We start from the raw sequence: 135584 nt of genomic DNA on the forward strand, positions 1-135584 counted from the left end.
TGTGTTATGAAAATATACACAAATATTTTTTTCTGATTTCGTTGTAAATCAAGGTATTTTAATTTTTAATAACAGAGCACCTGTGTTTTGCTACAGCAATTAAGGAGTAAATGAATAGCAAACAAACCCTAACAAAAATTCAATATGGCGCCTCATCTAGCGCGCTCGTGCGGTCATTTTGAGAAATAAGTTTGTACACAATACACAGCAATATTGGCCTCAAGCATGAGTGCAATCCTTTATTTTGATTCAAAAAAGGCCCAGAATGTGCATTTTTTGTTAGCAAATATGAATCTAACATGTTAAATTTTCAAATCTTCCAAAATATAAAGTTTTCAAGGAAAAAGAGACTGTAGACTTATATAAAAAGTTTTAATAATTATTTGTTTTACAAATACAACATTGAAATTCATTGCAACAGAGTATTGTGTTAGGTAATTCATTAAATTAGTAGCTGTTCTATTACCATCCTCAAGTTCCAAAGCAATTGAACTATTGATATGAAACATTTGTAGGCTGGTAGTTGTAACCCAAAAGATTTGTTCATTTTTATTTAAGTTAAACACATTGTGTCACAGCTTTACTCCAAAAAGCAAGCTTTAAAACATCTACTGTATGACTTGCCAACTTAGTGTCTACATGCATAAATGAAATTATTTTGTTTACATATGAATTCAGTTCAGACAGGAATATATATATATATATATATATATATATATATATATATATATATTATATATATATATATATATATATATATATATATATATATATATATATATATATATATATATATATATATATATATATATATATATATATATATATATGTGTGTGTGTGTATGTGTGTGTGTGTGTGTTTCTGAATGAATATTTATGTCATGTGTGTGTATATATATATATATATATATATATATATATATATATATATATATATATATATATATAAATATATATATATATATATATATATATATATATATATATCACATACACCTACATACATACATATACATACACACACACATACATATATATATATATATATATATATATATATATATATATATATATATATATATATATATATATATATATATATATATATATATATATATATACACACATACATACATACATACATACACGTTTATGTGTGTGTGAGTGTGTGTGTGTGTATGTATGTATGTGTGTGTGTGTCAGGAATATTTTACCATAACTGTAAATCTTTGCTGCACTGCTGCACAATCCTTCAACTGGGTACATACTGATGTATTAATTTTGTAAATTTGATAATTCTCTTGCAAAGTATTAATTATTGCATATTTACTCCTGTATTGTCTTTCACACACCTTCTCTGTGTGTTGCTTTTATGCCTGTTCATATCTTTCAGCCATACAGCTCACAAATAAATTGTATATTCTTTTCTTTCTCTCTATTAGTGATAAGTTTGATTGATCACCATAGCTTCAACAAAACTAAATGTGTATAGCACACTTTAAGTATTTGATCACACGTTGATAATGAATGCTTGCCCATTGTATATGTGTCTCAATGCACCATGTGAGTTGTGTCCAATGTCTGCTGTGCTAAATACACAACTAGAATCATTGTATTTATATGGTCCTAAACTAATGTCAAATTAAAGACAACATAATTTGAAATGAATTGATCGCCTGCAATTACTTGAATGCCAGTATGCTATTATTGGCAATGTATTTCACAAATTAATGTTACACATTACATGTAAAAATTATTTCTATTAGACCACCGTTGGCAATCAATGCTTACTTTAGTAGCTTGTTTTTCTTTAAACTGTTTTTTCCCCTTCTTCAATTCACTCAATGAGAGTACAGATTTACCATGAACACAACTATTACTTTCATCATTAAAGGATGTATACTTCATGGTCTCTGTGAGTTCCCTTGCTCCATGGTATAGAGCCTGCATTTCATTTTATTTGTCAAACCAGCATACTCTATAAGGCTTGAGATAGGCTCATCTGCATCATCCTGCAACTCCATAGCTTTAAATTTGCATAGATGTTCCCTATAAATGAGAAAAATACTTGTAAAACAACACCAAACACATTTGGATTTCAGGGATGGCAACCTACAATACAATTTTAAAAAATGCAGACAATTATTTAATGACAGCATGTATAGCATTGGCAAGTAAAATTCCTCAGCCATCATTTATAAAGTGTTGGGTGTACATGTATTTCTAAAGTAAACTGTACATGGTATGATTGTCATATATAAACAATTTATGAAGCTTGGCACATGTAGTCTACAGAATAAAGTGATTGACACATATGAGATCAAAAGCTGATTCCACCCAAACACACAAACCTTCCTTTTTGTCTGTTTCAGCAGTTATTACCTGGCACACACCGTGTAGGAAGTATATCTGAATAATTATAAATCTTGAGTGGCAGCATACATCAGTGAAACTTCACTTTTATGTTTTAATTTAGCATCTTAGAAATTTAGAGTTCAATGATTTTATAATGGTTCAATTTTGGAAACTACACACACAAAAACAGAGACACAGACACACATCTATTTATCAATCTACATTAAAATTAAGGTTTTATTTGACACTCACCTTACCATCAGTGCAGTTTTGAACTCTGCAAAGCCTCTATCTTTAATTCTGTTTGTCTTCAGGTTGTTTGTAATCACGGAAGTTGCCATCTAGAAAATAATTAAGTCCATTATTCTGACAAAGGTTGGCAACAAACTAGACCCCCTACAATTTGCATATCGACCGGGAAAAGGTGTTGAAGATGCTAAGCTTTTCATTCTCAATACACTGTACAAACACTTAGAAAAAACAGGTGCTCATGCAAGAATCCTTTTCGCAGATTTCTCCAGTGCTTTCAACACAATCCAACCCCACATCCTTGCAGAAAAACTCTTAAAATTTAATTTTAGCAATCAACTTGTACTTTGGATTATTGACTTTCTTACAAATAGATCACAAAGGGTGTTTGTCAATGGTATTTTGTCAAGTATCATTCAAACAAATACAGGTTCTCCTCAGGGTTGCGTTCTGTCTCCTCTGTTGTACATCCTTTATACTGACGATTGTAGAAGTACACATGAAGGTAGCCACCTTGTTAAGTTTGCTGACGATAGTGCTCTGCTTACACTTCTACAGGGATCAGAATGTCATCATGGTCCCGCTCTTAGTGAGTTTGTTGAGTGGTGTGATAATTCGTATCTAAACTTAAATGTTAAGAAAACTAAGGAAATGATAATTGATTTTAGGAGGCAAGAACGCAACCCTCCTACGTCCATTGTTCACGATCAAGAAGTCGAGATTGTTTCGAAGTATACATACCTGGTTCAATATTTGACAACAAATTGAAATGGGATCATAACACCGATGCTATACTGAAGAAGGGGCAGCAAAGATTGTACTTTTTAAGGAAACTGCGTTCATTCATGGTTGATAGACAAATTTTATCTCTTTTTTATAAATCTTACATTGAAAGCGTTATCTCATTTTCATTCATTTGTTGGTATCAAAATCTGTCTGTTAAAAACAAAACTTCACTTGATAGAATTGTTTCACTTAGCTCAAAACTAATTGGTATACCCCAGAGAAGTCTTTCTACGTTTTATAATCAGCAAGTACTCAGGAAAGCCCGCTCAATTCTTTTGTCTTGTGATCATATTTTATCAGCAGAGTTCGACACACTTCCCTCTGGTCGGCGTTTTAGATACCCGGCTTGCAGGTCAAACCGGCGCAAGTTGTCATTCATTCCAACCGCTGTGCGGCTTTTAAATGATTCCTAAACTGTTTTTTTGTATAGTCCTGCGTCTCCTACCATTTTGTAAATTTGTATTATATATATTTTTTTGATGTTGTATTTGAGCCACGCTTTTTAATTGCCCATGTTTGGGATAAATAAAGTTCTATTGAATTGAATTGAATTGAATTGAATTGAATCTTCATATAGTGAACTAATTTCTGCAGTTTTTGAGGTTTTTCAAAAACAGCTGCTTTCATTGGGCAATTCAATCTTGAACAAGAATGCCAGTCATTGTCCTATGGCATATCACATGGGTTTGATTTAATACAGGAAAGGATTGGCTATGGGGTCAAATTAGGCAAGTCTGTGGTCTAGCTGATGCAGTATAGACTGGTAGATGCATTTCTTTGATGTTGATACTCATGCTAACTGATATTCATACTGCATCACACTCACAGGGTCTATAAACATTGGAGCACATCTCCTTTCACAACTCAAGCAGGGTTTGACAGACTAAGAAATTATTGGAGGCCTATCAATTGAGTCAGGACAACAGACAGAGCATACCTACCAAGTTCCATATTGTTATAAAATAATCTAGGTCCCAAACTCAGAATGTGAATGGCTTGTTTATTATATGTTTGGCGATTGGAGATAAAACTCAATGTCTTTGAAAAGAACAAGAGATTTCAAAGCTCTTTGCTTCTCATTTCTTCTTGATATCAACATTGGCAAATCACTACACATACATGTACTGCTAATCATACTGTTCATTCCAAGGGTTATTATTGTGTTTATCTTTACTCTGTGGCCTTACTTTATTTATATGGATATTCTTAATTTTGACCCCTTCATAAAATGTTCTATATTTTCCTATTCAGTTAGTTGTGCCTCATCAGTTCCATTATGTGTCCAAAGTTTTTAACTTTACATGGGCTACTGCTCTTTGATGTCTTCAGTGAAAGTACAATTGGCAGTTGTAAGAGACACTGGCAGAAATAGTGTTGTTTTCACAAGTTATTCTACACCAAACACCGGTTTAGTTCACTGATACATCCTTCTCACAGTAATGTGATAATGCTGTGAATACGTACAAAGCATTGATTTTTCATCACGGTGATCAGAAAATCACGGATCATTTTGAACATTGTATTAATCTTGCCTCGATTGTAAAAACAATACACGATTTTACATTTAAAATTGGTGGTAGCACAGTGTGTCTTGCGTGTAAACAATACCGGTAACCATGTAAAACATGCCAACACGGCAATAGTAGTGTGCAACATGGGCAGACTTTGAAAAAAACGTCATGCAACAGAAAAATAAGTCAGGACATGTGATATACAAATCTAGTACAATAAGATCATGAGTAATGCAACAAAATTGGTTTGATCGATTTTAAAATTGATTTAATACCGAAAATTTCACGAAAACTTACAGAACATCAGTAAAAACACTTACATTATCAGCTGCTTAGTTGTCCGCGATGTTGAAAAAACATCGTATTCTCAGCTTAAAAACGATTATGATCCATCAAAAGTTCATTTCTCAGCCATAATATACTGCAAATATGTCAACTTGGCACATATATCCTGGTTTTATCCAAATTATGGATGTGTTTGAACAGAAAATTGGAAAGTAATGCAACCGTGTAGCCTGCAGGTGAAGACGCCATATTGGAATGGAGTTTAATTGTTCGTTGCTTGTTACTCAACCTAAGTTGCCAGACTTACCATAGGCAAAACACAGGTGAGAGGCGATTAAACCGGCATCCTGTGACTAAATTCGCCTGAAAATATTGCTTTTAAATCAAATTTTACTCTCCTCTGAAACTTAAAAATTACTGCCGTTTCCGCTTTCAGCATCGGTGGCTGTGTTATCCGCCATCTTGTAATCACAGCAATCACGCCCTGGAGCATGATTGCTATGATTGTCAAACACGATTGCTATTGGGCGTATTCGAACGCACGATCACAATCATGGCTGGCAAATCACGATCGATCATGATCGTATTAATCGAACGCGCCCAGCTCTAATTTCAAACAATGATGCACCATCAAGGCCTTCAATGCTTTGACAGGCTCATTAGGCAAGCCAGGCTGGTGACGCTTTGAAAAACTTGCTCCACTTGCATGACTTGCCTGAGTGATCTGCGCTTTTTTCAACGAAATTAAAAATTCAAACATCAGAGGAACTCTTTTCGATTCTGCAACCTGTTCCCCTTGTGAGCTGCTAACGAGTTATTTGGTCTGGGCGATAACCCCGTTGGTGATCGGCAGAACAAATTACTAATGAAGGTGATTAGGAAGACCAATTAACAGATATGTACTGTTTTCTTTGAAATACTACATTGAGATATCGAGGGTAAAGTAATAGGTACACACGCGACACAGGTAAGGCTTGTATAACGAAAAAAAAGTTGAATATGTTTAATACATGACATTTATTGATCATATTCATAACTTCTAGACGAATAATGCCAGCAATATCCTATGGTATCACCCATGCAAACCGTGACCAATGCAGCGTGCATGCTGCGTTGCTTGGATAGTCGATCGAAAGATACATATTCTTTTCACCAGATCTGAGGATATGTATGTATACGAAGAATACATATTCTTTACACAAGTACCGAGGATCGGCCTGTGGCCTTACACGTCGATCCCGGGCATTCTATCGATTATGCAAGCAAACATGACAGCCCTGCACCCACACAGAAAGTGATGGGGTGTAAACCTTCGATCTGGCATGAAACGACGTTCTACATCCCATTTGTTAGTCATGCGTAGTTTACTTTTAACTACTTTACTGGAAGATACGCTTTGCACCTTTTGATCGTCTAGCAAACGATCGGCTTTTTCCAATTATACGGTTTCAATCCGACAACGCCACTGTCGTCGACCACTGTCAACCCTAGTCGCATATTTACGACAACCCTTAACTGTAGGGTGACATAATCTTTGTTTAGAAATTTGAAAGTAGGCCTATCTGTTAGGGCAAGGCAATGGCAGTTCATTGTGTAAGAGGACGCGGTGGGGTTAACACACAGGCTCACCTCCCAGTAAATGCGACTTTTTGGCCTTTTTTTCTTGGTTCGCAAAATGTCACATATACTTACAAGCCACCATTGTAAGTATTTTTGCAATCAATAGATGCAATTACAATCAATAACTGATGAGATATGAGGAGGATCGTTAGAATTTTCGTGCGTCGATAGCGAAAATCTAGGCCGGAAATGACCGTTGGCGGTTTGCAACTTGCTGTCAATCAAATACTTGACGTGCCGCTCAGTCATACTGTCATTGTACATAGCAATGAACACATAAATCGCCTTCTCATGTACTGTGCAAATACATGGTGGATAATAAAGATGGTCATACAAGCCATTTTGCAACTTGTCATTTTATAAAAACACCAATAAATAGATTTCTGTAAGACAAATAGCTAACCAAATGCATACACATTTCACGGTTCTGGAGTTCAACCATCTGCTAGGACATGTACGTACCTTCGCTGTCGATACGATCACGAACATTCTTGCTGTGTTACGAAATTTTACATACAGTCACAGTCCTTCCGGTCCACTCACGAGAAGAGACTGTGATACGGGCAAAGTCCCTCCGTGCAGAGGGACTAAGATAATGTAACAGGGTCGTTTTGTATGCCGTCCTGAGAAAGACTGTTTTTGCTGATCCAGCTATGTTCGACTTACGGTATCCAAGGCAAGTTCGGATCACGGTTACTCTACCCCACGTTCGGATATAAAGATTGGATGAAGGAAGTCACGCACACAGGCATTAACAGCGCACTTGTGACGAAAACATCATCGGCACGCATTAGGAGCTATTTTCGTGAAAGGTATATCTGATCACGCCATGGGGGAATTTACTATCTGGCATGTTCCAGAACTTTCAGTGCAGCCTCAGTCGAACCGATTAGTTTCTTGCTGCCGGATTCTTTCTTGTTCGCGTCTCCTAGCCAACTCCGGTGGCTTGTAGTGTTTTTAGTATAACGAAATCGAATGCCACCCTGGAAAGAATGTGTTTCCTGTTACCCGACTTACTCTAGTTCAAATCCTCTAACTCTGAGCTGTTTTACTTTGATTGAAACAAAGCCCGAGAATCCGAAAAAAAGTGCTAAAAGTCGCGTAAATTAGGAAAAATTCGGTAATTTCCCTCATCGCAAGGCGAAAATTATTGCACTCGCTTTTGGCCAGGTCAAGAAGATGAATCGGGATCAGGTCTAGGTCCCTCAGCAATAGGGTAGGTAGGTCTGGAAATTTTTTCTAGTTTTTTTTAAAATCAGGATTTGAGAAAAGTAAGATAGTTTCAAAGATATCAGTGATTTGGAGCTTATCACATATATTTCGGGATTTTTTGACAGTGAGGGTCATCAAAAGGTCCACCTGCCACCGTGACAACCTTAGCTTTTGACGGCCCGCGTAGACGAATATGCCGTTCATACACAGGCCATTGAAACGGCTCTGAAACGGTTCTGGGCCAATACTGGCACAGAAAGTTATGTGTGGACACTCCGAAGTGGTTCTGAAGCGTTTCAGATTTGAGACGGTTTAGTCGGCCCGACCTGAGCCGTTGTAGGGATTAACTCTATCCGCAAATCGCTGTGTGGACGGACCGAGCCGCTTCAGAGGCGTTTCAAACGCCCTCACGCGACAGGTATTTGTAACATAAACAAACAACAACCAACATACAATATTCACGTTGGTCATGGCTGCCGAACACAGCTCTATACATCTCGTGGACCGAATAGGTTTGCTGATCTGAGTCTCGGCAGACCAAAGCATTCAAAGAATGCTAAAGAGAATGTGTCGTGTACAAAAAAATTGCAGAAAAGGATCTGCAGAGAGGTTTAAACTGGACAGCAGATCAGTGCCACTGCAAGCTCAAGGCACTGAAGCTAAAATACAAGGAAGTTGTCGACAGCAACAGGCCATGAAGGCGCGACTTTGCACAATTTTTAAATATCGGATATTTACAATCTAGTTTCGCAGTTTGACATATCGACGATTTTGGGACTAATATCGATACTAGACGATACTAGAATGAACTGCGGTTGTCCCATGGGAAGCCGCGTCTATGAAATTGCCGATATTTACCGGCGATTTGGGGACTCTAATATCGATACTATGACAGAACCCCATGGACGATACTAGATTCATTCAAATCGCGCGTAAATATCCGATATATATCAGAGATTTCACCGTCTTACAGTTCTGGCCAAACCCGACTTCCAAGGACTGACTCTAGCTTCGATACTAGCGATACTAGAATCTGTCAAATCGCGCGTAAATATCCGATATATAACGGAGATTTCAACACCTTACAGTTCTGGACAAACCCGACTTCCAAGGACTGACTCTAGCTTCGATACTAGACGGTACTAGATTCATTCAAATCGCGCGTAAATATCCGATATATATCAGAGATTTCACCGTCTTACAGTTCTGGCCAAACCCGACTTCCACAAGGACTGACTCTAGCTTCGATACAAGACGATACTAGATTCATTCAAATCACAAGTAAATATCCGATATATTCCTACGGTATGTCGGAGATTTCACCACCTTACAGTTCTTGTCAAACCCGACTACCAAGGACTGACTCTAGCTGCGATACTGGATGATATTGGATTCATTCTCATCGTGCGTAAATATCCGATATATCGGAGATTTCACCACCTTTCAGTTCTGGTCAAACCCGACTTCCAGGACTGACTCCAGCTATGATACTAGACGATAGTATAGATACAGTAAAATCAAACAGTTTAATCAATTCAATGAAATATAGGAACATAATTTTCAGTGATTTTAATTCACTGTACTAATTTCACAATAAAATGAATCGGCGAGCTGATTATGGATTTTTTGGTGATGTTGAATGTAATTGAAAAAGAGAGCTAAATTTCAGTGTTCATGTTTGATAAAACCTCAAACTAACGACACCGAACGCCAGCCTGTACTACACCGTGTGTGTACAAAGCACCGGCAGTCAATTGTAACACAGTACACATCGGTCGACCTGAAATTTGACACTGTGATCGACGTAGCGTTTCAAAAGTACGAAAAGTGAGACCAAGTAATTTTAGATTTGATCTAAAACCTCCCAAAACCAACAGACAAAGTCCTATACTCTTACGCAGAAAATCAAAGTTTTCAAGCGTCGACTTTCTCTTCCGCGATGCACACAACCACGGCCCCTCCACAAAACGCGATGTCGATCGACTTGAATATTCAGGACATCGTGATTGACCATGGATAGACTAACATGGCGTTTCAAAGTATGGAAAATGAGACTCAGTAACTTTGGACGCTTTAGATTTGATCAAAAACCTACCAAACCCATCAGACAAGGCCCTACTCTTACGCAGAAAAGAAAGCTCTCAAGCGTCGACTTTCTCTTCCGCGTTTGAGCGAAACAAAAGTCGGCTTCATTCGGAAATGGTCGGCTATTCGCGGGCATAACGTAATTGTACGTTCGGCTTTACCCGATGTGAACGTCGGAATTTCGAAGAATTCGGCCTGTGATCGGGCAAGTAAGGTTGACCTCGAGAGCGATTCCCAGTACAACACGTTCCCTGATCGCGGTACTACAGTGATAGGAACAAGTTCACCGCGTAAATTGCTAGACTACATGATATAGCCACATCGGCACTTCTGACATATTATCTCCGGCTTGCAAGGCCATCAAAAAAATCAAAATATTATTATCAAAACCAAAATTTCCGGGCCAGAGAGCGAAACAGTGCTGAAAAGTAGCCAGCCAAAGTACGAAAGTAGCCGGTCAATTTGAAAATGAACACGCTGCAATCAGTTTTTGTTTTTAAAATACAAACTTATTTACACTGACATTCAACAAAACTGGATAAAGTGCTGTTCAAGGTACCTTGCCAATGTTTTGCTGCCGCCGCCGTGACACGACGTCCCCACTCCACCTCAGCTTCCTTCTTCATCTATAAATTACATTTCTCCGCCTGGGCAAATTTCTACTGAAAACCCTGCGATACTAGATTCTGTCAAATCGCGCGTAAATATCCGATATACATTATCAGAGATTTCACCACCTTAAAAGTTCTGGTCAAACCCGACTTCCAAGGACTGACTCTTGCTTTTATACTAGACGATACTAGATTCTGTCAAATCGCGCTAAATATCCGATATTTATCGGAGATTTCAGCCCTTTATAGATCTAGCTAAGCCAATCTAACTTCGATACTGTATAGTCTAGTAGCCGTAAATATCGGATATCATATAAAAGTGCAATGTCGCGGTGTCCCCCAACAGACGGAGCGGCAGAGGCAGAATATCGATGCCTTTCTTCGAATAACTGTCTCAGATCCTCGGTAATCGGCCATCTGTCAATCCCAGTAGAAACGCCAACAGAATACCTGTTAGCTATGCTAAACATTATTCTGAAAAACAAACAACACATTCGAATTTAACAACGAATTCTACAAACAAACATGTTGGTGCGCAATGGGATCGTCACCGTCACCCGAGATTGCCAATCGACATCACGTTTCACGAATTAGAACAGGAAATCATATGTGAACACACAACAAAAATATCACTATGGTGTAGATTCAGAGACGATATTTTCCTAATCTTCATTGGAACGGATCACAAACTCCACAAATTTATAACAGTAATTTAAAAGATGCATCCTTCTTTCAAATTTTCATATGAAAGTTCTTCACACGAAATAACATATCTTGACCTAGGCATTTACAAAGGTCAACGATACAACAACGAAAACATAAAAGACACTAGAACGCCCACAAAACCAGCAGATATATTCCAGTTCTTACACAGAAAATCATGTCATCCAAAATCAACCTTCAAGGGCCTAATCAAAGGCGAAATATTAAGGTACATGAGGACATGTAACAACGAAGAGGACTTTAACAACAAAGTCAAAACATTTAATGAAAAATTGCTACAACGAGGATATTCACAACAAGAAATATCTAACATCAATGCGGAAACAACTTACGCAACACGAAGAACACATTTAAATCACAAACAAACAAACAGCAACAACACTAATAAAGTGATATTTTCTGCCACACATAGTCCACATATCAAAACAAAAGACATCAATCAAGCAATCCTTAAGAACTAGGAAGAAATAGAAAAAGATCAAACGCTAAATAATTTATTCACGATGAAACTGATCATCGCATACAAAAGAAATCCAAACATTGGCGACAAGCTCATAAATGTACAAGTACACAATCTTACAGAAAAGACCGAACAAAATGAAACACAATCAACTGACTCGAATATAAATATTCTAGCCTCCTTACTGGACGAACAAAACACTGACAATGATTAACCACAAACAGTGAAACAAAAATCCAAGGGAGAAAATATCAAAAAGCGACTGAGGAAGAGACCACACTGGTTTCAAAACGTAGCGTCAAAGGATCACACTGTCATTCGATCATCTAGATTACTTCTACGCCTCGCCATGGCTTATATCTACACCAATGGCCAAACGCACAAAATAAAACATGAACACAGAGAACGAAAAATAGTGTAGGTGAAACGTGGAGCCGTTTCTCTTTATTACAGTTCTGAACATCAAACGCAAGGGCTAAATCGGTTAACGATTGCATTTGGTCTGCATTCAGATCATTAAAGCGACGATGACTCGGTTTGGACCGCATATGCAGCAGGTAAAAAAACAGAAGACAAGCAGTACAACGTCGTTCATTTCAGCCATCTTATTACCATGCGGTATGCTCGGTCATACACACCTTTTGAACTCGAGAGGGCGCATTAAGACGTCTTAAACACCAAATCAATGGCTTAATTTTGTGAGTATGGACGCAAGCCGACTCAAACTGTTAATCCCATGTGTTTACTAATAACAAATAGTGTTGCAGAAGCGTTTCAATTTTTACCTGTCTGAACGTAGCAGAAGACAACAAAAATCAACTAAATATGGTACATTAAGAACAAAAGCTATCCCTTCAAATAAATTCTGCAAAGTTTTGCAGCATTTGTTCATCCTTTACCATCCCGAAACAAAAAATCTTTGAACGGAGAAGTTAATCAGTCCAAGCAACAAATTACGTCAATGCTCTACCGATCGGTAAACAGCGACGCATCGCTCCTTGTCTCTACATGGATTTTAATAGGTCGGGAATCCGAGAGGACAGAATTCTACCTGCAACATACAGCAGTGGGCTAGGTTTAGGAGTAATAGCTCTCAAGTGGCTTTGCGAAATGATCCAGACCTCGTAGTTCTGACCGCAGCAACCATTCATTTTGAAGGACTTCAAAATTATCAAAAAAAAGCTTGTCGGCAAAGAGCCATTAATCGTCAAAACAATGAAGACGAAGTTTACGTTCGAATATCTTTCATATTATCCTCTATTTATTTCTAATCATTAAAGATCGGTACATACAAATTCTATGTAGATTGAGTATCATTTGTGCTGAATTTATAAAATCACGGTCCCTACACAAAATCTAGCATCTTTGTCGTGAGGCACTACATGCACTTTGTGTAATAGAGCGAAGTCCGATATCTGTTCTCAGCGGTGGTTCGCTGTCACGTTAGGGTTTACGTCACAGATCGCAGGTCTGAAGTCTGGTACGTAGTAGGCCTAATTACATGCAGCTCCATGGCCTAAGTGAGATAATACAGTCCCTCTCCACACACTCTCCAATTGCGCTTCGGTTTCTGTGCGAGATGTCAGAACGAAAATATAAACCCGGCAAACACTAGCAATATGTCAGCAGGATTACCAGAGATGACAAACGCCTGCGATAAATTGTGTAACGAACGTTCGAGAAAATTAACCATTAATTAATTAATCCAGTGTGTGCCTGGGAGGAGAACTCACTGATGAGAGAACCTGGGATTGAAAATTGCGTCTTGAATCATGTCCACGAATGTTCCAATCAACGACGCCAACTTGATGCTGGGAGAGTGTAACGCATCTCCCACAAGCACATGTGCTTTTTCAGCTGTGTATGCATCCCAGAGTTCATTGACCCGTTACTAACGCGGTACTCTTGGTATATCACATGCAATACGTATACATGATATCAAAGTGTGTCAAGAATATGTTTGATCAATGTATAATCAATAATAAATCAATATTCCCAAACAAAGAGAACTTATGATTTCAAGAATTTAGCTAACCCCTGACCTGATGGGATTCTTTCCACATTCTTGATTAGGCGCTGTTCGGGAATGTAAATGATTAAACGAGTACAAAAATAAAAACTGTAGTCTCCTGCATGTATTCGTGTGCAGGGAGCAATTTGCAACACAGCTAAAAGGTCAATTCCTTATCCACGCTAGGAATACAGAGAAAACCTACAAGCTGAAGGATATTTGACATGGCATTGTGTATATATGTATATGTGGATATGATGTCGTATTGCCCTTCAAGCCGGATTTTCAGATTTTACCGATATAAGATCCTCTATTTAGCTGAATGTTACAATATTATAAATTACTCATTAAAACAAGTGTTTAACGCCCAAAGAAAATCAGATGAGCTTACATTTGCAGAGTGGACTGACATTACTTAAACAATCCAATTATACCAAATTAGTTCCAATCGTACGTGTTTAAGAGTTTACGTCACCGAACTTTTTAAGGTGTCATCCCTGTCAAAGTACATATAATGCTTCAGTAAATCGCGTTTCTCTCAACGACAACCGCCACTGCATTTCTGCTATGCTACAAATCAGTCCAGAAGGGTCAGCTTTGTTCTACATATCATTAGCAGACATTATGTCGATTCTCTGTTCATTTTTGCCCTGAATTTGTCAGGTACTCTAGTTATTAATAAGAAAAATGTGAAAACACCGGTCACTCTAATCAGGTCAACGTTGATGAATTCGAAATAGCTTGAAGTTGATAAAGCTTTCAACAAATATTATCAATAGCTTGATGACACAAAACTAGTCATTGCTAGCAACAAACAAATAGATAAATGATCTCGTCACATTACACAGTACGAAGTACGCACCTTTTATCTTGTACCGTTTTGAGCCGTATTTGGCATTCTTTATGTACCTTGCAAACGAACTTTAATCAACAATAGTTACAGCCAACCATGGTACAACGTATTTTGTGAAGGGATCGGGGCTCCTTATCGCGCAATTATTAACTAGATGGGGCCAACGCACTTACATTGCCAATCCGTTGCCTTTTACAGAAGATTGAGTATAATGCCCTCAGTGTTCGGGGTAGAATATTCAGCAAACGAACGTTTTCAGAGCCACCGGGACAACGAAAGCCAAAATTTTGACGCCAAGCTATCCGCGCAAATGAAGGAAAAAATTCAAGACTCCGAAATACACATCCATTACGCGTGTACAGAATTTTGCGTTGTGATGGCGAACATATTTAATATTTCCTATCTACACTCTGTCTGGCCAGAGTTGGATAAACTCAAGTCGGCTCAGACTGAGTGTCCAAAAAGTCAATTTATGCATAGCACGATTAAAACTGATTTGGAATAATTGGATCTTCGTATTTGTTCAAATTTCTCAATCGTGTTAGGTGCAATACAGTGGTATGTTGCAATATTACAATTTAATCACGAGAACAAACTAGCAGCACACGAACATCATCGAAATCCCCATAGAGACAATATGACTTTTGTGTTTTATTACTGTCAGATAGTATTTAGTGTCGTTGCAATGTGGCGCTAGATTCCATCAATAAGAAATCAAATCAACGTTACCCTAATAAACCAGCGCAAAAAGGTCTAAGTTGTGCTTCTTGATGACACACGGACACGTTTGAAACTGTTTATTACGTATTATACATGCTTTGTCCAACGACACAAGTTGGCGCAGCTAGTGATTGTTGGATCTTTGTGACGCATAGCGACATGACCGCAGGGTTGCTAGAAGTAAGACATATTAGACAATAGCTAGGCCAGTGCAACCGAACAGCAGTTTCAAACATTGTCTACCTTCAGTTCCACCCTGAAAATAATCCCTAAGGCTGCGTTCACAAAAACGGTTAGAGTTGGGGGCTGGAGTAATCACCATTGAATTTTTTTCAGATCTTCCCTCGATACTCGCAAAATTTGTCAAGTGCCCCTCATTACCCTAAAAACTTTTTAATTCCCCCCCCCCCCAGAAAAATGTTTATATAGCCGCATATTTATTTCGGAAAGAAAAATAAACATGTATTTGGCAATTCTGTTGGCACGAACTCTACAAAGGGTTGAGCGGTCTCAGTCAGAAAAATGTAACAACTTAGCCGGCTATTGAACCACTCTTTTTGGGAGTGGAGATTTAGCCGAGCGGTTCTCTTCGTGGCCTCTCAGCTAGGAGACTGATGCCGTATGTTGTGGGTTCGAATCCGATTGCAAACTACCCGTATTTTCTACCCTGGGTTGGTAACTCTGCTGGTGGACAGAATTGTCCCCGAGGTTATCGTTCGCCCAGCAAAGCGATGAAATTCGTTTCTTCGCTTCGATAATGTGTGTATGTGTGATGTATGATAGTGAGCATGCGTGCGTGAGTGCTTCACGAACTCTACAACGTGTTGAGCGGTCTCAGTCAGAAAAATGTAACAACTTAGCCGGCTATTGAACCACTTTTTTTTGGAGTGGAGATTTAGCCGAGCGGTTCTCTTCGTGGCCTCTCAGCTAGGCGACTGATGCCGTATGTTGTGGGTTCGAATCCGATTGAAAACTAGCCGTATACAACACTACCTGTTATTAGCAGTTTGTAGAGCAATATTCCTAAGGCAATTTATTTAAAACACATCAGTTGACATTTTTGATTTATGAGTTAAAAGCCGACTTGAGTTAGTCTATCTCGATGTGGCAAGGCCAATGGTACCTGCTGAAGATTATCCAAAATGACGATCATGAAAAGTGTGCAAATGGTGAATTCCTTGCTACATTTAATGCTACTTCAAAAATCCTTGACAACATCCAAGTCTCCCGGTCTTCCATATGTCGCTCTCTTGCCTGATCTTGTGTACAAGTATGTTTCACTGTCATGAGCGTCACATGACCCGAACTCTTCAGCTACTTCATAGTCAGAGCTATCTCTGTCACTGCCGGTATGCAGTGACAGTGCCACTGCCCGTGGGCAGTAGCAGAGCAGTAGCTGTATTAACTTTGATAATTTTGACAATAATTGTGTTCAGTTTATACAATGTGTTGAATAGTCCAGTATTCACCTTGCCACCATAGCCTGTGAATATATACCTGGCATATGTATCATTGACAAATGACTTTCAGTCTGGAATCAAATTCGATTATCACCTAATATTCATATATGCAAGCATTCGTCGACAAACTGAATATTGTGTGTTTCAGCATGCTGTAGGGAGACAGCAAAAACTGTATTAGATATTATGCGTAGAAATATTGAAAAATATCATCAACAGTTGCAGCTTCTGCCCCGATTCCATGCTTATTTGTTTGTTAGTTTTTATTAAAATTCATACAGTTTCGTTTTTGTGACAAAAGTAATGAAATGAGACAAAATGGTTCTAGGTTTTGTTTAAATGTTTCTAAATTGTAACAATTGCATGATATTATAATGTCATCAAATTTTCATTGAATTACCCACCAAATCTTCGAATCTTAAAAAAAGGGAACCCAAAAATATTAAGGTGTCCCCTATAGGCACAGCAAAACTGTCAAGTCACCCTTTACTACCACAAAAAATTTAGAATCCCCCTGAATTCTCCAGTACCCTTACTGTTTTTTTTGTGAACGTAGCCTAAATCATGTAAAAATATGTCGAAGGAACTTTCTTCGAAGAAAATGCACCAGTCCTATGTATGACAAAGGCAATAACGGATTTGTACAACTGTTGTCTAAAAGCCAGTTACAAGTACACTTGTTTTTACAGATCAGCTTATTGCTTGCACGTATCTGTGTCACCCTCTATGTTCTGCTTTCAGCAAATAACATTCGACATCTGTTATACTGAGCAGAAGAATCGATGTCATTGACTTCATCGACGAAGAAAGTAAACTTCAGGAGATGTTAATTATGATCTTGCCAGATTAGGTACGGTCGTTGTTACACTCTACATTGTAAATCGATATACAGTGAATGAAAATGTGGAACGATGTGTTTGTTATTTACTTTATTACGTATGAGTGGTATAAATAAACATCAATGGTAAATTCTCGAGCGTTAAATTTTCAGAATTAATCTCTTTCACAAAGTGTTTCTCCGAAAAAATTATTACTTATCACACATGTTATTCAGTGTCGAGAAATTACCATTGTTTTAGTAAAATGCTCACTATCAATCTTACAGAGACGTCACACGGTATGTTTAACTACTATACGAGATTTAAAATTGTCAGTTACGACTTCACTGAGGGTTATCTGTAAAACTTGCAATCGAATTAAAGTCTGCTCCTTATTGCACTCAGAGTAAGATCAAAGTTGAAAACAGTAACGCTGGTGTCTTATCTAGTGAGACAACTGTCTTTAATTTAACACACTCGATTTTTCGATTTCATTTGATGGAATCTGAGACATATTTTATTAGCCCTTTATATTTTTTTGTTTCAGACATAATAATTACACGAATGCTGTCTGATAATGTTGGCATGACACTGTATAAATCATATCGATTGTGAGAACAATTTAAATGTATTTTTAACCGTTGGTAAAGACAATGTTACACTGCTGTGATTTCAGTGACAGATGCTCGTTATATTCATCCGATGTTGATCGAGTAAAACAAACTGTTGTCAAAATAGTCGTTATGGCATCAGGAAAGACCACTAAGAATTGCGCACATATCATAGATATTCGAACTCACATATCTTATGCTTATCTTGGGTTGAACGATATACTGTTGTGGATTGTATTACGTTGGAGGAAACTCAAGTTCACACCAATTCACTTTCGCATTGATTGTTAGCTACAGTGAAAAAAATTCCGATCTACACAACAACATTACTTAGAGGTGAATTTTTTGGGTTATTGACGTCAGTACTTTATTCGACATTGATGTGTCATGTTGCCACCTTTGTTGCCACCTTGGAGTACGAGAGAAATCTTTTGAATCTGATATCTCGAAAAGGAAACGCTATGGTAGTCGGGCGTACAAACAAGAGGACGATCAGCAAAAAAAACAAACGAATAACGGGATATTAAACTCACCGTGTAACTCGTCGTTTCGCACGCAGCTCTTATTTCTTATACAGAACAATGATGCGCCCTCAACGGTCTTCAAAGCTAAACAACAAGGGTCACTGTGTCAGCGAGGCTGACGGACAGTAAATACTTGCCCAATTTGCCTTAGCCGAGCTGCGCTTTTGTTCTACGAAATCGAGAATTACAACATTGAGGAACTGGCTTTGAATCTGTATCTTGCTTACCGTCCTGATGGACACAATCACGTGGAAAGATGTAACTGTGAATCAATCTGGAAAAGAGTACTCTTAGACTGCCAAATGTCACACAGAAGGCTTGTACATCTGTTCTGAAAACTACGTAGACGTATTCGTGCCATTTTCTTAGGAAAAAATCAAAACAAATGTCGTAATTATAAAATGTAAACTCTCGACGTTACAATTTTTGTTTAATGAATTACCAAGAAACCAAATGTTAGTAATATACTGAGGAGAGAATAATTTCAAATGAACACGTACACCATACGCCCTCAACGGTAAGTAAAGAGTGTCCTTGGAGGCTGTCAGGTAGGTATGGAGTAAATATCCTTGTGAAGAGCAATTGTAACGGAAACGTTGGTTATTAAATTTAATTATATCGAAAAGACTCGAATACAAACTAGTTTATTGATATCGCTAGATATCCGACATTGAATCCCAACTTCAAGTCAAACTCAACAAAATCCATGCCTGCACTGCAGGCTGAGAAAGTACATACAATTGATCAATTGAAGACATACCATTCTTGTGCCTCTACGTTATTCAATGAAGCACAAAAGAAACAAACAGCCAACAAATCAGTGCCTTATTTGTTCTGTATTCACAATTTCAAATGCGTAGAAGGTCACATGACGTAAGGTCATTGTACTGAACAGCCAACCAATCGCCATATCATCATTATCATTAATTATTTCACACGCTATTGGAGACCAGATTGAGTCAATTGTGAGGCTTAATGCGGAAAGGCAATAAAATCTTTATAGTTTACCCTTGAAATGAACATGAACTTTGACTACAGAAATTCCAAACAACAAGGACAGCCGTATCTCTGAATGGAATTCAAGCACAACGATAACTTCAAAACACCCCTACTACCAACTCTAATCACGCTTGGAAATCATTGACTTGATTCTTTGTCTTACAGACAATATAAAATGTACTATATGCACTCATGAACAAAACTATCATTGTAGGAGCACTGCCATATGATTAAAGGGTTAACTTTATTACAATAACATCCTGAAGATTTTTTTTCTTATATTAACCCTTAATGCAATGCCAGACAAATCGATTGATTTGCATGTAAAAATGCAAGAGCTTTTCAGTGTAATATTGTCATTATTTAAAAACGCTGACAAGAGGGTCTATATGAGAAGCTATATTTCAAAATAAAACATGTAACAGGAATAGTGTCGCTGATCTTTAAAATTTTATAAACCATTTTCTTTCAAAAACAAAACCAAATGGGAAATTCCAATTCTGCGGTTTCTCGACTCTTTATATATACATCAGCCCTTTCAATACATATCAGCCCTGGATCAACTGATGGTGCGGGAAATAGTGTTCTATGGCTGTCAACGATAATACATTAGCTGTCGAAATTCAAGAAGTTCTCAACGTCAAATTTAACTTTTGATGTGTCCTATAATGTCATTGGCCGCCACGTGAAGTTTATCGTAAACGTATTCATTCTAAACTGGGGAGAAATGTTTATCGCTTACAAGAAATGGCAGCCAAATTGAGGCGAAGTTGCCATTTCTACAACATATTTTATAACTGAACATCTACAATTGACTTATGTTTGGGATAATCAACCTGATGGAATGCCATTTGTATTCGCTGGGTTACAATAAAAGTATACTATTCTGCTAACATCGTTATCATTGTTGGCAGCCCATTTCACCATAGAATGAATCGAGAGGTATATCTCGGTATACGTAATTTGGGAATTTCATACATTCAAAAAAAAACAATGTCACCGTAATGCCCCTCTATCGATCGACACAGGAATACTATGACAGAACCTATGCAGCGATTTTATATTCAAAGATTTTAATAATTGAAATTAACTGCGGACTTTGAGCACAAATCATAACTTATAAGAATTAGTAACTTATGAAGTACATGACGAAGCAAGCACTACTCTCAACTGCCGACATACCTTTATTCACAAGGAAGAGAGTCCTAAGAAATGATGACTGCACTGATAAAATTAATTTAGATTAGCGTAATTTAGATTTAACTGCGTTAGGATACATGTTTTCCTTTTCACTTGGTCTCAACAATATCAAGTTCAGCTATGCAATATAAAGATAATCCAACAGAACAATATCAAGCTTAGCAATAGTTTATAATTTTATGCCATATAAAGATAACTCAACAGAACAATATCAAGTTCAGCTATACTTTATCATTTTATGCCATATAAAGATAACCCAACAGAACAATATCAAGTTCAGCTATACTTTATCATTTTATGCCATATAAAGATAACCCAACAGAACAATATCAAGTTCAGCTATACTTTATCATTTTATGCCATATAAAGATAACCCGACAAAAAATACCGAGTTCAGCTATACTTTATCATTTTATGCCATATAAAGATAACCCAACAGAACAATATCAAGTTCAGCTATACTTTATCATTTTATGCCATATAAAGATAACCCAACAGAACAATATCAAGTTCAGCTACACTTTATCATTTTATGCCATATAAGGTTTAGGCGTTAATCATTCTATCATTCTCTGGATAAGGCAGTTTTTAAGCGATCGACCTCAACGTGTAAATTTAAATGGTGCAATGTCCGATGAACTAACGTTGAATACTGGTGGGCCACAAGGTTGCGTCCTCTCGCCTGTACTCTTTTCAATTTACACGAACGAAATCATGTTATCGGATGATTTGTTGACTTTGCTTAAGTTTGCTGATGGCACTAGTTGCCAGATTAAAAGGCGAAGCATCCTTGTCACGCTACTTTCCTGTGTTCATGGGGCAAAGACAGTTTTCTTACCTTAAATATCAAAAATACCGTCAATGACACTATGTGCTCACATTCGGTTTGAATTGGTCCATTCAAGAAATATTTAAACCAGAAAAAACAAGAATGACAAAAGCAAATAAGGTCTCCAACTTAGGTACTGGAGGTCATCTTTAGGAACACGCATATCAACTTCTATAGCAATGGGACAAGCAGATCCTAAGCAAAAGTCAACAACAAAAAACAGAGAAGGCTTGATAAAAAAAGAAAAGGTGGGCGTGGGCAAAATGCACAAGGGATCTGGTAAAAAAGTAATGCTGCATCATCGATCTTCTAGACCCTACCCCCTCCTGAATATCAAATGTTCCACCCCTTGGTATTACATAAGACCAAATGACAGGAAGTACATTTACAACCTTGGAGATTTTTAATCAATGCCATGAGTGTTATCATTCTAATGTAAACAGCACTTAAGTTAGTTACAGATAGTGAAATGCCTTCCACTGTGGGCGGTGATTACAACATCTGGAATTATCCTGGATCCAAATTTCTCATCAGTTTTTGTATGTCTTACATAGAAAAGTTGCAAAAATTGGTCCAAAATGAAAAAAATCACCTCAGCTTTGTTTTCTGGATCAAATTTTCCTACAAATTGGTACCAAATATGACAAAATTATGTTACCAGCCTTCGAAATTGTCTCACAACATATCCTGGGTTGGTGTAAGTCATTTAAGGTCACAAACTGAGAAAAGTACCTAAAATATACAAATTTTGGGGTTTCCAACACTTTGAGCAGAAAATTTATCTAATAACATCTTTCGGGACTTTATACCAAATTACAAAGCTATCAAACAAGGGACTTTATACCACTGCGGGCCCAAAGGCCCTCAATTGTGTTTCATAATAGCGTGCCACTTTTTCGCCATACATACGTTGAGTATGCGTACAGAGAGTCAAATCCGCCTCTGGCGCTATGTATAACATTTCGCCAAATATCCTCACTGCACAGCTTAATATTGATTTAAGAGTTGCAGATTCAATTTCCGTATATGTTGACCTTCCATTATGATATTTTGGCAATAATTTCATGGAAAAATTGTAAAAATACCAGTGCGATAATTATTCCTATGCAAAAAAAGATGAAAACACAGTCAACAGCCACACGTCGTTAACTCGTCATTTCATAAAAATAAGAGAGAAACTCAAAAAAAAATAAAACGACAGAGTTAAAGTTAACCTTCATGAGATGTGTTATCTCAAATATTGTGAGAAATTACCGTTAAATGAAAAAGTTAAACCAATGGGTTTTTTCAGATATATTTAACATTTTACGACGCGGCGAATAAGCTTGATTTCCCGTAGAAAAACAATGGTGTGTAATATACCGAACAGATTGCACACTTCTCGTCGGTTCAAATTCCTCAATTTTGAACGAATAATGATGAAAATTGACATGGTGATCCTTTGATTAATATACAAAATTTCTATCTTTTTAGATTTTTGAATTTCTTCACGAAAATTGTTTTATTTGAATTTTATTTATTCCAATCACTGAAATATACTTTTGTCGTAATAATTTCGCGAGCTGACGGCGTATACTTATGCAGAACACAGGCCTTAAATAGACGCATTTTTATCAGTATGCGTCTCCTAAGATGTACAGACCAAATGCATGTCATGTTCTTGTAATTTATACCTAATTTTGGCGAAAATCAACGATGAAAATTCCAGTAAATTTGAAAATAACACAGAACGGAGGCGAACGGGCAGAGACTCTCCACTGTAATCGTGCAGTAAACGTTATCGATCGATATCCTTTTATCGGAAGTTGATACATTGTTGTCGTGCTCACTCGCAGGTCATATTCAGCTCACAAAGGCGCGATACTTGCAAAGAGCGCCAAAATGTGAACGCATCGCCAAAACTGTAAAAAAGTGTCGACGATTCAATCTAAGTACAAGAAACCAACTGATACGTTGATTTTATGCTATCTAAGTCAATATATACGGGTTATGTGGACATATTAATGATTTGACCTCGACACATGAGCCCGTACGCCAGCAGATTTCGATCGATATTCTATTGAAAATAAATTGATACAATGTTCGCTGTCGTCACTAGCAACCGGCCGAAAGCGCTCTCAGGTAGAACATATGCTTCGCGGAATACGAAACATTCAGGCATACGTTCGTCCCGCAGTGTACCAAATTACAAAGCTATCAAACAAGTAATTTTGAGATAAAGTTTTCTTGACCAAAAATGACAATATTGTCTTAAAAATACAATTTTTTATGTTTCAGGACAATTTTCACATATCTAACTATTGTCATCTCTGTACGTCTGTGAAACAGATATGAAAGCTGTCTGTCCAGGGGTTTTAAAAGGGAAATACTAAGATTTTTTGACCAAAAATGACAAAATTGCTTAAAAATAGTAATTTTCCCAATTTTGTCATAATTTCAACAAATTAGAAGAGTAACACCCTTGCAAAGAGACAACCCAAATTTAAGAGCGATTGGGCTGGTGGTTTCAGAGAAGAAGAATTTTTACTGAAAATGAGAAAAATCACGAACAAATTCAGCAAAAATACAAAAGTAAGGATATCTTCACAATATTCATAAAACTGTATAAGGTTTACCTAAGGTACTTGCACACAAATTTTCAAAGCAATCAAAAAAGCGGTTCTTGAGTTATTAATTCTTAACCATTTTCACATTTTGTAAGCTCATTTGCATAATTTTGGCAATGCACACTTCATTTGAACAAAATCCTCTATATACAAAGCTGAAACGTGCAGCGGTTTGCGTGTTTTTGATGTTGACGGACATACTGTACGTACATACATACATACATACATACATACATACATACATACATACATACATACATACATACATACATACATACATACATACATACAGACGCCATCGACTTCAGCCTATACGATAAACTCACATTGGTAAAACCAAATGTAAGCTAAAAAAAACGAAAGAGTTGGTTCTTAATAATGACAGGAAGCTAGAAAAAGTAGAATCTGTTACCGTTGACAACCAACAGGTTGAAATAGTATCATCATTTCCATATCTAGGGTCCATAGTAGACAAGAAGTTAAATTTCAAAGAGAATACAGACAAAATTTATAAGAAAGCTCACCAACGAATATTATTCTGAGTGAAGCTAAAGAGTTTCAATGTTAGCAGTAACGTCCTTGTTTCTGTATATCGTTGCTGTATAGAAAGCATTCTAACGTATAACATTGTCACATGGTTTGGTCATATTTCTGTTAAAGAGAGAATGCGATTAACAAAAATTGTAAACATATGTAGTCGACTTGTCGGGACAAAGTTAAAAGATCTTCGAGAACTGTGTACTTATGCTCTTCGTAGGAAAGGTTTATCCATTCTTGGTGATAAATCTCACCCATTGTGTGACAAGTTTCAATATCTGCCTTCGGGACGCCGTCTACTTGTGCCCAGGGCTAGGAAGAATCTTTTTAAGAAGTCATTTATACTGTCAGCAGTTGTATGAATATGTCTGATTCCATTAAGAGAACCAGAGCAAACACCATTTTAAGTAGGAACTTTTAATATAGTGTTGTGTTTGTCTGTAACTATTGTATTGTTTTGTATGGTGTTGTCCGTATTTGGTGTTTTTATAGCGGTCCTGATGTTTAAAGACAATTTTCCATGTTTTTATGGACAATAAAGTACATCTATCTATCTATCTATCTATCTATCTATCTATCTATCTATCTATCTATCTATCTATCTATCTATCTATCTATCTATCTATCTATTATCTATCTATCTATCTATCTATCTATCTATCTATCTATCTATCTATCTATCTATCTATCTATCTATCTATCTATCTATCTATCTAAAGATAACCCAACAGAACAATATCAAGTTCAGCTATACTTAATCATTTTATGCCATATAAAGACAAACCCAACAGAACAATATGAAGTTCAGCTATACTTTATCTTTTTATACCATATAAAGATAACCCAACAGAACAAAATCAAGTTCAGCTATACTTTATCATGTTATGCCATACAAAGATAACCCAACAGAACAAAATCAAGTTCAGCTATACTTTATCATTTTATGCCATATAAATAATCGAACAGAACAATATTAAGTCAAGCTATACTCTATCACTTTATGCCATATGAAGATAACCCAACAGAGCAATACCAAGTTCAGCTACACTTTATCATTTTATGTCTTATAAAGATAACCCGACAGAACAATATGAAGTTCAGCTAAACTTTATCATTTTATGTCATATAAAGATAACCCAACAGAACAATATCAAGTTAGGCTATACTTTATCTTTTTATACCATATAAAGATAACCCAACAGAACAAAATCAAGTTCAGCTATACTTTATCATTTTATGCCATACAAAGATAACCCAACAGAACAATACCAAGTCCAGCTATACTTTATCATTTTATGCCATATAAATAATCAAACAGAAGAATATCAAGCTCAGCTATACTTTACCATTTTATGCCATATAAACATAAGCCAACAGAACAATATCAAGTTCAGCTATACTTTGTCATTTTTGCCATATAGATAATCCAACTCGAGAGACCTCACAATGTTCGACTCCGAAAATACAAAATAAAGCTTGAATAGAAGAGAGCAAATCCTTGTCAACAACCGACAAAAGTTGTCAGGTCTCTAGTAATGACGCTTTAGGTCATTCCATATATTTTAATATTGGATAACGAAGCAAAGAAGGGCCACAATTACTAAAACTCCTTCTATTGAAAACACTAGCAAAACCGGTCACTAAGCATGACCCAAGTCTGGGACTTGTATCCAAAGATCTGCAGCTTTACCGAACTGCTACTGTGTCATTTTAAAATAAAATCATTTAGCAGTCAGCGTCCCCATGACTCCCTTTGCATAGAATTTACTGAATAAATCATTCGGATTACAGCTAGTGAAAGCTATTCCATTTGCCTCGTTTTCATCGAGCTTCTTTCTAGACAATACTTCTCTCTAGATATTGTGAACTTAATTACACAAAAGACTCAAACCCACACAGGCAAGCTTTTAGGCGACGTCTGTATGACAGAAGAGAAACGAATAAAACTTGCAATTGAAGGTTCTATTCTATAGTTTCGCAGATCAAAGCAAACATGCTATTCTGCCTTTATACGTCAGAATATTAGACGATCCCTCAGATACGTAAAACGTACGTCGAGGTACACCATTTTGTCTTTTGTTGATAAAAAAAGTACTATGTGCTTAAATCGTTTACAACATTCTGAACTGAAAGGGAAACCAACTCTGCCAAAATGATAATGCTAAGATCGATGAACCGAAACAAACTGATTTCCAATGTAAATCACACACTATGAACACACACTTTGGAAAATTCAGTCACCGGGCAAAAAGGGAAAATAGTTTTCGTATCAACATACGAAAGTTGTATTAAAGTAAATTAACAAGATTTTTAATAACTGGAGACTCCTGTATGGATTTGTTGAACTTAACATTACTTACAGGTGTCTTTTCTATCTAACATTTGCACAATGGCGTATTTCGGAGGAAATTTGCTTCTCAGAAACTTTCAGTGGGATACAAAGTTCAGTACCCATTACAGCTGGCGTGAACTGACTTCGTGTGAATTTTACGTAACCTGACTTCATGAATTCTGACAGTTATGTGTTAATTGGACACTGTCCCAAACAATACAAAGTTGATGGTAACTTAGCACATAAGTGCCATCTTATTTCCGCATACTCTTAATTGTCGGAACTACAACAAAGTTGTCGAGTGGATGTCGGCACAGGGTGATGTTGGCATGAGCGGATGTTTGCATAATGGGTCGGAAGGTTACGGGTGGCCGTTTCTGGTAATATCTATTGTTTTCGCCAGTGTCGCATTAATTTACAAGAGTTTCTACGGAAGAGTGACTTATGAAACAGTTTCACTGATTGAGATTTGTAGTTCATTACCGGCTGATCGTTTTTAGAATTGTTTATTTATTTAAGTTCTACCTGGAATTATTGTAATGGGTTTAATTTAATTTCCATCTATAATTAAGTTCGGGCATTAGATAAATAGGTGTTGATTTGATAGGGCAGCATTTTACCATCAATCGGCTCTTCTGTAGGCATCATTATAGAAGAAAAAGAGATTCGTAATCAGTTCGTGTTCTCTCTTAATTAGAGATATATTTTGGAGCACTGCGCATGCGCATATTGACATTTGCATAAGCGACCCGTTCGACACGAAAATGGATTTTTCTCAGGGCACGCGTCCCGCACCGGGTGCTTTCGGCTCTTGTGTAAAGGCGATGGAGACACATATTCGGGTCAAGCTTGGAAGCAGAAACAGTTTGGACTTTCAGTTAACGTCATGGCTACCAGCGAGGGTGGAAAGTTCGGATTTCCGGTAGATTTTATGCAATACTTTCAGCGGTCCTCTCAGGGTTTCCGCCATGTTGTTTCTGTCAGAATATCCATGATTTCATTCAGCTATATTCAAATCCATCGTACAGTGTCTTTTTTGGCCGATTTTTTCATCCCACGTGAACAACACTGTCGATGAACAATTGGTGGACACAGAGGCCAGCATTTCATGGCCGTTGCGCCAGGGGGACATCGGGGGACACTCGACATGTTCTTACATGCATCGCGGCGTACTTCAATTTTTGGAAATTCCGACGTTTTAGCTTTGTAGACGTACCAAGAATATAACGATCTTATGCATGGCGACTTATAGAACAGCCCGCGAAGGAATTCTTTTAGTGAAAAAAATACAGCCTTCGACTGTCCACAGTTTCATCCCAGTGTTCAGCTGCGTCAAGTGGTAGCCCTGCGTACAATGGTGTGTGTTCCCGGCGCTATACGGCCTCCAAACCGTGTAACGCCAGGAACATACAGGGTTGTACGCAGGGCTGGCTACGTCAAGTGGCAGTATACGTATTGAATCAAGTCAGTGGGTACGTACCGCACTTTAGATTGGTTCAAACTTAAACTGAGTTCAATGTTAAGTGATAAGAGGGGAAATACACCATTATAAATATTTAAGGATTTTGATGCAATTTTAAAATAATGTTGCATGTATCAGATATTGTAGAGTACAATAATAAATTGTGTTCTAGAGAGTAAAAGAATTTTGATCTTAGGGTTGCCAAGCATTTATAAGTTTTTGTTTTTGAGATGATATATGTATGGGGTCATATGGGTAAGTAACCTGGCCCTGTGATTAGTCAATTTGGTGATGGATCTTAAAGGTCTGCAGTTTGGGTATTTCTACAAGAGATACCTTGAATTTAGTCAGTATTGTTATTGCAGTAATTCTGTATTGCTTTTCATGACTGAGGATCTGAATTAAAAAAGACACTAAAAAGACACTACTAAGTCATATTGCAGTATCTTTATTATATTTCACAACACCATGAACATGTATAACAATATAAGTATTATAATTTTCAAATAAATACTCTTGCAGTAAATAAATGTTTCTCTGTCTTGTTTTTGTAGTACTTTATAGAGCTGCATGGACAGTCCTGTTGAGTAACTAACTATGAGTGATATGCTGCTGACATGTGACTTTTTTATTAACCTAAGAACAAATGTTTTCATTGCACTGTGCAAAAAATATAATGATGATAAAAAAATAAGAACAAAACCGAAAGAAAACCCTCAAACTAGGTTTTTGGAGGAAATGGTTTTCCCAAAACAAGAGCAAAATCAAAACAACGTGAAAATCAGCCTATAAGCTTGACTAGACAAACGTTATAATACACATGAAGCAAATTTTACTAAGGCAAATTTTATCATCCTGGTGTCGTACGTCTGACTAAAATTCCTCTTCAATTGGTTTCCTTCCGTTAGTCCGGATCCTCCCAACCTCATTATGGCGAGACTCCTTTGGCGTCGTTGGCGTGTAGCAAAAGACAGAGGGGAAGGGAAATTAAATATAGTTTTAGAAACCTACGTCAGTTATGGAAGCCTAGCCCCCGAGGGTCATTGCGGAAGCTTAGGTTTTTGACGATCGCCTTTGACGCACCTCTGCAGACCGGAGTGCAGTCGTCCATCGGAGCATCAACGTACGTTCACCGTGGCGATGGCGGAAGAAGTTTCTACCTCCATGCAGCATCATATTTATAATTATAAGCCATACACAGCCCCATTGCAACATATTCGAAATGATCAACAACGACAGGCAGGGAGGGACAAACAGTCGACGGTACAATGGCGAAGTTTAACACCCAAAGAAATACAACTGCCGTGCATGCAAACATGAAATACAAGTCCGGGCAGCGGGCTCTGCGTCGCAGGGAACCGGCGTTATGTGGTCTCAACGCCGTAACACACACAGCCCTGCCATGCAGGCCTTGCATCGTGCTCCCAGGAAAGTTAAAAATGAAGCGCTGCATGGTTCCACAAATTTATCATGGGATCACTGTAAAGAGGTATATTTACTGTTGATTGCTGATCTATTGTAACTGTGGACCTGATTCCGCAAGTTTACCGTATACAGCAGAAGCTTCCGAAGGAGTACACACGGTGTAGACAGTCAGGCAGAAAACTTATCGCGGATCGCGATCGGAGCTAGCTCTGACCTCTGACATTTAGGTACGATCAACTTTCTGCTCTACGCAAGCGCAACAAAGGGTCAACGGGTCAAAACGTTACTGCGAGTGCGCATAATACATCTCTAAATTAAGAGAGAACACGAACTGGTAATTGTCATGCACAAGCCACTATTCTGGTCGATCTCTGGTATCCTGCTCGTAAGACGATTGAAGTCAACGGTATTATATCGCAAAATTTGCCCGGATAGATTTCAATAAGTAAATAGAATGACCACTAACCTGAAATGTCATTCTACGAAACAGTTACACTGACAGCGCATGCGTTAAGTTGTTTACTTTAAAAAAACAAAGTCGCGTGATTTGTGATTGCCAAATGTAGCCATGTCCTGCAGACCCTCACAGTCCCTTCAACTGAGAAACGTAGCCATGTCCTGCAGACCTTCACAGTCCCCTTCAACTGACAAATGTAGCCATGTCCTGCAGACCCTCACAGTCCCTTCAACTGAGAAACGTAGCCATGTCCTGCAGACCTTCACCGTCTCCACCGACTAACTATTAAATCAAAGAAGTGAAAGTTCATTAGGAATGGTCCAACAATTTATTTACTTCTCTGGAATTTGCTTATCTGTACAGCGCGCCGATACTAGATTGGCAAGATAATGCTTAATGTAGACATCTAATCTCCATCATTAACTGTAATTTTACCTAGAATGAGCTAACACTTATATCGCAAAAATATATTTCACAAAGTCAATTAGAAGTCTGACATTTCACACCCAAACACCAACCAGGGAACATAACATGCACAAGTGGTATTTGCAAGGATCGAAGATTGACACGTCTGAAAAGGAAAAATGGTCAAGTTACGTGTTTGCTTGTTTGTTTGTGTCTATGTCTCAAAAATAAGTCTAATTAGCCATTTGTGGCCTATGAACGCTTATACATCCAAAATTAGACGACATATGTGTTTCAGAAACCAAACAAAAAACCCTCGACGAAAAAGGATTCAGCCGTAAGCAAATTTTGGATCTGTGTTTATACTCATTCCCCAAGACTTTGAATAACGAATACTAGGATCAGCGGTAGACAATTAACCCGACTCCATTCCATTGAGAACGGATAGGATTATCTAGCATGACCCTAATGTGAAGCATGTGTTTACTTGTTCACTGATTTCATGTCTGATCTTTATTACTCAATCTTAATACTGTTTACAACACTGTTTACAGATTAAAGTTTACTGATTTACATTTATCCATAGAATTATAAACTTTCTCTATTTCACAGGAACGTATGTAATTATTATAGGCTGACTGTGCACACACCACTAAGATCTCTATGACATGTCGGTCATGCAGAGAGAATAGTCGCCGTGGTCAATTTGTCTTGTCTGCGTCCTGTCATGTCACCTTCTACAACGAGGTTAATGAGGAGAAACTGGTATCGTGCCAGGTTCTCGTGAGCTGTATTATGACTATAAGAAAATCGAAAGTTGATCTCTGATGATAGACGATGTTATGGGGTTTGTAAACAGCAACGCTCTAAGCTCTCATAAAATAGTTGACCTCAACTGACCATCAACAATAACTCCTGGTTCGTTTCAGACGTGCATTGAATTCTGCCTCACAGTTATACACATACGCACTGAATAGCAACCTCATAAGTATACATCTAAGCACTGAATAGCAAACAAACCATTCTACTGAAAGCTCAAACAAAGCTGGTCACTTAATTTGACCCCGACCAGTGCGTCACATGCAATCAATGGTCGGCGTCTACCCTGGTTTAATTGTATGTCTTTCGTCTTCAAATCTGTACGTTTAAAACTGTACAAAACAGAATTTTAACGTATTGTTTGATTAAATTTTACAAAATATGAGTTGCTATTCTGACAGCACAAACCCGGACCATTATATATTCTGAATTTCGTCATGACATCAATATGCCGATATGCTGGAGGCATATTGTCAATCAATTATAGCGAGCAAGCAAATCGTATTGGATGGGCAAATTCCTGACAATCTCTCAAAATACACACATTGCAAAGTAGTAGAAATGAATAAAAAAACACCATTAGACTGCAAACTATCATCAGGAAAAAATATTTATATTTAAAGAATTTAAGGTCAATATCAATGGCCTGGTCACGGTCAATTCATGCCAGACGGCGCAGAGCTCGTCAGGCCAAAGATTACATGCATTTTGCAATACTGATGACGCCCTTGCAATAACACGACAAGATGTTGGTTGTATCTGAGAAGTGTTCCTGTGTATACATTTCATAATGTCGACGCTTCTTTCAATGTTTTTAATTTGATAATTTTTGTCTCAGGCCATGTAAATATTGATGAATCAGCTTTGCTTACTTAAACTGAGGCAATGACGCACTAACACTGTTGATGTAATAGTAGGAACGGTCAATGATAGTAGTGTTGTCGGTTTACGTTTTTTGTTTTGTTTTGTTTTGGTTTTTTTTGTAAACTTGATGTTTTCAATCGACGAACATTATTTATCTTCACTCTCAGTTGAAGAAACCTTCATTTATCTCGATTCATTGTGCCATAGTGTACCCAGACAAACAACAAACAACAGCGATATGAAGTTTGATAAAACAGTCGATATCATTAAATCTTGCACCTGTCAGAATAACTGCTTCAGGGGGAGACAAACCTTCGTGGACAATTATCTTTAACTTTATTTTCACCAATAGAATGAATCTTTAACCCGAAATGTAGTATATGTTAGATAACCTCGACAATTGAAGATTACAAAAATTATGAGAATATTTCAAACCCTGTTTTCTTGTGTTTGTTTTGCTCAAAAATGTGTGTTTTTGAGTTTTTGTCACTTAAAAAATGTACGTACGACAGGGTGATGGTCATTGGTGAGCCGTTTACTGCAATCGATAACAGGTTAAGGTGTGTAAAAATCGTGTCGTGGTTTTTTGATACTCCGCTTTGTTTTTGCACTATTAGCCTTTAAAGTGGAAGTGGTGGATTCTGAATATATTAACGACTTCTGTCCACGTTTGTCACGATATCTTTTGTTTTTGGACCATTATCGGAATTCTGAGACAAGCTTTTCTAGAATTAGTCATTAACTACAATCTGTGCAAAGATAAGCCTAATCCGTCATAGTGGTGCCAAGTTACACTCTCCAGAAGTTGCGATACACTGCCAAAAACAGAACGTAGTAAATCTCAGAAATGTGTATGCGACCCTTGGAGTCGCACAAAGTCAGCTAAAATTCCTGTTCGCTCACATTTTCGGTGGAAATTCCCAGCCCATAATGAAGTACAGGACTTTTTACAAAATTGTCTGAATTTGTGGTATGAATGAAATGATACATGACGTGAAATTTGGAAGAACTGAACACTGAAACGGCCAGTTCGCGGCGTAAGCGCTAGGCTTTATTTACACAACTGTCATTTCGAGCTAAATCTGGGGATATCTTCTTACTAAATACAAATTAGCGTATTAACTGTACACTGTAGTGTACCATTTAAAATCTGATTATCAAGCGAAGAAATGGCTGGCTGCGTATATACTTAGTAAAAATTATGTGATGTTGCATGCCAAGTCCGATGACATTGTGTTTTACTGTCTTTTGGTTGTGAAATCGTCACTGCGTTTTCAGCTTCCTGCCCGGAGAGTGGCACGTGGCAATGAATTTGCAAGTTCATTCAGACGCCATGTTGTGTACGCTAGCTTTTACGTTCCGTACTGCATGTTGAAGAACGACCCCAATCCACCTTGAAAACGGCATGGAGCTAAAAACGGACAGCTACATTTATAGTGCAGGGCTAACTTTGAGTTGCGCCAGGTTAGAACCCATCGCTACTGCCGTTAGGCTAAACTTAATATAACATCATACGATATCTGGTATCTTAAACGATTTCCTAGCATTTGGCGAAAAACTGATCAGCCGTTTACACTTCCGGTTTAGCAATGGTTTCTCAGCAGTTCAACACCGGTTCAATGGCTGATCGGACTGGACCGAAAGAAAACCGTAGGTTGTTTACCTAGCGATACATTACTTAAAGTAGCTTTCCACCTTCGCGTCGACATCTTTTCAAACTTGAAGTCTGCCAACAAGTTGCGTATTTCTACCCAAGTATTATATATCTCCTGAAAGCTATTTCTATGAATTTTTTTATTTGATCAAAAAAATTAATGAGTGATGAATTTACATGAAGACTTTAGTGAAAGTGTAAAGAAATCGGGTAAACTGACGTAAAACAGTTTAAGTCAGAGTGGAAGGGGGCTATTGTCTAGGTGTCAACGAGTAATTGCACTTCAGAACACCGGCTACAAAACCGTGTCTCAGATTTTTGAAAAAAGCCTTAGATTTTTCACAGTGCTGAATCAAAGTTTATCAAACGCTAAGTCTCACGATGCCGTCTACTTAAGCAGCGATAACTCGACTCTAAAGACCTACATTAATAGACTGAGACACAGTTATAGAGACAACCTATCCGACAAACATCTGTGGAAATCTGGTTGACTTCCGTTCAGGCGTTCACGAGTTAAACTCTTTTGAGTGTGCTGCAAAGTGACAAAATGCCGAACTAAGAATAAGGCGATTTGGTAAATTGGTTCGGTTTTTCCTTTATGAATGGCCATAAACAATTTACATGACAGATAAAACACCAAACCAAGATAGTGCTATCAATGTTTTAACCCAAACAGTAAATTTTCACTCATTGAAATCAGTGTCAGCGGTTAAAATAAAAGAACGATTTTCGGGAGGAATGTCCCCTCTCAGAGCACTATGTACACAGTGACCGATGACTAAATAAACTTGAGGAGTGTCCAGGAAGGGATTATGCATAATTATGACGGATTAGCTGTAAGATGTAGACAGAGTATTAACTGTTCGACCTAATTGTTGATACTGCTACGGCATATCGAAGCCCTCTGCAAAGGCGTAAATATAATGTAATTTGTGTCAGTATTCGATCTCGGAAAGGGTTCATAGCCGCGGAAGGTTCTGATTGAGCGATCCCGATTAATGAGTAACATAACGAAGTGAATATCGGTTGACACCACAACTAAAAGAACCTGCATTTATTTGTAGATATAGATTGGGAGAGTTTGTGATCATGAGGGTAAAAAAGACCTCCTTGCTGTGATTCAGTCAGCTGCTATTTTTTTCCAACTTCACGCGCCTTGAAAACAGATTAACACTCATTGCTCAACCCCAAGCGTTTCTAAGACAATAGTTTGCGTTTGCTCTTTACGGCATTTCTGAGGTGAAGGCCGTTTCTGGAGTCATTTTAGCTGACACAGCCAAATGCCAGTCAGCGGCAATAAAGTCAAGGGAAAGAATTTGAGAAAACTTGAACTTTAAGACAAGAACGTCATATTATCTGAGCCGATGTTCTCATCGAGGGCTGTCCCAAAACTGTGTCATCGGTATCGTTACAAATGCTCTCATTGGACGACAACTCATCGGCCATTGGCGTTAAAGTTTGGTTGAAGTATGATCCTTTCTCTGACATTCTCAGGCTATCTTTTACACGGTGTGATTGTTTTGGACTTCCGATGACCCCTTTTTCGTTTTCTTCCTTTCACGATACTGTTTCTATCTCTGCCTTGGATGCTGGACATGTACGAGTACGTCGCCGTATTCATGTATTCACCATCCCTATGTTATGTGGCCTCCAGTGGAACGTACGATCATAGAGAAACATAAATAGAGTGGCAACGGGTATTGTTTAAGGCGTGAAGCTGTTACGTAACCCATCCATGTTTGCCTCGCCTCAGGTTGCTCTCGCCTCGCTTTTCCGAAGAGTGCCGACCATGAATCCTTCGGTAATTTTCGGATTTTCGCCAATTGTTAAGCAAAAGTATGTTCGGCAAAGTTTGTGTTGTTGTTGTTGTGTGGTGCTAAGCAGAATTGACGTGTTGGCGAAAACGGGAGTGTTTTGAGCTTCAGAAAAGTGAGTTTTACTGTTTTAAAAGTTCCTCTCATATTTTTATGAATATATAATGAGTGTGTTTGAACCAAATTTGAAAGTCTTTTATCGATACTGTCTGGTTTTACTCAATGGTTTACGGTCAGTCATACCCTCTTTTACACGTGCGTCAAGGAAGGAAATGTTTATGAAACTGCTGGCGTGTTATGTTTGATTGGCGTGAAGCAGTGTTTCTGGCCTGAGAGCTCACAAAGTAACTATGGTTGCTACGCGACTGGCAGTACGATGCCATCTCGTCGTATTTTTCGCATAATCTCGTGTAATTATCAACCACAAACAAAGCCTCCAAAAAGTTTAACACCTTTTGAAGCTCATTTTAATATGAAAAGTCAATAGTCTACCGAGACGACCATGGAACAAAAGGCATGCAAGTGTTGGCACTCTGTCTATGTTCCTCTGTGGTACCATTTAGGTATACGGGACGGCCGGAGCTTCTCCAACCACTGCTCCGGTGCTTTTTCAAACGCAAAAGTGTCTCAAATAAAATATTTGGTACGTGTCAAAGCAACTACAAATATATGGCTTGCCGACACGACTCGTCTGACTCAGATTACACTGCCAAATGTAGGATTCCGATCAAAAATACTGTATGCCCTGATGATCATTGAAACACGATTCCTCTACGTCACAAAACGTCAATGGGCGGGCGATCTCTGACAAGCGAACTTGACCGTGACTTTTTATCACTTTTATTTGATAATGACTACTACTCTGCTTTTTGACCGTAACGTACAACTTTTAAAATATCACTGATTAGGTATTTGGTTGTAGGAAAATAAATAAATTCCTTTCAGGGGAAAGTTTTCTATTTGGCGACAGGGTTTTTCCTCAGCTTCCAAGGGTTGGTAAAGTAAAACAGAATTACAGTCAACTCGCACTTTTTCCAACCCGCCCAGAACCAACTCGCCCGATACCAACTCGCCCGTTGTTTTGAGATAGGGTGTTGTAGATTCCATGTACGCTAACCCGATGGCCCGAGGCCAGCTATTTTCATGTCATGCCAGGCCAGTACGCAGTAACTATCCCTATACGTAAAGAAGCCGAACGAAATTTATTCTTTCAGAGATTTGCAAAACGTGAAATTTGCAAATAAAAAGTTTTCCGTGTTGGCACATATTTCAAGCCGCACCTGTGGTTCTCTATGTTAGAAATATTTGTTGTTAGAAATAAAACGTTTTATGCGTACCAGTTGCTGCGAAAACGAGCCCTGCCACTCTTTGATATGTTCTTCCACTCCAATGACCAAGCTACCCGAGTGGCAAAGGCAACCGATTCGCAGCAAGCGTACCAGTAGCTCTGCATGGCAGGGCTGTGTGTTTACTGGCGTTATACGGCCTCCGTATAATGCTGGTAAACACACAGCCCTGCCATGCAGACCTAGCGTACCAGGTACTCATAAAATTGCAAAATAATATCGGGCGAGTTGGTATCGGGCGAGTTGGAATCGGGCGAGTTGGTTCGGGCGGGTTGAAAAAGTGCGAGTTGACTGGTACCCGTAAAACAAGGTTCTTTTACAAGGTAAAGCGAAAAAATCTTGTAGATTATATTGGCAATGTCTACTTAGCATGCGCAATGAACTATGAAAATTGTACGACCTGCTCCGTCACAGAACGGAGATAATGTCTGAGCTCGGAGGGAGGTCAGCGGATACTTATGATTGAGGGTGAATCTTGCCTGGTCTTTCACATGAGCCGCGCACACGATAAGCCTCCCACGCACGGTGCACAATAGACAAAACTGCTGATTTTAACGCGCAGTTTCTTTTCCAAAAACAGCCAATTTTTAATTTAAAATCGTGATCGATCCTAGTTTTCGAGCACGCTCATCTTGTTTAGATACACAATGTGCTAAGCTACGTTTTTAGACTTGTGCAAAGTTCGCATTACTCTCTCTGTGCGCGCGAGGGGACCATTTCGCGTCCGCCATTTTGAATCTTGTTCGATAGCCAGTAACACTGCCCTGCTCCGCAGAGCTAGCTTTAGAATGGGATGTTGAATTGTGAAATAGGATTTGGAAGTGCATGATGTGTTGTCAAATGAAATTGGGAAGAGCATTTTGAGTTGTAAAATAGGATTGGAAGTGCATGATGTGTTGTCAAATGAAATTGGGAAGAGCATGTTGAGTTGTAAAATAGGATTTGGAAGTGCATGATGTGTTGTCAAATGAAATTGGGAAGAGCATGTTGAGTTGTAAAATAGGATTTGGATGTGCATGATGTGTTGTCAAATGAAATTGGGAAGAGCATGTTGAGTTGTAAAATAGGATTTGGAAGTGCATGATGTGTTGTCAAATGAAATTGGGAAGAGCATGTTGAGTTGTAAAATAGGATTTGGATGTGCATGATGTGTTGTCAAATGAAATTGGGAAGAGCATGTTGAGTTGTAAAATAGGATTTGGAAGTGCATGATGTGTTGTCAAATGAAATTGGGAAGAGCATGTTGAGTTGTAAAATAGGATTTGGAAGTGCATGATGTGTTGTCAAATGAAATTGGGAAGAGCATGTTGAGTTGTAAAATAGGATTTGGACTGGCATGTTGTGTTGTGAAATAGCATGTTGAATTGTAAAATAGAATTCGGAATGGCATGTTGTGTTGTAAAATCAAAATAGTAATTTTGGCATGGATTGGACACCATACACGATGCTCTTGGCACATCCAGTTACGGTAGGTGTCAATGGGTTTTTCACAGCGGATGTTGGCCAAGTTCATGAGACACAACCGTGGCGCTGCCGCTTAGCTTAATCCCTTGCCAATCAAGACTTAGCGGTTGTCTCAAAACGCAAAAACGTGCACTTGTTCCTCTTGTAAATTTTTATCGCAAAATTTCAGCCAGAAACAGAAACTTTCAGACCAAGATATACTTCGCACATGAAGATCAATATTACAGAAATACTTTAAGGGAAAAAACAAATTTCCATGTTTTCGACATAAAATACCCCGGTGAAATGTGGAAAGCTACTTTAACCGTCAGCTTATCCGCTTCGTAGGCCGGTGTATACGACATGGCTTAAATGTCCCTTAACCGGCATGGTTAAGCCTAACTTATACATCGGTTAGGGCCACGTCGGTAACGTTGAATCAAATACTTGTAACCGGTTCACAACCTCAAAATTCTGTCGAAACTTTGTATTTGTAAAACCGAAGTACTTGCTAGCATAACGTCATTTACCAGTTGTATAACATAAGCTACGTATCTGTATCTGCGAGTGTGATTTTTTGCGATTTACAGAACACAGTTGTACCATTACCTTCATGATTACGTTATCGTAGAGAGTGGCAGCGAAACCTGACTCCTACTGTATATTCACATACAGTGAGCTTATGTAGGTCACTTTGTGGAGGGACAGTGTGTAGGCCTACGTTTCGAGTACCCTTCAGCCAACGGAACTGATATAAATGGTGAAACACACACGCTTCATAAATTACAACATGTAGTGTTTGTCAGTGAGGCAGTCTGTAAAAGAAATCTGACACTGCATACCAAACGTCAGTTTCGAATATCGGGAATCGAGCGCAGTCCTCTATAAAGCTCTCAATCTGGGGAAAGCTTTATGACCGCAATTGCAGTCGGCTCATTACTTCAGACTGACAGTCTGTAACATCTAAAATGCCGTTTAAAGTAAGATATCAATAGTGATCCAGCGGCGACAGGAACAATGTGAAAAAGCAAAAAAGCAACTGATGCTACCAGGAAGTGTCCGGTTAACCGATAACAAGCATATTTCATATGCATTTATGCAAGGAATGCCGTGATGCGGTTCAGTTTTGATGCAAAGGGGCGAATACAAATCTGTCACTCATGTGAGTGATTATTTACTTCGATGACAAAAGAAGACAAGTATCAGTGACAAGCGTAATATACATTATGGCCGCATGATTCGTTGTCCACACGTGCAGCCTCATCAGCTTGATCGGTTGAAGGTGATTAAATGTGTGTCTGATTAGCCTTAGCTAACAAGTGCTGGCACGCACAAAACACAACATTTTCAGAGGATCACACCACAGATCCAATTTAAAATGCTGGTAAAATGCCAGATACGCAACAAATGTGCATGAGTTAGGTATATAGACTGGTAAGCAGCACAAAATCTCACGAACCAAGCTGCAGGGACTGACGCAAATTGCAACAGTGGCGACATCATGACTCAAATATTGAAAAAAAAAACACAAAATGTCTTTGCTCAAAACCCAATGGCTTGCCTACGAACCGGACCTAGTCCGACAATGCTGCACGAAAACAATGTTTCAACTCAAGCTTTTTTACCCGTGATTACCCAGCCTTGCCATTCCGAAAAAGTTGCTCGGTTGCACTTCGGCATTGTTCGGCAATTGTCGGTTACCCATAGGTACAGTGTATTATTTATACTCGGATAGACAGGATTCCACCGTCGGGGGAAATTGGATTATGATCGTGACAGATCAGTTACATCGTCGCTTGTCAATGACGGCAGTATTGTTACATCAAAAGACATTTCAATTCACAAAAGGTGAAACAGCCCAAACTGCGACAAAAAAACAATTAATAAGTAGCCATAACTGTCAATTTTACTTGACGTCAGCTAATCATAAGCCCACCGCATAGGACAGCCTTGACAGTTCTTTTCGAGCTGGCTTTGATTCGAGTCAATTATTTTGCATCGGTCGATCTCTCATTCACGTTTTTGGAATGGCATTGTCACTTTATCAATCGCTCAAGTAGAGCAAGCTTTGAAAATGCGAACACTGACTGCACAATTAAAATATGATCATCGAGGTAACCGCGCGATACGTACATTGTTCACTACGAAAGACACTGATATGCGGATAAAGAAACAACGACGGACGTGAAAACTTGAGTAAGGCGAGGAAAAAAAAAATATCTGTTCAACGGGCCCGACCGACCCATATTTGGACCACTCCACATTTTTCTTTTTTTTTTCCCGAAATCTTTACGAATCTGAAGAAACGCGGAGATGTTATTCAGTGAACATCTGTCTGTAAGATGAATGACCTTCACATTTTCAATGACATTGACTTGAGTGAGATTGATACAGGCTATATGATTTGAAGAGTAAAGGTGGAAGCGCATCACAAACATTTGGTCAGGTGAAGGGCATGGTTAATATGCCGTGGAAAATAAACTATTACGCCACGTGTTCCGTATAGCTTAGACACTCTGTACTGTATTGTTTCACCGGCGTTTATTTCACGTCCGAGTGGTTGTACAGTCTATATTTCTAGTGTTCCTATTGTCAGTGTTCCTTTAAAACTCTTTATTGTTCTTTGAGTCATCACTCGTTCCGATTTTCATCATGGCTTTCTCCTATCGAATGTGTGATTGTAAGCAGCAGTTCTCACTGCAGGACGGACATGATTTGTGTTTCCGTTGTCGAGAATGCACAAGGAGTCAACCTTGTGACATTTGTTTGACTTGGACACAGGACGAATGGTCTAATTTCACTCCCTCGCTCGACGATGTCACCCTGTACATCCCGGGGCTGACCCGTCAGTTTCTGAGTCGCGAGTTTTGGTTGGAATGCACCGTGCTCATATGGCTGGTGACACCAACACAGAAATTAGCTCCGTTAGATTCAGGTGGCGCCAACGAAGCTGTTCGTGCAAACAGGTGATCTTGCGAAGTTTTCAGCGGCGGGCAGATTTCAAAACTAATCAGCGGGCGGGGAGAAAATATCGATATTTACTGTGGGCGGGGAAGAAATTTCATTACTTTCAGCGGGCGGGGAGAAAATTTTTGACAGTGGGCAACGGAAATACGTAGAGGGAGGGGAAAGCGGCGTGCTTAATAGAACCTAACTTAGAGGGGAGCAATGTTCCAAGGTATACTGCTAACTGCTTGCATGGTTTTGTGTTGATCTGGGTTGCATAGTGGGCATCTAGTTGGCAATGGGGAATTTCAGTAGTAGGGAGAGGGCAGCGGGGAGCGTGAATTGTTGTGGGCAGTGGGGAGCGGGCAGACTGTAGATACCGGAGGGCAGTGGGCATCAAAATTCAGTGGGAGGCACATTTTCAGTGTATACCAGTGGGAGGGCAGTTACGAACAGCTCTCACTTCCCCTCCAAGTTTTAGGTCAGGGTCAAAAAGAAGAAAATCGGTATATCAGTCTTCAAAACAGTTTTGTGATGATTTTGAGAAATTCATGAACGTACTAAACAACATATCCAGTATATGTTATGTGACTAAAAAAAGTATGAAACACCCAAAAAGTGTTTATATTATATGTTCTGTTAAGAAAAACCAAAAAAAAATCAAAAAAAAAAAAAAATCCGACCTACCTACCAACTTTGAAGTCATCCCCGCCGTTGAACAGCTTTTTTTTTTTTTTGGCCTAACTGGAATTTTTTTTTTTGGCTATCGGATATGATGTCGAGTTGATTGATCAGATATCGGCAAATGAAAACGGTATGAGGCTCGATACACTACAAACCATTTTGAGAGAACACTACATACGAACTGTCATAATCAGTAGGATAGCTTCGTATCTTGGGTAATCTAAAACAGGCAAAACAGTTACACTGTAAATAATTACCAGTTCGTTTGTTAAAACACATATTACCACCGGACAAAAACATCATCTACATTTACGAATCTCTGGGTAGTTTCCCAGTCTAACCGTCATGGAAAGGAACTGGCGAGTGAACAAAAGAGAGTAATCGATCTGGAACCATCATTTTTTATCAGCTAATCTAAATGAACTAGGACCAGTTAGCACCTCCTTGCAACTGAGGGAAACCGTACTTGATAGTCCGACGTCACAGGCTAACCTGCCATCGCTCTAATTTATGTGAATACACAGACAACCGGGTAGACGGTTCATTTTCTGGAGGGAAAACGTACTTTATTCGTGGAATTTGAAATAATTGTGACATTAGCCGTCTCCGCGATGCGATTTTCACCTCGTATAAATTTGGTTAGGAATCCTAACTGATAAGGGAAAAAAGTAGTTTTCAGGGCTAGACCCACCGTCCTTGACTTATTTTATAATTTTTTTTTGTTTTATGTTAAATTTTGAATACGTGTAATATAGCCTTTGAGTGGACGATAAGTTTGAAACCATAACATACTCGGAAATGTATTAAATTTTAACAAAAATGAACACTGTGGGCCAGTTCGCGTGCCGTCGTTTATCTTATGACTTTACGGTTTCCAGATTAGTCAAGACTATCTCAAGAGCGTAAGTAGATAACGATAATTCCATCTGGATGAGTGCGCATGCGTCAGTCTTCTTCCAAGCTACCAGCAGGAAGGATGCAATCGAGAGCTACCGAATGTAGCCGTCGATTTCAAAAGCATGGCCCGCAAGAGCGAAATATCAAGCATATGGCCGCGAATTAGATAAACGTTGAAATTGTCAGAGTTACAGTCCAGCTTAAAACTCCACTTTATGATTCGTTGAAAATGTGTAAACTATAACTGGTCGCAAGCGCGCACTGTAACTCAGAAAGCTAAGCTTACTCAGTCAACACTAAATTTAGTAAACTGAGCTTTGAACAAAAAAGCTTGTGATACAACTTGCACACAACTGAGAGACTGGTTATTGCAGTTTACGTTATTTTTACCTCGTCTTCCTATAACACGTATTTAATAAAACCATTCCCGTATAAAACAATTAACGGGCGTCTTTGTCTTATGCTTTACATGTTTGCCAAATAAAGTCCAGCATTCAAAATTAATCGCCGCTGAAAACCAAAACGGACATTTGCGTCCGCTAACAAGTGACGTGGTCTCAATTCAAAGTTGAGTCTGACATTCTAACTAACCCAGCCCCAATCAAACCAGGCTTACTCCGAAAATCAACAAATGACGTCTTTTTCTGATAACACTTTACATGTTTTTCTGCACCTAATGAAGTCCGACATTCAAAATTGATCCCTCTCCGAACTAATTGCGACTGACGATAAAAAGATCGGATGATTTTTATGTCTGCAAATGCCCAGTGAAGTCCGGCAACCAAAAATGTTCCCGCTTTATAGCTTTATAGCATGCATGCGGTGTCTGCTCTGCCCGCTTTGGAAAAGCTTATTGTTTTGTAAATTCTATGCGGGCACAGAGGGAACGTGATACGGGTAACGCACGTACAGTTGAGAGAGAGAGAGAGAGAGAGAGAGAGAGAGAGAGAGAGAGAGAGAGAGAGAGAGAGAGAGAGAGAGAGAGAGAGAGAGATTGAAGCGTCGACAGATTGTCATGTTCTTTCTGATATTAACATCTTGTTGAACGCTTTTCCAAGATTTGAATGACATTTGCTTACAACATGTGTAAAACAAAGCCAGTGTTAAAAGTTACTCTTCAGCTGTTGGTTTCGCGAGTATGCTGACTGAGAATGGTCGCCAATTTGTGATTCTTAAATCGTTCTCTCTCTCTCTCTCTCTCTCTCTCTCTCTCTCTCTCTCTCTCTCTCTCTCTCTCTCTCTCTCTCTCTCTCTCTCAGTCTATAGCCGTTTCGATGTTTTTATTTTGCTAATATTAATTTAAGGGTTCTCGGTCATCACTTAATATTTGCTGTCCCTTTGAAGTTTCGGTTATGTCCCTGACGTCACTCTAATATTTAATTATTCCTGGGTTCAATGAATCCTTAACCCGACATGTAGTATGGTAGCTCTAAAATAGAAGATTACCCAAATTGTTTTCCAACCTCGCGTTTCTTACGACCGGTTATTTAATTTTTTCATAATTTTATGGACTAAGATGCACTACAGGTTTTCATTTTACATGCCTCTTACAAAAGTAATATTTCTTTTCAAGGGCGACACGCTTCGTCCATCGATTAGTCGATTGCGACCTTTCACATATAGCTTGTAACTGCGACTTCGTTGATTTTTTACATGATTCACATATTCCATATGTTTAATTTTAATTTAAAGCATAGAAATATCTCAAAATAATACTCTAATTAGATGGCCATCCTTTGAAGCAGTCTCTTTATACCGCAATGTACATATTAAAGATGTCTCTTTTAAAATTTCGTGATTGTCCTTTCTATTTTACATCTATGGCGTTTTTTTTTCCTATTTACTTCGACGATTTCAAATTTTAATCGTATTTTGTGATACAATCATATAGCGTTCAACAGTAATATTGGGTCAGTACACACTGAGTACTCTGGGTTTTCAACACCGAATTTGGCATTTAAGTGAATAAGTTTGCCCAGTGACGCACATGCACAAATTTCAGGCTTGAGACAGGAAAGTGAAAATTAGCGTGGTTCGACAAACGAAACTAGCTATGAAATGGCTATGGCTTCGATGGCTCCTGAAATCTTTCATATTCAATTATCACATGATAGATTTAGACCATAAAATCGTTTCGACCCAAGTCGTTACGATCTCAATTCCGGCGGTACTTTGCGGTACTTTGTAAGTATACAATAGTTCTCAGCGATATAGTCATGATAGTGCTGGTTTTCTCACGGTGGCAAGAAATCACGGTATTTAGTGGTTCATTGACCAGCAAAAACAGGAACAATTGTTTTCAAAAGTTTGCTTAATGTGCCTAACTGTTTTTGTTTTGTTTTGTTTTGTTTTGTATAACACGACCCTAACTTACACTTAACGGTTTTTCGCATTTCAAAAATTACAATTAAACTTTCTTAATTCCATAGTGTTTTTGTGCGTCCCTACTGACCAGCAAGCGTTTTTGAATGTAAGTTCTGGGAGACTCATTTTAGGCTCAAATCAAAAGTAGTACACGCGCACCTAAGGACCACAGTAGGTAACGACATCTTCCAATTACTGATCAACATCCAGCCAGAATTATTGCTACTTCGACACTGATTATTCTGACCGCCAAGCTGTTGTGTAAGCAGTCAATCCATGGGTAATTACAAATCAAATCAGAGTGGGTTGAAATGATCCAAAGTTAAGCACATGTAGTTATGAGGTAAAGAAGGCGCTAGGCGATAATGCGAGCTGGTAGACACTAATGAAAGCCACGCTGCCGTGCCTCGAAGTGAGAGTTAACATGTTCTTGAACGTACTAGTACCTAGAATTAGCTTCGCCTTAAAACGTGCGTTAGCATAAAGAAAGGAGTAAAATGAGAATTTCCCTTCTTGGAAGTGACTAAAAGGGGGAATCAATGTGGCCGCGGCAAAACTTGAGGTCAAATAACTCCTGTCGAAATGGTCAGGGTGTCCAAGTGAAGCTGGCTACCGTCAGCCTTTAGTTTTTAGGAAGACTACATATTTACTTGGAGATATCCAGTGCTAAGTTGACCGAGGCCGCTCCGCTATTAATGTTCCTCTGTATATGATTTTGGCGTACTACCAGAACTAAAATAGTGTGATCATTATAAAGCACGTAACCGAAGCGATTCATACTTCGTGTGTGTTACCCGAGTTCGTTGCTTATGTATTGACCAGAAGCGTGATGTTTTCTGGGTAGTTGCTATAAGTGTAGTTTATTCTACGTTCCGACGTTCTCTTCCGTAGCCTAATCACCAAGGTAAGAAACAGAATTATCCAGCCCGCCACGAAAACTGCACGTTCCAGTCGAAAAATAAACACAAATCCTACATTGAGTTACCTCGTTAGATGCGGAAGGATCTCGGCTGTCCGAAAAACACACTCATGTCACGATAAACTGAAAACTTGCGAAGAAATCTGCCGCTTTTTTACAACATCGGCGTTTCTGGTAGCCACCGTTGTAATAACGCAACTCATTATCATAATGGGCGGTGTCCGCACATAGAAAGTAGTGAAATCTCAGTCTGATGCCGTTGATGGCGTTGCTCACGCACCACGTACAATATGATAATGAGTTGCGTTATACAACGGTGGACGCCAGAATGCCTAGTTTGTCAAAACACGGCAGATTTCTTCTAAAGTTGTCATTTTATCATGACATCAGAGTGTTTTTGGACAGTTGAGAGCCTTCCGCGTCGAACGGGTAACTGACTGTAGGATTCGTGTTTATTTTTTTACTTGAACGTGCAGTTTTCTTGGCAGGCCGGATAAATCTGTTTCTTACCTTGGTGATTAGGCTACGGAAGGAACGTTGGAACGGAGCATAAACTACACTTATAGAAACTAACCAGAAAACATCACGCCTGTGGTATTGACAGTGGTGACAATTGCTCCCTCTGTCTAATGACGCCATCCGCTAGCAACCTCGAAATAGTTGAATAACCCTGCTGGAAACTCATATAGCATATTTTCTCTCTAGCTTCAGCTCCGTAGACCACAAAAGTGCATTTAAAGACAAGGAAGATCACTATGTAAGCACTTTAGTTGAAAATTGCAACAAATCACCATGCTGAAACGTGCATTTGGGCGTTGAGTGGAATTCCCGGAAACACGGAAAATGGAGCATGGAAAATGGAAAATGGAAAATTAGACAGATTTGACAGATTAGACACTAAAATTTTATACTACGAAAAACAATCAAAACTAAAGTAGCAAACTAACCTACTATAAATATATGAATAAAACATATGGGAGAGGGCCCCTTCAGTGAAGCAGCTGAGGAAGGGTCGTTGGTGACCTTGTTTATTAATCCATCCTGAGAGGCCGAAATGTGGGAAAGGCTTTTGCAACAAACCATTCATTTCAAGTTCATGCAGTGAATGAAATTTTCACATCTCATTGGTCGACTTCTTCAAGTAAATTATTCATTAAACTAATAAGAGAAAGTTTGGCACTATATCTTTCTCGGAAACCATACCGATGCTTATAGAAAACACCATGTTTATTCAAATAGCCAACCAATCGTAATTTATCCAGCATAGTTCGTTCAAAGGAAATACCGCAGCTTCCCATCCTGTTTCTCAGCTGTCTATGATTGTCACTGTAAGATCACCGATTATTTTGAATGCACGCACTGCACTGCCAAAGGAAAGTTATACACGAGCTATGTACCTCTATTGTGACCTCTTTCCGGTTCCTTCAGGCGTTTGCCAGGCGTTTCCTTGGTTTTGATGTAGAAGACGTTTGTTACGCCGACGAACATTTGAAATGTGTCGAATTTAGCAGTTTTATATTGGAATTTTCCAAAGAACGTAGATTTTACAATCCGATACAGCAGAAAATTGAATTGTTGTGTTTTCAGTTTCAACCGCAATGCAGACATCGACTCAGCCGACTCTGAGTCCAATATTACTGCAGCAATGAAAATCATACCGTATCCGTATACAATGTCATGTTAAAAAAAAGAAACGAAAGTGCGATCAGTGACCTGCCACAACAGGCCAGTGATATTGTCACATGTTTACGCTATTATTTGGGCTGATGACGTCACCTTGACGATCGAACCTCCCATCTCAGACTAGTCGGTCTATAAATAACAATGACGTTTTCCATAGAGGCTACAGTGAACCCCTCTTGCCACAACAGGCTTGTGGTATTTTATTAGAATTGAATTGATGTTGCAATATAAAAAAACAGAAAATCTGCAACACAAACTGAAAGGTAAAAGTCACTGTTTTAGATGTAAAACTAAACTTCGTCAACTCATTATAAAGTACAACGAAATAGAGCATTTAAATAACGCTATTGATTTTGTTCTGCAATGATGATTATTTCAGGACGTTTTTGGATTTCAAATTCAATTAAGGTTTACCAAAACTTAATCGCTTAGTTTTTTCTAAGTTTAATTTAGCATTAATTTTGACGGCATGGCAATTTTACAGCCATTTTAGTAAACGGCTGTTTGACACGCACTGCATGACCACAAACGATGGTTTGCTGCAAGGCAAATTTTGCGATGTTTTCAACGAAGCGCTCCGGGTACGGCGTAAAGCACGTACATGTTATCGTATATAATTTCTACAATCCCTTGTGCCTTCTCTTGTCTATTGTTATTGTCTCTCGCACATACGGGTTCGGTTTCTTGCCAATGCCGAAGTGTCGAAGGCTTTCGCCAGACATCGGCCCTCGATTCAGCCGAGTCCACTGTTCCTGCAACAATGAAACTCGTACAGTATCAGTATACATGTACGGACAACAAACGAAAGTCCGATGAGTGACCTGCCACCACAGGCTAGTGGTACTGTCACATGTTTACATTTTTTTGGACTGGTGATGTCACCGTGACGTACCTCCCATCACAGGCTAGTCGGTCTATAAATAACATTTATGTCTTTCGCAGAAGTAACAGTTTTTGTGAATTATCCTAATTGTAGACGTCGCAGAAAGCTCAGATGTGCAAGTTTTTGTTTTGCCGCAGTGATGCATATCGGCCGTTATATATTTCGCTACATGATGCGTACAACAAAAACTAGTAGCCAGAGAGTTGAGTACGGTCTCCTGTCAACTCCTTAGCCTCCTTTGCGTGATGCATTTTTTTGTCTCTCAGAATGGCAACCATACATATATCCCCGAATTACGGACAAATGACTACAATACGAAAGGCTATTTCGCTGCAGTTACTGATTCATTTGTGTCAACTTAACGTGTAAATACTAGGTCACAAGCCACTGTAAGATCAGCGATTATGTTGGATAAAGCTTAGGGCCGCGTTAAAAAATAATGTTGGGGGCCTAGAGGAATCCCGATTGATTTTTTTTTCAGATCCCCCTAAGTACCCTAAAAAAATTTCAAGCCCCCAAATTACCATATAGCCGCATATTTATTAGGAATGCACGCAGAGTAGAAACAAACAATGTGTCGTTCTGCACGCAGATGTTCAACACTACCTCTTATCAGCAGGTTGTAGAGCCATATACTTAGGGCAAGTTCTTAAATTGATTCATTTTTAAATGCATCAGTGGAATTTTTGGATTTCTCAGTCTAAGCCGACTTGAGTTTATCCAACTCTGGCCAGTTCAATGGCACCAGCTAAAAAGCACACAAAATGACAATCATGAGAGAGTATGAAAATTGTGTATTCCCAGCTACGTTTTACCAAATTGTTAAAAAATGAGCAAAGTGACCAACTGAATTTTTTTTCCAAAAGTACAAGACACATACTTAGATGCCACTTATAAATGTTTTACAAAATTGACAATACTGGAAGGTTAAAATATTCGATAAAAGTTATACTTTAATCTCAGAAATTTTGGGTGTAATAATGGCAAATTTGATAAAAAATAAATGATTCCATTTAGTCACACATTTTTCCATTGAAATTAGAGTCTTTACTGTTTTGTGTTATTGGTACAATGAAATGTGAAAATTTCTTTCACTGAATGCACTTGAAATGAATGATTTTATATATTGATTTTAAGTGATTTTAGAAAAACTTACTGTAAGATCAAGTATGGTGACCCCATCTTTTTTCTCTAATATTTGATTGTTCTCATATGCCAGAATTCAAAAATCCATGGTAACTGTTAGTCCCCTGGTCTTCTATGTATTGCTCTGTGGCTGGATCTTGTGTACAAGTAGATGTATGTTTCACTATCAATTGAGTGTCCTATGACCGAAACTACATCAGAATCAGAGCTACATGTATCACTGTCACTGCCAGTATGTAGTAGCAGGGCAGTGTTACGTGCAGAGAAAACGAACAAAAGGGTGAACTCAGCAGTTAACGTTTAAACAAAATTTATCACGAAAATAAAACTAATTGCTAAGTCAGGGATAGAGTACAAGCTTTAAAAGTGTACAGACTACTTATCTCAGCTGGGACGGCAAAGCTCCAGTCTCAGAGTTGTAACAGTCAGTCGGATGAATGAACAGTCCTTTGGCTTGCAGGCTTGAAGCTGAAGCGAGATTCCTCCAGGCCCCCGGTGATCTTACAGTGGCTTGTGACCTAGTACTTACGCGTTAAGTTGACACAAATGAATCAGTAACTGCACTGCAACGAAATAGCCTTTTCGTATTGGTCATTTGTCTGTCATTCGGGATATATGTATGGTTACTTCAAAATTCTGCTGCTCGTCTAGTTACACGCACAAAAATGCATGAACACATCACACCAGTGAGGCGTGAGCTTAACTGGTTGCCTATTCATGCTAGAATTAATTTCAAAATTCTTCTTTTTGTGTATAAAATTTTGCATGATCAACACCTGCTTATCTTTCTGATCTTATCACAGCTCACGTACCTAAACGGTTTACACGCTCAGCGTTCACACCAAGTTTGGAGCCGGTGTACTAGGAACAGAAACACTTTGGTTATAATTCTTTTTCTAATGCTGCTCCTACTTTATGGAATGCCTTACCAAAAGAAATTAGACTGCCACCGTCTGTTGCTTCTTTTAAAACATCTCTGAAAACATATCTCTTCAGAAAGTACTATGATTAAGTCATCGTTTTGATGTTCGTATCATGTTGCATTGTAGAGTTTGTATTTTTAACGGAGTATTTTAATGTACTTGTTGTATTTTAACCAGAGCATTATGGTACTTTTATTATTATTGTATTTTCATCTTGTATTTTATTGTAAAGCGGTTTGATATTTTATTGATGGAAATCGCTTTAGAAAAAATAAATTATTATTATTATTATTATTATTATTATTATTATTATTATTATTATTATTATTATTATTATTATTATTATTATTATTATTATTATTATTATTATTATTATTATTATTATTATTATTATTACAAGTTTAGGGGCTATAAGTATTATATAGAAATCTAATAACAGTTCATTGAAGCTGTGGGAATTCTAAAAAAGATGTTGTTTATTTTAATTTTGTCAATAGGGGTGACTTCTAATTGTCGTACGTATATTCTCTCCGCCCAGTAAGGTGTTCCTTTTGACATCACTACCCTTATGAATACGTCCATATACTTGCAAAAACTGACAGTCACTGTGTCTGGCAGCGCGTGCTCACAGCTGCTGAGCTGCACAGCGTAGCCTTCGAATGCCCATCGTGGCAGTCGTGGGCGTGCACAAAACAAGGCACAGCGACTGTGCAGAGTCTATGCCAGTGTAATTGGCCTTGTAAACGTATCTTCAGCGTGGCATTTGGAGTTGTGGCGAAAACCATAAACCCTCCCCCCCATGCTGACGTTGCTGGTTTTATTTTGTTCATGTGCATTAAATGTAAGCAATCAAGGAAGTTTTGGGATGGAAATAGAGCAAAGGCATGAGTTTCCGCGAGATCTGTGCTACAAATATAACTTTACGCATGCGCACTCTTTTGCCAGTGTAGTCTGCCAATTGAGCATGCGCAATTGAGTGAACGTGCGTGTGAGTGTAGTCTGCACCACGTCTCTTGCTATAATCATGTCGTTCAGCTTTGCATGTTGACAGAAACTGGAATTACTGCAGAGAATACCTTTCAGTACATTACATGTGAGTCTGTAAGGTAACAAGTAGGACGTTAGGAAATCCTTTCAGAAAGTTCACGCTGCCAGTCAGTACTGTGGTTCAAGTCATATCTGTCTGGTAGAACTCAGGCCGTGAACGTGAACGGTACTCTTTCTAATAATAATAACTCAGTTGATTGTGAGTACCGCAAGGCTCTATACTGGGGCCTTTACTTTTTTCAATGTATGTAAACGATATGCAATCAGCAGTGTCATGCAAACTGCTCTTATATGCTGATGATTCAGCTCTTCTTGTGTCTTGCAGAGATGTTGAACATATTCAAACAAAACTTAGTAAGGAATTGGGTTATCTCAATGAATGGCTAATTGATAATAAATTGTCTCTTCATGTCGGTAAAACAGAATCTATCCTGTTTGGTCCTAGTCGAAAATTAAAACAGTGTTCAGAAATGCAGGTTCTGTGTGGGGATGTCAACATCGCTGCAAAACAGTGTGTGCAATATCTTGGTACTGACTTGGATCAATCCTTGTCTGGTGAAAAAGTAGCATCTAAGTTATTAAAAAGACATGTTCTCGTCTCAAGTTTTTATATCGTAATAAGAAGTTTTTAGATTTTCATACGAGAAAACTGTTGGCTAACTGTTTGATACAATGCCATTTTGATTATGCAAGCTCTTACTGGTATAGTTCCTTGACTTTAAAAGCAAACAAAAACTTCAAACTTACCAAAATAAAGTTATACGGTTTGCCCTTGGTATATCAGCAAGAGCACACCTTGAATCGGTTCACTTCAAACAAATGGGATGATTACCTGTTAGCCACAGAGTCGCATATATAAAACTCAATCATGTTCATAGAGTTACATTAGGATTAGCACCGAAATATTTGTCTGATAATTTTGTTTTTAACAGTCATGTCCATAGAACGAGATCCGGACCATATTCTATTTTATTCAAGGTGGGGCTCGGTTTTATCAGAATAGTTTTGTATATACAGCTAGTGTTGAATGGAACAAAGTTCCAAGAAATATACAGAGTATTACTTCAAATTCTCTGTTTAAAAGAAAGTTAAAGAAGTATTTTTATGAAGCAATGATTCAACGTGAGCAAATGATTTTGTTTTTTTATTAATTGTTGTAGTGCCGATTTGCTTGTGATTTTATTTTTCGTGGGACCACAGTGGAAATAAGTTTTTAACTTTTCTGTGTTATCCCAGCACTTCTGTATTTGTCTTTGTTCTTATTTGTACTGTATGGTTATTTTTAAGTGCTAAATAAATCAATCAATCAATCAAATCAATCAATGCCTGTGGCCATTTTGTTGAGTATAAGCTTATAGTTATACGTACCTGGAGCGTATACAGTATTTCTACGGTACAGTGTACATATTGCCGGATAATATGCGATGGAATTTTGCGTTTCACATAGTTCAATCATTCAGATGGAAATGCTGCCCTTCTCCAAACTTTGAAAAAAAATCAGGGTGACAGATTTGGAATGCTAACTCTTGTATATCAAGAGTGACGTAATTTAATGAAAAGACATTTGTATTCGAGCACGGCTACAGTTTTGATTCGAGAACTCTCATCATGGACCGTGGTTGTATTCAACAATCGAGAGGGCTAGGGTGAGTCGAACTTTTTCCTATGTCCATGTAGCACTTGTGCAAAAATAAGCGAATCCACAGGCCTTTGGCGAATCAATTAATGCGTTTTTCACCAAGCTGAAAGGTTGAAAGATCCGTCCGTCACTTTGGGACGAGGTAAATAAATGCAGTCAACCCTGCTGGGCACATGATGTGACTTTGTTCTGGAAATTACGAAGACGACCAGTCGTGCGGTGGAACTTTGCAAAAAAGTTTCAATATCTGAACTGACGTACTTGAATGGCAGGCACAGGAAACGATGGCCAATAAAAATGCATTCTTGTTGCATTTTGATAATAATGTATCAATCACAATGACACAGAAATTATGCCTCCTCCCGGCAGAAGGGCCTGGCCAATTTTTAGCCCTGCTACAGTATGTCTCAGTGCTGAAAAGACCATGTTGATGTCAGGTTGTCATGGCAACTTTTAAAATTTGCATACAACTCTGAGAGTGAAACGGGTTGTTAATAGATCACAAAACTTTTGAGTTCCACTGTCGTCCATTATACCACTTTCCTTGGTATTAAAGGTGTGCAAGTATACACATCAAAAGACTAGAAAATTCACTTCATTGGAAGAATCTCGTAAAATAGCCTTTTCTTGTCTGGTTAACGAGAAAAGATACCCCTGATCTAAAATATGCATGGTTTTAAATAAAAAAAACTGTGGTTACCTAAATGGTTACCATGGCAACATGAAACACATTACTTTTAATGGAATAACTTTGAAATTTTAAAACGCAAATAGGTTACTATGGAAACACAGGGCAGTAAAAATGGATATCATGTTTTGTCTTTCTAACCCAAAATAACCCTTTGGTATAATATTTCTGTTGATTACTGATTTTTACACTGGATATTTGGCCTTTCTAACCCAAAATATCCCTTTGATATAACATATTCTGTTGGTTACTGGATTTTAGGTGGAATCTTTGAAAAACTGGTAATTTTTACTCCTGAATGGTTATCATGGAAACATCTCACATTAAAATGAGTGGGGTTTTTTTGGTGTGTTAACAAAAAAAAACTTTATCAATTTTTTTACATCAATCAATAGTTCTTTAATAGGAATTAGGGAAAAAGTAACATTTTCAATCAAAAATAGTTACCATGGCAACTCAAACATTAAAATAAGTCTTTTTGTGTCCGCTGACCCGAGCTCCCCCACTAGGTAATTTTCATATCAATCAAAGTAACTTTTCATGGGATATTAGAAAAACTGAAATTTTCAACCCCTAAAATGGTTACCATGGAAACATGGGGCAGTGAAATCGATATCATATTTGGTCTTTTCGACCCAAAATACCCTTTAGCTGAAATTTTCACGGAAATTGAACCTATTATTATTCGCGTTATTATTTCTATATAATACTTATATTAATTATTACAAGTTTAGGGGCTATAAGTATTATATAGAAATCTAATAACAGTTCATTGAAGCTGTGGGAATTCTTAAAAAGAGGTGTTCGAATGCAGGCCCATCGTGGCAGTCGTGGGCGCGCACAAAACAAGGCACAGCGACTGTGGAGAGTCTATGCCAGTGTATTTGCTGCAAATATACCTTCACGCATGCGCACTCGTTTGCCAGTGTAGTCTGCCAATATGAGCATGCGCAATTGAGTTTACCTGCGCGTGAATGTGCAGTCTGTACACTACGTCTCGTGCTATAATCTTGTCGTTGAGCTTTGCATGTTGACAGAAACTGGAATTACTGCTGAGAATACTTTTCAGGACATCAAAAGTGAGTCCCTAAGGTAACAAGTAGGACGTTTAGGAAATCCTTTCAGAAAGTTCACGCCGCCTGTGGCCATTTTGTGGAGTATAAGCTTATACGTACCTGAGGTAGTACGGAGCGACGGTATACAGTATTTCTACTGTACATATTGCCAGATAATATGCGATGGAATTTTGCGTTTCACGTCGTTCAATCATTCAGATGGAAATGCCGCCCTTCTCCAAACTTTGAAAAAATCAGGTTGACAGACTTTGGAATGCAAACTCTTGACAATGTATAACAATGACGTAATTTGATGAGAAGACATTTGTATTCGACCACGGCTACAGTTTTGGATTCGAGAACTCTCATCATGGTGGATTCACTGAAACAGTCAGTTAAATTCTCAACAATCAAGAGGGTGAGTCGAATTTTTTGCTATGTCTATGTAGCACTTTTGCAAAATTAAGCGAATCCACAGGACCTTGGCGAATCAATAAATGCGTTTTTCACCAAGCTGAAAGGTTGAGAGATGCGTCCGTCACATTGGGACGAGCTAGATAAATGCAGTCAAACCCAACTGGGCATAGAAATTTGCCATAGTATGACTTTGTTTTGGAGTCAACTGGCCGTGCGGTGGAACTTTGCAACAAAGTTTCCATATCTGAACTGACTACTTGAATGACAGGCACAGGAAATGATGGCCAATATAAACGCATTCTCGTTGCATTTTGATAATAATGTATCAATCTAAATGACACGGAAATTATGCCTCCTCCCAACGGAAGGGCCATGGTCTATTTTTAGACCCGCTACAGTATGTCTCAGTGCTGAAAAGGCCATATTGTTGTCATGTTGTCATGGCGACTTTTAAAATTTGCATACAACTGTGAGAGTGAAACGGGTTGTTTATAGGTCACAACCTTGTAAAATAGCCTTTTCTTGTCTGGTTAACGGAAAAAGATACCCCTGATCTAAAATATGCATGGGCTACCAGCCAGTGTCACCGGGCTACCAACTTCTGAATATGGTTGCCCAAGTGGACTACCAGGGAAAAAAGTTAATTTTGAGCCCTGGGCAATATTAAACATGAAACATTTAACTTGTAATATTTCCCCTTGTCTTGGCCTGCTGGGTTTAAAAAAATGTTTAAAGGTATACAGGGATCATGTTCAAATTTAGCCATTGCTACCATGGAAAGGGGAGATCTAGCTAATCATCAGAATCATAGAGTTTATGGGGTCACGCCAGGTCACACAAAAAATAATGCACCACTACATGGCCATAATTTTACTTTAGTTAAACAATCAGAAATATATAATTTGTCTTAATTATTCTTCCTGGAATGCGGCAAAGAAATCAAAATAAATTGTTATAAAATGAACATTATTATACGTCGTTAATTATGAATCCATAAAATAAATAAGTACCAGTGAATAATGTTTTAAATCAAATGAAAAAACAAACAAACTGTGCGCTACTGTTACTGCTTGTGATAAATATAATGGTACATTGGGTGATAAGGAGGATTGGGTTTGGATACTAGTAGAATTAATTTCAGGACATAAAACTAATTTGAAGGCATAAACTTAATTCGATAAATGCATAATAAGGCAATAATATACTATATAGCACTTATTCGGGATGACTGCATAAAACACAATTAAAAATGCTTGAAAAATTATTTCTGGTCTATGTAAAATTAATTCTAACACACTAAAATTAACGGAAAACATAATTTTGACAAAAATGGCCCCAATATACATTATCTTTAGAATGAAGGCAAAGAAATTACAATTATTATTATTATTATTATTATTATTATTATTATTATTATTATTACAAGTTTAGGGGCTATAAGTATTATATAGAAATCTAATAACAGTTCATTGAAGCTGTGGAAATTCTGAAAAAGAGGTGTTCGAATGCAGGCCCATCGTGGCAGTCGTGGGCGTGCACAAAATAAGGCACAGCAACTGTGGAGAGTCTATGCCAGTGTATTTGCTGCAAATATACCTTCACGCATGCGCACTCGTTTGCCAGTGTAGTCTGCCAATATGAGCATGCGCAATTGAGTTTACTGCACGTGAATGTGTAGTCTGTACACTACACATCTCGTGCTATAATCTTGTCGTTGAGCTTTGCATGTTGACAGAAACTGGAATTACTGCAGAGAATACTTTTCAGGACATCACAAGTGAGTCCCTAAGGTAACAAGTGGGACGTTTAGGAAATAATTTCAGAAAGTTCACGCCGCCTGTGGCCATTTTGTGGAGTATAAGCTTATACGTACCTGGAGCGACGGTATACAGTATTTCTGCTGTACATATTGCCAGATAATATGCGATGGAATTTTGCGTTTCACGTCGTTCAATCATTCAGATGGAAATGCCAGCCTTCTCCAAACTTTGAAAAAATCAGGTTGACAGACTTTGGAATGCTAACTCTTGTATAACAATGACGTAATTTAATGAGAAGATCTTGTATATTCGAGCTCGGCAACAGTTTTTGATTTGAGAACTCTCATCATGGCGGATTCACTGAAACAGTGAGTATTCAACAACTTTTTCATATGTCCATGTAGCACATTTGTGCAAAAATAAGCGAGTCCACAGGCCTTTGGCGAATCAATAAATGCGTTTTTCACCAAGCTGAAAGGTTGAAAGATGCGTCCGTCACTTTGGGACGAGCTAGATAAATGCAGTCAAACCCAGCTGGGCATAGAAATTTGCCATAGTAGAGACAATAGTACGACCGGCCGTGCGGTGGAACTTTGCAACAAAGTTTCCATATCTGAACTGACGTACTTGAATGACAGGCACAGGGTATGATGGCCAATAAAAATGCATTCTCGTTGCATTTTGATAATAATATATCAATCACAATGACACGGAAATTATGCCTCCTCCCAACAGAAGGGCCATGGTCTATTTTTAGCCCTGCTACAGTATATATCAGTGCTGAAAAGGCCATATTGTTGTCATGTTGTCATGACGACTTTTAAAATTTGCATACAACTGTGAGAGTGAAACGGGTTGTTTATAGGTCACAAAACTTTTGAATCCCACTGTCGTCCATTACACCTGTTTCCTTGGGCATTAAAGTTGTGCAAGTATACACATCAAAAGACTAGAAAATTCACTTCATGGGCAGAACCTTGTAAAATAGCCCTTTCTTGTCTGGTTAACGAAAAAAGATACCCCTGATCTAAAATATGCATGGGCTACCAGCCAGTGTCACCGGGCTACCAACTTCAGAATATAGTTGCCCAAGTGGACTACCAGGGGAAAAAAGTTAATTTCAAGCCCTGGGCAATATTAAACATGAAACATTTAACTTGTAATATTTCCCCTTGTCTTGGCCTGCTGGGTTTAAAAAAAATGTTTAAAGGTATACAGGGACCATGTTCAAATTTAGCCATTGCTACCATGGAAAGGGGAGATCTAGCTAATCATCAGAATCATAGAGTTTATGGGGTCACGCCAGGTCACACAAAATATAATGCACCACTACATGGCCATAATTTTACTTTAGTTAAACAATCAGAAATAATTTGTCTTCATTATTCTTCCTGGAATGAGGCAAAGAAATCAAAATAAATTATTATAAAATGAACATTATCATACGTCGTTAATTATAAATCCATAAAATAAATAAGTACCAGTGAATTATGTTTTAAATAAAACAAAAAAAAAAACTGTGCGCTACTGTTACTGTTTCTTATAAATAATGGTACATTGGGTAATAAGAGGAATTGGGTTCATAAAATTAATTAGAGATTCAAGTAGAATTAATTTTAGCACATAAAATTAATTTGAAGGTATAAAATTAATTCGATGAATGCATAATAAGTTTGTACTATACTCTATAACACTTATTTGGGATGACTGCATGAAACAAAATTAAAATTTTTGAAAAATTATTTCTGGTCTATATAAAATTAATTCAAACACACTAAAATAAACGGAAAACAAATTTTGATAACAATGGCCGCAATGTACATTATCTTAATTATTCTTCCTAGAATGAAGGCAAAGAAATAACAATTATTATTATTATTATTATTATAGAACAAACGTTAAAAGTTATTACTTAGAAATCCATAAAATAAATAAAAAACAGTGAATTATGTTTTAACATAGACCCTTTCAAGGGTCTATTGTTTAAATAAAAAAACTGTGGTTCCCAAATAGGTTACCATGGCAACATAAAACAAAAATGAACATTGAGTTCACGCTGTGATAAATACACTTAGGAGAGCATTTGCATAGTTACTGGGATTACTTTTAATGGAATAACTTTGAAATTTAAAACGCAAATAGGTTACTATGGAAACACAGGGCAGTGAAAATGGATATCATATTTTGTCTTTCTAACCCGAAATAACCCTTTGGTATAATATTTCTGTTGATTACTGGATTTTTATACTGGATATTTTGTCTTTCTAACCCAAAATATCCTTTTGATATAACACATTCTGTTGATTACTGGATTTTAGGCGGAATCTTTGAAAACTGGTAATTTTTACTCCTGAATGGTTGCCATGGAAACATCTCACATTAAAATAAATGTGATTTTTTTAGTGTGCTAACCAGAAAAACCCTTATTATCATTTTTTTTTACATCAATCAATAGTTCTTTAATAGGAATTAGGGAAAAAGTAACATTTTTAATCCCAAACTGGTTACCATGGCAACTCGAAACATTAAAATAAGTCTGTTTTTTGTGTTCTCTGACCCAAACTCCCCCACTAGATAATTTTCATATCAATCAAAGTAACTTTTCATGGGATATTAGAAAAACTGAAATTTTCAACCCCTAAAATGGTTACCATGGAAACATGGGGCAGTGAAATTGATATCATATTTGGTCTTTCCGACCTAAAATACCCTTATATACCTTTATATGGTGAAATTTTCACGAAAATTCAGACTATTATTATTCACGTTATTATTTCTATATAATACTTATAATATTATAACAGAACTTCATGACCTTGCCTTGACGTTTTTATGGTACGGAATTTATTTTCACGAGCGATGCGGTGTATCCTGCGGCCGTATTTTCACGAGCGAAGCGAGTGAAAATACAGCAAGGATACACCGCATCGCGAGTGAAAATAACTTCCGTACCATACGAACGTAAGGGCAAGGTCATGGAGTTCTGTTATTATCATATATGTTCCCAAATTTCACACATTGGTAACTTCGTCGAACAAGTAAATTCTTTGGTTTAGCGGATGGATATTACTTAACCAATTGAGTTATTCGCCCCCAGCTTGTAACACTCAAACAACGTCATCAGCCTAAAAGTGATACTACAAAAATGTTTTCAACTGAAACCGTTCGTATTTTATATCACTATAATCGAAATTCATGTACGCTGGAACAAGAACAATGAGTAAAACTTCAAAAAGAGAAAGTCGGCGACGTTTGGGTGGAGGCGATGGAACGTGGTATACAGGTGAAGACTGTTGAGATAGGGAGCTATTTCCGGTGATGTTAAAGGTAAGTTGAACGATCCACCACTGATTTGTGCATTTGAGAACATCCCTGGTACTTGCGGCAACTGATGGAGGCCATTTTGATGCATTGACGTCATAGGGCCTCGAATATTAGCATGCGAAGGACCGGCCACCGGTCGCGGTGTATGTTCGGCTGGCATCAGGCTTGTACTTCCGGTCGCGGTCGGTCGCGGATCAAATGCGGGTTGTGTCCGGCGAGTATGTTGCTCATCTGACACTGCTGGTCTGCACTAGCCACAGAATAACGTTTGAGTGATGCTGGATTTTCGTGACCGCTTAGTTGTGAAGCCACAGTTGGTGGAACGCCGGCATCGAGCAATCGTTATACGCAGGCTTTATGAGCGCTGTGGTTACTCAATTAGTCAGTGAGTCCCGTTGCCTTTGCCACAGATTTCATGATGTTATTTAATTTGTTGACACCCATCCGTTGGTTCCTGAACCACAGGTTTTTATCTAGGTTGGTTTTGACGTATTCAATTCCAAGGTAGAACGGAGAATCTTCAACCGTCATGGACTCGGGACGTTTTGAAGCATATGTTTTATACGCGACGACGGGACAGGTATCAGATGTTGACGGAGTAGCGTAAGCCTTCGGAGCAAACTGACGTGTGTTGCCAGGCTCGCCTTTTCTGGTCTTCGTCAAGCGTTCGTTGTACAATAAATACTCTCCCCTTTCATCTCTGGATATTTGAATGTCTCCCTATTTCATCTGACGATGTTCATTACTCCCCTTGAGACCGAAAAACTTGGTGTTTTTCAGCCACACGGTGTTCGGATCGCGGTCGGACTGTGTGTACCCAGCTGACCTGCTTCCCTCATTGCTCTTTCATGGACCTCTGTCACAGCCCGGACCTTTGTGGGCAAGTTGCCTTTTCCAGCAGCTTTCAGTTGCTTTCTCTTAGCAACGAGGGCTTCCCTACTCTTTCTGAACTGCTCACCTCTAATTATACTGACTCCGTAGTCGTTGTCGCGCAAGTAACGTTCGATCGATTTTGATAGCTTGAGATTGAGTCCGGTTCGTATTTCCGTCCATTTTTCTGGCGTACAATTAGAAAAAATGGGGCCAGCGATTGAGCTAACTCAGGTGGTGGTATGTTCAGAACTTTGCGAGTTTCTTCATGGTGTGAAGCAATTCCTTGAAAAGTGCCACTTCACGTCTTGTTTTCATTTCCGTGTTTTGGTTTTTCTGCTCTCCAACCAGGACGTCGACGTCAGCTGTGTTGACAGGGGCATATCTTCCTGTGCTCGCAGTCCCAGACGGCAATGTCAAGGACGCTTCCGTCGCGGAAACCCTGGAAATACTTGTTTCTCTGTGTCACAAGGTGTTTCCATTGTGTCTCCGTAATAAAATGCACTTTCCAAATGATCAAAATATTCACAATTTTTCAAGTCGTAATGCCTGTCCTCCATCGAGCTGGTTTCAATATGCAGCAGACGACAATTTTTACCGAAGTATAAATTAGTCCGCCAAATTGGATACTCATTTGCATAATTTAGCGTGAAATACTGAAAATGTATTGAATAGACACGTGACTAATTTGCATAGTTATTTGATGGCTTGTGACATTACCCTTCAATCTGTAAGTAGGTTTTTAGCTGTTGGACAAGGAGTTTCTTTTCAACATTTTGTATTATTATGATAAAATTAATAAAGTGTAGGAAGCAACGGTGTGATCATATGATATGCAACTAATCCTGCCAAAAAACTGAATTTTGAAAAGGAACTATTTTTCTCATATGCACATTACTGACATTCAATACCAACTTTATGTGGTAGGGCACAATAGAATAATCTGCAGTTCATATGTAATACTACTACTACTACTACTACTACTACTACTACTACTACTACTACTACTACTACTAATAATAATAATAATAATAATTAATATAAGTATTATATAGAAATAATAACGCGAATAATAATAGGTTCAATTTCCATGAAATTTCACCATTAGGGTATTTTTGGTCGAAAAGACCAAATATCATATCAATTTCACTGCCCTATGTTTCCATGGTAACCATTTTAGGGGTTGAAAATTTCAATTTTTCTAATATCCAATGAAAAGGTACTTTGATTGATATGAAAATTGTCTAGTGGGGTAGTTCGGGTCACAGAACACAAAAAACAGACTTATTTTAATGTTTCAAGTTGCCATGGAAACTATTTTGGCATCGAAAATGTTACTTTTTCCCTAATTCCTATTAAAAATGTACTCGGACATAAATCCCGGTATTTTGGGAATAACCTCATTATTATACACATTTTTTAATTCAATTTTACCTCGAAAAAATCAAAATTAAAGCTTTTTTGGGGATGCCCGTCCCGCACTGCACTGAGCGATCGCGAGCAAACTGAGAACGCGTTAAGAGCATCCGCTAAGCGCACAAAACGAAATTTCAAACCCGCGCAGCGCAGTGTAAGCTAACGTGTTAGAATTGTAGGTCGGCAGCATAATTTCACCCGAATTCACAGGCTTTTGATTCACCACTACTAACTTTGTGGTACCGAATGTTTAGAAGTATTTCCCCGCATTGACGTAATGGTGTTTTGAGGTCAAAAGTCAAATACCGTCCAATAACACCAAAAGTTATTGTACTCCGCGCCAAAGTTATTGGACTCTGCGTCCATTGATACCGAAATTTACTGTACGAAGGAAACTCCATAGATTGCAGACGCAGGTGTATCATAAAGTTAATGTATATTGGGCCATACCGGTCAAAATTATGTTTTCCGTTGATTTTAGTGTGTTAGAATTAATTTTATATGGACCAGAAATAATTTTTCAAGCATTTTAATTTTGTTTCATGCAGTCATCTCAAATAAGTGTTATATAGTATATTACTAACATATTATGCATTCATCGAATCAAGTTTATGCCTTCAAATTAATTTTGTAATAAAATTAATTCTACTAGTATCTCAAAAATTTATGAACCCAATTCCCCGTAGCACCCAATATACCATTATTTATCACAAGCAGTAACAGTAGCGCACAGTTTTTTATTTAACACATGATTCACTGGTAATTATTTATTTTATGGATTTACAATTAATGATTTCTTTGCCTCATTCCAGGAAGAATAATGAAGACAAATTATTTCTTATTGTTAAACTATAAAAATTATGACCATGTAGTGGTGCATTATTTTAGTGTGACCTGGCGTGACCCCATAAACTCTATGATTAGCTAGATCCCTTTCCATGGTAGCAACGGCTGAATTTGAACATGATGCCTGTATACCTTTAAACACTTTTTCAAATCCAGCAAGCCAAGCAAGGGGGAAATATTACAAGATAAATGTTTCACGTTTAATACTGCCCTACTTGACATAGTATAGGGCCCTCACTTGTGCGAACGTCGTAGGAAACACTTATTGCAACAATTTACCCTAAATATAAAGAATCGGCTGTCAATTAAACTGCGGTTGCTAACCAACCGGAGGTAAACAGTGAGACTAAACGTGCCCAGAAATACGAACGCAATAGACTAATCGTTTTGGCGTGTGCCAACTCACAATTATAGAAAACCGCAAAGATTAGTCGTTTTGGCGTGTGCCGGCTAATCGGCTAACAAAAAACAGGAAACCGCAAAACCGCAAAAAGTGATAAAGAAATGTAAATAGCTATGGAATAGTTTCTATAAAAATCTCTACATATGTAACGTCAACCTGGGGAATAAGATTTTGACCTGTAGCACAATGCTCAATGGAATAGCCAGTATTATTGTAAAAGGCGATAGTCATATCAAACTATTGACATGCGACAAAAATAATTAATCTGTCCACCTTTCAGCTTGGTGAAAAAGCACTTATTGATTCGCCAAAGGCCTAGGGATTCGGTTATTTTGCACAAGTGCTACATGGACATAGGAAAAAGTTCGACTCACCCTCTGGATTGTTGAGAATATAACTGACTGTTTCAGTGAATCCGCCATGATGAGAGTTCTCGAATCCAAAACTGAAGCCGTGCTCGAATACAAATGTCTGCTCATTAAATTACGTCATTTTATACAAGAGTTAGCATTCCAAAGTCTGTCACCCTGTTTTTTTTCGAAGTTTGGAGAAGGGCGGCATTTCCATCTGAATGATTGAACGGCGTGAAACACAAACTTTCATCGCATAAGGTTATATTCGGCAATATGTAGGCCTATAGTATAAATACGCTGCAGTTACGTAAGCTTACAAGCTTATACTCCACACAATGGCCACAGGCGGCTTGAACTTTCTGGAAGAATTTCCTAACGTCCTACTTGGTACCTTAACACTCACATGTGATATCCTGAAAAGTATTCTCTGCAGTAATTCCGGTTTCTGTCAACATTCAACTGTTCAACGATACGATAGCACGAGCATTACTGACACGCGCACATAGACTCAATTGCGCATGCTCTCTGAAGGGCGTGCGCGTGAATTGCGCGTGTTCCAACAGTGAAGACGCAAATCGCATGCTCTGCCAGACTACTCTGGCAGGGCGAAACATGCGAGATGCAAAAAAATGTTTATTCTGCAATGCCAATATGACGCTTACGAGGTTCGGTGGTCGCAGAAAAGAAATTTCACTGCACAAAGAGAGATAGAGAGAGAGATTGTTGATTAATGTTCGAAATCTTTTTTCATAGTCGTGAGTTTTGATGGAAGTAAACTAAAAACAAAATTAAATTGAACTGATTGAACGTGTATCCATGAAGTTCGCACAAAAGTAAAAGAGTCTAGGCCTGCTGGTATCGCTTAAACTGCTTAATGTCACTTTTCTGACAAGCATTACCCCTTGGTTAATGATATCCCCCTCTCTCCGAACAGTATGATGCATAATGCACCGTGGACCAGTGGTTAGGGTAACGGACTCACTATCGGAGGATGGTGAGTTCGAGACCCGGTTCAAGTCCCGGTAGATCCAGAGTAGCGGATTCACTGTCGGAGGACGGTGAATTCGAGACTCTAGCTCGGTGTTGTGCCCTTGAGCAAGGCACTTTACTCCTCAGTGCTCCATTGGGGTAGTGGGTTATGGGTACCTCATCCTGTAAATGGGCTAGCACCCGTTGGATGATGGACTAAATAAATAAATAAAAATAAAAAAAAATTCTGCGCTGCACGTACGACAATTGGAAGTCACCCATTGACAAAATAAAATTAAAATAAACGTTAAACAACACCTCTTTTTCAGAATTCCAACACAGCTTCAGTGAACTGTTATTAGATTACTATATAATACTTATAGCCTCTAAACTTGTAATAATAATAATAATAATAATAATAATAATAATAATAATAATAATAATAATAATTAATGTAAGTATTATATAGAAATAATAACGCGAATAATAATAGGTTCAATTTCCGTGAAAATTTCACCATAAAGGTATTTTGGGTCGAAAAGACCAAATATGATATCAATTTCACTGCCCCATGTTTCCATGGTAACCATTTAAGGGGTTGAAAATTTCAGTTTTTCTAATATCCAATGAAAAGGTACTATGATTGAAATGAAAATTATCAAACGGGGAGAGTTTGGGTGAGAGAACACAAAAACCAGACTTATTTTAATGTTTTGAGTTGCCATGGTAACTATTCTTGGATTGAAAATGTTACTTTTTCCCTAATTCCTATTAAAGAACTATTGATTGATGTAAAAAATGATAATAAGGTTTTTCTGATAAGCACCCCAAAAAATATACACTCATTTTAATGTGAGATGTTTCCATGGCAACCATTCAGAAGTAAAAATTACCAGTTTTTCAAATATTCCATCTAAAATCCAGGAATCAACAGAATGTGTTACATCAAAGGGATATTTTGGGTAAGAAAGACCAAATATCCAGTGTAAAAATCCAGTAATCAACAGAAATATTATAACAAAGGGTTATTTTGGATTAGAAAGACAATATATGACATCCATTTTTACTGCCCTGTGTTTCCATAGTAACCTATTTGCGTTTGAAAATTTCAATTTTTTCCAAAGTCCATTAAAAGTAATCCCAGTTACTATGCAAATACTCTCCGAAGTGTGTTTATAAGAGCATGAACTCCATGTTCTTTTTTGTTTTATGTTGCTATAGTCACCATTTCGGTAACCATTGCTTTTTTATTTAAAACCATAGACCCAAGAGAGGGTCTATGTTAAAACATAATTCACTGTTTGTTATTTATTTTATGGATTTCTAAGTAACAACTTTTAGCATTTGTTCTATAATAATATTGATAATTGTAATTTCTTTGCCTTCATTCTAGAAAGAATAATAAAGATAATGTATATTTGGGCCATTTTGGTCAAAATTATGTTTTCCGTTAATTTTAGTGTGTTCGAATTAATTTTACATAGACCAGAAATAATTTTTCAAGCATTTTTAATTGTGTTTCATGCAGTCATCCCAAATAAGTGTTATATAGTACTAACTTATTACGCATTTATCGAATTAAGTTTATGCCTTCAAATTTATTTTATGTGCTGAAATTAATTCTACTAGTGTCCGAACCCAATCCTCCTTATCACCCAATGTACCATTATATTTATCACAAGCAGTAACAGTAGCGCACACTTTTTTGTTTTATTTAAAACAAACATAATTCACCGGTACTTATTTATTTTATGGATTTATAATTAACGACGTATAATAATGTTCATTTTATAATAATTTATTTTGATTTCTTTGCCTCATTCCAGGAAGAATAATGAAGACAAATTATTTCTGATTGTTTAACTAAAGTAAAATTATTGCCATGTAGTGGTGCATTATTTTTTGTGTGACCTGGCGTGACCCCATAAACTCTATGATTCTGATGATTAGCTAGATCTCCCCTTTCCATGGTAGCAATGGCTAAATTTGAACATGATCCCTGTATACCTTTAAACATTTTTTTAAACCCAGCAGGCCAAGACAAGGGGAAATATTACAAGTTAAATGTTTCATGTTTAATATTGCCCGGGGCTCAAAATTAACTTTAACCCTGGTAGTCCACTTGGGCAACCATATTCTGAAGTTGGTAGCCTGGTGACACTGGCTGGTAGCCCATGCATATTTTAGATCAGGGGTGTCTTTTTTCGTTAACCAGACAAGAAAGAGCTATTTTACAACTGCCCATGAAGTGAATTTTCTAGTCTTTTGATGTGTATACTTGCACACCTTTAATGCCCAAGGAAACAGGTGTAATGGACGACAGTGGGACTCAAAAGTTTGTGACCTATTAACAACCCGTTTCACTCTCGTAGTTGTATGCAAATTGTAAAAGTCGCCATGAGAACATTACAACAATATGCCTTTTCAGCACTGAGACATACTTTACCAGGGCTAAAAATAGACCGTGGCCCTTCTGTCTCGAGGAGGCATAATTTCCGTGTCATTGTGATTGATACATTATTATCAAAATGCAACGAGAATGCGTTTTTATTGGCCATCGTTTCCTGTGCCTGTCATTCAAGTACGTCAGTTCAGACATGGAAACTTTGTTGCAAAGTTCCACCGCACGGCCAGTCGTCTCCAGAACAAAGTCATACTATGGCAAATTTCTATGCCCAGCTGGGTTTGACTGCATTTATCTAGCTCGTCCCAAAGTGACGGACGCATCTTTCAACCTTTCAGCTTGGTGAAAAACGCATTTATTGATTCGCCAAAGGCCTGTGGACTCGCTTATTTTTGCACAAGTGCTACATGGACATAGGAAAAAGTTGTTGAATACTCACTGTTTCAGTGAATTCGCCATGATGAGAGTTCTCAAATCAAAAATGTTGCCGAGCTCAAATACAAATGTCTTCTCATTAAATTACGTCATTGTTATACAAGAGTTAGCATTCCAAAGTCTGTCATTCTGATTTTGGAAAAGGCCGACATTTCCATCAAAATGATTGAACGACGTGTAACGCAAAATTCCATCGCATATTATCTGGCAATATGTACAGTAGAAATACTGTATACCGTCCCTTCAGGTACGTATAAGCTTATACTCCACAAAATGGCCACAGGCGGCGTAAACTTTCTGAAAGGATTTCCCAAACGTCCCACTTGTTACCTTAGGGACTCACTTGTGATGTCCTGAAAAGTATTCTCTGCAGTAATTCCAGTTTCTGTCAACATACAAAGCTCAACGACAAGATTATAGCGCGAGACGTAGTGTACAGACTACACATTCACGCGCAGTAAACTCAATGCACATGCTTATATTGGCAGACTATACTGGCAAACGAGTGCGCATGCGTGAAGGTATATTTGCAGCAAATACACTGGCATTTTCTCTCCACAGTCGCTGTGCCTTGTTTTGTGCACGCCAACGACTGCCACGATGGGCCTGCATTCGAACACCTCTTTTTCAGAATTCCAACAGCTTCAATGAACCGTTATTAGATTTCTATATAATACTATTATTATTATTATTATTATTATTATTATTATTACAAGTTAAGGGGCTATAAGTATTATATAGAAATCGAATAACAGTTCATTGAAGCTGTGGAAATTCTAAAAAAAGAGGTGTTGTTTATTTTAATTTTGTCAATAGGGGTGACTTCTAATTGTCGTACGTGCAGCGCAGAATTATGCATCATACTGTACAGAAAGAGGGGGGATATCATTAAGCCGAATGGTAATGCTTGTCGGAAAATTGACACTAAGCAATTTAAGCGATACCAGCAGGTATTGACGCGACGCGAATCGCGACGCGATCCCAGGGTCTGGACGTTTTTGCAAGCAACCGGTCAGATTTCAGCCTGATCTGGGTACTTAATGCTCTACACATCCGTTAATAAAAAAAAATTACAAGTACTATAGCAAAATAATATTAAAATTGAAAAATAAAAACACACCGCGTATAAATAGGTCTGCCAGCTATTATATATTCTCTCCGCCCAGTTAGATAGATGTTTCTTTTGACGTCACTACCCTCATGAATATACATATACTTGCAAAAACGTGCAGTTGAACGTGCAGTCTGGAACTTCTTCGTCTCGTGCGAGTCGTTGAGCTATAAAATGTTGTGCAAGTTGACAGAAACTGGAATTACTGCAGAAAATACTTTTCAGGACAACACATGTGAGTCTCTAAGGTAACAAGTAGGATGTTTAGGAAATCCTTTCAGAAAATTCATGCTTCCTGTAGCCACTTTGTTGAGTATAAGCTTATACGTACCTGGAGCGACGGTATACAGTATTTCTACTTGACATATTGCCGGATAATGTGCGATGGAATTTTGCGTTTCACGTCGTTCAATCATTCAGATGGAAACGCCGCCCTTCACCAAACTTAAAAAAGGTGATAGACTTTTGAATGCTAACTCTTGTATAACAATGCTGTAATTTAATGAGAAGACATTTGTATTCGAGCACGGCTACAGTTTTTGATTCGAGAACTCTCATCATAGACCGTGGTTACGTCAACAATCGAGAGGGTAGGGTGAGTCAAACTTTTTCCTATGACCTTTAAGCAGTTGTGCAAAAAAAAGCGAATCCACAGGCCTTTGGCGAATCAATAAATGCGTTTTTCAAGAGGCTGAAAGGTTGAAAGATTGTTTTTGCCGCATGTCAGTAGTTTGATATGACTATCGCCTTTTACAATAATACTGGCTATTCCATTGTGCTATAAGCCCCAGGTTGGCACACATGTGTAGAGATTTTTATAGAAACTATTCCGTAGCTATTTACATTTCTTATTGCTTTTTTGCAGTTTTGCAGTTTCATGTTTTTTGTTAGCCGATTAGCCGGCACACGCCAAAACGACTAGTCTTTGCGGTTTTTTATAAGTGAGTTGGCATACGCCAAAACGATTAGTCTATTGCGCTAGTATTTCTCGGCAGGTTTAGTCTCACTGTTTACCTCCGATTGGTTAGCAACCGCAGTTTAATTGACAGCCGATTCTTTATATTAGGGTAAATTGTTGCAATAAGTGTTTCCTACGACGTTCGCACAAGTGAGAATAGGGCAAAAAACATTGAGAGTTGGTGTTAATTTATTTTCTTTACAACCAGGGCAGTATTAAACACGAAACATTTAACTTGTAATATTTCCCCCTTGTCTTGGCTTGCTGGGTTTAAAAAAGTGTTTAAAGGAATATAGGCACTTTGTTCAAATTTAGCCGTTGCTACCATGGAAAGGGGAGACCTAGCTAATCATAGAGTATATTGGGTCACGCCAGGTCACACAAAAAATAATGAACCACTACATGGCCATAATTTTACTTTAGTTAAACAATCAGAAATAATTTGTCTTCATTATTCTTCCTGGAATAAGGCAAAGAAATCATAATAAATGATTTTAAAACGAATATTAATACGTCGTTTATTATGAATCCATAAAATAAATATGTTCCAGTGAATCTTGTTTTAAATTTGAAAAAAATGCGCGCTACTGTTACTGCTTGTGATTAATAATGGTACATTTGCTGCTAAGGGGAATTGGGTTCATAAAATTAATTTGAGATACTAGTAGACTAGTAGAATTAATTTTAGCACGTAAAATTAATTTGAAGGCATAAACTTAATTCAATGAATGCATAATAAGTTAGTACTATACTATTTAACACTTATTTGGGTTGACTGCATGAAAGGAAAATTAAAATGCTTGAAAAATTATTTCTGATCTATATAAAATTAATTCTCACACACTAAAATTAACGAAAAGCATAATTTTGACCAGAATGGCCCCAGTATTCATTATCTTATTATTCTTCCTAGCTGAAGGCAAAGAAATTACAATTATTATTATTATAGAACAAATGTTAAAAGTTGTTACTAAGAAATCAATGAAATCAATAAACAAATGTCAAAAGTTGTTACTTAGAAAACAGTGAAGTATGGTTAAAATTTTTAAAAAAATGTTACCATGGCAACATCAAACAAAAATGAACATGGAGTTCATGCTTTGATAAATACACTTACGAGAGCATTTGCATAGTAAAATTTAATGGAATTTGGAAAAAATTGAAATTTCAATAAATAGGTTACTATGGAAACATAGGGCAGTAAAATTGGATATCATATTATATCGTTCTACTCCAAAATAACCGTTTGTTATAATATTTCTTTTGATTACTGGATTTTTACAATGGATATTTAGTCTTTCTAACCCAAAATATCCCTTTGATATAACACTTTCTGTTGATTACTGGATTTTAGGTGGAATCTTTGAAAAACTGGTAATTTTTACTCCTGAATGGTTGCCATGGAAACATCTTACCTTTAATTCGTGTGATTTTTTGGTGTGCTAATGAGAAAAACCCTTATGATCATTTTTTTTACATCAATCAATAGTTATTTAATAGGAATTAGGGAAAAAGTCACACTTTCAATCCCGAAATGGTTACCCTGGCAACTTGAAACATTAAAATTAGTCTGGTTTGTGTGTTCTCTTACCCGAACTCCCAAGTAAATAATTTTCATATCAATCAAAGTAACTTTTCATTGGATATTAGAAAAACTGAAATTTTCAACCCCTTAAATGGTTACCATGGAAACATGGGGCAGTGAAATCGATATCATATTTGGTCTTTTCGACCCAAAATACCCTTATGGCGAAATTTTCACTTAAATTGAACCTATTATTATTCGCGTTATTATTTCTATATAATACTTATATTTAGATATTATTCCCTAATATTTTTCTTCGTTCAGCGAAGGAAAATACGAGTGACGTAATGACCGTGTCACCACTCGTCTTCAACTCGTGGTGACACGGTCATTACGTCACGAGTATTTTCCGAGTTGAACGAAGAAAAATATTAGGGAATAATATACTTATCACATGCACAAGCCAAGAAGTCGTTATTTTTTGCAAAATAAAATAACTTTTCCATGACGATTCCGTGTTTAAACTTTTGAACTACTTTAGGAAAAATATAAGTACGCCGTGCACAAGTTGTCAATCACGTCCAGTCGTCCGTCGTGTGCGTTAGCGCTCACGTTCGTTCGTGTGTGGAGCAAATGACAGCTCACGGTCTACACGTAGGCTACCTTCCGCAAAGTTATACTCTATTTCAAAGATATCATAGTCCTAGAAATTTTTCACAGACGAAGATACGCTATTTTTCGGGAACAAATATCGACTGAATCTCGACGGCGCGAACACTGTAAACGTCGCGACTGACCCTGTTTGCAATACGTACGGAACCCAAGATATACGCGACCAGCTTCGAGTTCGTTGTTTCCGCAAATCATTCACGTAATTCTTCGGAATATACAGGCGGTACACTCTTGTGTTTACATTGTTCGGATTATTAATGTCGTAGTCTGTGAAAATATCGACTTTATTACATGACTTTTGATTCGTTTGTTAACATATTTACGAGCACACCGAAGATCGACAAAAAAAGGTCCAACGCACCAAAATTGATGACATAGACGCGGGTTGTCGTGACGTAGAACGACCAGAGAATAAATCCCGTATTTTTTGTTCGGAGACGACAAATTTGGCTTGTGCATGTGATAATAATTATTATTATTATTGCAATTCTGATAAACTGAAAAAACATATCACGCAAAGGAGGCTAAGGAGTTGAGAGGAGACCGTACTCAACTCTCTGGCTACTAGTTTTTGTTGTATGCATCATGTAGCGAATTATATAACGGCCGATATGCATCACTGCGGCAAAACAAAAACTTGAATATCTGAGCTTTCTGCGACGTCTACAGTTAGGATAATACACAAAAACTGTTACCTCTACGAAAGACATAAATGTTATTTTATAGACCGACTAGCCTGTGGTGAGAGGTACGTCACGATGGCATCACCAGTCCAAAAAATGTAAACATGTGACAGTACCACTAGCGTGTGGTGGCAGGTCACTCATCGGACTTTTGTTTGTTGTCCGTGCATGTATACTGATACTGTACGAGTTTTATTGTTGCAGGAACAGTTGACTCGGCTGAATCGAGGGCCGATGTCTTGCGAAAGCCTTTCGTCACTTCGGCATTGGCAAGAAACCGAACCCGTATGTGCAAGAGACAATAACAATAGACAAGAGAAGGCACAAGGGATTGTAGAAATTCTATACGATAACATGTACGTGCTTTACGCCGCGTACCCGGAGCGCTTCGTTGAAAACATCGCAAAATTTGCCTTGCAGCAAACCATCGTTTGTGGCCATGCAGTGCGTGTCAAACAGCCGTTTACTAAAATGGCTGTAAATTGCCATGCCGTCAACTAAGCGATTAAGTTTTGGTAAGCCTTAATTGAATTTGAAATCCAAAAACGTCCTGAAATAATCGTCATTGCAGAACAGAATCAATAGGGTTATTTAAATGCTCTATTTCGTTGTACTTTTGAATTAGTTGACGAAGTTTAGTTTTACATCTAAAAGAGTGACTTTTACCTTTCAGTTTGTCTTGCAGATTTTCTGTTGTTTTATATTGCAACATCAATTCAATTCTAATAAAATACCAAAAGCCTGTTCTGGCAAGAGGGGTTCACTGTAGCCTCTATGGAAAACGTCATTGTCATTTATAGACCGATTAGTCTGAGATTGGAGGTTCGATCGTCAAGATGACGTCATCAGTCCGAAATAATAGCGTAAACATGTGACAATATCACTGGCCTGTGGTGGCAGGTCACTGATCGCACTTTTGTTTCTTTTTTGAACATGACATTGTATACTGATACGGTATGATTTTCATTGCTGCAGTAATATTGGACTCGGCTGAGTCGATGTCTGCATAGCCGAATAACTTGGCGGTTGAAACTGAATACACAACAATACAATTTTCTGCTTAATAAAATAACAGCGGAAAGCTGTTTTGTTAATATTTTTTAATAAAGAGCAGTTTATTTGTTTTTTGTTTGTTTGTTTGTTTGTTTTTGTATTTGTTTGTTTGTTTGTTGATACGTATTTCCGATGGTTAGGGTTAGGGTTAGGCTTAAGTTAGGGTTAGGGTTATACTAAGGGTTAGGGTTAGGGTTAGGCTTAAGTTAGGGTGAGGTTTAGGGTTAGGGTTAGGATTAGGCTTAAAGTTAGGGTTATGGTTAGGGTTAGACTTATTCACTCCCTCTATATATTGAGACCCAATATATAGAGGGAGTGAATAAGTCTAACCCTAACCCTAACCCTAACTTAAGCCTAACCCTAACCCTAACTTAAGCCTAACCCTTACCCTAACCCTTACCCTAACTTAAGCCTAACCCTAACCTTAATATCAACAAACAAACAAACAAATAAACAAACTGCTCTTTATTGACAAATATTAACAAAACAGCTTTTGGCTGTTATGTTATTAAAAATACAACAAATATAACAAATAAACAAACAAACACATACACACAAACAAACAGACACAAATAAATAACAAATTCGAGTCCCCTTAATGGGCAATATGCTTGATATACAACAATATACACACATATACTGATTCTGTACATGTGTCAAATACATTAAGTATACACGTAAGTATACTATTAAAATGCAAAACTACAGTGTACACTTAGTGTGCAAAGATCTGCATTACGTATACTCATGATCTGCATAGAAATACGCTATGCATATCAACGTATTGGAATGTTCCATATACAAAGATATACATTGCGTATGCAATTAATATTGTGTTCCATATACGTCAATAAACGTAAATATACTAAGCGCATACCAAACATTTTGCCCAGTGCCTGTGGTCAAACGCCTGAAGGAACCGGAAAGAGGTCACAATAGAGGTACACAGCCCGTGCATAGCTTTCCTTTGGCTGTGCGTGCATTCAAAAAAATCGGTGATCTTACAGTGGCAATCCTAGACAGCTGATAAACAGGATGGGAAGCTGCGGTATTTCCTTGAAGGAACTATGCTGGATAAATTACGATTGGTTGGCTATTTGAATAAACATGGTGTTTTCTATAAGCACTGGTATGGTTTCCCAGAAAGATATAGTGCCAAACTTTCTCTTATTAGTTTACTGAATAATTTACTTGAAGAAATCGACAAATGAGATGTTAAAATTTCATTCAATGCATGAACTTGAAATGAATGGTTTGTTACAAAAGCCTTTCCCACATTTCGACCTCTCAGATAGGATTGATGAACAAGGTCATCAACGACCCTTCCTCAGCTGCTTGACTGAAGGGGCCCTCTCCCATATGTTTTATTCATATATTTGTTGTAGGTTAGTCTGCTACTTTAATTTTGATTGTTTTTTTTGTAGTGTAAGTTTTTAGTGTCTTATCTGTCAAATCTGTCTAATTTTCTATTTTCCATTTTCCATTTTTCATGTTCCATTTTCCATTTCCGTGTTTCCGGAATTCCACTCAACGCAGCATCCAGCCATTAACCAAGTCCAAACTGGACTTACCCCTCCGCTCGCTTAACAGGAATCTGGTCTCAGTGGGGTTGTCTGTCGGCACATTGGCCGCTGGATCGATGCTGAAGCCCCTCGAGGCTAAGTCAGCAGCTGCGCAGGATATCTGCAAGCCTTGCCGATAAGACGTCTGAGATGTCTTGTAAACATACAGATAGTTTAACATCTGAAGAAACTAAGAATCAGGCTAATCAGCAGCTGGATAAGTCAATAACATTAATGAAGTGTTATCAGCAATTAGAAATTTCAAAAGTAAAAAGCAACAGGGATTGATGGGTTTTGTATGGAGTTGTTAAAACATGGTTCCTCCTTTCTCTGTACACCCTTAGCTAAATTATTTATTGCAGTTCTAAATACAACAAACTTTCCAGACATCTGGAATACAAGCATTATGACACACTTATTTAAAAAAGGAGATATATATGAACCGAAAAATTATAGGGGCATTTCTGTCGGAAGTTGTGTAGGAAAAGTTTTCTCTTACATTCTAAATGAAAGGCTAAATAGTTTTTTAGATGCAATTATATTATACATAATAATCAAGCTGGATTTCGCAAAAACCATCGTAAAATAGACCACTCATTTACTCTGAATCCCAATAATGCATAAATATATTAACAATAAGCAGAACATATATGTTTGTTTTGTTGACGTTGCTAAGGCTTTCGACTCGGTATGGAGAGTTGGACTTTTCCATAAACTTCTCAAAAATAACATTAATGGCAAATTATACATACTTATAAAACACATGTACACCAACACAAAAATACACACCAAAACAAATAATTTTATCTCGCCCAGCCTGAAAGTTGAAAAAGCAGTAAAACAGGGCTGTGTTCTAAGTCCTAGTCTGTTCAATTTTTATGTCAATGACTTGAAAACAAATCTAGACAAAGTAAATACTCAACCACCAGTGTTAAATAATACCCCAGTTAACTCATTATTTTATGCTGATGACCAAGTCTTAATCTCTACTTAAAAAGAGGTTTTGCAGTGGGGGTTAAATACACTACAGTCATTTTGCTCCAATTGGAAACTTGATGTTAATTTACAGAAACCCAAGCAATTAATTTCAGTAAATCTCCTTTGATAGATAAACACTTATTTAACTATGGTAGTACATGCATCAAATCTGTTAAGAGCTATACATACCTTAGGACTGACAATTAAATCAAATGGTAGTTTTAGTGACACAATTAAAAATTTGGCTGATAAAGCAGCAGAATCTTTGTATAGTTTAAAAAGAGTTTATTGCACAACAAAAGATAAAATTTTCCCTACATCTATTCAATGTTTTCATTAAACCTGTTTTACTGTATGGCTCAGAGATTTGGGGACAAGATTTCATGGATTACAAGAAGTGGGATAAATCAGCAATTGAAAAAAGAACTCTCAACCCTCAAATTTTGTAAGAACATTCTACAGTGTAATAGACAAGCTTTTAATGCGCTGTGAGGGGTTGACTAGATGATTCTCACTTCTACTTGAGATCAAACGTAATATTGTTATTACTGGCTTCATATCGTACAGCTGCCACATTGTAATCTTGCTATAGAAGCTTTTTTTGGAGCGAATGGTAAACAACACTAACAATAGATCCTGGTTTAACTGTTTAAGTGCTTTAATTAAAGACAATGGAAGGAATTTCTCCTTGATAAAGCTCCATCACTTAAACACCACAAAGTTATAACTGGATTTATCAAACAAATTTAACAAACAATTATGAAGTCTTTTGAAAAATTTGATCACTGATAAAAATAGTAAACTAAGAATGTATGCAAAAATAAAACGGAATTTTAGATTAGAACCCTACTTAACACAGTTACAAGATGAGAAAAGAAAATTACTCACCAAACTTTGCATTAGCAATATGATCTAGCAATTGAAAAAGGGAGACACACTGTTCCAAAAACCCCAATTACCGAAAGATACTGCAATCAGTGTAACACCAACAGTATTGAAGATGAAACACACTTTTCATTAGTCCGTCAGAAATACAAAGCACAAAGAAAGAACTTTTCAGTAAAATCAATTTCCCAAAAGACGATACTGAAAATCAGCTTATTTCTTTACTTACAAAACAAGAGTTATCTTTTAATGAACAACTTGCTAATTATATTGTTACTTTATAAAACAAAGAAATACCTAGTTATATTTATTGGTAGCTACTAATATTGAACTGTAATACTTATTATTATTATTATTTTTATTATTATTATTATTATTATTATTATTATTATTATTACAAGTTTAGGGGCTATAAGTATTATATAGAAATCTAATAACAGTTCATTGAAGCTGTGGAAATTCTGAAAAAGAGGTGTTCGAATGCAGGCCCATCGTGGCAGTCGTGGGCGTGCACAAAATAAGGCACAGCAACTGTGGAGAGTCTATGCCAGTGTATTTGCTGCAAATATACCTTCACGCACGCGCACTCGTTTGCCAGTTTAGTCTGCCAATATGAGCATGCGCAATTGAGTTTACTGCGCGTGAATGTGTAGTCTGTACACTACGTCTCGTGCTATAATCTTGTCGTTGAGCTTTGCATGTTGACAGAAACTGGAATTACTGCAGAGAATACTTTTCAGGACATCACAAGTGAGTCCCTAAGGTAACAAGTGGGACGTCTAGGATATCCTTTCAGAAAGTTCACGCCGCCTGTGGCCATTTTATGGAGTATAAGCTTATACGTACCTGGAGCGACGGTATACAGATATTGCCAGATAATATGCGATGGAATTTTGCGTTTCACGTCGTTCAATCATTCAGATGGAAATGCCAGCCTTCTCCAAACTTTGAAAAAACAAGTCATCGTTGATGACACAGTCCCCACTTGTTAATGGGTACTTTGATTACATGTCCTCAGAGAGGATAGAGTCCCTCTTCATCAATTAGGTTTGTGATAAAAATACTTTGATGGAGATGGTGCTCAATGGCCAAGAATGAGTTCCATGGTGATGAAAACATAAAACCAATGTAGGCAACCATCCTAAAGTTCATAAAATGAGTCAACTAGGAATTAATCAACAGGATGTTGCGAAACATTTTTGCATACAATCCTAACACTTAACAGATTATCACTGGTACCATATTTCATAAAGTTTGATGCAGTATTTACAACACTATGAGATCAACATCTGTATCAAGTTTCATCAAATTTGACGTTGTATTAATTTGTGGCTATATATATATCACTCTAATTAGGAAAGTTCATTACTTATGCAATTACAAATTAATTAAAATGACACTGATAAATGTCTTTTTCAATGTTAAAGCAATGTGAGCTTAACATCTGTACAAAGTTTCATGAAATTTGATGCAGTATTTCTTGACATATCAGCCTACTTACGAAACTTCAATAATTGACATGATACTGCTACATGACGTGAAACAAATTGACGAGCATATGTATGAAATAGGTCAATGTCTTTGTACCAACTTTGAATGATACTGATGGAAATATGTCTGAGTTATGGTTCTGTAAATGAGAAAATCGTAACACAATCGCTGCCACGCAGAAATATTTGATCTTACTGTTTAACAAGCGACCTAGCGGCCGATATAGCTCCGCTGTGTTTATGTAGAGAATAACTATTTTTGACACATGTTGATGAAGAAGGAGGAAATCTTTGATAGCTCAATGCAGTGGCCAGAAAAAAGTGGCTAAAATAAGCTGCAAAAATACACAATTGAAGATTTCATCATACTTTGAATATATCACATCGGATCATCCCTAGGAACATGTCAACCAAAGCTATCTGATGAGTAGTGTTTTGAGAATAAAATTTTCTGACCAAAAATGGCAACAATTGCCCCAAAAAATAAAATTTGCAGATTTCATCATCATTTCAAAAGATCAAATTTAGTTCATCTATAGAAACCTGTATACCAAATTTCAAAGCTGTTAGAGCAATTATGTTATGCTATGTTATATCAATTTTATTAAAGTGTCATGTGTGGTCTTAAACAGCTTGGTTGCCTCACCAAGCCCCAAGGGCTTACAAGACACGAAAACAGTATATTTTGAGAAACACATTTTTCAACCAAAAATGGAAAAATTGACCCAAAAATTCAAAATTGCAGATTTCATCATAATTTCAATAAATATTATTTATTTTATCTATAGAAACCTGCATACCAAATTTCAAAGCTATCAGATGAGTACTTTTGGAAATACACATTTTTTGACCAAATATGGCAAAAATTGCCCCAAAAATACAAAAATACAGATTTCATCAGAAATTCCACATATATTATTTAGTTCCTCTATAGAAACCTGTATACCAAATTGCAAAGCTATCAGACCAGTACTTTATGAGAAACACATTTTTTGCCCAAAAATGGCAAAAATTGCCCCAAAAATACAAAATTGCAGATTTCATCATTATTTCCACAAATATCATTAAGGTGATCTGTAGAAACCTGTATACCAATTGCAAGCTATCAGATGACTAGTTTTTGAAATACACATTTTTTGACCAAAAGTGGCAAAAATTGCCCCAAAAATACAAAATGCAGATTTCATCATAATTTCAATAAATATCATTTAGTTATCTGTAGGAACCTGTTTACCAAGTTTCAAAGCTATCAGATGAGTACTTTTGGAAATACACATTTTTTTGACCAAAAATGGCAAAAATTGCCCCAAAAATACAAAAATACAGATTTCATCAGAAATTCCATATATATTACTAAGTTCCTCTATAGAAACCTGTATACCAAATTTCAAAATTATCAGACCAGTACTTTTTGAGAAATACATTTTTTGACCAAAAATGGCAAAAATTGCCTTAAAAATGTAAATTTGCATATATTTCTGCAAAATTTGAACAAATCTGAAATAGATCATCCCTAGGGACATATGTACCAAATATCAAAGCTATCTGACTGGTAGTTTTGAAGAAGAAGATTTTTAAAGATTGTTTTACCAAAAATGACAAAAATTGCCTTAAAAATACAAATATGCAAATTTCACCACGATTTGAACAAATCTGACTGAAGTCACCCTAAGTAAACTGCATATCAAATTTCAAAGCAATCGGACAAGCGGTTCCAGAGAAGATTTTTTTACCAAAAACACCAAAAAATGCCCCAAAAATACAAATATGCAAATTTCACCACGATTTAAACAAACTTAAGTGAGGTCACCCCAAGTGAGCTGCATATAAAATTTCAAAGCAATTGGACTTGCGGTTTCAGAGGAGAAGGCAATTGTTGACGGACGACGATGGACGACGGACGACGACGGACGACGGACGACGACGGAAAATCAACCTATTTGATAAGCTCCGCGTCGCTGACAGCGGAGCTAAAAATCAACAATATATGTATGACATAAGTCAATGTTCATGTACCAACTTTGGATAAGATCAGTTGAGACTTGCCAGAGTTATGGCTCTCGACATGAAACAACCATAACAAAATTGCTACCATGTGGCCATATTGGACCATCTCGTGAAACCAATCCACATACATATGTATAAATAAATCAATGTCCTTGTACCAACTTTGAATAAATTCGCTTGATACATGTCTGAGTTATGGTTCCGGACATGAAAAATGTAAAACAAAAATGGCCACAAGGCGGCCATATTGGATTGTATCACAAAACAAATCAATGTGCATATGCATGACATAGGTCAATGTCCTTGTACTAAGTTTGAATAAAATTGGTGAATAAAATCAGTTGAGACGTGCCCAAGTTTTGGCTGAGGACATGAAAAAATGTAATAAAATGGCTGCCATGCAGCCATATTGGATCATATCATGAAACAAATTGACCTACATATGTATGACATAGGTTAATGTCCTTATACCAACTTTGAATAAAATCGGTTGAGATATGCCTGAGTTATGGCTCTGTATATGAAAAAATTGTAATAAAATAGCCGCCTGGCAGCCATATTGGATTGTATCACAAAACAAATCGACATGCATATCTATGACATTGGTCAATGTCCTTGTACCAACTTTGAATAAATTCATTGAAACATGTCTGAGTTATGGCTTTGTACATGAAAAAATCGTAGCAAAATGGCCGCATGGCAGCCATATTGGATCGTTTCACAAAACAAATTGACGTGCATATCTACCGGTATGACATTGGTCAATGTCCTTGTACCAACTTTGAATAAAATCGGTTGAGATATGCTTGAGTTATGGCTCTGTACATGAAAAATTGTAATAAAATGGCCGCCAGGCGGCCATATTGGATCGTATCACAAAACAAATCGATGTGCATATCTATGACATTGGTCAATGTCCTTTTACCAACTTTGAATAAAATCGATTGAAACATGTCTGAGTTATGGCTCTGTACATGAAAAAATTGTAATAAAATGGCCGCCTGGCGGCCATATTGGATCGTATCACAAAACAAATCGACGTGCATCTGTATGACATATGAAGTAATCCTTGTACCAAGTTTGAATGAAATCGCTCCCTGCATCTCTGAGATATCTGCGTGAACGGACGGACGCACGCACAGACGTACGCACGCACGCACGCACGGACGCACGGACGCACGCACGGACATGACCAAACCTATAAGTCCCCCGGACGGTGTCCGTGGGGACTAATCAGGGTGACAGACTTTGGAATGCTAACTCTTGTATAACAAGTCATTGACAATGACATAGTCCCCACTTGTAATAGGGAGTATTAGTCTTGATGGGGCAGGGAAATGTGGTCATTAAGAAGTATCACTGGAGTGTATATGTTGAGATCTATGGGCACATAGGTCTATGTCGTTGTTCCCAATTTGAAACACATGAGGCATGTCTAAGTTATGGTTCTAAATCGGGAAAAAAGATCAGACCTCTAGCTGTATTGGCCAGCCAATACATATGCGCATAATAATGAGGTACAAGATGTGACATCTTAAGGTCTAATATCCTACCAGAATTGGAGGGTATAGAACTTGTGGTTACTGAGTTATGCATATATATGTATAATCAAGGTCAAAGGTCATAAGGTCAAGTGACATTTTGAAAAAAAATTGTATTGCTAATTAATCCCTATATGCCAAAAATCAGACCTCTAGCTCTATTCGCTTGCCCAGAATTAGATGTGTGCATAATTAATGAGGTAAAGCGTGTGTTGTCATCCCACCCTACTAAATATAAAGGACATAGCTCTTGTGGTTACGTATTTATCGACATAAACGTATATTTCAGGTCAAAGGTCATCGAGGTCACATGACATTTGGTCAAAAAATTTCTATCCTATAGTTATCCCTATATACCAAAAAACAGACATCCAGCTCTATGGGCTTGCTCAGAATTAGATGTACGCATAATTAATGAGGTACAGTATGAAGCATCATAAGGTCTCCCATCATACCATATATGAAGGGTGTACCACTTGTGGTTACTGAGTTATGGACAAATATGTATATTTGAGGTCAAAGGTCACCGAGGTCATGTGACATTTTGTCAAAAAAATTGTATTGCTAAGTTATCCCTATATACCAAAAATCAGACCTCTAGCTCTATTGACTCGCTCAAAATTAGATATGTGCATAATTAATGAGGTACAATATGTGGCGTCATAAGCTGTCCCATCATACCAAGGGTGTAGCACTTGTAGTTACTGAGTTATGGACAAATATGTATATTTGAGGTCAAAGGTCACTGAGGTCATGTGACATTTTGTCAAAAAATTGTATTGCTAAGTTATCCCTATATACCAAAAATCAGACCTCTAGCTCTATTGGCTCGCTCAAAATTAGATATGTGCATAATTAATGAGGTACAATATATGGCGTCATAAGCTGTCCCATCATACCATATATGAAGGGTGTAGCACTTGTGGTTACTGAGTTATGGACAAATATGTATATTTCAGGTCAAAGGTCACCAAGGTCATGTGACATTTTGTCAAAATATCTGAGATATCTGCGTGAACGGATGGACTCACAGATGGACTCACGGACGGACATGAACCAATCTATAAGCCCCCTTGACTTCATCCGTGGGGACTAAAAACTGTGTCACTGCATCCTTTTTGCAATATGAATACGATGAGAAACAAAATTTTTATTTTTCTTGGCCTTATACATGGGAGTCTATGGACTGCCTTATACATGGGAGTCTATGGACTGCCTTATACATGGGAGTCTATGGAGACTGCCTTATACATGGGAGTCTATGGAGGTGAAAACTAAAAAGTCCTCTAACACGGCCAAATTGATCGCATCGTGAAACAAATCGATCTGCATCTGTATGGGTAGAGAACTATCCTTGTGCAAAGTTTGAAAGAAATTGACCTGGGCATGTCTGAGATATCTGCGTGAACGGACGCACGCACGCACGCACGGACGGACACACGCACGGACGCACGGACATGACCAAACCTATAGGCCCCCCCGGACGGTGTCCGTGGGGACTAACAATGACGTAATTTAATGAGAAGACCCTTGTATTCGAGCTCGGCAACAGTTTTTGATTTGAGAACTCTTATCATGGTGGATTCACTGAAACAGTAAGTATTCAACAACTTTTTCATATGTCCATGTTGCACATTTGTGCAAAATAAGCGAGTCCACAGGCCTTTGGCGAATCAATAATGCGTTTTTCACCAAGCTGAAAGGTTGAAAGATGCGTCCGTCACTTTGGGACGAGCTAGATAAATGCAGTCAACGCTGGGCATAGAAATTTGCCATAGTAGAGACGATAGTACGACCGGCCGTGCGGTGGAACTTTGCAACAAAGTTTCCATATCTGAACTGACGTACTTGAATGACAGGCACACGGTATGATGGCCAATAAAAATGCATTCTCGTTGCATTTTGATAATAATGTATCAATCACAATGACACGGAAATTATGCCTCCTCCCAACAGAAGGGCCATGGTCTATTTTTAGCCCTGCTATAGCTACAGTATATCTCAGTGCTGAAAAGGCCATATTGTTGTCATGTTGTCATGACGACTTTTAAAATTTGCATACAACTGTGAGAGTGAAACGGGTTGTTTATAGGTCACAAAACTTTTGAATCCCACTGTCGTCCATTACACCTGTTTCCTTGGGCATTAAAGGTGTGCAAGTATACACATCAAAAGACTAGAAAATTCACTTCATGGGCAGAACCTTGTAAAATAGCCCTTTCTTGTCTGGTTAACGAAAAAAGATACCCCTGATCTAAAATATGCATGGGCTACCAGCCATTGTCACCGGGCTACTAACTTCAGAATATGGTTGCCCAAGTGGACTACCAGGGAAAAAAAGTTAATTAAGCAATAACCCCCGCCACAGGAGGGTATACACGAGATTTTGGTACAATGCGCGACATATAGCACGAGCCGATAGGCGAGTGCTATATGGAGCGAACTGTACCAAAATCGAGTGTATACCCGACTGCGAAGGGGGTTATTGCTATTATATTATATCAACTTGCGTGTATTTGTTGTCTTACTTGGGTATTTTCATCACTCTAAGCGCCAAATGCAGAAAACGGACGTCTGAGAGATCGAACGTCCGAAATTCTGCGCCCGAGACCGAGCATTTTTATAAGTTGGGATTCCGTACAGGCACACAGTATCCTACGATAAATACGCATTACGTCCATATCGACATTGCATTTTATTCGCATGCAACACGAACGATACTTGTCAAAAAATACCTGCTGCACTCACACAGAAAATGGGTCAAGAGTTCAAATAAAAGGAAAAAGTAACATTTTTTTTCATAAATTTACATAAGAACAATAGTCCTGGCTTTTTTGGCATACTAAAAATAGATTTGTCTCATTCTGTACCGCATACCGTCGCGACATTCAGTGGTGGCACAGTGAAGTTACAGGATCTATTTTTGATGGATAATTTGGACGTTAATTGTACCAGAAAACAAGCAGTTTTAAAATAATCCAGACTTGCGATGACTGCAACTGTGATGAACAGTTGTTCAGATTCTGAGTGTGTTGCCCGATGCAGGGAGAGCTGGACGCTGACACTGCTCGTTGCATTTGATGTCAAATATCGTCGCAGTCGCCAGGAATCATCCCATTGTTATTTTGAACTTCTTGGTCTACATCGTTAAGACATCCTGATTTGTTATAACCCAAACTTTGGTAAATAATATCTGAAATACCGTTACTGTGAGGAAGTGTCAATTTATTTGTGTATGAACGAATACTATCTTCATTTCAAAGAGCGGTACTAGGATATATCGCGTCTCGACTCCCGCAAAGTGCTCGGTGCGCTGTCGCCCTAATATTTGTGTGCATCATACCCAAAACGTGCTGCTTCAGAGATGTCTTTCATCATTGATCCCAACTTATTTACACCAAGAGGTGAGTTACAGACCCATACTTTATCTGTGTATCAAAATTCGGTCTTCAGTCTTTAAAATAAAGTGGACTGTTTCGGTCTTTCTCGAGGGTCTATGGTTTAGATAGCTACGTTCAACCGACAGGGCAATTTTCGAAAATGCTGGTTTAGGGGCCCGTTTTAGCACTGCTAGCAGTGCTAAAACAGTATTTTAGCATCGGTAGAATGAGCTCTCGTCCAATCAGAATGGCGCATGGTAGCATGATATAATATAATTTCCAGCCCTGGGCAATATTAAACATGAAACATTTAACTTGTAATATTTCCCCTTGTCTTGGCCTGCTGGGTTATGTTTCAAGGTATACAGGGACCATGTTCAAATTTAGCCATTGCTACCATGGAAAGGAGATCTAGCTAATCATCAGAATCATAGAGTTTATGGGTCACACCAGGTCACACAAAAAATAATGCACCACTACATGGCCATAATTTTACTTTAGTTAAACAATCAGAAATAATTTGTCTTCATTATTCTTCCTGGAATGAGGCAAAGAAATCAAAATAAATTATTATAAAATGAACATTATTATACGTCGTTAATTATAAATCAATAAAATAAATAAGTACCAGTGAATTATGTTTTAAATAAAACAAAAAAACAACTGTGCGCTACTGTTACTGTTTTTGATAAATAATGGTACATTGGGTGATAAGGGGAATTGGGTTCATAAAATTAATTTGAGATTCAAGTAGAATTAATTTTAGCACATAAAATTAATTTGAAGGCATAAAATTAATTCGATGAATGCATAATAAGTTGGTACTATACTCTATAACACTTATTTGGGATGACTGCATGAAACAAAATTAAAAATGTTTGAAAAATTATTTCTGGTCTATATAAAATTATTCAAACACACTAAAATAAACGGAAAACAAATTTTGATAACAATGGCCCCAATGTACATTATCTTAATTATTCTTCCTAGAATGAAGGCAAAGAAATTACAATTATTATTATTATTATAGAACAAACGTTAAAAGTTGTTACTTAGAAATCCATAAAATAAATAAAAAACAGTGAATTATGTTTTAACATAGACCCTTTCAAGGGTCTATTGTTTTAAATAAAAAAGCTGTGGTTCCCAAATATGTTACCATGGCAACATAAAACAAAAATGAACATTGAGTTCATGCTTTGATAAATACACTTGGAGAGCATTTGCATTGTTACTGGGATCATTTTTAATGGAATTTTGAAAAAAAGTGAAATTTTAAAATGCAAATAGGTTACTATGGAAACACAGGGCAGTAAAAATGGATATCATATTTTGTCTTTCTAACCTAAAATAACCCTTTGGTATAATATTTCTGTTGATTACTGGATTTTTACACTGGATATTTGGTCTTTCTAACCCAAAATATCCCTTTGATATAACACATTCTGTTGATTACTGGATTTTAGGTGGAATCTTTGAAAAACTGGTAATTTTTACTCCTGAATGGTTGCCATGGAAACATCTCACATTAAAATGAGTGTGATTTTTTTTGGTGTGCTAACCAGAAAAACCCTTATTATCAATTTTTTACATCAATCAATAGTTCTTTAATAGGAATTAGGGAAAAAGTAACATTTTTAATCCCAAACTGGTTACCATGGCAACTCGAAACATTAAAATAAGTCTGGTGTTTTGTGTTGTCTGACCCAAACTCCCCCACTAGATAATTTTCATAACAATCAAAGTAACTTTTCATGGGATATTAGAAAAACTGAAATTTTCAACCCCTAAAATGGTTACCATGGAAACATGGGGCAGTGAAATCGATATCATATTTGGTCTTTTCGACCCAAAATACCCTTATGTTGAAATTTTCACGGAAATTGAACCTATTATTATTCGCGTTATTATTTCTATATAATACTTATATTAATTATTACAAGTTTAGGGGCTATAAGTATTATATAGAAATCTAATAACAGTTCATTGAAGCTGTGTGGAAATTCTGAAAAGGAGGTGTGTGTAGTCTGGCAGAGACCCTGCGTGATTTGATTCGCGTTCTTCTCTGTTGGAACACGCGCGCCCCTCAGAGACGCGACGCTAATCCCAGAGCATGCGCAATTGAGAGTGCATGCGCGTGACAGAACGTCTCCGATCTCGTGCTATCGTGTCGTTGAGCTTTAAAAATGATGGCATGTTGACAGAAACTGGAATTACTGTAGAGAATACTTTTCAGGATATCACATGTGAGTGTCTAAAGTACCTAGTAGGACGTTTAGGAAATCCTTTCAGAAAGTTCACGCCACCTGTGGCCATTTTGTGGAGTAAGCTATAAGCTTACGTAACTGCAGCGTATTTCAACTGTACATATTGCCGGAAAAGTCATGCGATGGAATCTTGCTTGTCACGTCGTTCAAGCATTCAGATGGAAATACCACTCTTCTCCAAACTTTGAAACAAATAGGGTGAAAGACTTTGGAATGCCATCTCTTCTATTACAATGACGTAATTTAATGAGAAATATTTGTGTTCGAGCACGGCTACAGTTTTTGATTCGAGAACTCTCATCATGGACCGTGGTTGTATTCAACAATCGAGAGGGCTATAGGGTGAGTGGAACTTTTTCCTATGTCCATGTAGCACTTGTGCAAACATTAGCGAATACACAGGCCTTTGGCGAATCAATAAATACGTTTTTTCACCAAGCTAAAAGATTGAAAGATGCGTCCGTCACTTTGGACGAGCTAGATAGATGCAGTCAAATCCAGCTGGGCACAGAAATTTGCCATAATATGACTTTGTTCTGGAAATTAGAAGACGACTGGCTATGCGGTGGAACTTTGCAACAAAGTTGCAATATCTGACCTGACATACTTGAATGACAGGCACAGGAACGATGGCTAGTACAAACGCATTCTCGTTGCATTTTTATAATAATGTATCAATCACAAAGACACAGAAAGTATGCCTCCTCCCGACAGAAGGACCATGGCCTATTTTTAGCCCTACTACAGTATGTATTGACCATGTTGTTGTCAGGTTGTCATGGCGACTTTTAAAATTTGCATACACAACTTTTGAGTCCCACTGTCGTCCATTATACCTGCTTCTTTGGGTATTAAATGTGTGCAAGGATACACATCAAAAGACTAGAAAATTCACTTCATGGGCAGAATCTTGTAAAATAGCCTTTTCTTGTCTGGTTAACGAAAAAGATACCCCTGATCTAAAATACGCATGGGCTACAAGCCACTGTCACTGGGCTGCCAACTTAAGAAAATGGTAGCCCAAGTTGACTACCAGGGAAAAAGTTAATTTCGAGCCCTCGGCAGTATTAAACATGAAACATTGAACTTGGAATATTTCCCCTTGTCTTGGCCTGCTGGGTTTAAAAACGTGTTTAACGGTATACAGGCACCATGTTCAAATTTAGCCGTTGGTACAATGGAAGGGGAGATCTAGCTAATCATAGAGTTTATGGGTCATGCCATGTCACACAAAAAATAATGCACCCCTACATGGTCATAATTTTACTTTAGTTAAACAATCAGAAATAATTTGTCTTCGTTATTCTTCCTGGAATGAGGCAAAGAAATCAAAATAAATTATTATAAAATGAATTTAAATACGTCGTTAATTATAATATATAAAATAAATAAGCACCAGTGAATTATTTTTTAAATAAAAAAAACTATCCGCTACTGTTACTGTCTGTGATAATAACGGTACATTGGGTGATAAGGGGAATTGGGTTCATAAAATTAATTTGAGATACTAGTAGAATTAATTTTAGCACATAAAATTAATTTGAAGGCATAAACATAATTCGATGCATAATGAGTTAGTACTGTACTATATAACACTTATTTGGGATGACTGCATGAAACAAAATTAAAAATACTTCAAAAATTATTTCTGGTCTATATAAAATTAATTCTAACACACTAAAATTAACGGAAAACATAATTTTGACCAGAATGGCCCCAATATACATTATCTTTACTATTTATCCTAGAATGAAGGCAAAGAAATTACAATTATTATTATTATTATAGAACAAATTTCTAAGTTGTTACTTAGAAATCCATAAAATAAATAAAAACAGTGAATTATATTTTAACATAGGCCTCCTTGAGGGTTAAATAAAAAACTGTGGTTACCAAAATGGTTACTAAGGCAACATAAACCAAAAATGAACATGGAGTTCATGCTGTGATAAATACACTTAGGAGAGCATTTGCGAGTAACTGGGATTATTTTTAATGGAATTTGGAAAAAAATGAAATTTTAAAATGCAAATAGGTTACTATGGAAACGCAAGGCAGTAAAAATTGATATCATATTTTGTCTTTCTAACCCAAATAACCCTTTGATATAATATTTCTGTTGATTACTGGAATTTACACCGGATATTTGGTCTTTCTAACCCAAAATATCCCTTTGATATAACATTTTCTGTTGATTACTGGATTTTATGTGGAATCTTTAAAAAAACTGGTAATTTTTACTCCTGAATGGTTGCCATGGAAACATCTCAAATTAAAATGAGTTTGATATTTTTAGGTGTGCTAACCAGAAAAACCCTTATGATCAATTTTTACATCAATCAATCATTCTTTAATAGGAATTAGGGAAAAAGTAACATTTTTCAATCCCAAAATAGTTACAATGGCACTCGAAACATTAAAATAAGTCTGATTTTTGTGTTCCTTGACCCCCGAAGTCCCCCACTAGATAATTTTCATATCAATCAAAGTAACTTTACATGGGATATTGGAAAAACTGAAATTTTCAACCCCTAAATTGGTTACAATGGAAATATGGGGCAGTGAAATCGATATCATATTTGTTCTTTTTGACCCAAAATACCCTTATGATGAAAATTTTCACGGAAGTTGAACCTATTACTATTTGCGTTATTATTTCTATATAATACTTATATTAATTATTATTATTATTACAGTAACTCCGTTCTATCAGCAACTCCGTTCTATCTGCTTACAAACCTCTAAGTCCAGAGCTTAGAGATCTCTGCTACTACTGCTGGGCATAACGGCATTCTTCCCCTGTTCGTGGAGCAGCGCCCGATGCTAACTCAACAAAATCACAAAAACACTGGCTTAAGTATGACTTCTCTAGTCAATCAGAAGTTACTTTTGCACACGAACAAAGCCTTAAGCCAATGACATACAATACTTTGCTCATTATGATTGCCTAATATAATCTGTATATTTATATCCCTACTTAATATAATCTCAATACTAATACTGCCACGTTGGCAAACACAACTGTCAGAAGAAGTGATAAATTACCATACACTCTAAGACAAAGAGACGCATTGGAATGCAGTCCAGGCATGTCATCAGGTATGTCTACTGACCTCTTAAGTGCATGTTCCAAGGACAGTATGCTACTCGCTACTATAATTAAAATGTAAACTCATCAACTAAAAGGCACTTAACGTATTAAGAAACCATAACAAAGATCATTACACATCCAGAAACGTCACATTTCTATTGGTCTACGGTATATTGCGGAAGTTACAAAGTTGAACTAAAATGCCAAATGTCTCCGCTTGATAACATTATTTTGTGATCTGTCGATGACATCTGCTGATGATATTGCGGTAGTTTATATCGAGGACACATGACTCATGAATGCGCGTACGCGCAACTCATTGTACAACGACCATATCGGATGGGAACGAAGTGACATATCATGCATAAGTACGTTTCACGTAATACACCGTCTTCGAATCAAGATTGCTTGAACTAAGCGATGTTGTTTCAGCCCGTCAGGTATTCGACTTTGTTTTAAGTCTGGCGCACCAGAAGAGCATTCGTGCTGATACGTCAGGAATTTGCGATATTGGGTATCACAGTGTTTAATCACAGTATTTTCTATGTAATGATTAAATTGTTAGAACAAAACGGTTTTAGTAGGTAGCACTTGGAAAATGTGCCAACTCGAATACACTCATTATATGGGGAAGTGTACGTTGCTGTGCTACATACTTGACAAAAGTCCCTGTATTTTACCACTATATGAAAGAGGGTAGACCACGCCAGTTTTACTGGGTGTCACGTTAGTGTTCATGTCGGGTCAAATTTAGGAGCACGCGACTAAGATGAACATAACGAAACGGCCGCATTAAAAACTATGCCAGCTATTCAGCATTCGGATATCAACAAATTATCAGGGGATTACATTTCATATCTTGATAGCGGCCATCTACACTATCTATAGGGTGCAAAAGTCTTTCAAGGACCGGAGTATTTTCGTCTCGTCTGTAATGCTAAAAAGTACGATCATGTCCAACCCCTTTTGCAAAAATTACACTGGCTGCCTATTAGTTCTCGTATCCACTACAAAGTTGTATCTACTTGCTTCAATTCAGTTACGGGTACAGGACCGCAATATCTCTCTGAGCTTCTACATCAATACACTCCAAAAAGACAACTCCGCTCTTCCTCAGATTCTCGACTTCTCAGTATTCCAAGAGTTTCCACAAAGACTTTTGGCGAGAGATCTTTCTCTTACATTGGCCCTGCATTATGGAACAAACTTCCTTCTGACCTTCGCCACTCCAACTCTACCCTTTCTTTCCGTCGTTCCCTCAAGACTTTTCTCTTTATAAAGTAGTTTAACCTTTTTCGTTTTCCTAGTCTCCAGCAGTCCCGGTGGTTCATTCATTTCCCCTGTTATTTTTTTTTGGTTACTTTTGCGCCTAGAGCTCTGCTCAGAGATTAGGCGCATTACAAATGTACTTTATTATTAATATTATTATTATTATTATTATTATTATTATTATTATTATTATTATTATTATTATTATTATTATTATTATTATTACAAGTTTAGGGGCTATAAGTATTATATAGAAATCTAATAACAGTTCATTGAAGCTGTGGAAATTCTGAAAAAGAGGTGTTCGAATGCAGGCCCATCGTGGCAGTCGTGGGCGTGCACAAAATAAGGCACAGCAACTGTGGAGAGTCTATGCCAGTGTATTTGCTGAAAATACCTTCACGCATGCGCACTCGTTTGCCAATGTTGCCTGCCAATATGAGCATGCGCAATTGAGTTTACTGCGCGTGAATGTGTGTAGTCTGTTTTAACATTGTTTTAAATAAAAAGCTGTGGTTCCCAAATAGGTTACCATGGCAACATAACACAAAAATGAACATTGAGTTCATGCTGTGGTAAATACACTTAGGAGAGCATTTGCATAGTTACTGGGATTACTTTTAAGGGAATTTTGAAAAAAAAAATTGAAAATTTAAAACGCAAAAAAACCCTATAATCAATGTTTTACATCAATCAATAGTTCTTTAATAGGAATTAGGAAAAAGTAACATTTTTAATCCAAACTGGTTACCATGGCAACTCGAAATATTAAAATAAGTCTGTTGTTTTGTGTTGTCTGACCCAAACTCCCCCACTAGATAATTTTCATAACAATCAAAGTAACTTTTCATGGGATATTAGAAAAACTGAAACATTCAACCCCTAAAATGGTTACCATGGAAACATGGGGCAGTGAAATCGATATCATATTTGGTCTTTTCGACCCAAAATACCCTTATGGTGAAATTTTCATGGAAATTGAACTTATTATTATTCACGTTATTATTTCTATATAATACTTATATTAATTATTACGAGTTTAGGGGCTATAAGTATTAAACAGAAATCTAAAACAGTTCATTAAAGCTGTGGAAATTCTGAAACAGAGGTGTTCGAATGCAGGCAATTCGTGGCAGTCGTGGGCGCGCACAAAATAAGGCACAGCGACTGTGGAGAGTCTGTAGTTCTTTTACCGGTTCCATGATGCAGTGCGCGCCAGGGTATATAAAGTTACGCATAGAACTTTTTAGCCGTAGGGTACACGCAGGGTACGTTACTCATATAACTCTATGGCAGATTACATCCTGACCTATATGTTCGTTGCTAATGGTTAGATTATACACGGGGCATTATTTGGTATTGCAAATTTGTGTCATTCTTCTATAACAATCCGTTGTACAAAACAACTCTGCACGTTTTCGCTGTTGTGAGCTTATATACGGTGTTTGATAAAGTCACCGAAAGCATTGTGGGATAACCGGGTAAAGTTCTATGCCAGTATATTTGCTGCAAATATACCTTCACACATGCGCACTCGTTTGCCAGTGTAGTCTGCCAATATGAGCATGCGCAATTTAGTTTACCAGCGCGTGAATGTGTAGTCTCGTGTTATAATCTTGTCGTTGAGCTTTGCATGTTGACAGAAACTGAAATTACTGCAGAGAATACTTTTCAGGATATCACAAGTGAGTCCCCAAGATAACAAGTAGGACGTTTAGGAAATCCTTTCAGAAAGTTCACACCGCCTGTGGCCATTTTGTGGAGTATAAGCTTATACGTACCTGGAGCGACGGTATACAGTATTTCTACTGTACATATTGCCAGATAATATGCGATGGAATTTTGCATTTCACGTCATTCAATCATTCAGATGGAAATGCCGGCCTTCTCCAAACTTGGAAAAAAATCAGGGTGACAGACTTCGGAATGCTAACTCTTGTATAACAATGAAGTTGAAGACATTTGTATTCGAGCTCGGCAACAGTTTGTGATTTGAGCACTCTCATCATGGCGAATTCACTCAAACAGTGAGTATTCGTATATTCAACAACTTTTTCCTATGTCCATGTAGCACTTGTGAAAAAATAAGCGAGTCCACAGGACCTTGGCGAATCAATAAATGTGTTTTTCACCAAGCTGAAAGGTTGAATGATGCGTCCGTCACTTTTGGACGAGCTAGATAAATGCAGTCAAACCCAGCTGGGCATAGAAATTTGCCATAGTATGACTTTGTTCTGGAGACGACCAACCGGGCGGTTGAACTTTGCAACAAAGTTTCCATATCTGAACTGACGTACTTGAATGACAGGCACAGGAAACGATGGCCAATTAAAACGCATTCTTGTTGCATTTTGATAATAATGTATCAATCTAAATGACACGGAAATTATGCCTCCTCCCAACAGAAGGGCCATGGTCTACTTTTAGTCCTGCTACAGTATGTCTCAGTGCTAAAAAGACCATATTGTTGTCATTTTGTCATGGCGACTTTTAAAATTTGCATACAACTGTGAGAGTAAAACGGGTTGTTTATAGGTCACAAAACGTTTGAGTCCCACTGTCGTCCATTACACCTGTTTCCTTGGGCATTAAAGGTGTGCAAGTATACACATCAAAAGACTAGAAAATTCACTTCATGGGCAGAACCTTGTAAAATAGCCCTTTCTTGTCTGGTTAACGAAAAAAGATACCCCTGATCTAAAATACGGATGGGCTTCCAGCCAGTGTCACTGGGCTACCAACTTCAGAATATGGTAGCCCAAGTTGACTACCAGGGGAAAAAATAATTTCCAGCCCTGGGCAATATTAAACATGAAACATTTAACTTGTAATATTTCCCCTTGTCTTGGCCTGCTGGGTTTTAAAATGTTTAAAGGTATACAGGGATCATGCTCAAATTTAGCTGTTGCTACCATGGAGATCTAGCTAATCATCAGAATCATAGAGTTCATGGGGTCACGCCAGGTCACACAAAAAATAATGCACCACTATATGGCCATAATGGTACTTTAGTTAAACAATCAGAAATATATAATTTGTCTTCATTATTCTTCCTGGAATGAGGCAAAGAAATCAAAATAAATTATTATAAAATGAACATTATTATACATCGTTAATTATAAATCCATAAAATAAATAATTACCAGTGAATTATGTTTTAAATAAAACAAAAAAACTGTGCGCTACTGTTACTGCTTGCTTTTGATAAATATAATGGTACATTGGATAAGGAGGATTGGGTTCGGATACCAGTAGAATTAATTTCAGGACATAAAATTAATTTGAAGGCATAAACTTAATTCGATAAATGCATAATAAGTTAGTAATATACTATATAACACTTATTTGGGATGACTGCATGAAACACAATTAAAAATGCTTGAAAAATTATTTCTGGTCTATGTAAAATTAATTCTAACACACTAAAATTAACGGAAAACATAATTTTGACAAAATGGCCCCAATATACATTATCTTCATCATTCTTTCTAGAATGAAGGCAAAGAAATTACAATTATTATTTTTATTATTATAGAACAAATGTTAAAAGTTATTACTTAGAAATCCGTTAAATAAATAAAAAACAGTGAATTATGTTTTAACATAGACCCTCTCAAGGGTCTATGGTTTTAACTAAAAAAACTGTGGTTACCGAAATGGTTACTATGGCAACATAAAACAAAAATAGTATCAATGACACTGTCCTCCCATTTTGCAGCGATACTAACTACTAGTACACACATGACATTGCATTCTTACAGGTTGACTAAGAAAAATCCATTGCAAGTCCAATTAATCTTATACCCCAGCAATATGAAATGCTCCATCTCATAATGACTTTTACACGTCTGACAGAAACAACCCTAGGATCAAGACTATCATGTTTTACAGCAATCCAACAAATACTTTGGGAGAAAATGATTTTTTGACAAAAATTTAGAAAAATTGCCCCAAAAATACAAATATGAAAATTTCACCACAATTTGAACAAATCTGACAAAGGTCAACCCTAGGATCATACATACAAGTTTTGAAGGCAATGGGATGAGTGCTTTCAGAAAAGATTTTTTGACAAAAACAGGGAAAATCGCCCAAAAAATACAACTTTCGAAATTTCACCGCAATTTGAAGAAATGTAACTTAAGTCACTATAAAGAGCATGCATACCAAGTTTCCACCAAATCTGGCCAGTGGTTACAAAGTTTTAGCAATTTGTAAGATTTTTACTTTTTTCCCCTTCATTTGCATATTTTTTTACTTTGACATGTTTATTTCAACAAATTCACATCTCCACCCCTCGATGCACCTGTCCACCAAATACTAAGATGGTAGGTGCTGCGATTTAGGAGTTTTTAATGTTGACAGACATACATCCGCACATAATAACTAACATACATACATACAGACAGACCATAGACCCTCCAAAAAACGCGGGTCTACAGACAGACTGACAGTCAAACAGATAGACATGCATATATGTATTTTTACAGCTTTTAACCTCCAAAGCCAACCAACTTGTCAAGTTCTGAAAGTCCAGAGTTAAAATTGGACGTGGTTTATTACTTGGTACTGAAATATGAGTCACGTAAATTGTTCATTCAAAATCTGTAAATTTTACGCAAGAGACGGTGATGAATTTTATAAAATTTTATTGAATTAAAAAAAAACATTGGGTACTGAGAATATACATGTAAGGAAAATATAACAAGCTTCAAGACTACAAAAGACACTGAAATTCAACCAATGTAAACCTACATATAAGAACTGCTGAAAATCAAGCAAAATTAAAGTAGAGGTATTAAAATTAAAATCAGGAAAAATATGTTTCATGTCATAAAAATCTTAGAAAATGTTTGATGACGATAATTTAAAAAAAAAACAATGCAACATGTGACAAAGTAGTGATGACAATGTTGATTATCTTTACAAGTTATATTGAAACTACATCCTAAAACGGATATGAAAAATACTGCAATTTATAAATATATTGAACTTTGTATCAGTCCCAAAAATAACGTTGAACAATGAATAGGAAAACAAAACTTGACATTTAAAACCAGAGTTTAATTGCATAATCAAGAGTAAATAACACTTGGAAATAGAAACTGATTGCACAAACAGTGTAAAATTGCCTTTGAAGCAGTTTACAGATCTGACCTGTATGGCTAACTGCTGTCTCCTTTTAAATATGGAGTAGTTTTTATCGATTTCTACTAGACAGCTGTCATTACATTATTTGATGGATCTTTCTTGATTTACGCGGCATCATTCTGTACATGTGTGCCATAGTAAGATTGTACGATGATAACTGTTGACACTGGAGTTTTATGGTAGACTCTTTATACACTATGGAATCATATAATACATGTCGAGACCACGAAGGGCCATTTTTCACGGTCCTGTTACTGCTACATAAGAATATAGTGTTAACACATCACCGTTATTCACTGTGTAGCAGTGTTGCAGACGTATGTGGCCCTATATGGCTCCCGAACATACCGTAGTTCTCTGGTCTGGAGATCACGATATCTCTCTTTGGACAGACCACCAGCTGGCAGTACTGGGGGTAAGTATCATCACTTGGTGGCCACGTAAACCCCCTTCATTTAATAAACACGTTCCTCAACTCCAGTTACTGATTTATTACATACACAGCCCCGGGGTCATCTTTATTTAATCTAAGTGATGATAGTCATTGATTCCCTGAGATTTCTAAGATACTTCTTAAAAAACAAAAACTCTTCGCTCCTTCCACTGGAAATTCGACTCGCTCTCAACATCACCAAATGCATCTGTGTGGCCTTGAGTAGTTGACTTTGAACTTTTAGTGACAGAATTAGACAGTTGTGCCTTAGTGTCAACGTCACTCCTCCTGTACAAATGATGGATCTTACCAAATGCTGAGTCACATGCACATTTAGTATGGCCAGCTTCCATAGTGATATGTGATCTCTTCATGCCTACCTGTGCTACAACAATAATAAAATAATGCAATAAACTCTTGTTTATATTTTGACCAGAACAGTTTTCTGCGTGGAAAGCAGCACAATTTTTCACCAAGGCCAAAATTTATAAGAAAATCATCCAACATACTTATTACATTATTTGGCCCATGACTGTTGTCTGGCTGCATGGTTTGTGATTCGTCAAATAAATAATTCATCTGTAATATACATGGCTCATTGTGAATACCAAAACAATTAATTTTCATGGGATTAAGAAAATATAGTGGTCCTACTTATCGCGATCGATGGGGTAAAAGAAAACGCAGAGCAATAAATCAAACGTATAGTGTACTTTTAGATAAATTATTACAACAGAAATTATAGTGACGTGGCCTAATTAATTATTTGACTAGCTCATACTCTGCTGTTGCCATTTTATCAATTCATTACAGAATTCACTTTCAGACTGTGCACTTGAAATTTGATTACTGAATTCAGTTTATCAGATTTACTTGTTGCATACTGGATACATTGTCTAAATGCTTTACACTTTGGACAAACATCAGTCTCGATCCATCCATTTGATATGTGGGACACAGCTACTCCAAATACTACAGAAAGTCATCTAACCAATAGCCATACATTGAGATTACTTTGTTGACAATTCTCCGTTTACTGGTCGTATACCTTAGCTTTGGAGTCACTAAAAGTAGGTAGATGGAAGGATGATCATCTCTACCAAATGGAGCAGCTGGCATTGGTAACTCTTTCTCGTCGGCGTGCCATATAAGGAATTGTACAACATCCTCAATGACCTTGAGATCAAAGAAGGTACAGAAAATGTTACTGAAAGGAACAATTCATGCCACGTAAAACTTCAATTAAATTCCGAACTAAACAACATAATGTATGACAATAAAAAAAAACAATTTCGATTGATATAACCTCTAAGATATAGCAATTTGTTTTTATATTTATTTCGCAGTTGTTAAAAGTGGTTTGCCACTAACAAAAAATTACAGAGAAAGACGAATGCAGATACTGGCATTATTTCAATTAAAATAATTGTTGCACAGAAACAGGGGAACTGAGGTTTCATTTGTTGTCACTTGCAATTGAAATTAGAACTTTACTTGGCCAGAGAAATTTAATTCAGTTTTTGTGCATCCAGTATGCCGAGTGTTCTATAAGATTATCATTAAAATCACTCTACTCATTAATTTTCCTTAATTAAGAGTAGTCTTTGAATGTAGCAAAACACAAAATGTCTTTCATAATATACAGCCGGTAAAATACATTAGACAGTGATATGTTTTAGTGTTATGCAATGAAATGTTTCAATGTATGAAATTGTGGATTGAGTAAATATTTTAAAAAACAAACTACTGTCAAAAGTTTATTCACCCTACCCACTCAACTTTCAATATTTCCAGTCATATTTAAATCCATGTTTTGAATAACTAAATAAACTGAAATTCCTCTGTGTTCAAATTTGTCTTGAAAAAGTCTAAACAATTTGTAATAGCAACTTATAACGGAAAATATCTACCAGTGAAAAATAAGTGACTGGAAGCAAGAAAGTATTGTACATAATATTACCTTAAATGTGTATGTATTGCCCTTTCAAACCGTGTTGCATTGGCATTACACTATTCTCCTTATAGTGCCTTTTCAAGTTTTTAAAGGCAGTTTAACCCGAGGAAAAAAGACGTTTAGCTGATAAAATGTATAGTGTCAATATGTATACATAACGTGCGTTTCAAGATATTGGAAGCCATAATTAATTTCAGTGAGATCATGTGATTCTCAGAGAACACAGACCACATTTGATTGAAGACTTAGAATACCTTTATTTATTTTCAAGTTTCATCGATCTTGGACACATACACCTAATTAACACATATGAAATAAGGTTAACATTATCGGTTTGGTTTCGTGACAAAGCACAACATTTTCGGTTTGTGTAAAGTCCGTTTATTATAGAGGTCATGTTTGTTTACAAAACGAGGACTTGCACTATGACGTCATAACATAAATCCGTGTACAGTTAGAGGAAAGCTACTTTAGGTTTTATCTTAGCGTCGAGTGAAAATGTATTTCTGTTTAAATAACTGGTTGAAATCACAATGCTTTTCTCTCGAAGAATTGATGATTTATTTGCGCAAAATTAGGCATGTTAAATCAAAATTCCCCAAGACGAAATTGGACTGGAATTTAGAAATGACTTACCGACATAATAACAGTATCGCCAGTCATTCTCACAAACTTTCACGCCGTCGAACTTGTAGATAAAACGTTGACACTCTCTCGTACTGCCTCGAATTGTGTCTCCGGAGAATGCATTCTCATTAAGCTTTGCCAAGATTAGAATGTCCCGATGATCTTTGGTAGACTCTGCCATATTCAGTCGATAATTAAAGACGATATCGAGTTTCAGTTTCCATTAATGCAAAACGAACGAAAAGCCCCATCTAAGAGTCAGGACCGCCCACATTGAGCCGACCGATCTATTAGCTCAGTTGGTAGAGTAATGTATACGGGGTTGTGGGTTCGAGCCCCGCAGGGGTCACTTTTCATTCACCACTGTATATATATATATATATATATATATATATATATATATATATATATATATATATATATATATATATATATATATATATATATATATTATATATATATATATATATATTATATATATATATATATATATATATATATATATATATATATATATATATATATATATAACTTAAAAATGAATTTTCTAATTGTATATCGTATTAATGCAAATTACTAACCCGTGTTCATTATGCTAATTAACGGGTACGTCCTTACTTGGTAGCTCAACAATGTCAATTTTCTTAAAGTAGAGATAATGAGCTTTCGAATGACGTATGATATGGCTGTATGTGTTAATTCTTTTAAATATTATTATTCAAAAGGGGAAAATATTTTATGAATATAAATACGGAAAAAATTCAGTTAAATCAATTTTAAAATTGATTAACTTGTATTTGGATATTTGTATTGTATTGTTCATACAAATAACTTTCATTTTATAAATCACTCGATAGTTTAGAAGTTTGTTTAGAGAATTTAACTATACATTTCTAATATTACATCGTATTTAAGCAAACTGCTTACCCGTGTGAATTATGCAAATTAAGGGGTTCTGGCCGTCAATGGTAGCTCCACATAGTCACTTCCGTTTAAGTGAAGATTATAAGCTTTCAAATGACGCATTACGTGGCTGTTTGTAAGGTGGTTACATTAAACTCCTAAAATAAGGTCTTTTTTGTAGATTCGCCGCTCGCTTTCAAAACCGTTTTTTGTTTTTGTTTTGTTTTGTTTGTTTGTTTTTTTTGGGGGGGAGACTTGTTCTTTTATTTCGCGTGCCCGCCCGCCCCCAGTGAGTATTCTACTTGAGATGAAAACTAAACAAAAGAATGGGTCATCCGAACACACTGGTAGCTTCTCGACATGGCTTACACATCTGTTACTGTAGTAAGCGCCTCTAAAGTGAAAGACTTAAACTTTTTCTCAAACTTTCCAAAAGGAATCTTTCAACCATTCTCTTTTCATAGTCAAGACTAAAATTCGGGGTTCACCGTGCAAATTTTGGCAATAGAAAAACAAATAACCAAAATCTACCGATATTTGAAATCCAAAATGGCCACCATCCCTGTGTGAACTCTATGGAAAAATAATAATAATATTTAATAATAATAATCCAATTTAATCTACAAAATCTTAAACTCCAGAACCAACACAACTGAAATTTTACTCATGTCACCTCAGATGTTAGTACTATCAAGTTTGCAGAATGCATATAGATCGGTCCGTGGTTTTGCGGCCTTATTGGTTTTTTGCTAAAAACCTATAATAACAAGCGAATAATATTCAATATTTTTCTTCTCCAGAACCAATGCACCATTTGAACTTAAATGTTGCTCGTATCATCCTGAGGGAGGACGCTTTACGGATTGCTAAAGACATGTGGATAGGTCCTGTAGTTTGGCGGCTTTAATGATTTTCATAAAATCAACAATAGTTACGAGATGATATTCAAAATTCTTCTTTACGAGAAAAAAAGACCATTAAAACTGAAATTGCGCATAAGTGTCATCAGTGCAATTACTGTCTACCATGGCAACAGCTTTGTGGTGTGATAAACAGCGTTCTTTGAAGTTGTCAACGCTAACAGACAAGCTGTCGCATTATTTCCTGAAAGGTTGAACATCTGTCTACGTTTTGTGTATCTAAGAATTTCATTGCGCAATGGTGCTGTAATTCTACAAGAAACTTATCATTCTGACCAGGGGAGAAATGGAAATCATTGAACAGGTATGACAGCCAAAGTAAGGTGCCGGGCAACTCGAGTTTGCGGCCTAAGCGCGTTGCACGTTGCAATGCACTTTCGGGTCCATTTTTTCAGATCCCCCGGATCAATCACCGAAACACACCTGGATATATTATTAATGTTATATGATGTTGATATGAGGCTTGTGATGTCCCATGGTGTCTTATATGATGTTGATATCATGAGGCGTTGTGATGTTTCATGTTGTGTGGACAAAGTTAGCCACTTTAGTAATGGGTTAATTAATTGTGAGCCACTTTTTGGCAAGATCAACTTGAAGTTAAAGCAGAGTCAAACAAATTAAGAAGGAATCCCATTCATACAAGTTAAGAAAATACAGTGGACTCAATTAACGTATTGTTTTCTCAACTCAAAAGTGCCTTCATTTAAATCGAATGCAGCATGCGTGGACCGATGTCAAAAATGGTTTACGCTAGCCAAGTCCTCCGCACCACGGAATGTATCTCGACACAAATGTGTTTACCTGAAAATGAGTTACAAGCAAGACGAAAAATAGTTTAGGTCAATTGAGTTGTGCTTAAAAGGTACGCCACTTCGCGACAGTTGGGTTGAGGTTCGCGCGAGATGCATTAAGGTTCGTGAGAGTTGTTTAGAGGTTCGTGGAGTTGCATTGAGGTTGGCTGGTTAGGTGCCAATTTTGGCCCTGATCACGCGCCATGCTATGCTGTTTACATTGACATCGCTGCCGGCAGCCCATTTGTCCACAGCATTAATCGACATGCATATCTTGCCAGTACCTAATTCTGGAATATCATGAAGTAAATGAACAAGTGCGGCTGTAATTGCATCTCCTTCATCAACCAACACAGTAATACTTTGTCAAAACCTGTGCAGGGATTGTATGTGGATATAATCACTACTCTCAACATGCGACCTATCTTTATTCACAAGGAGCAAGGCCCTATGGAATGATGAATGCAATGATGAATGAATTAAGATTAGCTTACTTTATATTTAACTGTGTCAGGATGCATCTTTTCCTTTCCTTTCGTCGGAACAATGTCAAACTATTCACACACTACGGGCTGTCATTCTACTGTCATTCGTTTTGTTGTCATTCTGTCTTTTATGCAGTTTAGGGGTAGCTATCACTGGGTCATATGGGTAATCCAAAGAGAGCGACCTCACAAAGTTCGATTCCGAAAAATAGTACACAATGTTTGAATAAAAGACAGCTGACCCTTAACGACAGAGGCAAACATGTCGTTAGATATGACGCTTCTTTTTTTCGACTAAAACAGACACATCTAACCATTTAACCAGATATGAACTGAAAATGCTCACGTATTTCATTATATATTGAAGTTATGTGTAAATTTGAACCTTTGCCACATGTTTGCAACTTCATTGAAATTATTATGATCAACATAATGAACAATAATCACCGCCGATTAATTCTAAAAGGTCATGAAGTATACAAATATATTTTATAAATATTTTGTATAGCAAGTGTAATTACCGTTGGCCAAGTCCTTCAAGCCATATATACCAAGCTGTGAAAGCTCATTAGATATGCAAATTATAAATTAGCTGACATGAAAATGTGAAATGACTTTTGATATTGTTTTGACCTAGTACCTGGTATAATCATCAATGTACATAGCATGTTTTGCCAACTTTGATCAAGTAAATCCCTGTATATATCCCTAATAAGCAAAGTTCATTAAATATGTAAATTAGGAATTGGCTTAAGTCAGTAAAAATGCTTAATGATTGTCAATAATGTTGTATCATGGTATCTGCAATATGTGTAGCAAATTTTGTCAACTTTGGTCTTGTCAATTCAGACATATATCTCTAATTAGGAAAGATCATTAAATATGCAAATTAGGCATTGGCTGAAGAGAAAATGCTTAATGACTTTCAATAATATTGTATTATAGTGTCTTTAATGTACATAGCAAGTTTCATCAATTTTGATCAAGTCAATTCAGATAAATATCCCTAATTATGAAAATTCATTTAATATTAAAATTAATTTTTGGATGAAGTAAAAATGTCTTTTGACTTTCAATAATGTTATATCACAGTATCTTTGATGTACATAGCAAGTTTCAACAACTACAATCAAGTTAATTCAGATATATATCCCTAATTGGGAAAGTTCATTAAATATGCAAATTCGGAATTGGCTGAAGTAAAAATGCTTAATGACTTTCAAAAATGTTGTATCATAGTGGCTTACATACATGTAGCAAGTTTCATCAACTTTGGTCCAGTCATTTCAAATATATATTCCTAATTAACAAAGTTCATGTAATATGCAAATTAGGAATTGACTGAAGTTAAAACATTTAATGACTTTCAATAATATTAAATCATAATATCTTTAATATACATACCAAGTTTGGTTAATTTTGATCGAGTGAAATCAGATATATATCCCAGTTAGGAAAGTTCATTAAATATGCAAATTAGCATTTATCTTTCATGTCATCCCTTAATGGTTCCCACTGCTGATATATCTTGGTGTGATCAACATTTGTAGCAAATCTCATCAAATTGTGTGAAGTCGTTTTTAATATATATGTTTTTTCTAAAATCATTAATTATGCAAATGAGCAAAAAGTATGCAAGCCACACCCACCAAAAACTAATCAGTTCTTGCCATTTGCTAACTGAATATATGTACCAGATTTGATTCTGATCTGATAAGCCGTTTTTGAGATATCGGACCAACAGACAGACAGACAGACAGACAGACACACAGACGGACAGACAGACAGACAGACAGACAGACATCGCTGCGACATATGCTCACGTGTGTAAACACGTGAGCAAAAAACGATATACGGGAGATCTGCAAATATTCACCTGTCTTCCTTTGAAACCGGTAACAATAAGGTCACCAAGTATGAACCTAGTTTTAGACATGTATTCAAAGATTGGCTGCTCCACTGAACTAACAGTTAAAAGTTTCTGCCCACTGAACCTGTTTTAATGGACTTCTAAAGCTATCAGTCTCCCTACGTCTCCCGTCTCGTAAAATTTTATGGACGTGACAATGAGATTACACATAATGCAATCTACGCCATTCACCACTTGTTTTCACTGAGTTTCTTTCTAAATAAAGTTTCAAAATACTGCAAACGTTATTTTACGAAGACACAATCATCACAATGACAGACTCACACACAAATTTTATTAATCGTTTGACAAATGTGTTGAGCATAAAAAGTATAAGTTGAAAGTTTGATTCTGTGGCTTCACACCTCGCAACAAACAGATAGAATGGCGTTATATGTCAAAATAAGAGGAGCCCCATCAACAACTAACAAAATAAACATAATGAAGTTAGGCATTAGAACTCGGACTTTATAAACGTAAGTCAAAGTTCACAAGTGGATCAATTTAGAATTTTTTTGAACTTTCAGACCACAGGGCACAGAAATCAGTCCCCTTGGGTGGGGTTGGGTGAGGAGGGATGGTTTTTCGTGCAACGGTTTACTTTATTTGATGTTATTAATTTTGACTGTGGTATTTCAAATAAAGATTTTGACTCCACACCGTCTGACTGCTTTATATATTAGCCACAAGTCCTTATCTCCTCTCCAACTTGTGTATACACCACTGTAATTACTCCGAAAACATTGTGAACTTGCTAATCCGCTGTCCATATCGGTTGATTAATTGATTGGGTCAACACCACAGCCGTAACACACGTTGTAAAATAAGGAAAGGGTTGAAGATCACACACACAGTGTCACAAAAACGCAAGTCTGAGCAGAAATATAATTCACTCGAAGTTTAACGACTAATCAAAAGCATCGCTGTACGGATGAAATGTCAAATGCCAAAGTACGCCGTCCAAATAATAATCCTGAGCCATAAAACCAATATAATCTACATTTTGTGTAGGTCATGGCCAATGTCGTCCGTAAGGGCGGAAGTCGGAAGTAGAACCTTTTCACCTCAAACCTGTTTATTTCCAGTCCAGAAGTAAACATATTTCCCATGATGCGTTTAATGTTATATAATGTCAATATCCGTACATCATGCCCAAAATGAGCAAAGTAACGTTTTATATGAGCACACTACACGACAGGTTTTAATTAATCCTACAAAATCAAAACAAGGATTCAATTTGTATCCTTTTTGTCACAAAAAGTTGCTAACGATGAGTTCGAGAATATAACCAAAACTTTTGTGAATCATGCAGAGAAAGAGCTGAAGGGTGATGTATCACGTTTCGTGTTTGTGCATCTACACAAACCTCCTTGGTAAATCGAGGTGATAGCTTCTTCAGTCACAGACGATGAGAATTCTTTTCTCCTTGTAGCAAGGCTCGGACAGCATCAACCGAACGAACACCGCTTCAGGCAGCTCGATATAGATAGATGTCATCGTGTATGCCAGTATTATACACTATCCACATTATTCGATGCCACCATCGTCACCGTACATCCAGCGTCTATCGTAAACCTAGCACACCGTCATCGACTGTGACCGACTTGTTTTTACATCTTCTCTCCTGATCGGTTGATTTCATCACAGACAAGGAGCTTCAATTTCTCTCCCGAGAATATTTTAAGCGTCCACAGTGACCGTCGTAAATTTCAGGTCTCCGATCTTTTCCCAATATTTTTTCTCCACAACCGACTGGGCCAGGTCGTTGCTGTACAATATTGAATTTTCAAGACATTTTTTCTGAATGACCGTGGCATGGCTCTCAGGTGTTCCGCTTCATTTTCTGTCCACGATTGGTTGACGTTGTGGCCGTAAAATGTTAATTTTTCCGACATTTTCTCAATGATCGGTCATGAGCTTATGGCTTCCGGGCTTTGACTTTTTGCCTGGTAATTTTTCTCCATGACCGATCGTGAGGTCGTGGCTGTAAGTGTAAAGTGTTGAATTTTTGCTAACAATTGTCTACAAGACCAGTTGCAAACATTAAACGGACAACAAATACGCCTGCCGACTCGCTAAGATCGATTGTATTCACATTGTCTTAGAAAACCGGTTTCAAAGTTAACTAATAAGGCATATGTTTATATATACATGACAGAGAAAATATGGGTGGCCATTTTCAAAGACGTCATACGTAAATTTACAAGAAAATAGATTACTTGAGACACCTACGATGATGCGTTAAACCTATGTGTGTCTTTTTTATCTTACATGTACACATTTATGACACCTTCGGCACATTGGTCGAGGATGAATTTAAGGAAATAAAACAATCACTCACCCTTCATATTCTTCTTCTGAACAGTTACATAAAGACCACAAGCGTTGTCTTTCACTTTGAACACAAATACGGTCGCGTGGTTTTTGATAGGCACATATAATCAGGACATCGCCATTTTCAACAGCTGACTAATGAAGCCATGAAGTTAAAGTTCGTTAGGCTTGGTCAAGCAAATTATTTATTTCCCTGGCATTTTTTCATCTGTACGGCTCGCCGATACAAGGTTAGGAAGACTATGTTTACATTAGACATCTATAATCATCAACTGCTACCTTACCTAAAGGCACGAACAATTGTATTGCAAATTTATTTAACAGAGTCAATTTGAAATCTGACAGCTATCACGGGATCTACATCAATGAATATAACATGCCAAGTGTTATTTGCATGGATTAATTCATCTGAAAAGGCAACTGCTGGTGTTTTGTGTTTTCTGGTTTGTTTCGTTATTTGTTTATATAGCAAATATTTTTGTGTCTTATTAGCCATCTGTGGCCTACATACATTAGCGCATCAAATTAAATTGTAAACGATATTTGTATGTTTCATAACCATGGCAAAAAATAAGACCCTCGACAAAATTAGATACAGCCTTAGACAAATATGAATTTATGTGTACACTCAGTCGTCTGAACTTTGGATAATAAAATACCAGGATCACATTACGATCATGAGAACTGAAAGAAAGGTTGATCTAGCATGACCCTAATGTGAGATGTGTGTACTTGTTTACCGATATCATGTCTGATCTTGAGGACCTAACCATATTGCTGTTTGCAGATTCATGTTTAATAATTTACTCAAATTGATAAAGTTTCAAACTTTCACTGTTTCACATGAACATATTTTCTTGTAGGCTGGTAGTGTACATATACCACTAAGATCACTAAAACATGCCTTTCAATGACCAAGATGTACAATAACTGTCACCGTGTGCATTCGGTCTCGTCCACATCTGTATACCATATGTCACCTTTGATCCATAAGTGAATAAGGAGAAACTGGTAAAATCGTGCCAAGTCTCATGAGTTTTTATCGCTAGTGATATACGATACCTAGGCTCTACTGAAAGTTGACCTCAACTGACCAAAAAACAAACAAACAAACAAAAAAGAGCTGGTTTGTTCCATATAGAATGTATTGAATTCGACAAAAAGGCCAACACTTAAGCACTGAAAATAAAATTGTAACAGCCTTTGAAAATTACAAGACAGCTGTAGCATTTCACTTCTGCACACATTCCCTGCTTTTTGGGGTCACTTCGGTCATTCTTCCCTCGCTTGGGTATTGGATTCCATCCATACCCCGATTCTGCGGGCATTCAGCTATTTACCACATTTTCGGCCTCCCAGGGTGGATCAAAATGCCGGGGGAGTTGCCTGACCTTAGAGCTGTAGGTCATCAAACGCCCCATGTTTTTACTCCTTTGCCTCACCGAAGGGGCCCTCGCCGAATTTGTAGTCTTACTTTATGAACTTTATTTACTCTACTTTAGCTTAGTCTTGAGGGAAAATATATTTTAAGTACGTGCATGTCTTTATGTTTGGTTTCCTTTCACATATAATGAATACTGTTAGTTTACCAAAATGCAGTTTTAGCGTACTTCACAAAGTGGAATCTGTGTTTTTTGACACAGACATGTTTTGTTGACTCTCCACACTACACATTCCGGTCACCACACACTATCTGACGTAGCACGTAATGTCGCTTGAAAAACATTCTGTTCTCTGCCTATCAGCTCCTTCTTTTTCTTTACACACGGCACAAAGCACACACGGCACAAAGCTTCAGCTAGTCTTTGTTCTACCACATTTCATTCGTCCACTTCTCTTCGTCCGCTGTTTTCAGACTGGACGCAATCCCACCACCACCCCTTTCTCCACCCCTTTTCTCTTTTCCTTTTCTCTCAGGCAAGGTTATTTGATTCCATCCTTAACCCCATTCCTCGGGAATTCTGCTATTTCCCATACTGTCGGCCTCGGCGGACCTTAGCTCTGAGTCATCAATTACCTTTTTATAGCTCCGTTGCCTGACCGAGGGGCCCTTTTATTTACTCTTCTATATATTAGTCTTCAGAGAAGTTTTACTTTTATGTACATGCAGTTTTTTTGTTGATTTTCCTTTCATTTGTAATAAATACTTTTATTTATCACGGTGAAGTTGTGGCGTGTTTCACAGAATTGGCAGATGCCATTACAATGTCTAGAATACACTTACTCCCTGCATAGTAGTAGAAATGAGGCTAAACTTGTCGATGGACAAGATTTTGGGCAATTGTCGGGTATATGAAGTAAATCTAATTTTCCTGGACTCCGTCAATTTATGCCAGGCCGCGGCCACTGCGAAGTCCGATGATCATATGCATGTTACAACGCTGATGAAGGTTGTATTGGTATAGTGTATATTTCTTGCAAAGGAATGTTAGCGTTGCACAACAATTTTCGTATTTAATTATTTCCATCAAATGCTATAAATATTGACACATATACCTCGATGGTTCAATTTGATGCCAGGATACAGTACACTTGTTGATGTATTAGTGGCAACATTTAGTGCTAGCTACAATACTGTTGCCAAATGTGAAAAATATTCGAAAACTTGTTTTGTGTATTTAAAGCCCGCAAAGCTACGAATTTTAGGCATTATTTTCATGATTTTATTTTCAAACAAAAGTTGGTTTATGTAAATGCGCTAACTGAAGGACATGGATAGAAGTATCACTGCTCGCTGATTCGGACCATGCCTACTTGTTTTAACAGTTAAATAATAAATGGGTCCGGCACTTATTAAATGACGCCCGCACAGAAAGTAAAAAAAGCAGGATTTACTGCGTATACACATCGTGGTGAATAAAGGAACAGGCACGATGCCAGTTAATTGTATGCACAACACGCGATGACCAACATTGTGTTGTTTAATATGTAATTTGTCTGTCACATAAACTTTTTTTGAAAATGGCGGGAAATCTTAAATGATGTTAAATCGTTCGGATTCACATGCCATTTTCGACACTTATGACAGTGTTATACATATATTCAGTCTTTATTGGGTCTTATTTAAAGAGACCTTTTGGAAAACGGGGATATTTCGAGATCAGTGTAATGCACATTTGCAGCTATTGGGGCTTTAATAGTTACTTTAGTTCACCTCACGCACTATTCAGATCGAGATTGGCTGAGATTCACTCACGCAGGGTTTATCTCTAAGTTTCAGTTCAGGTGGTTGAAAAACAATATAGACGGCGAGGGAGCGGAGCGGCCGAGTCGGGTGGGTTTGGGATGGGGGTGATCCCCCTCCCAACCGCTGGAGATTTTTTGTTTGAGTACTTGTGATTGTGATCATTTGGTGACACTCGAGTACCTGATTTTCCATACAATTTGTTTACTGAGATGTTAACAGATTTTATCAAAATTAAGGTTAGTAGCATATATTTTCTGTTCACCCCCATCAGTAATCATCATCACAAATATCACCATCATCTGCATCTGAAAGATCGTCACATTAGTCTGCTAATTACTTAGAAAGTTTCAGAGTACGAGTTTCTAAATCTTCTTCCTCAGCAACATGTGTGGCTATGCCAACCTGCATCAATGAAGAATTAAAAAATAATATACTAGAAATAAATATGATATTTGGTAATTAAAAAATACTAAAATTGAAATTAAAAAATATTGAGCTGAGCAAACATCACATACTGGAAGTAAAATAAATTATATTGGAAAAAAATACATACTGACAACGAGTTGAAAAAAAAATAGACTCGATGTTTGAAAGCTACACTTTAACTCCTTAAGTGTCGTAATTCTTCCTTGTTAAAATTTTAGTAATTTTTGTAATTATTTCTGTAATTTTAAAATACTTTTTGACCGAATGCACATCAATTTTCATCGGCTTCACCTATTTAATCATTTTTTTACTAAAAACAATGACTTGGTTATATTTTGTAAAAGTGACAAAAATTACTGGCGCTCAACGGGTTAACACTAATCATTTCCCATTTCTCTTCCATGCACAAATGGAGTTTTGCTCTACAAATTTCTCATGTTAGGTGTTCTAAGTACTAATTGCATGATGCTACTTACCGTTAGCTATGCTTTGGCAAAGAAAATAACGCTCATGAGGGAATTGGCCGGCTCAAACCATGTACCTAAGCTAATCTCCTTAAGGCGGATAATTTCCGCGTTACCGAATTAATGGCTTATGACTCCCTAGAGAGTAAATAAACTACAATCAAGTAAAACAAAAGATCACAATGTTTGTGAAATTGACACCACCCATAATATTTGTAGAGCAATCGCCGATTGACAGTCCGTTCACACCACAAGTAAGGTATCTTTTCATATGGAAATGATTTCGAACCTACAGCGTTTGTGCCGGGAATCTTGCCATGCTAATTTTACTGGTGATGAAGCAAATGGGATAAAACAGAATGCCGAACACATAATGAGATTCAGACAATTTGTTTTACGACAATGGGCTTAAACGACCCTGTGGAAGTGATACGCTATACAATTACAGTTAACTTGGCTGATGACCTGCTGTTACACGATGCGATGTTGATTGATTACACATGACCATATCCCCGATCGAGTGCAAGAAAAATACGTTATACGGGTTTTTTTTAGTAAAATAGCGTTAAATATATTTAGATTTCTTTTTCCCAGTCCCGCTCGTTCGAACTCTCGTCCCCATTGCGTGTGCAGTTTGAGAAAATTCAAATATGACCCCTTAGGCATGTTACAGGGCGTGTAAACTCTTCCGGCAATCCCTGCAATTATTGCATCTATTCAAATCTTATCCTATATAATTCCCATGTGTTAGAAAGCCTCCACAAGAACGCTCAATCTGATTGGGCATGATACATACATATGCAAGGTCAAATGTAGGTTGTTTTGTTTTCGGAAGTACGACGTCTAGGTTTTATCGGGACGTGTTTCGGCAAGTTTGAATTCGTTTTATTCCAATACTTCAGACATTTTATGATCCATTATACCAGGCTTCAGTGAAAGTACAGATTTAGTACTTTACATCTGTGAAACCAGCCGGCAGATAACATGTTTTTGAGACTCCCACCCAGGCAGCTATTTTTCGCCGGCTGCTGGCTTTTAGCGAAAACACTGCTCATGTGGTATAAAAGGAACACTCACTGTGCAAAAACATGATTTCGGTGACATATCCCTGTCATAAACGCTGTTATCGCCTTCTGCCGTATTCGCGTACTGTGCATGCACTTAGTTTGCGCAGAGAATTGGCATCCAACAGTTTGTACCGGCGAACAATGCTTCTTTACATTTCATTTTAGTTTAAGGTAGCGGTAAAGGGTGTTTTTGATCCCAAAGGTTCATGTCATTAAACTTTATTTATTCACAGTTTAAATAAAGCTACAGACGTAAAAATTTCAGGTGTTTGTAATCACATATTTAACTTCAAGTGGAAAACAGTGATTGTAAATATAACACAATATTGAGAAATATAACACCATGTAATCAAATATTTAATAACTTATTAATTTCTTAAAATTTTCAAAACCAGAATCTAATAACGCATTTTCCCTCCATTTTTTGTACAAAAATATATTCCAAGGCAATCGATAGCTTAGCTACGGCACAAGTTTTGCCTGGATGCCCCCCTTCTGCTAATAACTTTTGAAAAATACGGATGTCATCAATGTAAACACGGATAAAGTTTGAAGACCGATAGCATGAGAAATAGCCCTCTAAGAGAAAAAAAAAAACATGCCGTAGGTTTGTCCGGTATAATCCCCTAAACACATTAAAAAATCCCGTGTCTACGCTGTTTCTTGTTGACGACATTTCAATTTTTTAAACTGTAGAAACAAGGCCAAATTGGCCATAAATTGCTGTTTACAGGTTGTTCTCGCCCCAGTTTCATCGACAAAACGACCTCGGTTCAGCACACAACTGCTATAACTGGCCTTCCAGACACCTTAGCAAGTGATTTTGGAGTTAAATATGGCAGCCTTAAATCGCTGTCAATGGCTGTGCTTGATATTAAAACGCATACAACTTGCTTGTTCCATCTCTGCATACGGCTAGGGGAACCATTTAATTGTGCATGCGTAGCATTTCACACTGACGCAATAACAAACCTCGAACTAGTGTTGTTCACAGTGTGAGACTTAGTGCGTTAATTTACTTTTATAGGATCACGTCGTTGCGATGTAATACGTAAATACAGCCAAAGGAGGCGGAAAGAGAACGCAAAGATACTTTTAAAGCTTTGTCAAAAACTGGCCACGAAGGAAAATTGCAAACGGAATTCGACCATTGCAAGGAATGCAGACGTACCAAAATAGATACCCATGGACAAGCAGTTTGAACACTGACGGCATCTCCGTCGATACGCTAGAAAATTTGATGTCAGGTAGCTTATCATTACACCTTCGCCGATGCTAACATGTACACTTAGGATCAGTTTCGAAAATCGCCACCTGTATTCAATTCATTGCGATGTGTAAATGAAGTTACTTTACTCTCAGTATTAGGTAATGAGGGGATTACTGACGATGAATTTTCTGGCCATCATTGCGATAATGTGGCCCATGGTATATGCTCACCCTCAAATCCTCAACAGACGGACTATGGCTGACCCTGACCTAAATGAGTTGACCCATGGAGCTAAAAAAGAAACCACGGTCACCTGCATGTAAACTGTGTTGCTATTGAATTTAAGGATAATTAGGAACTATAAGGATAATTGGGAACTATTTGTCAAGAACAAAACAAAAGTACACCCTACCTTATTTCTTCCCGAAATCGGCAAGGGCCCGGAGTATACAACCTTGTTCTGATACAGGGTTGGGCATAGACTTGCTCCAAGTGTGTGGGTGTATAAGAATCAAAGCATGTAATATATTGAAGGACTAAACATAAGCAGACCAACGCGCTAATGATAGGCTGTTGTGCTGTGCGTGGGATGAACGTTTCAGCATACATTGGCCAGCTAGTATGAACTCAACTGCCGATAAAAGCCAGACATCTGGGGGCCAGTCTAGGTTGGGCGATATTAAGACTAAACCAACAGCTTTCAAAAGAAACTAAAGCTGGCTGGCTGACTGCCGTTATGCAAATAACCTGTTGTCTCGACCCTTTGAAATTGGCGCACCACCATGTTCTCCTTCCGAAACAGTATTTCCGTTACATGATTTAACAGTTTTCACCACCGATTAATTGTAACATATCACTTTTCAAGCAGTTATGATCTTTCCTATCGATTTTTTTTTCAAAGTCGAAATGTATGTATGTATGTATGTATGTATGTATGTATGTATGTATGTATGTATGTATGTATATACGTTTGTACGTATGTATGTATGTGTGTATGTATTCTACATGTATAAATGCATGCCCTACATGCGTATATATACATGTATGCATACACGTATATATATACATACATATGTATGACCAATGAATGTATTTGTTTGTATCTCTCTCTCTCTCTCTCTCTCTCTCTCTCTCTCTCTCTCTCTCTCTCTCTCTCTCTCTCTCTCTCTCTCTCTCTCTCTCTCTCACTCACACACACACACACACACACACACACACACACACACACACACATATATATATATATATATATATATATATATATATATATATATATATATATATATATATATAATATTTCAAATTCCTCTCTATATACATATCCTCAGTAGCTGTTCTATCTCTAAAATAAGGCTGATTGTGTAAATTATTTTTTTTTTACATTTGGCTCCTCGTATGTAGATTCATAAACGGTTTCACGAGTCGCCGTTCGCTGAAGATGGGTATGGTTTGCGTAACCTTGACGCTGATGGCGCCCGTCAAACATATGCGATTGTTTGAAACCTTGGCTAAACTAACATCTGTAGTGTTTTCAGTAACCATTACTTGGAGGGTAAAATTAATTTTCGTTTCATCGAAATACAAATCTGCATTTGTTAAAATATAAATCGTACATGTCATATTGAATGTTCGTGACCTACTAACCCTAACCATAATTCTGTTAACGTCTTTTTCATTTCCGCCTCCCCTCCAATTGATTGTAACTTGAAGCTTTACTCCAGTCAGTACCTAAAATTTAGCCCTGTTATAGCTGATGATGATCTTACTGAACCAATGTTGAACGGCAGTGAAGATACACGTGCCATGAACATTATAAGTCTCTGCAACGTCGCTGGATAATTTAAACGTTAATCTCCCTAATTGTAATTTAATTATTGAAACATTCCAGAATCAAGAGTTCTGACTAATATGTCAGGCCAAAACTGAAAACTGTTGGAAATATCATCACTTGTCAACCTTGCAATGACAATTCATCATATATCTGATATGTGACTGCCCTAAAATCGGTGGACAAGGTTTCTGAACGTTTCGAAACTGTGCGGCCATTGCGGCTAAAGTTGTTTCAGGTCAATACTTTCTGGCCTCAGGTCGTTTCGGCAGCTTTCCATTTCACGATAATTATACAAACTAGGCGATCAAGCTTCGACTTTAACCAAGATCGCCCCAAACCGAAACACATATGCATCGCCACGACAGTCGACATCTTTTTATCATAGACTAGATGGACAATCAATGTGTGTCAAGTGATTTTTTTTTAATAAATACGTATAGATATTAATGTTCAGCACACTCAGTTATCACTGTACCAGGTGTTGCAGCATGACATATTTTCTTCGACGATGTCGGAATTTGTTTTGCTTGAGTTCACTAACTGTGCCTGTTGTACCGGTCATGTCCTCTATCGCAGTCGTTGTTCATCAGGTTGATATTACCTGTGCAGAGTTCAAAGGTTACGATGCCCATGATGACCATGATGCTTGCAATTCTGCATAGCACAATCATGTCACTTTTAGTCATAACACGATTGGAACTAATTTTGGATAATTTGATTTTCATATTTTTCAAATTTCTCAAAAGTGTTATGTGCCCTATAGCTGAATTTTGCAATATGACAAATTACTCATAAAAAAGTGTGTAACTTAAAAAGAAAAGCAGATGAGTTTACATTTGCAGCTGAAACAGACATTACTTCACTATCAAATAATCCCAAATTAGTTTCAATCGTGTTTCATACAAAGAAAACATACAGTGGCCATTTCGATGGCACAGTGAAAGACGGCATAACTCATGTTTTATTAAAAAATAGTTTTGATATATTTTTGTTTAGGAATGTGAAATGCATCTTTTGTGAAAATTTGGAGTAAAAATGTCAATATGGCTCATATTGCCATCGGGACGTAACTTGAGTTACGCCCCTATTGCAAGAGAAAGTCAGTACACCAAGGGCGGAACTCCGTACTTACGCCTGTTTTGGACAGGAAATATTTAAAAACATCTTATAATGAGGATGCAATTGATGAATATTTTATCCAAAAGAGAAAATCAACCTGTGCATAAAGGAAGTTACATATGATGAGTTACGTCCTATAGAGGGAGGAACTCATGATGAGTTTTTTTTGTTAAAAATGCTAGTACAAGACAGTCGTTACTCAACTTTTTAATTGAGATAAACTGATTTCATAGTTATAATATTCATTTCTGACATAATATATCTTTGAAATTACCCGTTACCAATAAGGCCATTAATTACAAACAAATTGTATCTAGAATTAGAGCATATTAAAAACCTCGATTCCCCTCTTATTAACCCCTTGACTACCAAGGCCAATGTATTCCTATATACCAGGCCCCTTATGTAAATATTGATAAAATCTTGGGTGTGGTCATTGCATGAACACTGCTTAGAATAAAAATTAAGTAAGTACCAATAAACCATATATTTTCTGAATCAGCATGAAATTTCCCACTTTTTCATGCATAAATTTTGCATTTTCAGGTCACGTGACTGATCACATGACACGTCATGTGACCAGAGTTGGCAAAGAATATGAATATTTGAAGCATCAGGACGTGTTTTGAGTCAATAAAATGATGCAAATTTGAATACAGTTGCAATTTTCATGGCATTGTCTTTACATATATGTAATAATAACTACCCTTTACTTTATTAATAGATGTACCTGTTTAAGATTTTTCTCCCATAGAAAGAGTTAATGAACCATAAACATCAGCATCTGACATTATTCTGTATTTGAAAATCAACACATTTTATATTTGTAAACACCTGCTTTATGTCTTCCTTGCAGAAACATGCATCTAAAATGGTTATGATTTATCAAAAAATATTTCACAATATTTAAAGATACATTTTAGGGAACAACATATCACATGACCAAACACATGACCAGTCATGTGACCAGTCATATTGATAATATGGCTGCTATAAAATTTCACTGGCTTATAGTAAAAAACTGTATTTCCTCTAGTTTGATTCACGAATATTGCTGTTAATAGAACATATTTACATATAAATCATTTGTTTTCAATAAATAAACATTTCATTTCATTAAATAAAAAACCCATAAACATCTTCGCGATCGTCCGTACTTCTGAAAGCTGTAAACAATCAGCGCGATGCTTCAGTGATCAGCCTGACCTTTTAGGGTCGAGGTCATGGGTCACGACATTTGCTTCCGGATTTTGGCCATACTCGGACGTACGGGGGCGCAATCACATTCAGGCTAGATCGGAATACATCAATCTTAGTTGCGCTGCGTGCCGGCGCCGAAATTACGGGATTTTTAGCGACAAAAACGAAGCAAATACGCCTATTTAACTGTGCCGGATATTTCCGGCACTCAAGGTATATGGTAATTCAATATGGCGCCGGAAATATCCGGCGCCATAGGTAGTCAAGGGGTTAATTGTTGTTGAAAAAGTGAGTTACGCCCCCTTTGCACTGGGCTATCGATTTTTATGTTCGATTATAGTTTGGGTTGATTAATAGTCAACAGCCATTATTAGTTTTATTTTTTCTCAAATGAAGTAAAACATTTAATCAGTCACAAGTTATTTGCGCATCACAATCGTTATTTCTCTGTCTATTCGTTTATTTTTTGTCTAATATGCTTCGTCGTAAAAAATGATATTTTGTAATAGAATTGGATGGAAAATATTATAATTCACACAACAATGAAATTGTTTACATTTATATGATAAATAAAATGTGTCTTTAATATTAATTTCAATAACTTAGCCTCATTTATTTTCTGTCCTCTGCTGTCAACCGACTTCTTTTGTTGTAGGATGACAAACTCTAGGCTACTCTGTTAGCCTGTGAAACAACACGAGGCCAGAGAGTACTTCGACAGGGTCGACCTGCGTCGCTGGGTCATGTTATATAGCAGTACTAGTGTACCCATGACTACGACATAAAAATCAAAGCGTCAATGAGATTCTTGCCTAAATCTAGTGTTGTTAGAATGTTCGTGAGGAAATTGACGTTGTAACCACTTTCGACATCCAATACGAAGGTCACGTGACTACACGATTTTGATACTTACTGAGGACGGATGCCAAGTGTGTCAGATGTACCGTGATGTTTACCGGTCCAAACAACGGCAAACAGTTTTTACGAGTCTACTTTTAGGGTAGAATATGTGATCTGATCCCTATTCGTCCTTCTGCAGAAGCATGTCTTCGTCGTTCGATGACACCAAGGCCATGTGACCAGCCGATGTAATCAGATACCCGTGGTTAGGAAATCGTAATTATCAAGTCGATTTATCTGACGTTGGTGAATACCGTGTATTTTGATACCGGCTGACAGAAGGTACATACGCCATCATTTACCTGTAAATTTGATTACTTATATGCGGACCTTAGTAGTGATAATAATAATATTTTGGACAATAATTGACAGTCAACAAAAGTTGCAATATTTAATGAGAAAAGTCCTAATAAACCATTACGCAGACTTCGACGAGAAACAGAAGCTCGATATACTTTGTTTGCTCATGGATTGTATTCACACTTTTATCTAAAACATCGATTTAAGCGAAAAGTGTGTTGAAACTAATTATGTTGCCGTATTTAGTATATTTAAAATACAATTGAAAGGAAAAGCGATGATTTAGTAGGACTTCCAAGTTTTAGTTTCAGGTTTAAAAGAAGACAAATGCAATACTGTGTCATGTGATACATGGTTAAAATATACAATATGGAGGTTATATGTTATTACACAGTTGCATCATCAGAAGAACATGGAAACCGATGATCACCTTATTCATGTGATCACAAGACAACACTATTGTTCATATAGCAAACTTGACCGAGAATTCCATAGGCGTCGTCATTCCATCGTCGTTTGTTATTTGAAGCTGTGTGTATTTTTGCTTCGATATAGCAGCATAAGCATTTGAACGAATTAAAACGCTTACTGGGTGCTATCATTCACTTTCCAATTGTCGAAAAACTCATCTCATTCTTATGAGAATGAAGTCTGAATTGTACAATGCCTGTTAGACTTGTTTAGGGCTTACACTACAGTTGCCGGCTGTTTCACGCCGGCTTCGGCGCGTTTCAAAGCCGTTTGCTTCAAAGAAGTATATTGCCATCTGAATACTGCCAGGGTACATATCTCCACTCGCTCTCAGTTTGTTGTCTGTACGCTGCACGTATTTACAGAGTTACCAATACTGGCACCGGTTACACTTGTTGTGCCGAACACCCAAAGGCAAGTTAAACAAAATCTTTGCTTCGGAATCAATCGATTGGGTTGTCTGTCGTGAACCCAAGAAATCTCTTGAACTGCTCTGGGGCGTACACATACTAAACTATTCTAGCGTTGATCAAATTACTAATGACTGTTTCATATTAGTCTACGGAGGAATATTACCCGTCGTGTGTATCGGACTAGCGTTACAAAGTTTACAACACTGGAACACTAATCATCATTGACTTTTTCCGGTACACTGCATCAAACCAAAGTTTGGTTTGTCCTCTCTATCGAATACTGTCACGTTACTTTCAGCTCGCATAATGGAGCAAACATCCATAGTATGTGTACATTTTTACGGTAATTTTCTCATTTACGGTCAAACTCTTGACGGTAACGCGCTTGATCGACAACATAAATCGCATTTAATTGGTTCTTGTGCACAATTTATTTAAACCTGGTGATGAAATAGTCATTTGTCATTTGTAAATATTTTGTAACTCTGAAACTACTCTTATCTACTACACATGGTGTCCTCAATTTATTTTTCTGTATTTGCTGAAAGTTAGGACATGGAATAAAAAACACGCGCATAAAAATAACGAAACTCGAACTCGACGTTTTACACCAAAAGCCCTTTCACCTCCTCCTATTTTATCGAAAGATTAGTTTCAGGGAAATGAGTTGACCATGAAATTACGTGATTTGAACCTCTGCCTAATATGCCAGATTGCTGAAATATAGGTTGTTGGAAGTAAAAACCTCAAACATTTCAAAAAAGCTGAAAAGTGGCCGAATTTAACTGCAGTTAACTGACGGTTTCAATGCAACAACATGATGACATAAACTTTCAACATGGCGAGTCTGCGTGCAGTAGTCGAAAGATAGTTAAAGCCTCGATCATGCGATATTTTACTATCAAAGGCTCGATCAATACGAAATTCTTGTAAGTAAATATTACAGAAGAGCTGTTAATCCAATAGAATTGTCAAAACCTTGCATAGTTCTAAAGTTCTAGTGCTAAAGCATGAACAGTTCTGATAGTTATTAAAAAAACACAATATACTTCCGTCCAGACTGCAAACAATAAATATTTTAAATGCTCCATTTTCTTGTTGTCTGCCATCATGCAGAGTGTGAATCAGATATAAAACATGTCTGAAAACGTGTTGTTTAGGTATTGTCGTGTTGAGTGTAGTTGCGATGACGTGCCTATCAAGGTGACTGTCGCTAATCACCGTATTTTCAGAATAACTAGTCGCGTATCGGTATTCTGATCGCGAATGGTTCGTCCAAACCATTTTTTAACTTCGAAGGAAAAATACATCTAGAAATAAAGGCACTTGTTGATGCTAGGAATCTATAGCAAGAATGTGATTAGGTTGCCTGTATATTGACAAAATGCATCTTTGTGAGTTTAACACCGATCGTGATGTGTGGACACATTTCTACTGACACGAAAAGTCAATTAACAAAGTTGATATTCCACACATGATTCCCATCCCTTACTCAGATATGTGAGTCTCTGTTACGGAGATTACTAAATCGACGCTTGCTAGAACTGAACGATACATAGGTAAGCACCGTGACGGCATGGTATGCCTCATCAAACACACCGATCGATTCACAGGGGCTCGTATGTGGGCAATTAAAAGATGATAAAATAGTTCTATCAAACCGAGTTTGTGCTAAGAGCCCTCCCCCTTTCTCCTCCTCTCCCGTCCTATATTTCCTGACTTTGTAAGTCATGACGGCTCAGTGTTAATTATGTATGCAGTGTGCAAGCGCCCCCTTGCTGAACTTTTGGTATCGTAGATTCTGCGTTGACGTAAATACTGTTGTCATATTAACGGCTGTCGTATAGTATGCCAAACGTAGTAGTTCACGAAAGGGGGCGCACTGCATACTTCACTTCCATAGCAAACAACAAAATGATAGTCATTTCTAAATGTTGTCATTTTATTGAACTGATCGTTATCATATCGAAAGTTATACAAAGTTAGTTCCTGTTTTGGTACCTTTAATTATTACATATGAACTGCAGATTATTCTATTGTGCCCCACCACATAAAGTTGGTATTGAATCTCAGTAATGTGCATATGAGAAAAATAGTTCCTTTTCAAAATTTAGTTTTTGGCAGGATAAATTGCATATCATATTGACCACACAGTTGCTTCCTACACTTTATTACTTTTATCATAATAATACAAAATGTTAACAATAAACTCCTTGTCAAACAGCTAAAAACGTACTTACAGATCGAAGGAGAATGTCACAAGCCATCAAATAACTATGCAAATGTAGTCACGTGCCCATTCAATAATTTTTCTGTATTTTCACGCTAAATTATGCAAATGAGTATCAAATTTGGCGCGACTACTTTATACTTTGGTAAAAACTGTCGTCTGCTGTATATTGAAACCAGCTCGAATGAGGACCAATATTACGACTGGCAAAATTGCGAATATGTTGATCATTTTGAAATTGAATTTTATTACGGAGACACAACGACACGGAGAAACAAGTATTTTTTAAGGATAATGCGACGGTAGCGTCGTTAACAGTGCCGTCTGGGACTGCGTGCACAGGGAGATGTGCCAGTGTCAACACAGCTGATGTCGACGTCCAAGTTGGCGCGAAGAAAAACCAAAACACGGAAATGAAAACAAGACGCGAAGTGGCAGTTTTCAAGGAATGGCTTCACACCATGACAGAAGAAACTTGCGAAGTTCTGAACTTTCCACCACCTGAGTTAGATCAATTGCCAGCCCGTTTTTTTTTTCTGAGCGACGGGACTCACTGACAAATTGAGTAATCACAGCGCTCGTAAAGCCTGCGTACAACGACTGCTCGATGCCGGCGTTACACCAACTGTGGCTTCACAACTAAACTAAGCGGGCTCAAAAGCTCAACCGTTATTGTGTGGCCAGTGCAGACCAACAGCGTCAGATGAGCAACATACTCGCTGCGCCGGTACACAACCTGCATCCACGACCGACCGTGACCGAAGTACAAGCCTGATGCCGGCCGAACATACACCGCTACCGGTGGCCGGTCCTTCGTATGCTAATATTCGAGGACCCTTGTCGTCAATGCATCAAAATGCCCTCCATCAGTTGCCGCAACTACCAGGGATGTTCTCAAATGCACACATCAGCGGTGGATCGTTCAACTTTACCTTCAACATCACCGGAAATAATTCCCTATCTAAACAGTCTTCACCTGTATACCACGTTGCATCGCCTCCAAACGTCGCCGACCTGCAGTGATCTACTCCAATTCCGACTCAGATTGAATTATTCAACCGATAACATAATTAGACTTTCTCTTTTGAAGTTTTACTCATTATTCTTGTTCCAGTGTACATGAATTTCGATTATAATGATATAAAATACGAACGGTTTCGCTTGAAAACATTTTGTAGTGTCATACGTGTGAGTGACGTTGTTTGAGTGTACCAGCTGAGGGGCGAATAACTCTATTGGTTAAGTAATATCCATCCGCCGACCCGAAGAATTTACTTGCTCGACGAAGTTACCAACGTGTGTAATTTGGGAACATATGTAATAATAACAGAACTCCATGACCTTGCCTTGACGTTTGTATGGTACGGAAGTTATTTTCACTCGTGATGCGGTGTATCCTTGCTGTATTTTCACTCGCTTCGCTCGTGAAAATACGGACGCAGGATAGACCGCATCACTCGTGAAAATAACTGCCGTACCACACAAACGTCAAGGCAAGGTCATGTAGTTCTGTCATACAATTCTGGTTACTTGAGAACAACTTCATTGCTCAGAGCAAGGGAAACAAAAATTCTTTGATTCATGTGTACACTTCAATTTATCAATTCCTGTGTTTCAAAGATCTAAACCCTATCTGATGAACAATAATGGACGCTGAAGGAGTTATATTAACGTAGAGATTACGTACATAGCTTCGGTCATTGGAAGCAGTGAGTCTATTGTAAATCCATGAATATCTGATATACGCAGATGACCTTGTTATTTTTTCCACCGGTTCTTACGGGCAGCAATGTTAGTAAACGCTTGTGGTCATTATGGCAACGAATGCTCAATACTCTTTAATGAGAAAAAAAACTGTATGTATGTTAATACAACCGAATGTAAGGAAGCTGCGACAAGCTCCGATATATTTGAATAATAGAATGCTTAACTATGTTTATGTGTATAAGTACCTTGGACACGTTATAATTTATGATCTAAAAGATGACGATGACATTCAAGCTCAGACTCGCCTGTTTTATGCGAGAGGCAATGCTCTTATTCGAGATTTTAAATTTGCATCGCTTTCAGTTAAAAATCACCTGTTTACTGTTTTCTGTGATGTCCCTTATTGTACGTATCTTTGGTCTAATTTTTCTGTAAATGTTTTTAAGACAATGAGAAAAGCTTTTTATCAGGTTTATCGTAAATTGACAGTTTCACGTACAATCATGTGCAAAGTAACAGCCTTTTGTTTGTTAACTTATCGATTTTAACATTTGACGAACTGTTTAGAAAAAAGTCAGTGGGTTTTCTCAGTAGATTGCATATCTCTGATAACCCCCTTATTTCAGCAGTTCTGAATTTTTCCATTTTCACATATAGTAAATTATGGAAAAACTGGTGTAATTGGATTTTTTAACTCCTTTTCTGTCATTTACTTTTTATTTTTCTGTTTTGTATATGGATTATTATATCTGAAATAAACAATAATAATAATAATAATAATAATAATAATAATAATAATAATAATAATATATCGTGTTGTATTCTTACATTGTCTAAACGCTATATGCAATTACCACTGTGGGTAGAAGTATGGGTTTGTGTAAGGAGTGTGAAATTTAAATTGGAAACAAACTCAACTCAAACAACTCAACGTTTGTCAGATTATGTGCTCACAAGCACTCTGGCCCGGTAGTGATACCGCATATTATAAGGAAAGGATAAACTTTTTTTGATTGAAGTACGGTAGATGCGCCTCGGGGACACGTATTTGGACCGGGATATTTTCACCCGATTAATTTTGGTGAAATTTAAAGAAAGTCTGTTTTCCAAAACCGTACTCAGCGATGTCGGTCGTTTTGCGTTTAACATTCAATTGTAAGTATTGGGTAATTAAACTCTCAAGGCCGAGTTACGCGAGACAAATCGACAAGCCATACGATGAGCAATGCATTAGGCAAGCGAAGTGGCTTGCTGCGTTGCCTTGTTTGTATGACATCTTCGTGTTACCCGCGGAAGTCACGCGACGTCGCTTGCAAAACCAATATATCGATTTTTAACGGGAGGAGTCGCCGGTCGCTTGGACGAGTTGCCTCGTGTACACACATAGTCAAGTCGCCTAATCAAACTTTTTACCACTTCTTAGGCCCAAAACAGTGACTCTGATTGTGTTATCTGTAGTAGGTGTTATACATGTAGTGTTTATTGTAACTTCTTAAATATTAGATCAATTGCTGAATGGGAATTTATGCAAATGAACCACCAAACGTCTGCGTTGTCCTCATGTATGGAATGATATTTCATGGCATCGAAAACATCACTACGGTCTGGGTGACAGATGTGCATCAGCCGGACGAATAACACAGTGTCAACGCAAACAACTGTGACAGATGTTTGTTTTCATCAAGTCTTTTCGACGAACGGGAAAAATGTTAATAGATAATAGATAATAGTAGAAGTGGAATATAATCTTATGTAGTACATCTTACAGTTCAGAAGTACAACTTAGTGTTATGCAGTGCAATGTAATGCTATATAGTGCTTTGAAATGCTAAATTTTTCAGAAATTAAAGATGTCAAATTTAGGAACTTTTCTACCGAAAAAGATGCCTTTGTAAGTAAATCTTGGAAATATTCAACAATGTTATACCCCCTTGTTTAAAGAAATGGAAGTACAAGAAACTACTTAGGAGGAAACCATATCTCGGTGGTTGTAACTTTGACGATATGATCATCTTATTTTTCACAGACACATTTTCAAAAGAGTTATTCCAATTTTTCATATGACGCACCTAGAAAACGCAAATACCACTTTGGTGAAAATAAGAATACATATTTGTTAAAATTTCCTTTAAAAGCGCTCGAATAATTGCAGTTGTAATGTTTGAGGGCCGTACGCCATTCACAGCAATTGAAGGACCGGTGTAATGTTTGAGAGTCGGGATTGTACACCATTCACAATGGTTGATACTCTGTCCTGAGTTACAAATTATCCAGAAGAGAGGAACTTTATCACGTGACATTTACTGATTGTATACGATCGAAATCGTGAACTTTTATGAAATGTTGAGGCATTTTGCCTTTAAAACAGGTATATCTCACCCTTCACTTGCTTGAAGGCAATTTGCTTCGAAGATTCATCATGGTTGTCGAAGTATGACTATCTTTACAATTACATAAACGCTCTTCCACTGCAGCATACCCATGGAAGAACAAATCAGAAATCGATTTTGATGTTGTTCTAGGCAAAATCTTTAATTCCGACAAAAACCAGTGTTTAAAATATCTCGTAACAAAGTTGGCTTCCAGCGTATGAGCTCTAAAGAGAAAAAATACGGTATGTCTACTAAAAACATTTGAATGGCTGCTTGTCTTCTCGTAGTATTTGGTTGGAAAACGCACCTCGGGTCAGTTTGTGAAATAGGTGTTCAACTATGCAAAGTATCCCATATTCTTTTCTCAATATTAGTTGAGTTCGATTTTTGTCAAGAATCATTTTTTTCCAAAAGCCGTTCGTTTACACATGCAGTTGTTGACAATAGTTGGAGCCGTTGCCTGAGTCTTAAGCAACAAGGACAAGAATAATCTTAGAGATTTCATTTGACAAATTTTTAAAAAGGAACTAGTCACTTTGATTACATCAGTACTGCGTATTTTTTTATATTTTAATGTTATCATTTAATATTATATATGTCTTAAAGATGTGTGAAGAACATGAACATTTGCTTGGTTTATTGACAAAAATGATATCCTTCATTTTATATAGATCGCAATAAAAATCTTGAAATATCAAGCGATTGCATTTTAAAGGCATAGATCATCTTTGTGTGACTTATTTTGTAGTCTCAAATCCAAATTGATTGTGATCTCTAGAATGTTCAAGCGTCAGATCCCCGTGCGTATTGCTATGAGGAAAGTGGCGTTTATATTGTAGCCTTAAATGTCAGTGAGTATAGTTGCCTTCATTTGAATATCAAGTCTCTGATCTCATAGAATATGCCGTACGTAATTGCTTGACTGAGAAACCCAGAGATCTAAATGCATGTATTCGTTTGTTTGTTCCAGGCTGATATCCGTTGGTGTAGAAGCATGGATGGTCAAGCATCTAACCGTACAGAGTGGACTGTAATCGATTTCACGTTCAAGCATAGTCTCCATGCATATACTCGTTTGGATGTTCTAGCCTCAGGGGGTCATTGAGTGGCCTGTAAATAGTTGAATGTTAATATCTCCATGCACTTACCCGTCTGTATGATCGAGACAGTAACCTCAAGGTATAGATATTCGAGTCTTTAAAGCCTTTGACACCATAGAGTGAACTGTAATTGCATGTTTTAATTAAAATTGTCACAAATCTCCAAACTCCTTTCAATCCCAACGTGTGTGGAGACGTGAACATTCAAGTCTCTGACATCACAGAGTGAAGTGTATTTACTTGTATGTCAAAACCGCGTGTCTCCGTACATGCATTCCCTTGAATGTTCAAGCTAACTTACAGAGTGGACAGACTTTAATATCAAAGCCACACATGCATTCACTTGAATGTTCAAAGCCAAATGACAGCATGGACTGTACTTGAATGTCAACCCACATATCCCAATACATGCATTTGCTTGAATGAACAAGACAACTCACAGAGTGGACGGACTTGAATGTCAACCCACATATCCCAATTCGTGCATTTGCTTGAATGAACAAGACAACTCACAGAGTGGACGGACTTGAATGTCAAAGCCACATATCTCAATACATGTATTCGATCAAATATTCAAGTCAGTCATCCCAAAGTGTGTTGAGAATTGAATATTCAGGACTCTGACCTCGTACAGCGAAATATAGCTGCTAAAGCTTCATTTCACAAATCTAAATATGTGCAATTGCTTTGACACAACATAACAAATGATTAATATGTGCACGTGAAATGTAACGTCTGTTCAATAATTCAGCCAAAACAATGAAAAGACCCAATTTTGATCGGAAAATTTCAAACTTAAATGGAAACAGTTAACCAAGGTGCTTCAAGACGAACAAACTCATCTTCAAATACAGTTGAGGCAAAGACATTTCCTGTACTTGATCACTTAATCCTTCTAGTGACAACAGATGACCGCAACGCTATATCACTGCTGCCTCGCCGAATAGTATCAATCATGCCATCACGATTGTCAAACATTTTAGAAAGAAAACAAATCCGTAGCTTTTCTATCTGTTCTCAGCAAAACAATATTTTTTTTGCACAAGTGTTCTAATCACTAAGACGCATTAGCGTTACGATTTTCATTAATATCAAAATTTAAAACAATAACTTCAATCAGTGACATTAATTATGCGGCCAGCCATCACCCTTAAATCGAAGAATAACAGTTGAAATATGGGCAATTGTCTTTTTTCATTAGTTGGCTTGACCACCACATTATTACCGGACGACATTTTGATCCCGAATGTTCTTCCTTATCAATGCATTTTAAAATTTAGAGAAGTATGTTCAGCGCTGAATCTTCAACATTATTTTTAAACGTTAAATAAAAATAGAAAATTACGAAGCGTTTAAAACGCAACATATTATACGACTAGTTTTCAATCGGGTTCGAACCCACAACATACGGCATCAGTCGCCTAGTGGAGAGGCCACAGAGAGAACGCTCGGCTAAATGTCCACTCTCAAAAAAGGTCTTGATGTTCTTCCGCATCGGCTTGCAAAATTTTAAGTCAAGTATAATCGCGCCATGTCAATAACAAATTTAAAAGAGACATTACAAAATTAGTATCACAAGATTTCAACTAAGGGGCCTTTCATTTTTCATGGAATGGCGGTTGATTGAAATCAGTAGGGGTAATTAGTTATCGTCGTTTGGGGGTCGGATATTACAAAACACGGTTTTTGGAGAAGTATTTGCATAATATTTAGTTCACCAAGGCAATTACAAAAAGCATTGAAGTAGTCGTATACACAACCATGAAGCAATGTAGTTTGAAAAGATATACATTGATACAAGTATCGTGGGTTTCTATATGAATAATACTGAGAGATAGCCTATACATCAGTGGCAGTTTAGAGTTTTCTATGAAAGGAAATACAAAAGTGAAACAAACAAGAACAAAGGGTATTTACAATTCTGATTATCATAGCTTTGCCTACGATTTATCGTTTAATTCTGACGAGTTACTTTGAATGTATAGTTCATTCATGTCAACTGTGTATAGGTAGAATCCTTTTCCCATTGTACGTAGATTTTTGATGACATTGATGATAGTGAAAGCAATGATCTATTTCTCTGACGTTTTAGACATTTCAATCAATGTTATTTCCATACCAATTGTATGTACAATATGACTCCTCTTAAACTGTCGCGAGCAAAATCTCCATCCATAATAGGGTAGTAAAACTTGATTTTCCCTATTTCGTCCTTGTAAAACTGTATATTTTCCAAGTTAAAATTACGTCGAGCTAAATTCTAATATCCAATTTCGATTTGCACACCTACTTTGCAAAACTAGAGGCTTCATCATTCACGTTTCTATTCGTACTTAGTAAAACTGACAAAAATTTAGCATTTCACCCATTTCATAATTCCTATTCGATCTTATTGATTAAACATATCGATGACTGATAAAGATCCCACATTGAACCTGTTATTCTCAATTAAGAAACACAGTGCTAAGGAAACACATTCAAGGTCGACATTTGGTCCAGTTTTAATGTAAATGGTTATGTAGAAAAGTGAAATAATAAACTTTGCCCACAATTTGATTTTCATTGTTTGATTTCAGGGTGAAGAAATGGTTGACGAATAATGTCACAGATTAAAGGGATATAGTCTTCAGAACTGCGCCTGTGTAAGTTTCTTATTTACAAACAATATATTTCGTGCACGATATCAAGATGCACCTCATCATCATAGCTGCAACATTTAAATTATACGATGATAGATTATGACAGACATGTTTTAACTGTCATCAATCACCATTGTGCCTTGGATACATTGTTGCCATGGGTCGTATGGGTCCCAAACGACCTTTGAGCGCAGTTCCGACGACTTTATCCCTTTAACTACGATTATCAAGTGAACTGTTTCTAGCTTGGCCACTGCTTTAAGGTTTTGTGGAGAGCGCCTTAAAAGTTTCCGCTTGTAAAGTGTACTTTTGCTATCTTGTATTGTATAGTAATATTGTTAGTGTGTTAGAGTGCGGAGGATGCTCCACTTTATTTCCCATCAACCAACCTTGAAATAAATTGATTCAGAATTTTACAAGGCTACGAATCATTGTGCTCGCTATCCATGAGTTGTTATCCAGAAAATGAAAAAAGAGTGTGTCTCACAACAATGGTGTTGATAATCTCTTGGTGTCAATTTAGTCGTGTGCCCAATTTAAATTAAACATTATTTACAATACATTACCGCTTTTTCTACACTTCAGCTGTAACAACGTAACGTTTTAATCGTCGCATAGCTTTTGTTTTTGTTCTTGGGTCTGAGCAACACATGAACATTAGACTTTCTTGTGGTTATTAATTTACTCCGAATTAATGGTCAGATTCTCTGGACATCGTACTATCATCCAACCTGCACCAGTGTCGTATAAGATAAAATCCAATTCAAAATGCGTTAATCAGTCCCAATACGAGTGGAATGCTCGGTGACACACCGAAAATGTGTTAGGTCAATTGTATACGGCTAGTTTTCAATCGGGTTCAATAGTATAAATTATGCCTATTTCAATTCACCTAGGTTGACGTCAATTCAGAATAAAAAAGGCCATAATCAGAACAGTTGACCTCCCCATGATGAATGTGTTTTAGTCAGACTTCAGTGACTACGGTAGAATAGTAAATCAGTTTTGTGTTATGTTCTTTTAAAAGTTGGACAAAGTCTGCTGTCGATGTTTCATTTCATTGTTTGAATATAACGAAATCCGTTTATGGATAGTATAAATTCAGAGACGGAAACAATCTAGTAGATTCTTTGATTTATTTTACACTAGCTTATATTTCTAAATCCCTTATTGTCGCGAAAATTTTGCTGTGTAACTCAAATCGCACGTTTTCATTTTTCCTGATTCCCATACAAGTCACAATCAAACAACCAGACTTACATATATTGTTTCTGTTCCTAACATACCCCTTTTCTGATCCAAAAGTAAGGCTTGGTATTTCTGACACGGCTTTTCTTCATATTACACATTGTAACTTGCTCAGCGATATGTCGACAAATCCACCATTTTGATATAGTGATGGTTTTCCTTATAATTATCCGTACATATATAACATTTCCTTCTTCATGTCTCTTTATTTCCTAATCGCAATGTAACTACTGGCGCCAAAAATGTTTTTTCAAAGTTTTTCCCTTGGACAAAATGGATTTTAAGTTTATTGCATACGTTGTATCACAAAGTCCGCTTGTTTTGTGATTGTGATTGGAATGTCGGACTTTTGAGTTTTTGACGCGTTTTACTCTAGTGTATGTCATAGCACCATGGCAAAAATAATTATATTTTGACATGACTGGTAGCGCCATATCTGACAGTGGAACGTATCGAAGTCACCCATACATCAAATTCCGATATTTTATATGCAATACTTCATCAAAGTCATACTTTTACACATAAAAATATTTTCCCCATTTTTTGTCTCAAAAATTACAAAACGTCATATAGTCATGTCGGCTAATTACCCTACGGCCAATCAAACATTGAATACACAATTGCGTTCAAATATGTACACGTCAGGCCTTTGGATACTCGCATGTGATAAATGAGGTGATGAAAAATGAAAACACATTTACACAATTCGTTTGATATGTTTTACATTCTTATTTGATTTTCTTCTTAATTGACATGACAGCACAACAACCCGACGCGACTCGCCATGAGGTACATGACATAAGCACTTTAACAACATGTTAGTAATGAAAGGGAACAGTATCAATAGGTTCTAACACCATTTCAATCCAAAATATGTCACGAAAAACGCTACTGGTATAAAAAAGGTTTGATGTTTTGATAAATTTCTTATATTCATTTTATGTTTTATTTTTCGATTTTCAAAAGTTCTTAACATGTTTTAATTACACGTCGTAAGTTAAAGTTAGAGTTTTTACAAGGACGGTGTTGCTCTGTCCTCAAAGTTTTACAAATCACTTGCGACGTGTTGTGGTTTTTGTTTCAGTAATTTGCGATTTTACACAGGCATAGCTCACACAAAGCATCATGAAATTTGCACTTTAATAGGTCAAGTGCAGTCTCGTTACTATAGTTGGACTCTTGCACGGTCGCCCACACTCAGTCTATTCATGACAGCTTTTTCCCATACAAATTTCTGCGAGAGCTTTTGCCAGCTTAATGAGTTGGTGGGTGTGTGTGTCAATATGTACGCACTGATAACAACGAATTTTAAATTTGACGCCTAAACTAAGCATGGCCAGTGATTGGACAGAAACGCCGTTCCACTTATCACGGACACCCCCACCAAGTGTAATATTTTGTTTATTGGGTCCTAAACGCAACTAAATGCAACGTCAGAAGTGAGCTGAGCAAAATCACCTAAGTTTTCCAGACAAAGCATAAAGAAAATTTACACTTGCGCTTGTCGCATAACTATGCTTTCTCAGAAAGCAGGTCATTAGTCAAGATTTCAAAACTTCAGTACCTGATGCTGACCGAATATGACTAGAAAGTCTATTCATCTGAGCAGTCGTAGCTCTCGTTTTCCCCGACGAATATGGATTGCAACGGGAAACCCCAAGTCATGCAATGGAAAAGAGTTATTCCGTCGCACATACGAGAAAGAACGATCATCATAATTTGAGTCTTGTTGGTTGAGTTGTAAGAGAAACCGTCTTCGTCTCTTGAACGGAGAGATCTGATTTCTGGTTTATGAAATCGAAAACTTTAGTGTATACACAGTCCATCATAACAGACTAGTTTGTGACAGTGTAATACTGTCAGTAAAATTGTCTCGGGTTTATTGGAAGAGAATTGAGAAAATTGAGACATGATTCTTGAAGTTGACCGGCAATGTTAGCAGTGAGTTGAGTTTTCTGTTTGTCTGTGATTTGATATAGTGAATAAGTCAGCATATCAAAATTAGACTACAATATGTCGAAATTGGACCATATATAATATATCTCACATGGCTACACTAGGCTTCCATTAGATAAAAGATAAAAACAGTTAACTGCCGGCTAAGTACAAAGCTGGGATCGAGGTACGGGCCCCGGTACGGGAGGAATAAATTCTTGTCCCGGGAACGCTAGCGCTAAGTTGGTCAGTTTTTATTTAGTGTAATGTCCCCTTGGCCGAAATGTTCTGCACCTGTGAATGCCGGACCCTTGTCCAAAACAGAGCAGAAAACATCAAAACAGTTTTGTAAATAGTCATTCAAGTCACTTGAACTGGACCATTGATTCATGTCTTACCGTCGTACCGATCGACACGATCGCAAGCGTAGCACTGGTCGCTGACGTGTAATGCATACCATTCAATGTCAGCTTAGAGTGTACGGACATACGCGAGCGCGTTCATGTATGGCCGTTGTTTGAGGGACTGTGAATTTATCGTGTGTCGCAACGCATTTCTTTTCATTTTCGACCAAACATGGTGACTTTGGTATTTTACAACAGAACATGCACTTTTTGCTAGTATCC

At 37.3% G+C, this 135584-nt stretch overlaps 1 long non-coding RNA gene across 1 annotated transcript; it reads right to left on the reverse strand.

Moving 5' to 3' along the window:
- Positions 1–1162: 1162 nt before the first annotated feature.
- On the reverse strand, positions 1163–116173 carry LOC139127746 (uncharacterized). Its single transcript, XR_011551106.1, has 3 exons — positions 115906–116173; positions 2608–2696; positions 1163–2049 (listed from the first exon to the last, which is right to left on the reverse strand). It is a non-coding gene; the product is annotated as an uncharacterized lncRNA (long non-coding RNA).
- Positions 116174–135584: the final 19411 nt, after the last annotated feature.

Source organism: Ptychodera flava, unplaced genomic scaffold (assembly GCF_041260155.1).
Source record: "Ptychodera flava strain L36383 unplaced genomic scaffold, AS_Pfla_20210202 Scaffold_36__1_contigs__length_1797346_pilon, whole genome shotgun sequence".
In the NCBI taxonomy this organism is placed as follows: Eukaryota; Metazoa; Hemichordata; class Enteropneusta; family Ptychoderidae; genus Ptychodera; species Ptychodera flava.